General features: G+C 42.4%; 6 protein-coding genes across 6 annotated transcripts; 3 read left to right on the forward strand and 3 right to left on the reverse strand.

The window, feature by feature from the left end:
• The first annotated feature begins 523 nt into the window (after nt 1-523).
• On the forward strand, nt 524-9,007 carry LOC129339740 (vomeronasal type-2 receptor 26-like). The gene is made up of 6 exons (XM_054994322.1): nt 524-741; nt 2,003-2,180; nt 2,540-3,406; nt 4,807-5,034; nt 7,535-7,661; nt 8,106-9,007. The coding sequence occupies exons 1-6, from the start codon at nt 524-526 to the stop codon at nt 9,005-9,007; spliced, it is 2,520 nt and encodes an 839-aa protein (XP_054850297.1).
• Nucleotides 9,008-24,526: 15,519 nt separating this feature from the next.
• LOC129339741 (vomeronasal type-2 receptor 26-like) lies at nt 24,527-31,704 on the reverse strand. The gene is made up of 5 exons (XM_054994324.1): nt 31,565-31,704; nt 30,688-30,979; nt 28,846-29,073; nt 27,602-27,728; nt 24,527-25,428 (listed from the first exon to the last, which is right to left on the reverse strand). The coding sequence occupies exons 1-5, from the start codon at nt 31,702-31,704 to the stop codon at nt 24,527-24,529; spliced, it is 1,689 nt and encodes a 562-aa protein (XP_054850299.1).
• A 5,864-nt stretch (nt 31,705-37,568) lies between these two features.
• On the reverse strand, nt 37,569-53,204 carry LOC129339742 (vomeronasal type-2 receptor 26-like). The gene is made up of 9 exons (XM_054994325.1): nt 53,171-53,204; nt 51,605-51,754; nt 48,287-48,858; nt 46,832-46,935; nt 44,407-44,698; nt 43,448-44,305; nt 42,895-43,122; nt 40,138-40,264; nt 37,569-38,467 (listed from the first exon to the last, which is right to left on the reverse strand). The coding sequence occupies exons 1-9, from the start codon at nt 53,202-53,204 to the stop codon at nt 37,569-37,571; spliced, it is 3,264 nt and encodes a 1,087-aa protein (XP_054850300.1).
• A 592-nt stretch (nt 53,205-53,796) lies between these two features.
• LOC129339743 (erythroblast NAD(P)(+)--arginine ADP-ribosyltransferase-like) lies at nt 53,797-58,571 on the forward strand. The gene is made up of 5 exons (XM_054994326.1): nt 53,797-53,826; nt 54,309-54,482; nt 55,271-55,997; nt 56,460-56,495; nt 58,435-58,571. The coding sequence occupies exons 1-5, from the start codon at nt 53,797-53,799 to the stop codon at nt 58,569-58,571; spliced, it is 1,104 nt and encodes a 367-aa protein (XP_054850301.1).
• Nucleotides 58,572-63,590: 5,019 nt separating this feature from the next.
• LOC129339744 (vomeronasal type-2 receptor 26-like) lies at nt 63,591-88,266 on the reverse strand. Its single transcript, XM_054994327.1, has 7 exons — nt 88,029-88,266; nt 78,382-78,397; nt 77,967-78,258; nt 73,039-73,875; nt 71,889-72,116; nt 66,545-66,671; nt 63,591-64,495 (listed from the first exon to the last, which is right to left on the reverse strand). Exons 1-7 carry the CDS (start codon nt 88,264-88,266, stop codon nt 63,591-63,593), a joined length of 2,643 nt encoding a protein of 880 aa, XP_054850302.1.
• A 7,159-nt stretch (nt 88,267-95,425) lies between these two features.
• Nucleotides 95,426-104,345, forward strand: LOC129339745 (vomeronasal type-2 receptor 26-like). The gene is made up of 6 exons (XM_054994328.1): nt 95,426-95,637; nt 97,027-97,204; nt 97,382-98,242; nt 99,643-99,870; nt 102,648-102,774; nt 103,444-104,345. The coding sequence occupies exons 1-6, from the start codon at nt 95,426-95,428 to the stop codon at nt 104,343-104,345; spliced, it is 2,508 nt and encodes an 835-aa protein (XP_054850303.1).
• The last annotated feature ends 13,966 nt before the right edge of the window (nt 104,346-118,311 follow it).

Below are 118,311 nucleotides of genomic sequence, written 5' to 3' on the forward strand. Positions count from 1 at the left end.
GTCAGGAGTGCATCCAAGCCATGTATTATGTCTAGGGTATGCACCATTTGGCCATTTACTCTAGTGGTACCCCTTGTAACTTTCTTTGGGCAAGGAACTGTTTCCTCATAATCTTTTAGAGCATTATATGAATAACTCACGAGAACCCCAAAAGCAAATCCATATGTAGAAATAAACATATCAGGGAAATGATGCCATAACTTTTTTCCTCCAGCACGGTCACATTGAATGTCTCTAGGCCAGCAATTATCACTCTGGTAATTCTCGAATAAACAATAATGATTTCTACATCTTGTTCAAGTCTCTAGAGACATTTAACAACTAGCTTGATTGTGTTTGTGATCCAAGGTCAAAGGATGCTCTTAATTTCCCCTTTGTAAATCTGTAGGAGGGATAAGAAAAGAAAAGCCTGTGTCCTTATAAAACCTGATGTTTTATGCTGTACAATCCAAGGAAATAGCTACCCCTTCATAACAATGTACAAATGCAGGAATTACTGTCCAGAAGGAAAATTTCACTCGAGATGGTGGCATTTGCGATGTTGATATTGGCGCTGCTGCCTCTGGCAGTGGGCAAGATTCCTCCTGTCACATGTCCCATCAGGGACCCTCTTCCTATCCTTCACAAATATTATAAATCAGGAGACCTCATCATTGCAGGCGTTATATCCCAGATCTACATATTTACCAATCCGATCACTTTTGACAAACGTCCCTCGGAGGAACTCTTTGATGACCATGTGTAAGAAATCAGACTTTTCAACTACATGGTGTTTGTAGATGTGACTGGGATTCTATGAGGTAGAGAATGGCTGGCTCTACATTTTATTTTCTCTCTTTTTCAGAAAGTCACACAGGCTATGCCATAACCATTATTGTTAGTGTTTTCATTCTCAGTAGTTCCTGGTCTTCTGCAGGCAAGAGATCCAGCTTTCCAATTTCCAAGAAGGACGTTGAATCTCTCTTGTACAAGCAGAGATAATCCTACTTAATTTTAAGTGTGGAAAAAGGCAAAGCATTTTCCACAACCCAGCATTCCATCTTCTAGGCAGATTTGTTTACCCTCTGATAAATTCTTATATACCGTATTTTGAGTTTTTACTGTCTGGTATCAATATATCCCTCCAGGGACATTCCAGGAATCATTGTATCTTGATTTATCCATTGGTTAAATTTGTCAGACAGTGAGTAATATTTCTTCCCCGGTGAATGTAAAGGTCATCGGTGCATAAACAAAGCCATTTTCAATAAAATAATAATACATTTGAATGTTTGGTTCAATACAATTGAAAATGAGCAGCTGATTGCAGAATTGCAAAGTCCAAAGTCTGCACATAGTGTTTTCATTCTCAGTAGTTCCTGGTCTTCTGCAGGCAAGAGATCCAGCTTTCCAGCTGCACATAGACAGCTCAATTCAGACACAATTTGAGACCGGGGCTTGTTTCAGACCTCGCTTTCATTGACAAATGCAGATTCCCTTCCCTTCATGCTGGCCAGGCATTAAAGCAGATGGGGATTTTGTAGGAGTAGTGCTGGAGAACATGCCAAGATTAAGCCACAATATCCATCACACACAACCATAGTTTTAAAAGAAGTAGGACATTAAGGGGCGGGGGGGGGGGACTATGCATTTATATCCTGATGTGATACATCCGAACCATAATTTGTGGAGTGGCCCACATGTTGAATTTCACACTACCCTGGATAGCTTGATGAAACTTCGGTGCTTTATGATGTTTAAACCAGTTAATGACTCTTTACACTTCTCAAGCTCATCACAATTAATGTCTACTTTAGTGTGGATAGGAACTATATATTGGACAGAAAGACTGAGGCTGTTCAATTCTGTCAGAGATGAATTGTGATGCAGCAGGAAATTTTCATTGTAGTTTCCTGACTCAGAACTACCAGCACATCCTGGCCTTGGATTTTGCTGTAAAGGAGATCAATGAAAACCCCCAGATCTTACCCAACTTCTCACTGGGCTTTGACCTCTACAACAGCCAGTTCGCGGCACGTTGGACCTACCTTGCCTTGATGGAACTACTCTCCACATGGGGCAGATTCATCCCCAACTACAAGTGTGATGCCCGACACAATCCACTCGTAGTCATCACCGGACCAAACTCTGACATCTTTCTCCATGTGGAAGCCATTCTGCACATCTACAAGATCCCCCAGGTAAGTTGTGGCCCAGAAGAATGAAAGCTCCACACACCACCAACATTTCTATTGTCTTTTGTGCAATATTTGGGTCCATTAGTACCTTAGAGACCAACAAGATTTTGAGAGTGTAAGCTTTCAAGAGTCAGAGCTTCCTTCTTCAGTGTCTCTTCTACTGTCCTGTTGTTCTAAAGCAGACTAGCATGGCTACCCATCTGACTATTCTCTTTTGAGATTCAGTTTCAAGACAGAAATGATAACAGAGAATGATTTCCATAGTGAGCCAATTTGTGCATTCAATGCTGTGGAGTAAAAACTGTGTATACTCTGGTTTTAGCTTAGAACATTTCCTTGTTTTTTTTCTGTTGCTTCTCTAGCTCACATATGGCTCTGCCTCAGTGATGGATAGGAAAACACAATCTGTTTTCTTCCATTGGATGTTCCCAAAAGAGGTGCATCAAAATATGGGGATTCTTCACTTACTGCTATATTTCAAGTGGACATGGATTGGGGTAATTTTGGTTTCGCTCGATCATGAAGCTGGAGAGAGGTTTGTGCAGGAAATGATTCCCATATTCTCCAAGAATGGGATTTGCTTTGACTTCATAGAAACATTTCCACTGATAGCATTTTCCAGTGAAATTGCTGAAATGGAGACAGAGCTTATTAAAACATTCAAAACTGTCATGGGAAGCACTGCTAATGTTTTGGTTCTTCATGGTGAAATTCAGACGATGATAATTTTAAGAATATTCCTACAACTCCCAGAATTCGAGGATATACCGATTAAGGCAAAAGGTACAATCTGGATCATGACTGCTCAGATGGACTTCACCTCACTTCCCTTTCAAAGAAACTGGGACATAAATGCTATCCATGGTGCCATCTCCTTTGCTATTCACTCTGTGGAGCTCTCCGGATTCCAGAAATTTCTTCAGAAGAAAAATCTTTCCTCTGAAAAAGAAGATGGCTTCATCAGGCTATTCTGGCAACAAGCATTTAACTGTTCCTTCTCCAACTCTGTGGTAGGCCCAAAGGATGGGAATATTTGCACTGGGAAGGAGAAGCTGGATTCTCTTCCCGGATCTGTTTTTGAAACAATCACAACTGCCCATAGCTACAGCATCTATAACAGTGTCTATTCAGTGGCATATGCATTGCAGGACATGCTGTTCACCAGATTCCAAGAAAGAGCAATGGTACATGGTGGGAGATTGGATCTTCAAGATCAACAGCTACGGCAGGTAACATTTTAAATGCACAAATACAAGGCATATTGGTGAATTCATGCAATATCACAATAAATTGTGCAGAGGCGGAGATCTGTAAATGATGGCGCTTGACTTACTTGATTTCTAGGGGAAAGCTATCAGGAAGTCAGGGAACCCCCTAGTTTAGAACACACTCTATCTCACAGACAAAGTGGTAAATGTTTCATGTCATCCAAGTGTGGCAAAAGTATAACTCAGAAATGAGGATGCAAGGAAAAATGACATTTATTTGGTCTTACCGAAATTGCAGACCACCAGGAAATTTAGAGAGGATTATGCATATAGGTTTTTATCAGTGAACAGAAGATGCCGCCAATCTAAGATGAGCAACAGGTGTTTATAGTGATAACAGAAAATAAAGAGAACATGCAGTGAGTATGCGTATAGTAGGGACATCAGAAACTTAAGCAATTATACAGAGAATTAATATGATGTGGAGATCTCTTCTATGAAGGCATTTCAGAAGTTGTGATAGTCTGTTTAGTTTAGTTGCCCACCCTCCCCATGAGCGGGCTCAAGGCGGGTTCTAGCAGTAATACAAATATACAGAATAAAGAAATAAAACAATACCTCTCAGAGAGTATAAATTTCAGAGTTAAACATCAACAATGAATTCCATCATTCCAGGATGAGGCCCCTTCACACTTCCCTGTCCCCCAACCATACAAAGGGGGGAGGTATGGGATGATATTACACTATAACATTGCACGTGTGGGGGATAAGTCACCGTACAACAACTGTGTAGCCTCCCCCCATTGGCAAGAGATTGGTAAGGAGGCTCTATCGATGGACCTAATGCTGGCCTCAACCATATGCCTGGCAGAACATCTCTGTCTTGCAGGCCCACTTCTATATTGTATCAGCTGATCAAATACGATTTCTGCCCGTACATGTATCTGCACATGACACAGGTGATGCTTCCAGCCTATCTAGATAGAAGACATCTAGAATTTTACTTGGGCAATATTTTTGTGTGTCTGTGATCTTGTGGAAATTGAGGGTGTGTAATACATTTTTCCGTATGCTATACGTTATATGATGCTTCCAGAATTAGGCTTCTGGAAAGATATCTTAATAGCTACTCTAGAAGGAAAGATGCATATCAGATTTCTCTTTCTCTATGGCAAGTATAGCTATTTTGCTCCTACCACTGCTGCCCATGTGGTCCTTGTTTATTTGGGGGCAACACCACATTCTGCAGCAAAGAATGTGAAACTGATACTTTCCATTCTTCTAGCAATATCCAACCTGCTACAAATATAATAAGTTTGTGAATAGCTTTTCAAAGGGCCATGAACACCACTCATAATTTCTGAATGTTTGTTTTCATATTTTATTCATCCTGCTCATTGGTGTTCCTATTTCCCATTTAGCTTCACCATTTTCTGAGAAGAGTCTTATTCAACAACAGTGCTGGAGAACAGGTGTCCTTTGACCAAAATGCGGAATTAGTAGCTGGGTTTGATATCATCAACTGGGTCACATTCCCAAACCAGTCCTTTCTTAGAGTCAAAATTGGAAAGACAGACCCCAAAGCTCCTCTTGACAAAATGTTCCTCATCTTTGAGGATACAGTGGTATGGCCTGCCATGTTCAACCAGGTAGGATGCATGTCCACTTTGGGATGTGTCAAGTCATTTCTCCCGAATGCTATCACAGTAAATGACGTGTTCACAGATGGAAATCATCCTTTTTCTATTTTCTGTTGACACAGACTTGGATCCAATGAATGAGTTCTATGCATGCTAGATAGCTTCTTCCATACAATGTGCTTCCTCTTCTGATAGAAATTCCATTTGCACAAATTCTTATTGAAAACCATTAATGTTGTGTAGATGGACAGATTAGTACAAGGAAACACACTCCTCGATAACTATATAGCTTGCATGGATCCAAAAGTATTTAAGGTAGGATCACTATGATTTTCTACTCATGTTAAACTAGGCAGAGCCTTGAAACAATAATACATTACTTCATTTTGATCACTTACAGCACAATCTGAAGCAGAGTGGGGGAAGTGGTTATAAACAAATACATAAGTTAAAACTAAGGACTATAGAAAAAGCATGAGGAAAATGAGGAAAGCATTACCAAGCAAAACTAACATAACACATCAAAAATGTTACTATGCCTTTTTCATTGTACAGGACACTGGATGAAGCCTTGAGATGACAGTCAAAACAGGCCAAGACTAGGGATGTGCACTTCGGGTTTCTGATTCGGGGAAAATACCCAAATTGGACCTGATTTGTAAAGGTTCGGGTTTTCCAAAGTGGCCCCAGTATGCCCAGGCCATTTCAGAAACCCCGAATCAAAGATTCCCCAAGCTATTTGTATAGCTTTGGGAAGCTTCGGGGCAAAGAGTTGAAAATGTCCCTCTCCCTGCCACTGTACAGAAGGAGGGAGAGGAACATTTAAACCAAGGATCAGCTGTTTGTCGGTGTTTCCAACAGACAGCTGATCTTCGGCTCAAATTCCCCCCCCCCAAACCAACAGGGTAGAGGAGGAGAAGGGGGCCCTGAGCAGAAGCCCATTCCCTGCGTGACTTCCAAGCCGTGCCAGGAACAGACTTCAGCTCACAGTCTCCCCTCCATCCCGACCAGGTGGAGGAGGGAAAGGGAGCCCTGAGTAGAAGCCCGTTCCTGGCGTGATTTCCAAGCCGCGCTGGGAACGGGCTTCAGCTCACTGTCTCCACTCTATCTTGACCGGGTGGAGGAGGAGGGGGGACCCTGAGCAGAAGCCCGTTCCCGGAGTAGCTTCCAAGCCACGCTGGGAATGGGCTTCAACTCACGCTCTCCCCTCCATCCCAATGGGGTAGTAGAGGAGGGGGGCCTGAGCAGAAGCCCGTTTCCATTGCAACTTCCAAGCCGCACTGGAAATGGGCTTCAGCTCATGGTCTCCCCTCCATCCCAACCGGGTGGAGGAGGGGAAGGTGGCCCTGATCAGAAGCCCATTCCTGGCGCAGCTTGCAAGCCACACCAGGAACGGACTTCAGCTCATGGTCTCCCCTCCATCCCAACCGGGTGGAGGAGGGGGGGCCCTGAGCAGAAGCCAAGCCAGTTCGGACACGGCCTGCAACTCCCCCTCCCTGGGCACTCTGTTCACCCGCTGATGTCAGAGATGAGGAGCTCCTTGTCCCTGACATGGGCGGGCAAATGGAGGTGGCAGGGATCGCAGGCTTAAGCCTGCAACCCCCCCCCCGGTGCTCCATTCACCCACCGATGTCAGGGACATTGTTCGCCCACTGATGCCATCCTGCAGCTCAGGAGGAGGCGGTGTGGCAGCAGAGGGCTCCAGGTTCCTGGCCGCCACAACCCAGCTGATGTTCCTCCCACTCTTCCTCCAACCAGGTAAGTGGGTGGGAAGGGAGTTGTAGCCCAGGGGGTGGAGGGGTTGCCCCTGGGGGGTGGGAGGTGAGGGTGAGGGAGTTTTCCCCCTCACTTCGGTATCTCCAAATATTTACGGAGCATACCGAAGCGAGTAAAATAGCATAATTCTGAAGCGGCTTGCCATTTCGGAATTATGCTATTTCCGAAATTTAATTTCCAAAACCTGAATATTTTCGGGTTGTGCACCCCTAGTCAAGACTAGAGATGAGCATGAACAGGGAAAATACCAAACATGCAGTTCATGGTTCGTCGAATTTTACAAATCATGAACTTTTATGCTTGGTTCATGATAATGTCACTTTTGGGGCAGCAGGTCTGCAAAAAGCCCATCTCCCTCCCGTTGCCAAAGAAATTGAGTGACTGGCATCAGGCTGTCTGCAGTGATGAACCAAAAAATGAACCAAATTAACCAGCCTATAGATTGTGGCGGTTTGTCTGAAATGGGCTCTGACAAACTGCCGGTTTGCAAACCTTGATCTGGCTCGGTTTGTGATGAACTTTGGTTCGTATTTCGGTTCGTGCCCATCTCTACTCAAGACTCATTTGAGACGAGGAAAAGTCAACCATCCACTGCATACTAAGTGCTCTCTGAAAACAGCAGCATCATACCATGCCACCAATCTATTTTTAACAGTAGCTTAAAGGAGTAAATATAAAGCTACAAAGATTTTTTATGACAAGAAACACATTCTCTTCTTCCATTTTGGGACAGGAAAGGCCCCTTTCTGTATGTAACGACAATTGTCATTCTGGTTATAGCAGCCGAAAGAAGGAAGGGAAGCCATTTTGCTGCTATGATTGCCTTCCATGTCCAGAAGGGAAGATTTCAAACAAAAAAGGTAAGAGATGATATGTATGGAATTTATCATCAGAGCATTAGGGTGCACTGAACCTAATTTCAGTAATATTTTTTTTAAGTTGCTCAGGTTTCAGCAGTGATCATGGTTCTATTCTAACATATCTATCTGTCAGCTCTGATTTGCATAGCACATACCCTATACTAGAAAAAATCATATCCAGATGAGGTAAAGGTGATAATTGCAAACTGGTGCTATTGGTAAGAGAGAGCGACTTCATAGATGTCAGTAAATATCTCCTATTCCTCATTAGTTCCTTGGACATTACTGAGTACAGCTCTTTGCAAAGAAAAACGCACAAGAAATCTGCAAATGCTTCATTCACAACTTGAATGAACAGCAGCACTTATTGAAGGGCCCTTTATACTGAGTGAAATGTGCTTTGAAAAGGGCTTGAGGGAATCTATATTCACGTTTCTTTTTCAGACATGAATGACTGTTTACAGTGCCCCGAAGGACAGTATCCGAACAAGGACAAGAATTTATGCCTTCCAAAACAGATAAGCTTCTTGTCATATGAAGACCCTTTGGGGATCACTTTGGCCACGTTTGCTCTTTTCTTTGCTTTCCTCACATCTTTGGTGCTTGGGATCTTCATCAGGCACCGGGATACTCCCATCGTCAAAGCCAACAACCGGGACCTCACCTACACCCTTCTCCTCTCCCTCCTGCTCTCCTTCCTCTGTGCTTTGCTATTCATTGGCCAGCCAGGGGACACGACATGTCTGTTCCGACAAACAACTTTTGGCATCATCTTCTCAGTGGCTGTCTCTTGTGTGTTAGCTAAAACTGTCATTGTGGTTCTAGCATTCATAGCCACCAAGCCAGGCTCCAGAATGAGGACATGGGTGGGTAATAGAATGGCCAAGTCCATCGTTATTGCCTGCTCCCTTATTCAAGTTTCCATTTGTACCTTATGGTTGGCAACTTCTCCTCCTTTCCCAGATTTTGACATGCATGCTATAAATGAAAAAATTGTGCTGGAATGTAATGAAGGGTCAGCCACCATGTTTTACTGTGTCTTGGGCTACATGGGCTTCCTGGCCATCGTCAGCTTCACTGTGGCTTTTCTGGCCAGGAAGTTGCCTGACAGTTTCAATGAAGCCAAGTTCATCACCTTCAGCATGCTCGTCTTTTGCTGTGTTTGGCTGTCCTTTGTTCCGACATACTTGAGCACCAAAGGGAAGTACATGGTGGCTGTGGAGGTCTTCTCCATTCTAACCTCCAGTGCTGGGCTTCTGGGCTGCATCTTTTCCCCAAAATGCTACATAATCGTATTAAGGCCTGAGCTGAACAACAAAGGACAGCTAATAAGGAGAGAGACGTAGCCTAAAAATCTATGTCATGCTTTTGACTATAGTAAACTATGTATTTCTACAATAAAGAAATTAATATAAATCCCCAAATGATCAAGAAGATATTTCTGTCTTTTGCTAGCTACGTTGCACCAAAGTGAACAACAGCATGAACATGTTTATCTCTCTCAGGCAGAACTGGAAGCGCCTCAGTGGTCATACAGTCCACTCCCCAAAACAGACATTTTCCACAGGGGAACTGACCTCTGTCATCTGGAGATCAGTTGTAATTCCAGGGATTCTTTAGGCTCCACCTGGAGGTTCGTGATTGTGACTCTAGGCCCAGACAACCATAGCTTCGAGAGCAAAAAAACGGTAGGGTGGGATATGGGGATTGTGTGTGGGGAAAATTATTGGGTTCCTTTCATATTTGACATTGAACCTCCCAATCCTACCATCATCTTGAAGCCAGTGGCCAGTGTTGAGACTCCTGCCCTTTTTATCAGTTATGCTTGCCACAGACAACCTTAGCTTCCATATTGAATAGCTCAAGGTGGGAATTATAGTGATAAACTTGGTCACAATGATCTGATTCCCATTGTTTGAGGCTCTGCAATCATCCTGAAGCCAGTGACCATTCCATAGGTTGCCTACCACACCAAAAGAGTGACACGGTCTGACCCCACAAAGCTTTGGACGAGCTGGATTTTTGACCTAGAAGAAATTTTGTTAACAAAAACCAGGAAACAGCCTAATCATTTCATGATTCCACATATCATTTTATCTCATCCAAACCTTTATTTCCAAAAGTGATCAATAAGATGCCTCCTGGAAGTTCACAAGCTCATGAAAGTGATGACTTTTTATTAAATGTGGGTTGCTGTGTTATCAGAAAGGGAGTTGCGTTCTGAAAACAAAAAATGGAGATCTTATATTTCATGATCCAAATCCCCTAGAAGCTCAGGAGGTGTTATTTAGACAGGTCTGCACATTGTGCCAGCAACATGTAAAGCATCCTTTACACATGTGGGGACAGACCACATCACTCTTTTGGGGTTGAGCAGTCTGGTTCATAGCTGGGTCCCAGTCTGATCAGGAAAAAAGAATAAAACCGAGAGAATCTCAAAAAGAAGCAACCTTTATCCCCTTAACCAGATACAAGGCTAAAAAGATGACATGCAAAAGAAGGCAAAGACCTGAAACAACATCACATTACAGTAATGCAAGCCAAGCAATGCTACCTGGGGTTGATCCTTGATGGGAATGAAAGGGGAATCTAAGGCACAATACAGGGTGGAAAGGTTTTTTTAAAAGTTTTCTTTATCCATGAGAAGAGTCCATGAGGCTGTGATCTGAGTCAGAAGGGAAGGAAGCTGGAATTGAATGGAGGGAAAATCTAAAGTGTAATCAGCCAGTCTGGTGTAGTGGTTAAAGAGCGGCAGGACTGTAATCTGGAGAGCCGGGTTTGATTCCCCACTCCTCTGCTTGAAGCCAGCTGGGTGACCTCGGGTCAGTCACAGCTTCTCAGAGCTCTCTCAGCCCCACCCACCTCACAGGGTGATTGTTGTGGGGACAATAATAACATAGTTTGTAAACTGTTCTGAGTAGGCATACTTGGTGGTATATAAATTGAATGTTGTTGTTGTTAAGAAGTTGGCAGTTCAAAGTGAGGGATTCAGTGATTTGGCAAAAGGGCAAACGTCCAGGAGACAAATCAACCATAAAGGGCCTAAAGAAGAGAGCTCTGACTCTCAAAAGCTAACACTCTGAAAATCTTGTTGGTCTCTCAGTTGCCACTGGACTCAAATCCTGCTAGTCTCCAAGTGAGGAATGAAGATTCAGGAGCATGGGGGGGGGGGATCAGTGATTCACCAAAGAGGGGAGACAACAGAGAAGCTGGGGAAGTTTAGCCAACTACAAGGAGTTTGAAGTGCCGTTTTATAGAATCAGAATTAAATAGACTTCAACAAGGCATTCTCTCATTGGCTCAATTCTGTGCAATGCTTATGATGCACACTGGAAGCATATTAATGGAGCGGGGTCTGGTTTCCCATTAGTGTGCTTGAATTTGGGGCACTAAGTTTGAGGAAGATATTTGGGAAGACTGGGAGCCAAGCTACAAGTGACGCCTGACACAGGTATGACACTTGTCAGCTTCCCTCAAGTTTTGATGGGAAATGTAGGCGTCCTGGTTTTACAGCTTCGCTCTCCATTACAGCTGCAAGACCAGGATGCCTACATTTCTCATCAGAACTTGAGAGAAGCTGACAAGTGTCCAACCTGTGTCAGGTGTCACTTGTAGCTTGGCTCTGAGCATTGGCTTAACAACATTCACTTAGGCTAGTGACTAGAGATGTACGTACACAAAACTGTGAGCTACAAAAATGACTAAACCCCCTTATTTCTGAGCATTACTTCTGACTCTCCAGAATGGAAGGGTCTAAAGAAGGGAGCTCTGACTCTCAAAAGCTAACACTGAGGGCCAAGCTACACATGACGAATGACACTTGAATGGCAAGTGGATTGAGTGGAGGGCAAGTGAACAGGGAGAAATACACTTGCCATTCAAGTGTCATTCGTCATGTGTAGCTTCGCCCTGAGAATCTTGTTGGTCTCTATGGTGCCAGGAGACTCAAATCCTGCTAGGCTCCAAGTAAAGAATGAAGTTCCAAGAGCAGGGGGAGATCAGTGATTCACCAAAGAGGGGAGACCACCACGAACCTGGGGAAGAAGGTTGTGGTGTTGAGCCAACTACAACGCTGGAGGAATTCGAGACGCCCTTATACAGGATCTGAAGAGACTAGTTTTCAACAAGGCATTCTGTCATTGGCTCAATTATGTGCAGACCTTACGATCCATTCTACAAACGGTTTGAAGGTGCAGGGACTGGTTTCCCATTAGTGTGTTTGAGTTTGGGCCACTAAACTCAGGGAAGGTATTTGGGGAGGCAGAACAGCAGCTGAATGATATTCCCTTGGGCTAGTGACTGAATTTCTGGGGGGGGGAGGCTGTATTGTGAAGAGGGCCCTGGGTTCTCTGCATATTGTACCATTTTGAGTCTACTGGCTTTATTTTTTTCCCCAGCATTGCCCCCTCCACCGACTCAGCAAGCACCCCTTATCAGAACAAGGCCAGAGAAAATGCTAAGCACTGAGTAAAGAATTAGATGAGGCAGGATGTAGCTCTTCTCAGCTGCATTTTTCAGTTAATTTTTTAAAAATGTTTTCTCTATTACTGAACCAAGAGCTGCCCTTCTTTCTTTCTGCCTGGGCTAAGAGCTGCTGTGGGTATTTATATAGGTGATGCAGTGCAGCTGTTCATGCCTTCTTGAATTAAAAAAAAATCCCCCTTACCTAGAGAGTGTCATAGGGCATGAGTGGGAAGAATCCCCGAGTCTGATGTACCTGATGCAATATCAACTGCCACTTTTTTGAGTCTGATCTGACTCATCCACTCAATGCACCCCACATTTATTATGTGGTCCTCTACAAGCACAGTTACTGCTCTACAAATGCATCTCAACCTTTTTCTCTGGATGGCTCTAGGTTTTCACATTCTTTCAAATATGTGCTGCTTATCTTGCCCACAGGCACTTTGATTCTGCCAAAATATCCCATCTCTGGTGCATCCGCTAATACATACATATGTGCTGTCAGGGCTCAACCCTGACCATTTCCACACTACTTACCTTCATCCAGAACACCACGGAATGTCGAAAAAAACGCAGAAGATCACGTCTTCTCGCGCGAGTTTTGCATGACATCGTGCAAAACTCACGTGAGAAGATGCTGTCTTCCATGGGTTTTTTTGTGACATTCCGCAGCATTCCGGATGAAGGACAGTAGTGTGGAAATGGCCCCTGTAAAGGGCGCAACCTCAGCAAAAGGCTTTCCAGGCATGTGAGAAGAAGAGGTGGTTTGTCACTGCCTTCTTCAACAGAGCCTTCCTTGGTGGTCTCCCATCCAAGGACTGACTGATTCCATGATCTGATGAGACTGAGCTATACTGTGCCGCCTTCCCTCCCATCTACTGATACATATGCAGTTATTTCATTCTATTATTTGCTTGCTTGAGCACTCTTTGAAAATGATGCTTCGTCATACTATAACATTGATCTTTTAAAAAGCCACCCCAATCCACCTGGAAACAAATAGAAGCAGATGTATTGTCGAAGGCTTTCATGGCCAGAGAACAATGGTTGTTGTGGATTTTTCAGGCTGTATAGCTGTGGTCTTGGCATTGTAGTTCCTGATGCTTCGCCAGCAGCTGTGACTAGAGGTGAGCACAATCCCCCCAAAAAAATACCAATCAAGTTGATCGTGGATCCGCGCGGGCGACAACCCCAGATCACCGATCCACCCCGAACAAGTCCCATTTCCGATCCGGGATCGGGGACACCAAAGCGGAGGGGCGCCCCCCCCACACACACACAGAGCAGAGGGGGGAAAGTTTTTAACCCGGCAACGAGCCGCCTCCCCTCAGGGAGGGGACGTTTTCACACACACACACACACACACACACACACACACACACACACACACACACATGCATTTAGAGCAGAGGGGGGAGTTTTTAACCCGGCAACGAGCCACCTCCCCTCAGGGAGGGGACGTTTTCGCACACACACACACACGCATTTAGAGCAGAGGGGGGAAAGTTTTTAATTCGGCAACGAGCCACCTCCCCTCAGGGAGGGGACGTTTTCACACACACACACACTCAATTAGAGCAGGGGGGGAGTTTTTAACCTGTCCCTGCCTCTCCAAATTGAGAGAGAGAGACCCCATCAACATGTTTCAGCCAGCTTTTTAAAAAATAGCAGGGATAGAATCCTCCATTCCTCCCCACCCGGTTTTAAAAGCAAGCAGCCAGTCTTCTAAAAGCATATTTTAAACAGGAAGAAAGTAAAACCAGGATCCACATGGATCCTCGTGGATCCTATGTTTTTTTAAATAGGAAAAACACAAATGAAACATCAAATCACATATCACTGCCAGGTCCACAGACTGAAATATAAAAAACACAGATCCAAAAATATTTGGCGCTGCCACAGTGAAAAAACATGAATCTGAGACACGGATCCTCCTGAATTCATATAATTTTTACATTGAAACAAAACAAAAAGGCTGTCATATTTTAGATCTTTTGGTCCTGTTTGCGGCATTGGACATGATCTGGGACAGTATACTGAATTTTGGGTGGCCCCATGTAAAAATCAAGAGGATCCATGAGGATCCGTGCTTTTAAACCATGTTTTTGCGCTGTGGCGCTGCCACAAAGCTGTGGATGAATGATTTTTTGGGTCCCATTTGTGGATATGGACATGATCTGGTTTTGTATGGTGGATTTTGGGTGGCCCCGGGTAAAAATCAAGAGGATCCATGTGGATCCGTGCTTTTTTAGCATGTTTTTGTGCCGTGGCAGCGCCACGATTTAGTGGATGCATGATTGTTTTGTTGCTGTCTGTAGACTAGGACATGATCTATAATATGACAGCCTTTTTGTTTTGTTTCAATATAAAAATCATATGAATTCATGAGGATCCATTTAAAATCATCTGGATCCAGCTTTTACCCACTCCCTTTTAAAGACACACACAGAGCCGTGAATGAGGATTTCCCACAAAATACAGTGTTTTAAAAGCAGGTTAAAAACAGAGAGTGACAGACAGAAAAACAGCCATTCCTCCTACAATGCCCCATTTTTTAAAAAAGCAAAAAAAGGTTTGGAGTGCCCATGGCTACAGAACACCCCTTCCCCCTCCCTCCCCTGGCTGTCTTCTCCCAACTGGTGGTGAGTGCATTGCTGCTCCGTGGAAGGAATCCCTGCTGATCAAAGAAAGCTGGACTTCCATTCGGGTTGACAGAAGGAGGGCAAACACAGCTCAGGCATTCCCCAGGCTCTGTTGCCAGGGCAATAGATTACTGGCACCAGAGTGTCTGCATCCCCGATCCAAGCATGGATGCCCCGATCCAGGCCCCTCCCGATTGCTGGATCGTTGGGTGTAGCTAATCACCATCTGCTGAGTCATGATCGCTCAATTGCCATTATCGTGGGTTTTTTCCAATCGTAATGCAGATCGTGCCCATCTCTAGCTGTGACTGGCATCTTCAGAGGAGTAGCACCAAAATACAGAAATCTCTCAGTGTCACAGTGTGGAGAAGATGTTGGCAGGTAATTTATATCTACAAACCCACCTTCCTGAGTAGATATAAATTGCCTGCCAACATCTTCTCCGCATTGTGACACTGAGAGATCTCTGTCTTTTGGTGCTACACCTCTGGAGATGCCAGTCACAGCTGCTGGCGAAACAATGCCAAGACCACGGTTATACAGCTCAGAAAATCCACAACAACCAAATAGAAGCAGCCTTCATTTTCTCAGCTCAAGTAAGTACAAACGTATGTTACTCTTATCCTTCCCTCCTGCTGAAGACACAACACACCAATATATAGGCTGAATAGGTTTTATTTTTGATAATCTACATCATTGCGCCATCAATAAAGCACAATCTGCCAGGTGGGCCTCTCTGAGAACCCTCCCCCTCGCCCAGGTGGTTTGACTGCACAAGGCTCAAATATCCTCTATAACAACACAAGAGAGTATCACAAAAGAATGAAAACCCAAAAATAATTTGTGAAACCTAACTAGCAAAACCTTAAATGATAATAATAATCACACACCAATAAAGAACGTATTTGTAATTTAATCATATACTATTATTACCCAACAAAACTCTTTTGAACATAATATGCACGAATGAGACACACAAAAGCCACCACAGCCACTTCAAAACTACATACAATATGTACGCAGAGGCTATAATTTAAAGTGCTGTGTGCTTAACCTTGCTATAGAGAAATAAACATTTACTATAAATACAATTCATCACATATATATGTCAGACTTGTGGCTAGATAACGTTCTTACTCCAGACTACCTCCTGCAATTAGACAACAGTCCATTGTTTCCAAAAGGCTTTTACTGAAGAATTAGTTCATTATAGTCCACGAGCCTGAATACAAAATCCAGGATGGTACATATGCATTGTTACCAATGAAAGGCAAAGCATGAGGAACAGAGTAACAGATCACAGTAGGCCCAACCTCCCCCCACAGTTCTCAAAACAACCCCTTTGAAGCCAGAAGCGCGGAAACTTCCCAAGGCCGGTTCTTGGTGGAACGTCGGTAGCCAAAACAATCCGTTTCTGTGAGATAGCTGCCTGGGAACCTTGGCACCTGGAAGAGAGCACTTAAACACTGAAAGGATTAAAAATGGAGTCGGTTAAGCAAAGGCACATAAGAAAGCAGTCTGGGCCTGACATTCTGCCCCCCCTAAGATGCTCCCCCCCCAGGTTTCTGTGGGTAGCGGGAGTGGAATGCTTTAACTAATCTAGGGGCATGAACATGTACAGAGTTCACCCATTCATCAAACCCAGAGTCAAAGTCCTTCCACCTAATGAGATAAAACAACTGATTTCTTTGTATTTTAGAGTCCAGTATTTGTTGAACTTCATAGTGGGTTTGATCATCGATCAGAGTGGGGATTGGAGGTGCACGAGTGTGCCATTGATCAGCAGGAGGGGCTTTTTTCAACAAACTTACATGGAAGGTATCATGTACATGACGAAGATTCTTTGGCAGATTTAGAGCAACAGTCACTTTGTTGATTACTTTGCGAACAGGAAACGGTCCTAAAAATTTCAACGCTAGCTTGCGGCTGGTTTGGGTTGTTTTCAAATTCTTTGTGGAAAGGTAGACCAGATCACCCGGTTGTAATTCCCATTCTGCCGCGCGGTGGCGGTCGGCGTATTTTTTGTAATCCTGTTTGGCTTTGATGAGATGTTTCTTAATCTGCGTCCACTGTTGGGCTGCTTCCCCCCACCATTCGGTGACGTCGTTGGAGGCTGTAGTAGGGGGAGGAAGCGCCTCGAATGGGAAGGGCTTGAAGTGGAAGCCATAGACGATTTTGAAGGGAGTTTCTCCCATAGAAGCGTGCACGCTGTTATTATACGAGAATTCTGCCAAGGGGAGCAAATCAAACCAATTATCCTGTTGGAAATTAATATAACAGCGCAGAAATTGTTCTAATATCTGATTTGTTTTTTCTGACTGTCCGTCTGTTTCTGGGTGATGGCTTGAACTCAGACCTTGTTCAATACCCAGTAGTTGTAAAAGCTCCCGCCAGAAGTTGGCAACGAACTGTCCGCCGCGATCCGAGATCACCTTGGATGGAAAAGAATGTATTTTTACAATGTTTTTTATAAAGATGTCGGCTAGCTTTCTAGCTGAAGGAATTGTAGTACAGGGTATAAAATGGGCTTGCTTGGAGAATAAATCGACCACGACTAAGATACAATTGTGTCCCTTGGAGGGGGGCAAGTCTGTGATAAAGTCCATGGAAATTATTTCCCACGGTCGGTTTGGCGTTTCTAGGGGTTGTAGGAGTCCCGGAGGTTTTCCTTTTCGGGATTTGGCGCTGAGACAGATGGGGCAAGACGCTACATATTGTGAAATGTCCTTGCGCATGCCCGGCCACCAAAATTGGCGTTGTACCAAATGAAGTGTTTTTAAGTACCCATAATGTCCCGCTGTGGGAGCATCGTGACAGCGTTGTAACACTTCTTTCCTTAAGCTTTTGGGTACATAGAAGCGATCTCCCCAGAGCCATTCCCCCTGATCGGATTGTTGCAGTTTGTCTTTGGGCACATCTTCCCCCTCCTTTTCCACTTCAGCTTTTAATTTTTCTCTCCATCCCTGGTCGGGTTGGGGAAAGCGGGTGGTGCGGCTGCATGTTGTCACCACGCCCCCTAATTGCGTAGGTGAGAAGACTGTGTCTATTGTCTCTTCCCTTTTGCTTTTGTGCTGGGGCATGCGTGATAGAGCGTCCGCCAAGAAGTTGGTTTTCCCAAGGAGGAAGTTCAATGTGAAATCAAATTTAGAGAAAAACTCCGCCCATCTTAGTTGTTTGGTGTTTAGCCTGCGAGGGCTGCGCAGGGCTTCTAAATTTTTATGATCCGTCCAGACTTCGAACGGATGGCGGGCTCCTTCTAACCAATGTCTCCAGGTAGTGAGAGCCGCTTTTACAGCAAAGGCTTCTTTCTCCCATACATTCCAATTCCTTTCCGATTCTGAAAATTTCCTGGAAAGAAAGGCGCAGGGTTTGAGCTTTTCATCCGCCCCCCGCTGTAGCAGTACACCCCCAATTGCCGTGTCGCTGGCATCGACCTGTACTATGAACGGGCGACTTTCGTCGGGGTGTTGTAGAACGGGCTCTGATACAAACTGCGTTTTAAGGTGATCGAACGCCGTTTGGCATTCCGCCGTCCAAGCCAGTTTTGCACTTGGTTTTTTGGCTTGGTCCCCCTTATCTTTGGTTTTCAACAGTTCAGTTAGGGGGAGTGTGATTTGGGCGAAATTTGCAATGAACTCTCTATAAAAGTTGGCAAAGCCCAAGAAGGATTGTAATTCTTTGCGGGTTGTGGGGGTTTGCCAATTTAGTACTGCTTGTATTTTACTTGGATCCATTTTCAAACCCTCCCTAGAAATACAATAGCCCAAGTAAGTGAGTTCCGTTTTGTGAAATTCACATTTGGAGAGTTTAATAGGTAACTGGTTATTCATGAGGGTGGTTAAGACTCTCTTTACCAGTTCTACGTGTTCCTCTTCAGTTTCTGAATAAATTAACACATCATCCAGATACACCACTACACCTTTATAGAGGAATTCATGCAGTACCTCATTAATCATGGACATGAAAACTGAGGGGGCTCTGGCCAGGCCGAAAGGCATAACTAAGTATTCATATTGGCCGAGTGATGTGTTGAAGGCCGTTTTCCATTCATCCCCCTCTCGAATACGAACGTGAAAGTAAGCATCTTTCAAATCTAATTTCGTAAAGATCTTACCTTGAGCCACGACGTTGAGTAGATCTCTTATGAGCGGAATAGGGTAGGCATTGCTGGAAGAGACCGCATTAAGACCTCGAAAGTCCGTGCATAATCTCAAGCCCCCATCTTTCTTTTTTACAAAAAGTACTGGCGCTGCATGGGGACTGTTAGCTGGCCGAATAAATCCTCTTTGAAGGTTGAGGTCGATGAATTTGCGGAGCTCCTCTCTTTCGTTGGGACTCATAGGGTATAGGCGGCCTTTGGGCAGCGAGGCGCCAGGTAAAATTTCCACAGCACAGTCTGTCCTCCTGTGAGGAGGTAACGAGTTGGCTTCTTCTTCTGTGAAGGCTTGGGTGTACGCCCTGTATTGTTTGGGTATTAGGTTGATTTCTTCCTGGGAGAGGAGAGCCGGTTCGGTTGTGGTTGGATCTTTCCCCCAATTTTGATCCCACCGATGACTTTTGCATGACTCATGGGTGAATGTGATGCTTCCCTCTGCCCAGTTGATGTAGGGGTTATGATCGCATAACCACCGGCTCCCCAGGATCAAGGGGTACTTTGCGGTGGCACTAATAACGAAAGATCTTTTTTCCCAATGTTGCCCCATGCCTGTGATGATTGGCATGGTTTCTGTAGTCACTGGATTCATGTTAGTGCCATCCATTTGCTCGAAAATGACCGGTATGTCTAATTCTTTGACAGGGAGTACTAGTCCGTTTACCAAGGCTGGTGCAATAATGTCTCTAGAGCAGCCCGAATCAATGAGGGCTTGTACCCGGATGTGCATCTTTCTGTCAGAATTCACTAAAGTCACTGGTATGAAGAGTATGGACCCATACGGTCGGTTCGAAACCGGAACTGACTGAGGTTTGATCTGCCGTTTGGGTCCTTTCACGACAGATCCATTTCGTTTCCCGAGGAGGGGCTTTCTGGATTCTCCCCTCCCGCCATCGCCGTTGGATCATATTCCATAACTTCTTCCAGTTCTAGCCCCCTCTCAGGGGGATTTCTTCTCGGCGCTCCCCTACCTCTTGCCGTTCTGGGGGCTGGGGTAGGGCGCGGTGGCGCCGGGTAGGCAGCGGGGGCTGGGCGTCTGAATTGGAGCAGAGGTCTTTGCACAGGCCGATAAGGACATTGCGCTGCAAAATGACCACTTTGTCCACACTGCAAACACAATCCTTGTTGCCATCTAGCATCTCTCGCTCCACGGATAGCGTAGCCAGCCCCCCGGCTCCCTCGAGCAGGAGTGGAGGAGCGTCTTTGGCCCGGAGGTTGTTGGTGTTGCTCCACCAAACGAACTTCCATCAGACGGTTTTCTACTTCACAGGTCAATTGTATCCACCCTAACAGCGTAGGAGGATTATCTTGCATTAAAGCTCTGTCCAGCAATCTAAACCCTGTTTAAACATGATAATCTTGGTGGATTCCTCACACCTTGGGCATTTGGCAGCGAGTTGTCGGAATTTTGCGGCATAGTCTCTAGCCGACATGCTGCCTTGCCTGATAGCCTACAATTCTGTTCGGGCTCTGGTTTCTTCTAGGGGATCCTCATATTGAGCTCGGATTACGTCTACCAGCCCTTGGAGTGTATCTAACTCAGGGGCCCCCACGTTATACAGTCCTACATACCAGTCAGCTGCTTTGCCTTGAAGACGTGACCCCAGATGTTCGATTTGACTAGCTTCACTTCCGAAAAGATGCCCCCAACGATTAAAAAATTGCACTACTTGTACTAGAAAAAATCCCAATTTGGAAGGGTCCCCATCGAACGTAGCATCCAACTTGACCCAACCCATTGGAAGGTCTTGTCGAGGGGCCGGTGCCGGCATTGGATAGACATCGAGTGGGCTGAGTTGTAAAGGGGGTTGTCGTGGAGCTGGCGGCAGCTGTGGTAGAGGTTGCTGCGGGTGCGGTTGCGGCTGGTACGGTTGCGGCTGGTACGGTTGCGGCTGGCACGGTGGAGGCACTCCCGGAAGCGGCTGGGGGAGTCCTCTCGGCATAGGTCGCATTGGCCGAACGGGTGCTGGTTCCCCTCTAGGCAGCGGCTGATGAGGGGCCAGCCGTAATGGTAGCGGATGGGGAGAAATGGGTTGGAGAGGTACCGTATCCCCTCGAGGCCCTGGCGTTGGTCCCGTCCCTGGTATGCTTGGCGGTTGGTTCGCTTGCGTTGTAGGTGGAGGGGCTACCGGCTGGTCCGCTTGCGTCGTGGTTGGAGGGAGAAGCGGGGCCGCCGGCTGTAGCGGTTCTCCCCCGCTGTTGGTAGGAGTGGTGGGACGGGGATCTCCCGGCTGCGGCCCGTCACCCCCTCCACTGGTCCCATCGTCACCTGGTCTGACCGGTTGGTCAGGATGGGAATCATCTTGACACGGGTTATCTGGGCCGGGTCCTTCTCCGGTAACCGAGTCATCATCTCCCGTCTCTGGTGGCTGCTGCGGCCAGGGTTGAACAGGACCCCCCGGCCGAGGTAGGAGCGTTTGAAGGTTGGCCAAACTCTGACTGATGTCTGGTAATCCAGCGGGCCGATCACGACCGCTGTCCCCCGCAACTAGCACTGACAGCAGGTGGACGGCACTAGCCAAACTTTCTTCCATATTTATGAGTCTGTTTTCCAAAAGCTGCACTCTATCCATAGTTTCTTCTCCCTCAGCAGCTCCGGCAGTCTGCGAGGTTTGCCTAGTTTCAGTCCGCGATCCTGTGGTGAGCGTTTGCTGCCAAGGCAAGGGTGTCTCGTCTCCTCGCTCCTCTTGGGACCTCGCGGCTAAAACTCCTTTTGTCAGGCCGGTGATTGCCGAAATCCCTGAGTCAATGGCTATCGTTCTGCTCTGCAGTTGCACCCACTGGTGCTCACTTACTTCTTGTTGCCCCGACCACGGGGCGACTTCCGCATAATCCCAACTCAGGGTGCCACGGCGGGACGTGTCCCACTCCGATTGTTCGGTCGACCTATTCCAATATAGCCAAGGTTGATCACCAGTTTGCTCGGGGATGGATTCCAGGCTACGCCGACTATCCAGCTGTAAATGCGTGAACATCGCGCTGGCCCTCCTATCCCTCGTTTCCCTTGGTCTCGCACCCCACTGTGTCGGGGTAGGCAACGACAGCAGTGGGAGAGCTGTGGCCCGAGGCTGAGTATCAGCCCTGCTTGGAGCAAGGGTATAGATCGTTGTAACCGAGGAGTTATTCTCCCTCGGTGCAGGTATTTGAGAGTCCGAGCCTTGAGAGCCGGGGGAGGCATACGGGTCAAACAAAGGATCCCTGACCGGGACAGCTTTGGATTCCGTCTGATCCGGCTTAGGCATTGGAAAATTTGATTGGTAACAAAATGTCAGACTTGTGGCTAGATAACGTTCTTACTCCAGACTACCTCCTGCAATTAGACAACAGTCCATTGTTTCCAAAAGGCTTTTACTGAAGAATTAGTTCATTATAGTCCACGAGCCTGAATACAAAATCCAGGATGGTACATATGCATTGTTACCAATGAAAGGCAAAGCATGAGGAACAGAGTAACAGATCACAGTAGGCCCAACCTCCCCCCACAGTTCTCAAAACAACCCCTTTGAAGCCAGAAGCGCGGAAACTTCCCAAGGCCGGTTCTTGGTGGAACGTCGGTAGCCAAAACAATCCGTTTCTGTGAGATAGCTGCCTGGGAACCTTGGCACCTGGAAGAGAGCACTTAAACACTGAAAGGATTAAAAATGGAGTCGGTTAAGCAAAGGCACATAAGAAAGCAGTCTGGGCCTGACAATATAATTATAACAATGTTGTTAAAGTGCAAGGTGCTGAAGCAGAATTGTTCATTTAAGCACAAAGCCTCGAAAGGCTTTGTGCTTAAATGAACAATTGTTATAATTATATATATGATGAATTGTATTGATAGTAAATGTTTATTTCTCTATAGCAAGGTTAAGCACACAGCACTTTAAATTATAGCCTCTGAGTACATATTGTATGTAGTTTTGAAGTGGCTGTGGTGGCTTTTGTGTGTCTCATTCGTGCATATTATGTTCAAAAGAGTTTTGTTGGGTAATAATAGTATATGATTAAATTACAAATACGTTCTTTATTGGTGTGTGATTGTTGCTATCATTTAAGGTTTTGCTAGTTAGGTTTCACGAATTATTTTTGGGCTTTCAAATATCCTCTGGCCTGATCAAGTGGATGCCTCCTGTTCCATTCAAAAGAATGGGGTGTCCACAATTATTATGGTCAACTTGAAAGCAAGAGATGGATTTTGAATGGATGTTTTTATTCGTGATTTGATGATAATGGGTTACTTGGCTAGAGCTGGCAACCTTGGCAGCATTTAATGGGATGGGGATGGGTGTGCCAGCATGATGTTGGTGCATTGATATCACTTCCAGTGAAAACCGGAGATGACATCATGGAATGCTCTAGAATTTTTCAAAAACTCTATCATGGAATTATAACGAACACCAGAAACGATGTTAGCGTGCCAGTGCAACGTCAGCTCACAAACCTTTCTCCCATTCCCCCTCACAAGTGCTTCAGTTTCTAACAGACAATGAACCAGATTAGTGGGAGGTCTCCTGCTACAGCAGGAAACCTAACAAAAAAAGATAAAGTCCCCATAATACAGATTAACACACACAAAAAATTGACAAATAGAATATACAGCAGTAAACGCTGACTAATTTAAATCGCCCCTAAATTCGGGCAATAAACATATGAATACACAAATTAGCAAACAGAACGAAATGTATTGGAGCTAGAACATCCTAGCTCAGTCATACAAACATATGTACACTAATTACAATTTGCAACAAAAGTTGTCAATTAGCAGATATCCAAGTGTAAAGTCTTTGCAAAAATATATGAACGGCTTAGCTCAAGAGCAGATATTTGAATACAAAGTCTGTGTACCTCTGTACGGACAGCTGGAAAAGGGGGGATTCCCAACTTCTCCCTGGGAAATCCTGTTTTGTAATCCTCTTTATCACAGGAAATTAGGTCATTTTGTGTCCCAGCACTCAGATTCACAACCACAAATAATGCTTGGTCACTGGCTGGTGAGTTCTGGGATGCAAAATGACCTAATTTCCTGTAATAAAGAGGATTACGAAACAGGACAACAACCAGAATCTTGTCGGAAGCTTTAATCAATTCAGGATTTCCCAGGGAGAAGTTGGGAATGCCCCCTTTTCCAGCTGTCGAAACTGCAGTACACAGACTTTGTATTCGGATATCTGCTCTTGAGCTAAGCCATTCATATATTTTTGCAAAGACTTTACACTTGGATATCTGCTAATTGGCAACTTTTATTGCAAATTGTAATTAGTGTACATATGTTTGTATGACTGAGCTAGGATGTTCTAGCTCCAATACATTTCGTTCTGTTTGCTAATTTGTGTATTCATATGTTTATTGCCCGAACATAGGGGCGATTTAAATTAGTCAGCGTTTACTGCTGTATATTCTATTTGTCAATTGTTATTTTTGTGTTAATCTGTATTACAGGGACGTTGTCTTTTTTTGCTATCCATACCTGTAATTGCCTCTTTACTATTTGCATAGCAGGAAACCTGGCAACCTTAATGATTACCTACAAGAAGTCCTAACTATAGCAATTTTCTGATCACGGAATTCCTCATGATTGAAATGTTAAGAAGGCAAGACATAAGAAAATTCGAAGAGAAATCCATTCATTTTTTTCTCTTTATTAACTGCTCCCTCTTATTTAATTCAGGCCTCAGAATAATGATGTAGCATTTGGGAGAAAAAATGCATCCCAGTAAGCCAGCGGTAGAGGCTAAGATAGAGAAGATCTCCACGGCCACCATATATTTTCCTTTGGTGCTCAGATAGGTTGGAACAAAGGATATCCAAACACTGCAAAAGACCAACATGCTGAAAGTGATAAATTTGGCTTCGTTGAAACTGTCAGGCAACTTCCTGGCCAGGAAAGCCACAGTGAAGCTGGCAATGGCCAGGAAGCCCATGTAGCCCAAGACACAGTAAAACATAGACACTGAGCCCTCGTTGCATTCCAATACTATTTCTTCATTCGTTGAATGCATGTCAATATCTGGAAATGGAGGGGAAGTACTGAGCCAAAAAGTACATATACCTGCTTGTATAAAGGAGCAGGAGAAGACAATAGAATTTGCCATTTTTTTCCTCATCCATGTCCTCACCTTGGATCCAGGTTTGGTGGCCGTGAAGGCCAGAATCACAGTGATGGTTTTGGCCAAGATGCTGGAAAGGGCCACAGAGAAGACAATGCCGAAAGCAGTTTGTCGGAAAAGACAGGTGACTCTTTCAGGCTTTCCAATGAACTGTAAAGAGCACAGGAAGCAAAAAAGGAGGGCGATAAGGAGAATGTAGGTGAGGCTCAGGTTGTTGGCTTTGACAATGGGAGTGTCCTTGTGCTGCATGAAGGTGCCAAACACCAAAGCTGTGATCAAAGAGAAAGCAATAGCCGACATAGCTAAGATGAACCCGAGTGGTTGATCATATGAGAGATAGGCTATAATCTTGGGGAGGCATTGGTTGTGATGGCTGTTGGGATAGAGCTCTTCTGGACATTTGACACACTCATCCATATCTGAAAAAGGAGGAGTTATAGAAACATTTCAATGCTGTGAATCTAACATCTAGGAGAAAATAGTCCCATAAACTGGACTAGCAAATGATAATTGAGTGGGGGGATTGCTGTTCTAAATGAGGTTGTAAATTGTAGCATGTTTCTTTAGAGAAGTATCTATGAGTTTTGGTTGTGAACTGGGAAGTCTCTTATTCAGACTTCATTCAACCATGAACTCCCCAGCTAGTCTTTAGGAAGGCACATTTCCCCATACTCTCCAATGTGAACATGGGGAGGCTTCAGTTGTATAGAGGTTGCCAGCAGACTAAGTTGGGCCAGCCCTAGTTGCATGGTGGTCACTCCTAGGCCAAATAAAGTTGTGCAGTGGCTGCAATGAGAGCTCAATGAGCATTCTTTTTTTTTAAAGCTACAAGTGTTTTTTCTATTATCTTGGGAGTGTTAATCCCCATTTTTTTAAGATTTCAGATTTTTTTATGCAATCTTGGAACTTCTTTCAGGTTTATATGTAATATAGGAAGAAATACTCACATATTTACCAATTTAGAAAAAATCTGAAAAAGGAGGAGTTATAGAAACATTTCAATGCTTTGCATCCAACATCTGGAGAAAATAGTCCCATAAACTGGACCACCAAGTAAGGGTTTTCTTTTTGTTTGTTTGTTTGTCTGTTCCATATAAGTTTGTACATTGTAGCATGTTACTTTAAAGAAGTTTTGGTTGTGAGCTGGAAAGTCCCTTATTCAGAATTCTTTCAGCCATGAAATCTCCAACTGGTCTTTAGCAAGCCACATTTTGCCTTATTCTCTAACTCTAATGTGAACATGGGGAAGGTTCAGCTGTATAGTGGCTGTCAGAAGACTAAGGGCCAAGCTACACATGACGAATGGCACTTGAACGGCAAGTGTATTTCTCCCTGTTCACTTGCCCTCCACTCAATCCACTTGCCGTTCAAGTGTCATTCGTCATGTGTAGCTTGGCCCTATGTTTAGCCAGTTGTACGGTGGCCACTGCTAGGTCAGGTCAAGTTGTGCAGTTGATGGTGCCAGGCCTGGGCCAGTTGTGCAGGGCCAGTTGGCTGCAATGAGAGCTCAATAGGCATTTTTTAAGCTACAGGAGTTGTTTCTATCATTTTGGAAGCGTTAATCCCCAGATTTTTTTTTTTAAGATTTCATATTTTTATGCTGTATCAATCAATGTTTAATATGGTCAAAGACCAGACAGGTAACAATATACAATCTCATTAAAACATACAGTCAAGGTAAATCATACTATTAAAAATCTATCTAATAGACATTGTGTTTCCAGGGTCCAAATGTTGTGGAGGGAAGTGCTGTCTCCTTCTTCTGAGGGCCAAGCTACACATGACGAATGACACTTGAACAGCAAGTGGATTGAGTGGAGGGCAAGTGAACAGGGAGAAATACACTTGCCGTTCAAGTGTCATTCGTCATGTGTAGCTTGGCCCTCAGTGTTCTCATTAGCCAAGTTTTTCATGGTAAATGTTTAACATTGGGATTTTTTACCCGATAATTTCACTTTTTTTTTTTTTAGTATTGTGGGCATAAAAGCCATTTTAATTAATTTTCAATGGAATAGAATATCACTGCATCTCATTTATTTCATTATGACATTTCTGAAAGGAAACTTTTCTTATCCACCTTTTTCCAAAGGTGTTCAAAGCAGCTTACATAACTATATCAAATAAATTCAGTTAAAACAGCATTAAAACAAATTTAAAAACCAGCCCACATTACAAAGTAGTTCTAAATAAAAGATTTATATATTCTAGTTATAAGTGCAGCAGAACATTTTGATGGTGGCTATGTTTATTTAGTTAGTCATACCATCTTTAACCTGCATTTATCTGAAACCAAATTGAAGGAGGCTTGGACTGTGTATGAGTTAATTATCACATTAATTGCATAGATTTTGGGAATAGTAAATCAAAACTGTAGGAGCTGTAATAACCCAGAGTCACGTGATTTCTTCAAAGTGCAACCATTAAAAAAGACAGGTACGGCTACGCAGAGGAAAGAAACAGAAAACCATTTCTGCTCATCTCTTGCCTTGAAATCCAATGAGTTGGAACTTTATGGGGGTCTCTGATTATTTGAACCTCCATTTATATTGTTGAACATTGTCTGTTATGGAATATGACTGATATGAATCCTACCCGTCTGGTCAGAGATCATCCCTTCTGGACATGAAGCACAATCATAGCAGCAAAATTCCTCTTCTTCCTTCCTTCTTTTTCTGTAGCCAGGATGGCAGTGGTCATTGCACACAGAAATAGGCAGCACCTGTTCATAAACATAAGAGGCAATTAGGACACAAAGGGTTGGATCTGCTGGAAGAAAAAAACCAGGGAGGATATTTTAAAGACTGGCTGCGGAATGTGGGATCCACATTGAGAAAAGCCACACAACATGGGAGCACCAGTGAGGAGGGAAACTGAATGAGATAGAAAGGAAGAGGTAGTCAAATCCAAACCACGGCATGGTACCAATGGAGCACCTACGAGCAGTGGTATGACTTGGAATGATAGCGTCCAAGAGCTCACACTGTGATCCTGAAATATAAGATGCTGGCAATATTTTTCCATACAATGCAAAATATAGAGGCATATGTGATAAATTACTGATTCCCACATAGCTCTTGGACACTGGGCTTTAAAATTTTTTTCCTCCATTCATGCACAGAATATGTAAATATTTGGCTAGCTGACAATGGCACTTCAGGGATGAAATTTGGCCCTCAGTTTATTTTTCAAAGATAATATTGAAAATAATTGGGAAGTCACCTCATTTTAGGTTGATTAAGGCTGGAGTGCACTTCAATGATTTGAACAGGATTATTATTAATTTACATATGCACATTCGTCATAAGGCAAGAAGTAAAAAATTGTTCTTTTCTTTCTTTCTTTCTCTCTTTCTTTCTGAGACTGATAGAGTGAAAAAGTAATTGTGATCTCTCTTGCAATACTGAACATGTACAGGTGGAGAAAATGTACATACGGAGAGGTTGTCATATCGCCAATATAATTGGTTATCAATAAGGAAAGGAACTATGGGCCGTTTTCAATGCCTGTAAGCCTGCGGAAAATTGTGCAAAACTCTTGGCATGGCAGTGTTTCATAGCGCGATTTCTCATCATGATCCTGTTTAATAGTGCAATTTCTGATGTCATTGCACCATTAAATGGGATCATGACAGGAAATCATGCTATGAAGGAGTCGCTGTGGTGTGAGTTTTATGCGCTTTTCCAGTGGTTTACAGGCATGTGAAAACAGACATGGTTTAGTCACCAAATACTTTCTTGCAAAATTCAACACTTACTAGTTTGTTGGAACTATGAAATATTTAACATGGGGAATTTCTAATTCTTTTGCAGATCGAGGCATCTTCTTCTCTCTCTCACCTGCTTGAGGTTTTTGTGCCACACAATCTGATTCACATTCAGGGTTAACTCTTGGCCCAAAGGAGCCTGTGGATCCAGTCTTCCCACTTTTACTCTAACAAATGAGGCATTTGGGAAAGTTATCCAGTTTATTACATCAAAAATTTCAACTAATTCCCCATACTCATTAAAATGCACAGTATCCCCAGCACTGTTGTTGAAATATATGCTTCTTAGGAAGTGATGAAACTAGGTTAAAAGACAAAACAGGGGAAATAAGTTATTAAAGTTTCTACCACACAATTTAACATGGTAACACTTATCAAGATCTTGCTTTTTTTAAACCCTATAGAATAGATGGCTATTCTCTTGCTTTTACTTTCTCTGTGTATACTCGTAATTGTTGTCATATAATTCATGATAATTCAATATTTCTGCTTTGAAACCTAGACAAGATTATTTGAAACTCCAAAATCAAGAGAGACATTCAGATAAGTAGAATTTTGGAAGCTTTCCTAAAAATTGTCAACCCAAAGGATGAGCGAATCAAGGTAATGCATAGGTTGAGACAGAACAGTGATGAAACCAAGGTTGTTTGCATAACATACTCTATGGAACCAGACAATTGTGGCTGAATATATTTTACTTTCAAAATCCATTTGCATGGCCCTTCATCAGGTGTTAAAGAATTGACAACTCTGACTCGTGTATTTTAGCATTAGTCAATAACATATAGACAGTTAGTTTCAGCAAGTGTTAAGAAGTGTTTACATGACTAGAAGCATGCATGGTAACTATTAAACAGCATTTCTCAGAATACCCATAGGTTTATACGTTGAAAGATGGTGACTCTACCTGCTATGGAAGATGGTCCAGCTTGCATTAAACAAAAAACAGTTAAGGGTGGAATTACCTGCCATGGCTGAATGTTCCAAGACACCAACTTCTCTCCCTCCACTAATCTTCTATGCCTGGATCCAGAGCTATACATGGCATGTAAAGCATGTGCCACAGCATGGACAGCATTGTAGATATTGTAGCTGTGGCCAGTCATGCTCATTTCAAACAAAATCCCCGGAAGGTCTTCCAGATTCTCCTCCCCGCTGCAGGTTGTCTTAGTCTCCTGATTACCATTGGAAATGTTCAGTAGACAATCAAATGCCCGTTCCCAAAATTCTTGGATAAATCCATCTCCTTCCGCCCATGAAGGCCTTATGACCTGAAGGAATTTTTGGAATCCTGGTGGCTGATTTGAGTGAACTGCAAAGGATAGGGCACCATGAAACATTTCTATATCCCAGATCCTTTGAAAGGATAGTGATTCAAAATCCCAAAAGGAAGTAACAACCCACACTTTGTGCAGAGGTGGCAATGAAGACATCTCTGCTGCAAAGAATATTATTCTCAAAATCTGAAGAGTTGTAGGCTCTCCATATACAAAGTAGACACTGGCTTTGCTCTCCACAAGAACTGGATATTGTTTATGAGTCATTACAAACACGTTTAAGAGCTCGTCGATATAAGTCTTTTTTGGTGTTCTTAGTATGAAAGAATAACAGATTCTATTTTGTGAAAGTAAAGGTACCATTGTCTGCAAAAACCTGTCTCCAGTGTCATCGTCTATAGCCACAAGACCAATCCATGTCCATCTGAAATGATGAAGTAAGCGGACAACCCCCATGTACTGGACGGCTTCATTTGGGACCATCTCATAAGAGGAAGGGAATAGCATTTTGCCCCCCTCCACTGGGGGGAATGTTCCATAAATGAACTGAAAGAAAATGCAGATGTATGTTCAGATGAACTGGAAGATAATATTCAACTCTATGCTATATTTCTGAAATTTCCACGTGCATGGCCTACCTGTGGAATCTTGTAAATGGTTAAAATGGTGGCCATGTAGGTCGAGGCTTCAGAGGTGTGTCCCCCAATGACAGCAACAAGGTTGTTTGGGGTATCACACTTGAAATTAGGGATATGTTTTTGTTGTGTGGAAAGTAAGCTCAAAGCAGCCTTATACGTCATCCTTGGCAGGTAGTAGCTGCTGAGAATATGGAAACCCCAAGTGATGTTTGGCAAAAGGATAGGATTCCCATTGATCTCTTTTATAGCAAATGCCAAAGCCAAGATATGTTGATAGTACTTTGGAACTGAACTGCAATGAGAGAAGTCATTTATGAAAGAACAAACAGTGCAGTCTCATTCTTCATTATAACTCTAAGAAATAGCTGCTGCTTCCTATATTTAAATTATCTATATCTATGTGTGTGTTAAGGGCCATCAAGTCATAACTGACTTATGGAGAACCCTGCTGTGGCTTTTAAGGCAAGTGGAAGAGATTTGCCATTGCCTTCCTCTGCAGTCTTCCTTGGTGGTCTCCCATCCAAGTACTAACCCTGCTTAGCTTTGAAGATGCGATGAGATCAGTCTACACCATGCTGCCTTCCCTATACCTATACCTATACCTATACCTATACCTATACCTATACCTATACCTATACCTATACCTATACCTATACCTATACCTATACCTATACCTATACCTATACCTAGTTTACACAAACATAACTTCTGTTCTTGAAGTTGGATGTTAATTTTGTTTTACATTGAGGGCATAACTGGGCAGGCAGATGGAATACAAATGTTCTAAATAAACTAATAAATAAAGTACTACTGAACATTTTGGTCTTATTTACTATAGTCTGAACAGATTACAGAAAGAGAAAATGGAATTCCTTACAGAGGTTCTCCGATCAATGTCAGCTTGGGCTGTTCCTTGAAAACTGGCGTTTGTTGATATACAAAGATGTGAGCAACGATCTGACCCAAAAGAATGAGTCCCGGCTGATAAAATTCATGAGGAATAGGATCATCATACATGGTGCAAATACTAGAATGTGTCTTTCCAAAAGGATAATGCAGGAACAGAAGAAGCACTATGAACACCAAAACCATCTGGATAACAAAATTCCCCACACAGATGAAGTTTCCAATGTTTCCCATACAGTGTTGTCTACTTAGTTTTGTCACAACATCCTAAAATAGTGGATGGCTGTTTCAGTACACTGAGAGAGCAATCGTAAGCAGGTCTACTCTGAATCACACCCGTCTATCCAATGGAGATTACTCCTTGGAAAGCGCGCTTGATCACACTGTCAGCTGTGCCAGTGCTGCTTACCTCCTGCTCATCAGTTTCTGTGAATATATTCTTTAGACCCTTATAATCTTATCTCAACACAAATGAGCTGTTGCTTGGAAATGTTGTCCATTTCTTGAACATGAAATCCTCAGTTTTGTAGATAGAGTTTTGCTTAAAAGTTCAAAGACAATTTTGAGAATTCTCGCTCAAATTCTCTTTTTAAATTGTTAATGAGCAAGGAAACCAGTAGAAGAGAAAGGATCATATCCTATATGAAGAACTTGGCAGCAATATTGACCAACAAGCCAGTTCAGTGTAGTGGTTCAAACTGGACTCAAATTTGGGAGATGCCCCAGTTCAAATCCCCGTTCTGCCATGGAAGATTGCTGGGTGGCCTTGGGCCAGTCATACACTCTTAGCATAACCTCTCAGCAAGGAATGCTGTGAGGATACAATAGAATAAAGGAGAATGATGTGAGCTACTTTGAGTTCCCATGAGGGAGATATATGGGGTATAACTGATATAAATAAGATAAAATAAAATAAAGGGACATGCCAGCAACTCCCTCTTTGTTTATCTATATATTTTTATGAGATTTTTTTTTCACTCTACAAAACTAAAATATTCTGGATTTACTATGGAAGGAGAAGAGGTGTATGGATTCGGGTGTTAAAAATCATGAAAGATTAAGAAAAATATACCCTAGAATGTAGAGCGGAAACGACCCTACAAAAGAAGGGGGGAAAGGCCCTGATTTTCTTCTTTTTCAGATTCTAAACAGGATGGAATTATTTATAGAGTAAGTCATTAGCAGTCTCTGGAAGACTACTAGGTAGTGAGGAGAAATGAGTAATTTTGACAGTGATTGGGGAACTAGTCACACTCTCCCCAGAGAGTTGGCCTCTCATCTGGCACGACACATGACAATATATGTAGAATTATGTTTTTGAAATCCCATCAAAACTTCTAATTATACCTTTGAATGATAACATGGAGTATGTATCATATGGCCAGCTGATACTACAGTGAAACAGGACAGTGGACATGAGAAGTACAATTAAACATAGGGTTGGAGCCATGCCACTGTCTCACTCAAATTTACCCTGTTCTCTTTCCTTCAGCCCCATCCCACATGAGATTTCAATACACAGGTCCCATAACTTGGCCTTTTTGGGTAGGAAGGTGGGGCGGGGAAGGTCCTCTTTTTTATAATCAGTGGAAAAGCTGGCTGGATCCAGCCGGCAATGTTTATATCAGTAGCCAACATCATTTATTGATCTCATCTATCTCACAGTATTGTTCAGAGGATAAAATGAGAAGACTCTATGAGCATGGAAAAAGAGTGAGATATGGATAAATCTAGAATTTCCCTCTACATGTAGGCTGCGCCTTTATTCATAGTCTGTGGCAGATGGAAGCATGTTTGGATTCTTTCCTATGGTCATGTAGTGAATTCATAACTCAGGCAAAATATGGGGTGGGGGGCGCTAAATTCCAGCAGTTGAGGGACATTTACACAACTAAAGTACAAAACAACTCTTGCTTCAGTTGATTTATAAATGGTAATTAAAAATCTAAATGGATCGAGATTTTTCATACTATAAATTAATCTTTTCCACTTTCTCCTGCAGTATCCATATAAACAACACTAGGAGACTAAAAAGAAATAGAAAACCATCACATGTCCATGAAAAACTATCTACAAAGTTCAAGGGAAAGGTGAAACTTTTAATTAACAAGTAAATCTTCTTTTCTTCATTGTCTGTCTCTGCCTTGCATGCCTTTGTGTCTACCTGCTATCAACAGCTGTCACATCAGCTTGTTGATATTATTAAATTGGAGTGTGCGAGAGGAAGCAGATGTGTCCAGGGAACTCTAGCTGCTTTTAGCACCATCCTACCTATTAATCAGCCTCTTGGTAAATTGGATTAGTTAGTTTGCCTACCTGAGGCTTCTTTTTGATGGAACTGTGACAATTATAGATAATTGCAGGGTTCGTATTTGGTTTGTGCTGTGAGAAAATGCCAGTTCTGACACTAACTAAATCATAAGAACAAAATTCAAGAAACCATATATTGCTGCTAATGCAACTTTTTAATAGGGTTGCCAACCTCCAGGTATGGCCTGGAGATCTCTGAAAACTACACAGCCTGTGCAATGGAAAACTTGAATGCTATGCCACATAAGCAATCAGGGCAAAGATTTACACAGCCACATCTCTAACGTTATCTTTTACACAACCATTATGGTCATTCATTTCCCTACTGAATTATTAGAGAGATGTATGATCCCAGGATAAGCAGTACAGCTATGATGTGGTTGTTATATAAAATCAGTTTCAGGTGGCAGCCATATTAGTCTGCATTAGGAGATCAAGAATTGAGTCCTGTAGCACCTTAAAGACTAAGAAGATTTCCAGGGTAAAAACTTTCAAGAATCAAGGCTCTCTTGGTCGGATTCCCTTGATGCTGGTATCTGATGAAGGAAGCTTTGACTCTTGAAATCTTATACCTTGGAAATCTTATTCATTTTTAAGGTGTTACAGGATTCAAATCTTGATTTTAGGTCAGGCCACTCAATCTCTTAAAGAAATCCTACCTGATAAGTATATTTATTGTACTGATTAAGTTAATTTGCATTCATTTGTACATGAGAAAAAGAAAAGATTCCTGAAAAAAAGCATACTTTTGTAGCAAGCCCTGCATCTAAAATGCTGTATTTTAATATTTATATCCACCAATTGAGAAATTTTAATTGTATATGGAGTAGTGTTTTAATGTTTTTGATAATGTTTTTATTGTTTTTAAACTTTGTGTAAAAATTGGATGTTGTTACACTGCCCTGAGCCTGTCTGATGGGGAGGGCGGTCTAGAAATGTAACAACAACAACAACAACAACAACAACAACAATAATTAAAAGAAAGAATGAGAGAGAGAGAGAGAGAGAGAGAGAGAGAGAGAGAAGGTTGCCAGGAGGGGCCATCCATCCTTACCATGCCATATAGCAACCAAAAAAGCCAGTCTGGCACATTGAACTACAACCGGGGAGACCTGAGTTCTATTTCCCAAATGCCATGCAACTGAATGGATGACTGTTAGCCGTCATTGTCTCTTAACCTAATTTAGCTCAAAGAGGTTTTGTGAGAATAAAATGTAGAATGGAAGATCCACATGTGCTGCTGTCAGCCCCTCAGAGGTGAGATGGGATTAAAATCCACTAAATAAATAAATGAAAAATGAATGGGTGTGCACTGCAGTGCTTTTCAATTCCAAGCTCTTAATGCTGCTTACTAATTTCCATTAGTTCTGAGCCTTCAATCCACTTTTTTTTTTCAACCATTCATAGTGAGTTCTAACCAAACCTTCTGGAGCAACCTGAGTATTATAGTACCCTGTCCTACCAATCAATGCAGAACTGGACAAAAAAACGCCACACTAATCAGAATGAAAATCCAAAAGTGTTCCATTGTCTTCTGAGGCAACTGGCTAATGTTGCACTGCTTCTCCTAGGGTGGGAGGGGAAGTGGCACAAAAAAGCAAACTCTTGTAGTTTTGCTCTCAGTCATTGCCACCCAAGAGGTCACTGTTTTGATCAGAGTGGTCAGTGTGAATCCTGCACCAAGAAAAGATGTCTTCTGGGACCTGAACGAATGAGCAAGCAAGACACTTGTTTCCGTAGCTGTCTTTCTTCATAGTTTATTTTGTTCTGCAAGTAACCTTGGGTCATTTTTGCCATAAGAAGGTTGTCAGGCAAATCATGAACACAGGTCTAATCTAACTGGACACTCTAACTACTTTACAACATTCTCTGCCTAAGTGAAGTAGTAAAAAAAACTCTTTCACCATCTTTGTGATTCTTATTTATTAATTCAGAAGTGTACTACACACTTTCAAAACCTAGGGCAGCTTACAATAATAAATAGTAAAATATATACAGGAATATTCAATTCACACAGTGTGACATGAGGATATTTTTTGTGGGTCAGGCTTTCAAATTGTCATTCTGAGGTAGTTTTGACTCAGCTGTAGAGGTAGGCACGAACCACATTACGAACGTCAAAAACCCACGAAATTGGCGATTGTGCGATCACGACCCAGCAGTTTGTGATTGTTCACGGCCAATGAACCAGTGTTCGGGAGAGGCCTGGTTTGGTGCATTCGGCCGCGGTTCGGGAAGTCAGACAGGCAGGTGCCAGCAATCAATTCCCCTAGCAATGGAGCCAGGGGAATGCCTGAACTCTGTCTGCGCTCCTTCTGTCGCCCTGGAAACCCGAATGGAAGCCCAGCTTACCTTGATCAGCAGGTCTTCCTTCCTACCACGGAGCTGCAAAGCAGTTCCAAGTTGGGAGAAGACACCCAGGGGAGGGAGGGAGAAGGGGGTGTCCTGTAGCCATGGGCACTCCAATCTCATCCCTCCAAACCCTGATAGGCAGCTCTGACAGCCAAACACAGACCTCCCGCGTTGCTCAATGGGACCTGTGCTTATAAATAGCCATGGGCTCCCAGTCTGGGTTTCACTTTCAGCGAGCAGTGGAGTGGGACAGAGCTCTTGCTTGCCACTTGCTAGACTTTGGGGAGAGAGACTCAGGGCCAAGCTACACATGACGAATGACACTTGAACGGCAAGTGGATTGAGTGGAGGGCAAGTGAACAGGGAGAAATACACTTGCCATTCAAGTGTCATTTGTCATGTGTAGCTTGGCCCTGAGAGTATAATTGAGCTTGGATTTTTGTGGGAGTTTCCTGGGGGCCTTGGCTTGGAGACGGTATAACTCCAAGATCCCTTTTGCAATCTTGTCCAAACTTGGATGATGGCTGTAGGAGAGCCTGCAAAAGACTGCCCGGGAATATGGGCTTTCTAAGTGCCACGGGGGCTGTTCCACACCCCACAAACCGCAAACCGGTTTGGTAATGGAAAATGTTTGTTGCAGTTCGTGATCTCAGGATTGTCGTCGGCACTGAACCGTGAACCACTGGTTTGTTAAATTTTTTTGGTTCGTGCCCATGTCTACTCAGCTGTGCTGAGATTTGTAGTGGCAAACAGACAAGTTACCAGCTATTGACCCAGTGTTATGGTGGAAAACTTCATTGGAGAAAAACTCTAGACCCTCACAGTCAAACTATGTATTACATTCTTTGGCAAGTTGGATCTAGCTTCCCCTGACCAAAATTACTTCTCCCACAGTCACATCGTAGCTGCAGAAAAATGTTTTGATGTAGTTTTAGATGGTCAAACATGATTACGTGCTATTTTTCCTAGCCATTTTTTTTAAGATTAACCCTTGAAAACTTTTTTTCCTGTGGATGTTTTATAGGAGAAGCATAAGGAATAAAGAAATATATTTCATAGAATAAACATGTAGGCCTGTAACACATCCAAAATACTTTAGCTGTGAGGGATTCTCACAAAGAAATTTTAGGAAATAAACTTTAAGCTTTTCCTGCTTTAGGCTGTTCCTGCATTGGGCAAAGTGTTGGACTAGATGGTCTGTAAGGGCCTCCTCCAACTCTTTGATTCTTGCTTGAGGGGTGTAGTGAGTCTTTACTACAATGACAAGGAAACAGACATGGGAGCAAATTACATGTATGGCATCTATTTGTTCATCATTTTCTCCTTAACATCTGATTTTTGTTGTTCAGCTCAGGCTTCATCATAATGATGTAGCATTTAGGGAGAAAAATACAGCCCAGGAATCCAGCGCTGGAAGATAAGATGGAGAAGATCTCCACGGCCACCATGAACTTCCCTTTGGCGCTCAAGTAGGACGGAACAAAGGACAGCCAAACACTGCAAAAGATCAGCAAGCTGAAAGTGATAAATTTGGCTTCATTGAAACTGTCAGGCAACTTCCTGGCCAGGAAAGCCACCATAAAGCTAACAAGGGCCAGGAAGCCCATATAGCCCAGGACGCAGTAAAACATGAGAACCGAGCCCTCGTTGCATTCTAATACAATTTCCCCCTTCAATGATTGCATGTCTGTGTCTGGATACGGAGCAGAAATACTCAGCCAGAAAACACAAATCCCTCCTTGAATAAAAGAGCAGGAAAGGACGGTCGAATTTGCTGGTCTTTTCCCCACCCACTTCCTCCCCGTGGATCCTGGTTTGGTGGCTATAAATGCCAGAACCACAGTGATGGTTTTGGACAGCACACTGGAAAGAGCCACGGAGAAGACGATGCCGAAAGCCATTTGACGCAGAAGGCAGGTCATTATTCCAGGCTGTCCAATGAAGAGCAAGGAGCAGAGGAAGCAAAGAAAGAGCGAGACCAGGAGAATGTAGGTGAGGCCGCGGTTGTTGGCTCTGGCTATGGGAGTGTCTCTGTGTCTCACAAAGATCCCAAAAATAAATACTGTCATCAGGGCTAAAGAAATAGCTAACACGGCTAAGATGGCTCCTAATGGTTCTTCGTAAGAGAGGAATGTTTTACGCCTGGGCATGCATTGATTGCGGCCCTTGCTGGGATACTGATCTTCTGGACATTTGATGCAGGCATTCGTATCTGAAAACAAAGGAATGCCAATTCAATATTTCAATATCTGACAAACATGTAATGGAAACAGGCAATGCTTGCCCAAATGACTTTGTGCACTGAGTTGGTGAGGAGTATAGAATTAGTAAGTGTAAGGTTGCACACCATACAGGTCTCAGTTTAGCCAGTCTCCCAGTTTGGCACCAGGCCACCCTGTATGAAGAGGGAGTTCTAGAGTCTTGGCATCACACCAGAGAAAGTGATGCTAATTTCTCTGGGGATGCTACTTTCAGATGGGTAGCCATTTTGTTCTACAGTAGATGATTGATTTTGAGTCCAGTAGCACCATAAAGACCAACAAGACTTCCAAGTTATAAGCTTTTGAGAGTTAAAGCTCTCTTGGCCAGATACCATATACCCTGGAGAGCTTGGCTGTTTTCATACATCTTTCCTGCTGCCAGAACATCACGCAAAACACCCGGAAGACAGCCTCTTCTCACACAAAATCATGCCAGGAAGACGCTGTCATCTGGAAGTTTTGCGCAAAATTGCGTCTTCCTGGCACGAGTTTGCGCAAGAAGACGCTGTCTTCCGGGTGTTTTGCATGATGTTCCATTGGCAGGTAAGACGTGTGAAAATGGCCTTTGTCTTTAAAGTGCTACTCAGCTCTAATCTTGTTCACCCACTTTGTCTCTGAGCAAATACTCTTTATATTATTATTACAATGACACCACTTTATCTTTTCATTGTGGCTAAGTGATTATTTCAAAAGCAATTGATGCTTGGGCATTCCACTAACCAATGAGAGTATCAATTGTCCTGTCCCCTCCAGATAACAACAACAACAACAACAACATGCTCTTCTAGACAGAGTAATGGCCCACTCAAAGTGGTGAACAAAGACACTGTTATTATTATCCCCAAAATACAGCTGAGGAGCTGGGGCTGAATGTCATGTCTGTGCCCCATCCATGCCATTATTTGATGCTGACCTGTTATTCTGAACCAATGTTTAATGCTGTATCTTGAAGTCATATTGCCAATGCCATAATTGCTTTGCTTTCACAGGCTTGCTGAAGCAGCAGGTGTCTTATCTAACGGCCTTGGGAGCTCTCAGTACTTCTGACTTTATACACTGCTCGCTCCCATGAATTACTGTGTTTCAACTTTAATCTCCTGCTTTCTCAGTGTCTAGACTTGATAGTTAAAATATGCGAGAAGTTCTCAGGACTGGTTCGCTCCAAAAGTTATGTTTTACTGATGGGAGGGGGGAAAGGAGTAATTGTGTTCTTTAAGAGGAATGGTTTTTCCACATGTTGCCATTCCTGTCAACCTGTTATTACTGCTTAGTTGCTTACCTTGCATCTGAGTAATCCTATAGACATATCTGTGGAAATGATCTGATTCCTGAATAAAACCTTTTAACCAAGAAACTGAATTCTTGCTGTAATAATACAGGGGTCTATCTGCCATAGCCTGTCAACCATAGCCTGATACTGAGAAGAGTGGCTTATCCAAGTCCATCTATGAGCTCATGGCAGTAGTGGGAGTCAAACCAGCAGAGTGCTGATTTGCAACCCAACCACATAGCCACTATGCTACAAAAAATCTCATATATTATTGGTATTATCATATTATTTGTGTTAATTATGGACTGTTGTGGAGTGTGAGTAATTTTGTCTATAAATTATGACTCATACCCATTAGATCAGAGATCATTCCTTCAGAACATGGAACACAATCATAGCAGCAAAATTTCTCTCCCTCCTTCTTTTGCCTGCTGTAACCGGGGTGACAGTGGTCATTGCACACAGAAAGGGGCAGTACCTGTCCATAAACAGGAAGAAAATTAACATCAAAGAACTCTGCGGTGACAACGGTTAATCTACATAAAATGGGTTCTGGCATGAAATAATGTAATGAAAGAACTCATTGTGCTTTTTGCATGGCATCATCAGTTAACTACTTCTGTGTGCCTGCTGCAAAAAAACCTGATACATGATTAATTTAAAGGATCTATGTTTATTTCTGCCCAGAATAATTCATCAGAAAATAAAGCTACAACTTTCAAAATTGGCTGGCGGCTTCAGGATGATAATGGAAGTTGCAATGCCAACAATGAAGTGAATTGGAATTTCCTGGCCTGGTTTATCTCTACAACATTCTCCCGTTATTTGTAAGAGAAGAAATGGCTGCCTGATTTTTGACAGACATAACATCAACAAAGAGTTTCAAAACTGGCCACCACCTTTGGGATGATAATGAAATTTGCAGTGTCAACAGTGAAGGGGATCATACCATCCTGGCGCAACTTATCTTCAGATTCATCCTTTGTGATATTTGCAATGGAAGCAATTTAACAATTGCCCCAAGTCAACAAACCTTAAAAAATGTATACATATAGGTTACTCAAGAGTAGAAGAAAATTATTTTTAAGCTCCTAATGGCAAGACAATCAATGCAGTATATAAAGAAGCATTCCTACCCTCAACTGATTATTTTATTATTTCAATTATTATTTTTATTTGTTAATATTTGTAATTTCAGGTAGCTAGCCATGTTGGTATGCAGTAGACCAGCAGAATTTGAGTCCAGTGGCACTTCAGAGACCAACAAGATTTGGACAGCCCCAGATGTCCTGGAACATGCTTTTGCAGCCATGACTGGTTGGTTGAAGCAGAGTCGGCTGAAACTGAACCCGATAAAAATGGAGGTCCTGTACTTGAGCCACGGGGATTAGGTTCAGGACTCTGGCTCCCAGCCCTCAATGGGGCACTGTTAGTGCTAGTTCCGAGAGTTAAGAGCCTAGGGGTGATCATGGATGCCTCCCTGAAAATGGAGGCGTAGGTCACAGCAGTTGTCAGGTCCTCTTTTTTCCATCTGCAGCAGACCAGGCAACTTGTCCCTTACCTGTCAACTCGTGACTTAACTACAGTGATCCAAGCAATAGTCATCTCTAGGCTAGATTACTGTAACTCGCTCTACATGGGGCTGCTCTTGAGCCTGATCGGGAGATTACAGCTGGTACAAAATGCAGTGGCGCGTGTTATTACAAGAGTGCCAAATAAGGCGCATATAACACCATTCTTACGTGAACTGCATTGGTTGCCGGTGGAGTACCGGATCAGATTCAAGGTTATGGTATTGAACTATAAGGCCCTGTGCGGACTGGGACCAGCATATCTACGGGACTGTCTCTCCCCATATATTCCCTGGAGGACACTCCAATCAGGGGACAAACAGCTGTTGGTGGTCCCTGACCCCAAGGAGGCCCGCCTAGCCTCAACTAGAGCCAGGGCCTTTTCGGTCCTGGCTCCCACCTGGTGGAATGCTCTGTCTGCTGAAATCAGGGCCTGGCAGGGCCTACTATCTTTTTGCCAGGCCAGCAAGACAGAGTTGTTCCACCAGGCATATGGCTGAGGCTGGGCCTCCGCCGGCCTGAAAAAAGAGGTGTATAAAATCTTAACCCTCCCTGTGAAGGCTGTCCACCATCCTGTTTTAAATGTGTTGTTTTTAATGTATATGAATTTTTAATTGTATTGTTAATATGTTGTTAATTATTATAAATGTGCATGTAAAATAGTTGAGTATAATTATTTTATTAAATTAATATGTTATATTGTGATATTGAATTATAAATGAAAAATATAATATTTGTTTAAATTTTAATACAAATATTTAAAATGCAAATGCTGTAGGTTTTTAAAATTCAGGTTCATGAAATAAAAAGGACGTTGTGGCATTTTGTGACAATTAAAGTTGGAATAGACTACATTCGTTTTAAATGGAGCTTATATGGCCAAGGATGGGCATAAACAACAAAGTGAAAATAAATTGAGCATATATGTTTTTAGATGAAGCTTTAAAGTTGTGATTTAAGTGAAATCTTTCCTGGAACAGTGTAAAAGTGCAGGTCAGGGAGACAATTTTGATAAATTTTTTTTGTTTCTTTCCTTAGGAATGAAAGACATATTTAAATGTCTGATAACTGTGATGTCAACTGGTTATGTTTAAAGACCTGGTGGTTTGGCACACATTCCACATAAGATGATTATTCAGCAAGCTGTTTGGATGTGTCCATTGGCATGATTACATTTCTTTCTCTCCTCCCAATTCATTTCCTGCTATCGTCTCTGATTTAAATTTCACAATGTACAAGAGCGAGAATGAGACAGTTTTGAGTTGAGACTCATTATTTCAGTTTGCCTTTGTTGTCTGGCCATGAACCCAGCTAATGTTGGGATCTGCTCTTCTTCTCTCTTCTTGAGTAGAATACATTGACTGTGCAGGCGCCAAAACCAAGCAATACATTCTGTCCAATGCAGGTCATATAAAGTGTGTATCCAATTGTGCAGGCAGAAAGAGGGAACGAATGTGCATTCATTTTAATTTTTCATTTCTTAAGGAAAGAATCTAAACCAAGTTTTGAAGATTAAGAACCTGCAGCTACATCTTACCCGATTAAAGCTGCTATGCCACACAACTTGGTCATCATTAATGGTAAGCTGTTCGTCTGAAGGAGCCTGAGGATCCAATCTTCCAACTTTCACTCTAACAAATGATCCATTTGAAAATGTTATCCAGTTAGTAATATCAAAACCTGCAACTAATTCCCCATTTTTATCAAAACGCACAGTGTCTCCGGCGCTATTATTGAACACGATGCACCTTAAAAAGTTGTGGAACTGGATTGAAAACAGAAAATAAAACAGAGAGGACAATTAGGTATTGGACTTTTCAAACTCAAGTTATAAAGTCTTTACTTACTGCAATTTAGATCTACCTGCTTCAGAATATATAGATATATTTGTAAAAGTGTTTTTGTGTGAATCTGTGTACTAAAACATATTGCATTAAAACGTGCAGCATTTGTCTTGTGCTTACAAGCAATGGATTTACAAAGCTGAAGTAGCTTGACTTTAAAGCATTTGCTTAATTCGACTAAAAGAGAACAGTTGCATTCATTTCTGCATGATCTGATGACCTGTTTAAATTACATTTGGTACATACCTGCCATGCCTTTATGTTTTGGAAGTCCACCTGCCCTCCATTTATCATTCTTCTATGTTGGGATCTAGATATATGGATATCATGCAAAGTGTGTGCCACTGCGTAGACTGCATTGTAGACATTGTAGCTGTGGCCAGTCATACGCATTTCAAACAAAGTGCTTGGAAGGGTCTCCAGCCTCTCCCCACCAGTGCAGGACCTCTTATTGTCATCCTGCACATTAGATCTTTTCAATGAACAGCTGAATGCCTGTTCCCAGAAGTTCTGAATAAAACCATCTCTTTCAGACCAGGAAGGTCTTATGAGCTGAAGGAAATTTTGGAATCCTGGGGGCTGGTTGGAATGATTGGTAATAGATAAGGCACCGTGGAAACTGCTTATTTCCCAAATTCCCTGGACAGAGATGGACTCAAAGTCCCAGTGAGATGTAACAATCCACACTTTACCTACTGGAGGTAAAGAAAACATGGGTGCCTGAAAAAGAATCACCCTTAAAACAATCATGGCAGGAATTTCAGCATATACAAAACATACATTGGCTCTTGTGTCCATGAGATTTGCATATTTTTCCCACTGCATTAAAAATAAATCTACCATATCTCCTATATAAGATGTTTGGGGTAATCTTAATATGAATGCAAAACAAATGCTATTCTCCAAGAGTGCTGGCACAATTCTTTGCAAAAATGTATCTCCATTGTCATCATCCATAGCCAAGAGACCAATCCAAGTCCATTGAAAATGTTGAAGTAACCGGACAACTCCCCTGTACTGATGGGCCTCACTGGGGACCATCTGATACAAGAAAGGGAATTGGTGATTCTCCTCCCGTACTCGGGAAAATGATCCATGCGTGAGCTGAAAAAAAACATATAGTTATTTTCAGAGGGGTAAAAAAAAGAATATTAAAGGATATGTCATGGCTGAAAATTCTTCACTCTCCCATGCATACAGCATACCTGTGGAGTCTTGTAGATGTTCAAAATGGTGGCCATATCAGCAGAGATATCAGACAAAAGTCCTCCAATGACCGCTACAAGCTCCTTCTGGGATTTACAACTGAAGTTGGGGATTAGTGTCTGCTGTGTAGAAAGCAAACTTAGGGTGGCTTTATAAGTCACCCTTGCATGGTTTAAGCTGTTGAGGATGTAGAAACCCAAACTGGTATTTGGTAAGATGTTGGCATTCTCATTGATCTCTTTTACAGCAAATGACAATGCCAAAATATGCTGATAGTACTTTGTTATTGACCTGCAAAGAGAGTTACAACTAGAATAGCGCTTGCTGCCTTTTTGCTTCCCACTAGATTTCAAATGGTTAAAATAATTTATTTGCTCTCTTTTTAACAAGTATTTGACCTGTATAACTACCAGTAATAAAGTTAGTCTGTCTATCATGGACAACTGTCTATAGAATTGTTATGGATTTTAAGGGCACAGGAGAAGTCTGGCTTCTTTTTCTTCTTTTCCCCTTTTTCTGCCTTGGGGGAATCTCAGAATGAGATTGTCATCAATTTTAGTTTATATCATTGATTTCAGATGTTGATTACTCTGTTTCATCCTTTTCATACAAACCATTTCTAAATCATTTATGTTTGCATACTGTTTCACCATATGTTTATACAAATTAGATGCCATTTCTACACCCACACATTTTTAATGGCAGTTTTACACAATTGATTCAGGTCTCATATTGAAAAATGCATACTTTTTGTAGGAAAAAATTATGTTAGGAAAGACAAAATGGTGTAAACAGGAAGAATCAAGATTAACTTTCTTAGGCCACAGAATAGATATGAAAAACTTTGAAAGATTGGGTCTCATCTGTACTGGCAACCTGTGTTAAACCCACTGCATATTTTTAATAGAGATTGGGATACATAATATAATGTGTAAAGCAGAGGAGGATTATTTTCTTAATAATGGCCTGGTGCACATCTAGGTCTGCAACATCATTTGACGCAAAGGCTGCCTTGACACACATTGGATAATATGCTTTCCATGCACTTTAGTTATCATTTGCAAAAACACGAAAATCCAGTTGCAAATGATTGCTAAAGCACTGTGAAAGTGCATTATCCAGCATGTGTGGATAATGCACTCACAGTGTGAGTGGATTCTGTTTGTGTCTCCTTTTACCCCTTCTCCTCACCTCCAGCAGTCAGAGTCAAGCAAAATAACAACCCAGTGTCTCCTGGAATGCAGTCTTTGTCACTGAAGTGTAAATCACAAGTTACTTAGACACTGCACGGCTCACTGATTCTGTTTTAGCAACATTGATCAGAGCAAATTAACAAAAGAAAAAAGGATGTGCTTACACGGGTTCATCAATCAACATACGCAGGGGGTGTTCCTTGAAATGGGGAGGGTTGTTCATGAAAAGAACTTGAACGGCAATACCTCCAATATGAAGAGCCCCAGGATGATAAAAGTTGTGGGGGATAGGAAGGGGGTCATCACATATGGTGCAATTAATGGAATGCATCTTGCATGGTATAAGGCAGAGAAGCACTAGCAGAAACATCAGCAACACAACCATCCTGCTGATTAAAAATCACTTGCGAATCCAGATGCCTATATTTGCATCTTTCAGATTATCTGGCAAGAATTTCAGCACAGCCTTCCCCACATGGCAAAAGGCTCCGTGAGTTTACTGAATGGATAACTTCTTAAGGGTCTTTTCTTGTCTAACAGCCCTATGTTGGTGTGCAAAACAAAAATATGCAAAGAAAAACATCAAGATCTTTTACATTTTTCAAAACAGAAACAGGGGACGCAGGCTGGAGAATAGCCAGTACGAAATATATTGCAATGGTTTAATTCAAAGGACTGTCACTCATATTGCAATAAAATGATGTTAAATATATCTTGCTTGGTCAAGATTTTTTCAGATTAAAAAGAAAAAAAAAGAAAGTGGAGTAATTACGAAAGGGGAAGGGATTAGTTACAATACGATACTCAGTTCCAAGTGGGAAGCCATGTTGGTCGGCAATAGAAGAGCAAGATTCGAGTCCAGTAGCAGCTTGAAGACTGATGAGATTTTCAGGGCAGAAGTTTCAAGAGTCAAAGCTCCCCTTATCAAATACAAATATTATACATAGTTATGATTTTTTAAAAAGAATGTTTGTATGGGTAAAGCAGAAGTAGAAAATATAATGGGAAGGAACACAGAAAAGAGGGCTAGAGCTTTCTCTATCCCCAGATGCAGTTCTTATGAGCAAGTGGTATTTTTATATCATTTGTTCAATGCTGTTGTTATTGACCTGTCAAGTGGATCTAGATAACTGATTGCAAAGCAAAAATTAATAGCCGTTTTGACAATTATGGGGGGAAATAATTACATTCCCACTAAGACCTACTGCAAGTGGACTCCACACCTGCCAACCTGCACACAAGATTGGCAGTGTAAGTCCTAGGCCTCACTAAGCTAGGAAATACGTCTCTGAGCAATAGAGCTTCAAACTGGACTTGGGGGCAGACATTGTCCCCCTAGTTGGAATGAAGAGACAGACACAAGTCTTGGATCTAAGGGCCACTTTATTAAATTAACCTCAACATTCAATCAATCCAATATACTTTATTGCCTCAGCACAGCCATAGCAAATAACAAAAAAGTACAATAATATTAATACAAATTACTACATCCTAACATTAAACATTAAGCCATAACTGCGGCAAGGGGGAAAGCAATACAGGTCAAGCCATGGGGTCACCCCTGGACCGCTGCCTTGACCTGCCTGGGCGAGCCCCAAAGCCCCGGGTGCGAGACATCCCTGGGGATGGCTAGGAGACCCAGCTGGCCAGGCAAATTGGTTCCCCCTTTTCAAGCTCCTAAGCCTCAGCCGTACAGCAGTGAGGGAAGGACTTGCATATGGGGTTCCCCAAGGCAGTCTGCCCACATGCGCTTGCGGCCGTCACAAGCAGTACCAGCCGCTCCTAGCAGACCCCTCTTCCCCACCAATAGGGAAGTGCCAATGGTGCTCACCGGTCCGCTGCCTGTCACCAAACTCTATCCCACCAATGCCAGGTCCAAGCCACTGCTTAGGCCCTAGTGCCCCACTATTGTCCTAGCACCAACCTAAGCCCTTGCCGCAAGTCGTTGAAGAAGATATCATTGCCATTTTCCGACAGGTGCACCCCGTTACCTCTATAGAGGTTGGCAAATTTGGCCCTGATACTGGGGTGGGGTATATATACCCCCAACCCCTCACCCAGGGCTTTCTGAATGGCCCTATTGGCCTTCATCCGAGCCCTTTTGACTGCTTGACAGTTCTCCACTTCTCGCCAGACCCGTCGAGGCAACAAGGCGGACCACATGATAAGCAATCCAAGCCAATGCTGGAGTATCTCCTGCATGTCTCATTTAGCCTGTAGGGACAATGCCCTACCATGGATGAACCCCAGGTAATTCCCACCCAAGTGAATGACCAATATATGGGGTGCAGGGCCCAGCCACTCCTTAAACAAGAGTGGCAACAAACCAGGCCACTGGAGGCCTCGATGACCTTGCCACTCCACCGTTGCCCATTCGCTCAAGCCAAGCTGGGACCCAAACTGTGTCCTCCTGGCTTGATGAGCGGCCCAAAACACCATGCTGTGCCTGCAGATCAAAATCCGTCGTTTCTCCAGGCAAGACACAGTACCTAAGAAAACACCATTAGTACAACCTTTTCAACCACGTGAGAGGACGAACATAGGATTGATAGGCAGACGACCTCCACCTACCCACACCCTGAATAGCCTGCAGGGAGTACCCCATGGCTGCTGCCATGGATGCAGCCCCAATCCTAAAGGAATGGGTGCCAAAGTTGACGCCCACCAATCCCAACTTGGCCAGTACCTTCTCAGTCATGGTCCAAAACTGGTAGCGTGTCAGGGGTGACTGATCCTCATGCCTAAAAAACACCCCCTGATCCTCTCCACAAATACGTAAATATTTACGGAGAGCTTGTACCGGACACAACTCCAGGTCTGCACATGTCTCCAGTCTAATGACCACATCTCTATGTTTCTGGTCCGTCTTGGACCTCCTAATTGTGAGGGAAACACTTCTATATTCCAATTTAATATCCCAAGCCATCAAGGCATGACCAGATTCGTTCACCTTAGACTGGACAACCAGCTCGCTAATGCACAGAGCCCCCAAAAAGGCTACTAAAGCAGCCATATGAATTAATCTGGCCTCATATCCTGAGCTACAAATGGCGCCCCAGGCTGTAATAAGGCCCTTGAGAACTGATGGAGAAACAGGCTCCCTAGGATCAGCGCAAACTACAGCTTTGTGTGACCATCCCTCCAACATCTTCCTAACACGGAAGTCCCCCATGGCCTTAGGGTACCCCCGAGCCTTGCTTATAAAAGCCAAAGCTGCTAATTGACCCTGAATGGATTTGACCACTAACCTTGACCCTTCTGATGCACATAAAAGTGCATCAGATGCTCAACAGGTATAGGCCAAACCTGCCGAAAGCCCGCATCCCTTCTAAACTCAGAAAATTGCCCTACCACTCTGTCATAGGCACACTGAGTGTTGGGGGCCAATGCCAGCCTTATGGCCTTGGCCACTTTGTCCTCCCAAGCTGCCATAAATCCAGGGGTATCTGCGCCTGCTCCGGATTGGCCTCCGGGGCAAGCTGCCAAAACCGCTCCATTTGTTGGCGAGACAAAGCAACTGCCACACCATTACTAACCCCAGGAACATGTTTGGCTTTAAATAAAATGGTCCACCGGAGACAGACTAATGTAAAGGCTCTAACCAGCCTCATGACCTGGCCTGATTTTGAAGTCAAGGAGTTGATCACATGAACCACAGTCTGGTTGTCGCACCAAAAGTGGACAACGTGGTTAGACGACTCCTCTCCCAACAGGTGGACTGCCACCAGAATGGGAAAGAACTCCAAAAAGGTTAAATCCCTATCCAACACCGATGCATACCAATCAAATGGCCACTGATCTGCGCACCAATGTCGTCGGAAATACACAATGAAGTCCAAAGAGCCAGATGTGTCAGATGTAACCTGCAGGTCGGCCTCAAGCAACAGGTCCTCACGTCAAAAGGTAACCCCATTAAAATCCTTGAGGAAATCGGACCAAACATCCAAATCCTCCTGCATCCCCCTAGTGACCTTAAGGTGGTGATGGGGATCCCAGAGTGATGACATGGCATCACAAAGCTTCCTCAAAAAGGCCCTTCCTGGAGCAACCACTTTGCAAGCGAAGTTCAAGTGACCTACGAGCTGCTGGAGCTCCAAAAGGGACACATTTCACTTGGACTTGAACTCAAGAAGCCTGCCCTTGAGGTCAGTAACCTTCTCCAGGGGAAGTCTAAAACATTGATGAACTGTATCAAGCTCTATGCCTAGAAACATCAGTACCTGAGAGGGCCCCTCCATTTTCTCGCGCGCCAAAGGAATGCCCAGCTCCTCAGCTAAATGGATTAAAATACCCAACAGCCAGGCACACTGCCCAGACCCCGCTGCCCCCACGAACAAAGAATCATCTAAATAGTGCATGAAGTCATGGCTACGTGCTCTGCACTGTAATTCCAATTCTAAAAAGGAGCTAAAGTGTTCAAAAGCAGCACAAGAAATGGAACAGCCCATGGGAAGAGCCCGGTCCATATAGGACTTCCCTTCAAATGAAAACCCCAAGAGTTCAAAGTCATTGGGGTGGACGGGGAGAAGGCGAAATACGGACTTAATGTCGCATTTTGCCATCTCAGCCCCCACCCCACAGCACCGTACCACCCTGACTGCCTGGTCAAACAATGTGTACCTAACTGAGCATAAGTGCTCTGGAATGGCATCGTTCACCAACTCCCCTCTTGGAAAAGAGAGGTGATGAATCAGGCGGAACTCACCCGCTGCCTGCTTGGGCACTACACCCAATGGGGACACCCTCAAATTAGGAACAGGAGAGGCATCAAAGGGGCCCAAAACTCAGCCCTCAGTGCACTCTTTGACTATTTTACTCCTCACTACGTCCTCCATCCCCACAACAGAATGCAAATTATTAGACATAAAAGGAGAACGAGACCCCTGAACCGGGATTCTAAAACCACAATTGAAGCCCTGCCAAAGAAAAAGAGCATCCTGCCTCTTCAGGTAGGCCCGCAGCAGCCGCTCAAGGACCTTCAGCCTTACTGGGATGGGCCCTTTTACCAAAAGCTTGCTGGCTGCTGGAACCCCCACCCCCAGGCTTCTTACCTCCCCCACCCTGTCTGGCCTTAGGACAGGCATTATATGGGTGCACCCTGCACAAGACGGGCATTTGTGCTTGAATCTGCAGGGCTTACGGCTACACTATCTCTTAAATGAAAATTCCCAGCAAAGCAGCTGGGGTTGCACCTGCTGCCCCACTGTGGAGTGGGTAGTAATAGCCAAGGAGGAAGAAGCCGAGCGCTGGACCTGATGACCACTGTTGGAGTGGTCCCCTAAGCTGTGCTTTGCGGGTGAATACAGTCCCAAGGAAGATTAGGGTTAAGGGCCGCTCGCATCCTAAACTCCTCCTCATACTGCATCCAAGCAGCACCCAAGAAGCCAGTATAGCCCTTGTAGATGATGTCCAAGTATTGTAGCAGGGAAGCAGCCCTCTGGGGCTGCGCCCTAACCAGTACACCCGCATAGATCAGGAAACCTGGCAACCAATTGGCCCAGGTCCGATCTATGTGCAACCGCTTAAGCCTCTCCTTGTCCCTGCCATCCATCTCGTCTTTGTCCTTCTTCTCCAATTCTTGGAAAAGAAGAGTTAAAAACATCAATGTATTCACCCTTAAGGATCTTGTCACATGTTGCCTGAGTCAGGTGATCACCCAGAGGAAGCGCTGTATCCCCAAAGGGGAGTGCGTTAAACAGCACCTGCCCATAGGTGGAATAGGAATAAAAACCCCAAGGCCCACCCGTGTATCCAGGCCACATACTAGCCTGACCTTGCCCCCATAATCCATCCGCTCCTCCCCATGTGGGATGTAGAGGAGCAGATTGCTGAGAACCAGCCAACCCCGGGCCCTGAGTCATCCAGGATTGCTGTCCCAAAGGAGGCCAAGCCACAGGAAACTGCTGGCCAAACCCTGAAGCTATGCCAGGGGTCACCTGAGGAGCTTCTTGCCCCCATGGTCTCCACAGCCAAGGGAAGGAAGACTGAGGCATAACATCCTTACCCCCAACCTCCACAGGGTCAACAGCCAATGCCACAGATGCAGAATCCATGACAACCTCTTGTTCAAAGTCCACTGCTGGCGCCTCACTCGTCTGGCCCACAGATGACTGGCCTCTGCTGGACTCTCCAACCTCTGCTCCTGCTGCTTCCTCTAAAACAGAAAGATGCCACAAAATCTCTATTAGTGGCATCCTTGGAGGCCCCATGAAGAGGCTGAGAACGACCAGTCCTAACAGCAGGCCCTTCGGAAACACCCTTTCCTTTTTCCAGAGCCATTAGTCGCTGAAGTATCTCCTGTTGGGTAACCTGCTCCTCCTTGTCCTCAGAAGAGCTAAATTGTAGAGCAGACCATTTGGCTGGGGCCCACTTAGCCGGCTGCTTGCCCTTGGCAGAACCAGCCCCCTTTTTAGGAGGCATGATGCCAGCTATTGGTTGAAATCAATAGGTACCCCAATCTATAATTAAGGGCAGTTTTACTCCCACCTGGTTAAACTAGTGCACACAGGGCAATGGCAGAAAACCCAGACTCAAATTGCCTACCAACCCAACAGCAGGCCTGCAACCTAAAATGGCTGCCGCCACCACCACACCGAAAATGGCCAACAAAATCTCAGGCCAGGGCCTAAAGATGCCCAGGGGCCTGCCAAACTCACCGGTGGAGGGCAACACGCCCAATCCACCTGCCTCCCCCATAAGCCTCTGTAACACACAACGATGGGGAAGCAGTGAGGGTGGAGAAGGGGGGGCACAACCATCTCAAACCTCCCCTGTACCCCGGAGATGCAGCTAACGGAAGGGCAAACCAACCCCCCCCCCTAAACCCACACACACAAGTGGGCACAGGACCAAGGTCGCACTTGGGCCTTTAAGAATGCTGCCTCAGCAGCTGTTCAGCCACGGAATGCTGCTGCCGCCACCGCTTAAGCAGCAGAAATGCCGCAGCCAAGGAATGCCACCACTACTTCCATGAAAATGCCACCATCACAGCAACTTCGCCACAAAGCCTCGCAGCTGCCAAGCCTCACAGCCTGCAGATGAGCTTCCACCATGCTGAGCCTCCACCGCCACCAGAATGCATGCCGCCGCCGCTGTTGCTTCAGTGCCCAGGAGACTGGATGAACACGTCCTCTCCTCCGAGCATTTTGAAGCAACTAAAGGCCGGGCAGGCGAAGCCGCCTGAAGAGACTGCTGGCTCCGCCCCCCGGCAAAGACCCGGATGGCCTGGAAAAGCTCTCTGTCCACCCTCCTTCTTGGGGGGGGGGCAATATACAGCCCCTGCTTGAGCAGGTAAGCTGCCCACCGGTGTGGCTGCATAATGTTACCTCCACAGAGAAAACTTTTTAAGGTAGATCATAATCTTATTTCTGGCCTCTGCTTTTATATGTCTCTTGTCCTTTTCTTCCACCACATTCACAACAATCATTTAAACAGCATAAAAAAGGTTCAAAGGCACCTCTCTTGCTTTTTTAATGTATTCAATTCTAAGTACAAGACAACACTGAACCAAAGCTCTGCTCTGGATGGTTCTGTCTTCTGCCTGCCAGCTGTGATGTTTGCTTGTTGATACCATTAAACTGCAGCTTCTTAACTGCTGCATCCATCTATCCAAATTTGTTTGTTTCCATCCATTAGTTTCTGTGCCAGCTCTAATTGCACAAGCCAGATCCTTGACAATTAGGCCTAAATGAAGACAATGCTGCATGAGTTGAATATCATATACATACACAGACCCCTTATCACTCACGCCTCTGCTATCTTCTCCAGATCTGTTAAACTCGCAGTGAACTAGCACATGAGGCATATACAAGGAAATGATAAACCAACAGACATCTTCAAGGACAGATGGTCTTTGCTATTCAAATCAGATATGCATTGTTCTTGCTTGACCTTCTGGTTCCATCTGCAACCTCTATCTTTCACAGATCCATGGCGGGGGGGCACAAAATCTAAGATTCTTTCAGGAATCTGCAGTTAAGCCATTTGTGAAAATGACCTAAAATGATGGGGAAAGCCAGAAAAGCAGGACTAAGGGAGGCATTAGAGAGGTTTATAAAAGTATGCATGGGGTAGAGATAGTTGGCAGAGTCAACCCTTTTTCCCGCCCCTCAAATACTATAACTTGAGGGTATCCAATGAAGTTGATGGGCAATAGATTTAGGATGGACAAAAGGAAATACTTGTACTCCACACGCGATGAAAATACGGAATTCATTGCCAGAGGATGTAGGTGGCCAGAGGACCACCAGGCATAGATGGCTTTAAAAGGGGATTAGACAGATTCATGGAGGATAGGCGCTCCTAGCCATGATAACTAAAGGGAACCTCCTATTTGGAGGCAGTAAATTTTCAAATAGCAGCGCCAGGAGGCAAAGTCAGGGGAAGGCCTCAGCCTCAATGTTGTTGTTGGCCTTCCAGAGTAACTTGTTGGCCACTGTGTGAGACAGGAGGCTGGACTAGATCCACTGGCGGCATCCACCAGGGCTCTTCTTATCTTCTTACGATCTTTCATAATGTCACATTTTTTACTTTTAACTATATTTAGAGAATTACAAGGGTTGAGAGTGTACTGAGAGAATGGAAAGATGGCCTCTATCAACATAAATCATGTACCTATCATATTATCTGCCTACCAACAACTCTTCCTCTCACATGAGCCACACTGGAACTTTACAATAACTAGAATCATAATTTTACCCATGTGGCAGATTCTTATAAAAAGAGCACCAACAGACTGCAGTCACACGACAAAGAAGAAAGACCCCAGATTTAGACAAGGCTGCTATAAACGACAGAAGTATATTAGGATGGATAGCCTATTGTGGACTGTTGTCCTGCTAGTCAGTGTTTCCATAGTGTTGCCTGCTGCGGGAGATGCTGAGGTAAGTACCACATCTCTCCACCCTCAACGACAACCAATGACAAAATGACTAATAGTGGAATCCTAAGCAGCCTTACACCTTCCTAAGCTTATGGTCTTAGACGGCTGTATGTAGCTTTGCTTAAGAATGCCCAGTAAATTACAGAAAGCCAAACGAGGAGACCATCAAAAGCTGGGGTTTTTTTTAACCCACTACTGATCTTTGAGTCTTGGAAAAGTTAATGGGATTTAGAAAGAGAATAGAAAAACCATTTGTGAGCTATCAGGTTCTCAATGCATCCCCCTCCTTTTCTCTATTAAATGATTAAATGGTAGCAGTCGCTAGCAATGCAGTAATAACCTCTTTATATAAAAAAATAGAGAGGTGATTGGGGAAGAGTGGAGGGAAGGTACAGATGACTGACCATTAAGAGAGGTTCAGGAAGCAATTGGACAGAGTCTCTTCTGGTGTTCCACCACAACATCTTCGCTCATCTGAAAAGGACTGTCTTGCAAGAGGGCTTTCTACTCTGATAGGAGGGCTGTGCTGTGTTGGACTCTTGGTAGTCTAAATCTCTGCAAATTTGCATTTATATACCCCATTACATTGCTTGTTGAAATGTTTCTGGAATTGACTGTACTGATTCACAGTGTAAAATCTGCCTCGAGTCTCAGTAAGAAAGGTCAATTATAAATAAAGTAAATAAATAAATAAGCTAGAGCCATGTATTGAAGATAAACTCTAGTGCTACAGTAAGAAAAAAGTTGGACCTGAGCATAGATTTTTTATAATATGTAATTATTAATTAGCTTCAGGCTGACTCCAATGAGACGACTGCAAGCCCATCCAACCCAGTATTGAACTTGGCTTATTACACCCTTGATGACAAGTACAATGGTTGTGTGAAAGCTCTGAAGAGGAAACTCAAGTCTCTCCTTAAGACAGAGCTAGCAATGTCAGAAACATATAGAGATACATGGAACAAAGCCTTGGAAAATTGGAGGAGGATAAAGGATTCAAAGTCATTTCCTCAGAATATAACAGAATTTGTTGAAGTGGCTATCTTGACATATGCATCAGAAAAGCCTAAAGTCTACCCAGAATTCAATGCTGCCACCCGAACCGCAGGAAAAGGGCCCAAAGAATATGAGGCCTATCTTTTCAAATCTCTACACTTCCTTTTAACAATAGCAGCCAAAGAACCTCAGTTAAAGCCGCTGAAATGCATCAGTGTCTACAGAGGTACCGATGTGGAATTTTCCATTGAGAAAACATTCCGGTTTGGACAGTTCACCTCCACTTCAGAGAGGAAAGAAATAGCTTATAGGTTTGGGAAGACAACCTTCTTTAGGTTGTTCACCTGCAAGGGCTATTCAATAAGTGAGATGTCCACCTATCAATCTGAAGAGGAAGTGTTAATCCCTCCTTTTGAGATATTCCAGGTCACTTTGATTAAAGACACTGCAAAAGGCAAGACCATAAACGCCAACTCGGCGGGGAGCTGTAGCAATCACAACTGTGCCTTTGTCGGGAAAGGTAGGAGTATCAAGGCTAGATTCTGTTTTCCTTTTTTGAAGTGCAGCAGTTCTAATGTGAATTTTTCAATCTGCCTTTCGAGAAGTGAGATATTAATATCTTTAATGATGGCGGGGTGGGGGGCGAATAACTCTCCCTACTTTCACTTGTGTTTGTGTGTAACAGTGACAGAAAGAGACTGGAAGAATAAATCTTATAAGAGACGTCATTGTGGGAACTATATTAATGAGTTATGTTCTGCCTTGAATACCTTCCCCAACTGAATCTGTATAAACAGAGAAGGGGTATCTTTCCTTTTCAAAGTGCACTGCAAATTATAAATTTTCCTCAATGAGGACTAGCCAAATCAGAGAAGAGTATGTGGGATTTTGAATGGTCAAAATAGAAAAGTGATTGGGTTAGGAGAATGGCTGTTTAACTCAAGTGGAAGGACAAACTGACTTTTCATTTTCTAATATGCAGGGTGGAACGGCACTCAGGCCTGCCCAGAACACCAAGGTATGTGGGCTACTGGGATAGAACGTCAAATCTGGTGGGTGGAGTTACCACTTTCAACTAGCCTCTTAAGTAATTTCGATCTGCAGCCAATATAATAACAAATATTAATTGTGTGTCATCAAGTTGCAGCTCTCTCAGAACCCTAGGATTTCAAGGCAAGGTATGAGCAGAGGTGGCTTGCCATTGCCTTCCTCTGTAGAGCTCCCTTCATCTTTCTCCTGTCCAACTGTTAACTGTGGCTAACCCTGCTTAGCTTCCAAGCTCTGATGAGATTGGACTAGTCTGGGCTATTCAGCCCATATTAGATGACATTCACTTGGTCCCATGCCATGAAAAGCTTCACTTGATGATTTCCATAGCAGTCGTTTTGCATTTTTGCTTGCAGTGAAGAATGCCTAAGGTAATAAGGTTCTCCTCCAGAAGCCTTCAGAGGCAGATTACACAATGTAAATCAATGCAATCAGTAGAGTGACAGATCTAATAAGCAATGAGATATGACTGGGATCATGGAAATCTGAAACAAGCAGTTTCTAAATTATGCTGTTTTTATTGTATTTATTACCGCCTATGATCCACTCTGAGCCTCCTTATGGGGAGAGTGGAATATAAATTGAATAAAATAAAATAAATCTTAAACAACCATAAGTTTTAAGAAAAGAAAGTAGAAAAAAATTGAGAACAACATGTTAAACAGGCAGTAAATGCTACTACGCAAGTAGAACTACAATGCACTGAGAAAAAAGATAATGCATATGTTCCATTTATTTCATGCCTTCTGCATCTCCATATTATATAGATGCTTTTTGTTGCTCAGCTGGGACACCACTGAAATATACAATAATTTTGTCCCTCTATTGCAACATTTCCAGCAAATCCCGTGATTGTGACATATGAGGTTGGACCACAATGGGGCAGTGTTTGCTAACCTTTGACTTTGACTTCTTCCTAGTGCTTTATCTGTGAGCCTTCCTGTTCCCTCCAATCAGGGAAAGCAGCTTGCGAGACAACTACTTTTTTCAAACGTGCCTGCAGACTTTCTGTTCTGCATGTTTAAAAATAAACTCAGAAGAGACAAGAAATAGTTTCTATGTTGTGTATGCATAGGCAATATTAGCTGTTAATTCTCCTTAAGAACATAATATTCCCTCATTGAACTTCTTCTTGTTGTTGTTATTTGTATTTGTTGTCTTCTCCCTTCCCTTCTTCAACTATATTTTCAAATGTTTTTTTCATGCATTATATATTTTGTGTACATTGCATTTTTTTTAATATCAAGCTTATTTGTGCATGTAATTCAGCAAAAATAAAAGAGGACCTCCATCCATCAAAAGCCTTTTCAGTTAAATGGCTCCACTCCCTGGGTCAACTCATATTCTATAACATTAAACAACAGACTTATTTAAACATTTTGGTAAGGGGTAGGCAAAGCGGGGCGGGCGGAGATATGAGACCAGGGCTTTTTTTAAAGCTGGAATGTGGTGAAACGGAGTTCCGGAACCTCTTGAAAATGGTTGCATGGCTGGTGGCCCCACCCCCTGATCTCCAAACAGAGGGGAGTTTAGATTGCCCTCCGCGCCGCTCTAGTGGTGCGGAGCAGTGCAGAGGGCAATCTAAACTCCCCTGTCTGGAGATCAGGGGGCGGGGCCACCAGCCATGTGACCATTTTTGCCGAGGGTGATTTAAACTTTTAAAAACTCCCTCCTTGTTCCAGCTGATCCCAAGTGACATCATTGTGCGGTCCTGGGAGCGTGCACGTACTTTGCGCACGTGCATGTGGTACCAGGGGCATCAACTCCCACCAAAAGTTGCCCTCTGTGCTGGCAAACCCACTGAGTTCCACCACCCCTTTTCCCAGAAAAAAAAGCCCTGGAAGAGACTGATTTAGTTCAGATGTCTGCCTCAGAATGTCTACTCTGCCCCTGCCTGCTCTGCTCACCAGTTCCAGAGCTCTTAGCTCTTGCAATATTTAAGGGTAGTTTGAACCCTGAAAGAGCAGTTTTGACTCCTGCCAACACATCTGCAGCAACACTGGATGAACCAACAGCAAGCGTGATCATCCCTTTTTGCAAACTGTAGCCAAACCCCACCATTATCCCCAATGGAGAAACAAAGCTGCTTACATTGTTCCCTTCTACTCCATTTTATACTCACAGCAATCCAGTGAGGTAGGTCTGTCTGCGTGTGTGTGACAGTCTCAAAGTCACCTGGCAACCTTCCATGACAGAGTGGATGTTAGAATCTACATCTCCTTGATCCTAGTCCAGCACTCTAACCATTACACTACACATCCTCGGTTAGGCCAGGAGAGCTCTTCAACCCTTTTTGTTTTGTCAAAGAGGAGCTATTTTCGATGTATTGTTGAAGGCTTTCACGGCCGGAGAACGATGGTTGTTGTGGGTTTTCCGGGCTGTATTGCCGTGGTCTTGGCATTGTAGTTCCTGACGTTTCGCCAGCAGCTGTGGCTGGCATCTTCAGAGGTGTAGCACCGAAAGACAGAGATCTCTCAGTGTCACAGTGTGGAAAAGATGTGGCAGGTCATTTATATCTACTCAGGAGGGGTGGGGTTGAGCTGAGTCATCCTGTAAGAGTTTCCCAGGGTGTGGAATGCTAATGGAGGGAGGCTTCACTGTATCCTGAGGAGGTTCTTTTGCATATGGATTGGTGCTTGATGTGCTAATCTTCTCTGCAGGGCTATTGTCGGGTGTGGAGTGTTTTGTTAGCCTGGTGTTTTTCAGAACTGGAAACCATGCTCTGTTCATTCTTAAGGTTTCTTCTTTCCTGTTGAAGTTTTCCTTATGCTTGTGAATTTCAATGGCTTCCCTGTGCAGTCTGACAAAGTAGTTGGAAGTGTTGTCCAGTATTTTGGTGTCCTGGAAAGAAAAGAAAAAGAGAAAGAAAAAAGAAAAGAGGCATAATGAAAACATTAGTGGATCGTGCAAGACGGATATGTGAGCCACACTTTCTCAATGAGGAAATTAATCATCTAAACCACGCACTTCAGGCGAATGGCTACTCCAGAAATGAAATCCGAAGAGCAATCAAACCCAGGATGAATCAAACAACCAAGGAAAAACAGTCTCCTACAGGAAAAGTGTTTTTGCCATATATCAAAGGAATTACTGATCAGATGGGAAAGCTTATGAAAAAGCACAACCTCCAAGCAGTATTCAGACCCACCCGAAAAATACAACAGATGCTACAATCAGCAAAAGACAGTAGAGACCCCCTCACCTCTGCAGGAGTATACCGTATACCCTGCAGCTGTGGACAAGTTTACATCGGGACCACAAAGCGTAGCATCCAGACAAGAATAAAAGAACATGAAAGACACTGCAGACTTGGACAACCGGAAAAATCAGCCGTGGCTGAACATAGCCTAACTCAAACAGGGCACAGTATCTTATTCCAGGACACCAAAATACTGGACAACACTTCCAACTACTTTGTCAGACTGCACAGGGAAGCCATTGAAATTCACAAGCATAAGCAAAACTTCAACAGGAAAGAAGAAACCTTAAGAATGAACAGAGCATGGTTTCCAGTTCTGAAAAACACCAGGCTAACAAAACACTCCACACCCGACAATAGCCCTGCAGAGAAGATTAGCACATCAAGCACCAATCCATATGCAAAAGAACCTCCTCAGGATACAGTGAAGCCTCCCGCCATTAGCATTCCACACCCTGGGAAACTCTTACAGGATGACTCAGCTCATTCCCACCCCTCCTGAGTAGATATAAATGACCTGCCACATCTTTTCCACACTGTGACACTGAGAGATCTCTATCTTTTGGTGCTACACCTCTGAAGATGCCAGCCACAGCTGCTGGCGAAACGTCAGGAACTACAATGCCAAGACCACGGCAATACAGCCCGGAAAACCCACAACAACCAGGAGCTATTTTCCATTCTCCCTACCTGAGCTGATTTTCTGTGATGGCTCCTTAGGAGTAAATCTTTGCTTCCACTGCAAATCTCTAGAAAAGTCAATAATGCTAGGGAAATTGAAAGGCAGTAGGAAAAGAGGAAGACCTAAAATGAGATGGCTTGACTCAATAAAAGAAGATCTAAGCAAGTCTGTTAATGAGAGGGCATTTTGGAGGTCTTTCATTCATAGGGTTACCATAGGTTGGTGGCAATTTGACAACACATAACACACACATATTTCTGAGAAAATCTGTTCCAGGATGGTATGATTCCCTTCATTTTTGTCACCGTTCTCCGGTAGCTGGACACCTATTTTTAACCCTCAAGATTTAATTTTCCAATGAGTTATGCCTGCTGCAGATAACTATAATTTCCAAGGGGAGGCATGGCAGGTTGTGGAGGGAACTATGAGGAATGTTCAGGCCTGGATGTCTGAATTCCTTTCATATTTGGCACTGTAACCTCCCATGGACTATCCTGAAGCCACTGGCCAATGCAGAGTCTCCTAGTTTTATTTGAGGAAGAGTTATGCCTGCCGCAATGAACCATAATTTCTAGTGCCTCTGAGCATCTGCAGAATGGAATTCTGAAATTTTGCAGAACTTCTTTTCCCACTGACTCTAAATTCCTAAAAAGAGGTTTCAGGGAGAAGCTGGAGAAAGATGAAATAAGAGAATTTCATTTAACAGCCTTACCTATATCTCCTCCCATCCTCACCCAATGCCTGCTGATGCTGAAATGTTCTGTGTCAGCCTATTTAAAGAGGCAGCATACAGCAGCATTGGAAGAAGTAGCAAAAAGAGAAAAAAAGTAGAGAAGATGAGAATGAATTTGGTCAGGAAGGGGATAACTGGTCAGGTCTAACCAGTTTGCAGTTGTCCCTCCCCAGAAATCAGGACAATGTGATTGCACATTTCCCCTTATATCTCTGCAATGGAGAGGGCTAGAGGCTTACTCATTTTTAAAAAGGGGGTGGGTGGGAATTCAGGCATGGTGGTGACTTTTTTCTTATAGGAGGATTAGCCCCAAATGACCCCTGTAGCTATAAGCCTCTGAACGTAGAGTTTTCTAACACTGTCAGATCTGAGGAAGGAAAAAGCTGTCTTAGGCTGGCAAAGGATGGAAGCAATGCTGGAGCCTCAATCAACTACAGCACATGAACACAGAGAGAGGGAAAGAACAAGCAAGTTGGAGGAAAGAAAAGAATGAAAGGGATGAGAGTCACAGGTATACCAACAAGCATTACTCCTCCTCCCAAGTAAATAAAATTCAGGTAGACTACAGACCCTCACATTTTGTAGATGAAAATATGGGTGTCTGAGCCTTAGGCACTGAGAATATTATTGAGTGCAGACCCACTGAAAAGTCATTGTAGAGAACTGAACATTTCATATACCCTATTCTCTTTCTAAAATCACTTCCAGTGTCCCTCTTCCGCCTATTACATATAATTACTGGTGATACCTGAATCAAATATAGCAGAATTCACTAATTTGGTCCAAACTGTTTTGTAGGGAAGGGGACAGGTAGAGATCAACATGCCATCCTGTGGCTGGCATGCCTTTTGTTTTAAAAAGGGCCAAGGCCGAATCCACACTTCCTTTTTGTTTCTGCGTCTTTTTCACAAGCGGTGCACTGTTCATGCAGATACTCACACACTTTCCCATTCCACGTTTTCCCCACCATCACCACGCTCCAATTGCACCTTCCTTCCAAACCACATGATAGTGGCAGAAATCCATTTTCTCCCTGCCTTTTTTTTTTTTGCACAGTGCAGAAAGGTCGGTATACTGGTAAACCAACTGTAGTGAGCAGCGGTTTGCGCAGGAAAAGAAATGGTCACCGGAGCATGTCACACAGGGACCGTTTCCCTACTGTGTCCTGCCATTTTTAAGAGCGCGAGGAGCCAAGCCGAGCAATCCTGTATTTCCCACAACGATCGTCTCCAGCAAATGGCAGGTGCAGAAAACAAATATATTCCTGAAAGCTTAAGATGCAGGTGGGAGATTCTACCATGTGCGAAAGACAGAATGCATCATCTCGTGGCGTCGCGTGGCTGTGCTGCGAAGCATGCCAACCAGAATCTGAGCCATCATCACAAATAGCATCCATGAGCATCCATGTTGTTAACTACTAAAAGCAGAAAACCACTCTGAGCAGCAGAATTTCCGGACAATGCTTTTAATGTGACAATCTAATTTCAAATTTGCCCGCCATACCAACCAGCCAATTGTTAGAAAGTGGTCTGTGACGAGCAAAAAATGAGCCAATCAAAGATGAGGGGGAGGGTACATTGCCATTTCTTAAAAGTCGGAGTATCAGTATACTGGAAAACTGACCTTTTTTAAAATTATTTTTTTAAAAAGAGAAGTGACATGCGCCATCAATTCTGACGGCGGAGGATGGAACTGCCCACTGTAACGCTTTACTCAGTGCCGTGTGGAGAAATGATTGTGTCATGAAGACGGACTGGAAGGGTGAATGTGATGATGCACAGCATGGTAGCGGAATGAACCCGATTGCCACGACTGCACAATATAAGCGGATGGTGAGTGAGTGTGGATTCGGCCCAAGTCTTTTGTCTCGTACCTCCCAGTTCATTACACCAGTGGATGGCTAATGCGTTTTTAAAAAATCAGCTGCAGAGCCAATCATTGTTTGAACATTTTATTAACGTAATTATATTGTCTTATTACTGGGTGATTCGGTGACCATCTACATTCTACTGTGACAAAACCCTGGTCAAGGACAGTAGCCAACTCTGTGCTGGGGAATTCCTGGAGATTTCAGGGCGGAGCCTGGGGAAGGTGGCATTTAGGGAATCAATGGAGATCAGAAGAGATGTAATGCCGCTCTCTGAAGAGGCCCTTTTCTCCAGGGGAACTGAAAACTGTAGTAATTAGATCAGATTTAATTCTGGAAGATCTCCAGATTCTATGTGGATGATGGCAACCTTAGACAGAGCTGCTCATTCAGTGTTTAAATCACCATTAAATATCATGAGCAAAGTGAGCAGTCATATCTCTAGCTAGTAATAAAGCCAACTTTAACCCAAATGTGGATGACACAGATCTTCATTAGGGGATGAGGGGGCAACTTTGAACTATGTGGGGAAAAGTGCTTTAACAAACAAGCAAGCAAGCAAATAAATAAAATACTTGTTCATATTCACTGGTACTTTCTTGTTGTTAAATGATGCTTGTTGTTCAGTTCGGGCATCAATAAAATGATGTAGCATTTAGGTGAAAAGATGCAACCCAGCAAACCGGCACTGGAGGCCAAGATGGAGAAGATCTCCACGGCCACCATAGACTTCCCTTTGATGCTATGGTAGGTGGGAAGAAATGATGCCCAAACACTGCAAAAGACCAGCATGCTGAAGGTGATAAATTTGGCTTCATTGAAGCTATCGGGCAACTTCCTGGCGAAGAAAGCCACAGTGAAGCTGACAATGGCCAGGAAGCCCATATAGCCCAAGACACAGTAAAACATGGTGGCCGAGCCTTCGTTACATTCCACAATGATTTTATCATCGAGTGAGTGTGTGTCCATGTATGGGAAGGGAGGAGAGGAACTTTGCCAAATGGTACAAAGGCCTGCTTGAATAAATGAGCTAGAAAGGACAATCGAGTTTGTCAATCTTTTCCCCACCCACCTCCTCACTCTGGAGCCTGGTTTGGTAGCCATGAAGGCCAGAACCACAGTGATTGTTTTGGCCAACACACTGGAAAGAGCCACAGAGAAGACGATGCCAAACGAGGTTTGTCGGAGAAGACAGGTCACCCTCCCTGGCTGCCCAATGAATAGGAAGGAGCAGAGGAAGCAAAGCAGGAGGGAGATGAGGAGAATGTAGGTGAGGCTCTGGTTGTTGGCTCTGACTATGGGAGTATCGTGATTCTTTATAAAGATGATCAACACACACACAGTAGTCAGAGAAAAAGAAAGAATAAAGGAGACTAAAGCGATCCCCAAAGGTTCTTCAAAAGTCAGGAAACTCATCTTCTTGGTGAAACATTCATTCTGGGCCTGGCTTGGATACTGGTCTTCAGGACATCTGATACAGTCATCCATGTCTGAGGTAAAAGAAACAACACCACAATCATATCTCAGGAATATAATTAAACTACAGAGAGTGAAAAAATGCTCTGGGATATGAGGGGACCAAATCAGGGCCCCTGTCACAGTGACACTGTGACACTGAAAGATCTCTGTCTTTTGGTGCTACACCTCTGACGATGCCAGCCACAGCTGCTGGCGAAACGTCAGGAACTACAATGCCAAGACCACGGCAATACAGCCCGGAAAACCCACAACAACCAGAGTTAAAATGTTTTAAATGAATGACATTAAATACAGAGATGTTGATAGTTCAACCAGGAAGGCCAACTGAGAGATTGGGTCTCCTGATATTTTTAATTTTCTTGAAAAGCTTTCCTTTAAAAGCTGCCATTTCACACAAAAAAAGTGTTGGCCAAAACTGTGATTTGAGGATGGGATAGAGGTTAAATTCAAATTTGAATGACACTTGTGGAATTTTCTCAAGTATTTAATATGCCAACTCATACATCCATATGATGGACGTTCTATCAGTAGCCTCTTTGGAATTTCTCGTAAAACCTAGTTAGAAATATGTCATCAGTTCTCTTTGGAAACCTACCATACTTTGATCCCACCCTAAATTTGAAGAAAAAGGCGAGTGTATAATTAGTGGCATGAAAGTTTCTATTTTTAAAAAAAATGAGTGTTTCCTTTCAAGCAAATTCCTGTTTGCTTGTTTTAAACCTTCTTCTACTCTAAATGAAACCAAAATGAACCGCTATGTCCGAGACAGAGTCACTGAAAACAGAGGTGCCCATTTCCTTCTGCCAGCTTTGTGTGCTGAATCTCCCTTGTCTGGAATTTTGTGTTATGATGGGCCTATTTGTGTTATGAGAGCCAGTTTGGTGTTGTGGTTAAGAGCACGGAACTCTAATCTGGAGAACCGGGTTTGATTCCCTGCTCCTCCACTTTAAACCAGCTGGGTGACCTTAGGTCAGTCACAGTCTCCAGAGCTCTCTCAGCCCCACCCACCTCACAGGGTGATTGTTTTGGGGATAATAATTGTCACAACAGAGAATCTCCCGTGTGGTATTATGTCTTCACAATTGTTTTAATAAAGGATATATTAATTGAGTACTGTTTCACAAATTTGTTTATACAGAGTAAGGGATGTAATAAACAATTTGTATATTCTTTTGTTTCTCTTGACACAACCATATACTACACCATATATTGCAACCTCCCTAGACCTCAATTATACAGGCATCTTATGAGGTCTAGGGAGGTTGCAATATATGGTGTAGTATATGGTTGTGTCAAGAGAAACAAAAGAATATACAAATTGTTTATTACATCCCTTACTCTGTATAAACAAATTTGTGAAACAGTACTCAATTAATATATCCTTTATTAAAACAATTGTGAAGACATAATACCACACGGGAGATTCTCTGTTGTGACAATTACATTACCGTGTTGCTCTATTTTGTTGTACATTGGGGATAATAATGGCATACTTTGTAAACCGCTCTGAGTGGGCATTATGTTGTCCAGAAGGGCTGTGTATAAATCAAATGTTGATGTTGTTGTTGTTGTTGTTGTTACTCCTTCAGTCACTACTGCAATCCTGAGAACATTTCAGGGGAATAAGCCCAGCCCATTGAACATACCTGAATATAATTCAGAGTAGACCTGTTTTGGATTGCTCTGTCAAAATACAATCCTAAGGAATTTTTCCTAAGAGTAAGACCTATTGAACTGCAGGGAACTTTGTTCTGAGTAGACTTGCTTGTTCCCAAAGGAAATGCTGCATATTTTAAGGCCCCATTTAGTGAAGAAAGCTGCCTTTGTGGGTTGACCTGATTATACCAGTAGAAATGGGGAAAGGATTGTTCCCGAAAACATTCATTTGAAGTGGATGATGCCAGAATATCTGGGATTTACACATCTGAGTTTTACTCGCATTAGCCAATTCTGATAGTTTATAGAGAATTTCCATATCAGGAAAATGCCGCCCTCCATACTAAGGAGATACCTTATCGTGTGGTAGATTTGATAGCTCGGTACATGATTTTTTCTCCTACCTTTCTGATCAGAAATCTTCCCATGTGGACAAGGAGCACAATCATAGCAGCAATATGGCTCTCCTTCCTTCTTTCTCTTGCTGTAAGCTGGAGGGCAGTTGTCATTGCACACAGAAAGAGGTGGCACCTGTCGGTAAATATAGGAAGTGCCACTGAGAAAATGTCTGGAAATTTTTGGTTGCTGTGCAGAATGTGCAAGATGGATTTTGATAATGATATGATGGCATTTCTGATCTGGGAGCCTTCTTTATGAGAAGATGTTGCAGTAGTTCTTACAGTCTGATAGTTGCTACCAGTGTGGCCTGTCTTATGGGTGGTGCAGGACTGACATATAAAGAATGCATGGTACTTCCCACGAAGCACTGAGCAATGCAGTTATTTTTCACAGCGTAATGAAGTTCAGCTTAATGGTTACCAGACTGCTGGGGCTTTGGTCATGTCAGATTCCTTGCTGAAGAGATCTGAATATATTTTGCCAAAGAGAGCTTCTTTAAAAAGCCCACAGCATTTAATCTGGAGATCAACCAGTTCAAATGGTCGTCTCCCACAAATACAGCCTTAAACAGAATTACACTTTCTATGCACACTGACTTCAATAAACGTAAAGGGGTATAATAATTCTTAGGACTGCATTGCTGAACATTTAAGCATAGGTGGACCTAAAAGAATAGAAGATTTACATGCTGTGCATCTCTACTGGAGGATGACTGAAAGACTGAAAGTGGATTTAATAAACTAACTGAAAGGGCAGCAGAATATAGGTTTTGATTGTTATGAGCATTCAATGGAAAACAGAATGATGAAAGCAGCTTTCAGTCCTCATTGGGGTGCAAGTCTGCACCAACAGAGAGGGTGGAAAATATCCCTTCCTTTACAAATCAAGTGATGGTTAAGAACTTTCCTGTGCTGTCAGAGACAGTGTGGTGCAGTGGTTAGATTGGTGAGATTATGACCAAGGAAACCCAAGTCCAAATCCCTGATCTACCATGGAAGGTCACTGGGTGATCTTGGCCCATCACATCATCTCAGCCAGACCTACCTCAAAGGGTTGTTGTGAGACTAAAATGGAGGTCAGAAGAAATAAGCTTCTTTCAGAAAGGGAAGGTATGGATCTAATTATATATATGTATGAAAGGTTTATTGTATTTAGCCATAGGCCATTACAAGTCACAAAAAACAAGAATAAAAACAGAAACATATGCTTGAATAAAATTGATGTGACATAGTCAAAAGAATAAAATTTAAAACTAGATAAAACCATTAAACCATATAAATTATATATGGTTTAAATTCTGTATTTAAACTATAAACTACACACTACAAGGCAGTAAACAACAAACCTAGAAAACAAGAAAAAACACATTTCTAAACATAAGACACTAACAATACAATATATTGTATTGTATATATACACTAACAATATATCTATAAGATTAAGAGGAAAAGAAAAAAGAAAATTAAAAAACACCTAGATTACACTACAAATTGAGTTCATTTCTAGAGTAGAGATGGGCACGATCTGCATTATGATTTAAAAAAAAAACCATGATAATGGCAATTGCGCGATCATGACCCTGCGGATCGTGATCGTCCATGGCCAATGATCCAGCAATCGGGAGGGGCCTGGATCAGGGCAATCGGGCTCGGATCAGGGATCCAGACACTCAGGCGCCAGCAATCTATTCCCCTGGCAACGAAGCCAGGGGAATGCCTGAGCTGTGTTTGCCCTCCTTCTGTCGCCCTGAAAACTCGAATGGAAGCCCAGCTTGCCTTGATCAGCCGGGCTTCCTTCCAATCACGGACCAGCAAAGCAGTCACCAGTTGGGAGAAGACACCCAGGGGAGGGAGGGGGAAGGGGGTGTTCTGTAGCCATGGGCACTCCAATCTCATCCCTGCAAACCCTGATAGGCAGCTCTGACGGCCAAACACAGACAGCCAAACATAAACATGGAGGCCGCTGGCATCACCCACCGTTCCTGTATCGCCGGGAACAGCAGGGCGCCCCTCCGCTTTTGCCTCCATGATCCACGATCCACGGATCGGGAACGGGAGATGATCGGTGTGGATCATTTATTTGGGATCATTGCCGGCCCTGATCCATGATCAGCTGGATCATTAATTTTTTTTGGATCGTACCCATCTCTATTCTAGAGTCCCACATTCTAAATTAGTCACAAAACTGTTCCTGTTTCTTAATCCATAAATCCAGATGTCATCAAATCCTTGTTATCCACTTCATGCAAAAAGTCTATTTATGGTTTCCATTCAGTCAAGAAGTTAACTAATATCCTTTCTCTAATTAGTGCAGTAAGTTTTGCCATTAATGCAAACTCCAAAACTTTTTGTCAACCATTCCTCCACTGTATCCATTATTCCCAACAGAAAAGTCTCTGGTTTCAGCTGAAATTTAATCTTCAAAATCTTCTGAATCAATGATTGTATCTGCAACCAAAAACTCTTTGCTTTCTTACATGTCCGTCACATATGAAAAAATGTCCCTTCTTGTTTAGCACATTTCCAACATACATTTGATGCCCCCTTATACATTCTAGCAAATTTTTGAAGAGTCATATACCAACGATACATCATTTTACATTTTATAAAAATTGTCTTTAGTACTGGAGCTTAATGTAAATTTCAACCCTCTTGTCCACATATTTTGCCATTGCTCCATTAATATAATATATTTACAATATCCTATAACATAATTGTGTTAGCGGGTTTCTGACGATTCACATTTATCCTGGTGTGCCTGCACGGGAGCCCAGGATAAAAAGTACGTGGTCGAACATGGCCTCCAGAGGGCACCATTAGTGGCAGATGGCCAAGCAAGCCTGCCGAGCCCTCTGCCGCCAGACTATGTAGCCCAGCAGGAGGGGGAGGGTGATGCAGAAAGAGTGATGTGCCTGCAAGCCCTGGTGGAACCTGGGCGACGTGGCGAGAGCGATGCGCCTGCCACCCTGCGAGCCCTGCTGGAGCTGGGGCGCACCACTCTCAGTGGAGCTGGGACGATGGGGTTGTTGCCAAGTAGGCCCCCTCCCCTGCTTTAAGGCCTGCCATGAACTGTGTTAAAGTTTCCTGCATTGCCGTTTTACTGCTGCACAAAGACTGCTTTGCACGTGTGTGTTCTGATACACGTGTCAGTTTCCTGCCTGCGTGTCAATTGCCTTGCTGCTGTTATAAACTGTGTAGTTCACTGACTCCATGTTTGGTTAACCGCATAAAAGGACTCTCTTCTTGGGCAGCCCTGGCCTGCCCTGTATCTGGATTTCCCAGTGTGTGTTTGGACTGTGTTACAAGTGTGCCCCGTGCCTGCAGTGCCATCTGCCACGGACCGTGCCTGTTCCCTGCTTTGGACTGTGTTTTAAGTGCTGTTCCCCCTGCCTCCATGGAAGCCTGCCTCATATGGGCACAAGCCGCTGCTAGCAGCCGGGCGCCAGCCGGGGAGACCTCCAGCGAGCCTGGCTAGGCGCTCCCTGGTCAGTTCCCGCCTGGAGTCTCCCGCGAGCCGGTCCCCGAGCTTGCCCTCGCTACCGGGCAGCCTGCAAACCAGCCTCAGCTATGCCCAGCCGGCATCCATGTTCTCAGGCAACCAGAAGACCCAGGGAAGAAGACTGTTTTGAGAAGCCATTTCGGCGAAGCGAGCACACCACGTCCGCAGCGAGAGTACCTCGCCCCGCTCTGCATATCTTAGGAGCCGCCCCAGAGAAGGAACTAAGTGTCGACCATCCCAAGCACTTAGAGAATGCATCTCAAAGAAACCTCCGCATTCCAGAGCTGATGACATCAGGACAAGCCCTGTCCGCTGGAACATCCTTTCAGCCCACTTGGATTTCCCCCTCCCTCTTTTGTCCCCTCTTCCTGAGGTGTCACTTATCACAATCTGATTACCAAAGTGGCCCATCCAAGCCATTCAGTAACCCATTAGAACCTTTGTTTTAATCTGTGAGAACCACCAAGTACAGCACCTGCCCCAGGGTACGTTTTGGGGTATTTAAGCTGGTCTCCCAGACCACTCGGTGCTTAGGCCATTCCTATCCAGACCCCCCCTTGCTGCCCGTGGCTTAGGCCATTCCTATCCAGACCCCCCCTTGCTGTCTGTGGCTTAGGCCATTCCTATCCAGACCCCCCCCTTGCTGTCCGTGGCTTAGGCCATTCCTATCCAGACCCCCCCCTTGCTGTCCGTGGCTCAGGCCATTCCCTATCCAGACCTCCTTGCTGTCCGTCTGTGGTTCCAGTGCTGGCATTGGGCCACCCCGCTGTCATGTCTCTGCTTCGCTCTAGGATTGTGAGTATTCCCCACCATCGTTGGGAACCAGCTAATGCGAAAGTCTCTGTATTTCATACTCTGTATTTCTTAGATCTTGTGTGTTCTCTTGTATGCTTGCGCAAGGTTAGGCTTACGCCACATTGTTAGCAAATACACGTGTTTGGAACCTATTTGTAGTCTGCCTCTTTTTCACTAGAGTGTCTGGAATCGGGACCTCCGTAGACATAGGTTAAGATCCGCGCTTATTTTAAGTTACAGACTGCTATAGCTAATTTCCCCCATTAATAAGAGCAGTTCTGGTAACAGGGTGACAACAATGTGCCCACTGCCCTGCAAGCCCTGCTGGAGCCGGGGCATGCTGCTCTTGGTGGAGCCAGAGCAACAGCGAAGTGCCAGCCATGTGAGCCCCGCTGGAACCGTGGATGCGGTGGGAAGAGCGAGACCCCCCAAACTCCTCCTGCCTCTCAGCCCTCCCCAACCTCTCCTGCCTCTCAGCCCTCCCCAGACCCCTTTGCCCTCCCTACCTGCCAGCCCTCCCCAGACACCTCCTGCCTCTCAGCCATTCCCAGACCCCCCTGCTTGCCTGCCAGCCCATCCCAGACCCCTCTGCTTGTCTGCCAGCCCTTCCCAGACCCTCTGCCTGCCAGCCAGCACTTCCCAGCCCCCCCCCAGCCCTCCCCAGCCCCAGCTTTCTAGTGCCCATTGTATTTATTTGCACAATGGGCTTTGTTTCTAGTTTGTTATAATTGTTATAAATCTAGTTTGGCTACAGTTCCCCCAAAAAGGATTTTCACTTGTTGCTTAATCAAGTATTAGTGCAGCTCTTACGTTGGCAGGCAGAACTGCTTATTCAATATTCAAAGTAGTGTTAAATATAGAGAAAGCAACTAGCTACAGGACTGGCAGGAAGAGAAAGCAGGAGCATCAACCCAGGTTAATTATTCTAATGGCATCTTAAAGTTCTTTTAAATGTCACTTTAACAAGAATCCTGTTACAAAAGTAAAGGGTCAAATGATTTTTTTAAAAAAAGTTCACATGGTCCATGTACCGTAAGACCTGATGTTCTCTCTTACCTGGGTAAACCATCTATGCCACACCAGTTTTTCATCCTGAATTTTCAGTTCTTTGCCTGTCGGAACATGAGGGTCAAAACTCCCAACTTTTACTCGAATAAAAGAGTGATTTGAGAATGTCACCCAGTTTGTAACATCAAATTTTTCAATCAGTTCTCCATTAGCATCAAAATTAACAGAATCGCCTATGCTGTTGTTGAAGGAGATACTCCTTAGAGAATGGCTTAGCTAAAGAAATGGAGACAAGGTTTTAAAATTCTCCTAATTCTGTTGCTAATAGTCTCTTTTAGATGTGTTTCATTTGCTTTTAGATATGTCCAGATCCAGCCATATGTATCTTATTTTGTAAGGTCAGTGACTGTTTATCATTTCTTTACTTGCTTCTCTCTCTGTTTTAAATGTTTGTATGCTACCTTAAGGTCCTCTTAAATCTCTCAAAATTTTGGGACTTGCATGGATAAAAGCCATGTAGGATAAAGTTGTAGTAAGGGGGGGAACTGGTGAGATTTAGTGAAAATTCATGGTTTTTATCCAACCTTTGGTTAATTTATTTATATTACACAAATTAAGTGATTGATTCATAGTAAAGAAAGGAAGGTCTACATATGTTTCAACCAATGACACTGAGATTTCCTAGAAAATTAAGGATTGTGAATATTGCATATTTAGCCACATTTTACATTTATTTCTTGTTTTCTCAACAAGCACGGTTTTCTGCTTTTTCAAATTATATATTTGTTTCCTTGATGCAGTAGTATATGATTTCTAGTCTCAATTTACCCATGTAGAATTGTGTGAATCACACATATTGTGTGAATCACATATATGGCCATTTCTCATCAATGCTGAAGTGAACTTGAAACCAACTCACGTTTTCTACAGTATACATACAATGATGAATTTTTATAACACAAATAATGTTAATGGGCGGAAATGAAGTAAGAAAACCAAATTGAAAAAAAAAAGCATCTGGGATTTGATTTGCACAAAGACAGAAAAATTGAAATAAAAATCTTCACACTGGAACAGCAGAAAAGAGACACCTGAACTCATCCTTTTGGAAATGTTGCATCTGTTAAGCTCTACAAAGATTTGAAAGAGACAGGCATGCTGTCTGAAACAAGAAAAAAAAACACTGAGATAGGATTACCTGCCATGCGCTCAGATTCCAATTCTTCATCCTGACTTTGGACCTGGTTTCAGAGATAACATGTAATGCATGTGCCACTGCATAGACAGCATTGTAGATATTATAACTGTGGCCAGTCATGCTCATTTCAAAGAAAGGCCCTGGAAGATTTTCCAGCTTTTCCTTCCCTGTGCAGGCTTCCTTGGTCTCTTCACCATCACTTTCCCTGGATTTTTTCATTAAACAATCAAATGCCTGTTCCCAGAAGCCCTTGATAAAACCATCTTTTTTTGCCCAAGAAGGATTGATGCTGTAAAGAAAGGTCCTGAATCCTGTTGGCTGATTTGAATGAATCGTAAGGGATATAGCACCATGGAAATCCTGTATATCCCATTCCCTTTGATGGTTTTTTAATATGAAATCCCAATGAGCAGTGACTACCCACACTTTGCCTGTTGGTGAACTTAGGTCTACCACTTGAAGGTGCCAGCTTAAATTTTCCATTGATGGAGGTGCTCCATTAACAACAAACACATTGACTTTGCTTTCCATTAGGGTACGAAAAGTTTCAAACTTTCTTAAAAACAATTCTATCATTCCATCAACATAAGTCACTTTTTGGATTCTGTCTATAAAAGCAAAACAGATACCACTCTGGGAAAGCAAAGGAAGCAAGGTCTGTAAAAATGTTTCCCCACTGTCATCATCTATGACAAAGATTCCAACCCACACCCACTGAAAATGCACAAGCAATTGGACAAGTCCAATGTACTGATGGATGTCATTGGGGACCATCTGGTACAATGAAGAGAACAGTCTCCTGTCATTCAGTCCTGACAGAACAGAGCCATAGGAAAGCTGAAATAAAACATAGAGACGTTTTATGAATGGTGTACAATTAACATGTGGTCATAATCACAGCCAATAGATTCAAGCCTGAGTTATCCCTACAAGTTAAAATAAACAAACTGAGGGCCAAGCTACACATGACAAATGACACTTGAACGGCAAGTGTATTTCTCCCTGTTCACTTGCCCTCCACTCAATCCACTTGCCGTTCAAGTGTCATTCGTCATGTGTAGCTTGGCCCTCAGGTGATCATACTTTGGTCATATCATGAGAAGATTCACTGGGAATGATGATAATGCTAGGAAAGGTGGAAGGTAATAGGAAAAGGAGACTCAAAATGAGGTAAATGAAGCTGCAGCCTCCAGTTTGCAAGATCTGAGCAAGGCTGTTAATGATTTTTGAGGATGTTAATTCACCAAGTCACTATGGGTTGGAACTTGGGGCCAAGCTACACATGACGAATGACACTTGAACGGCAAGTGGATTGAGTGGAGAGCAAGTGAACAGGGAGAAATACACTTGCCGTTCAAGTGTCATTCATCATGTGTAAAGGGGTAACTTTTCTGAGATGAGGGGGTACGTGAAGAAGAAACTGAAAGGGAAAGTAAAAAAGGTCAAAACACTTGGGGAATCTTGGAGACTATTTAAAACTACAATCCTGGAAGCTCAAATTAAATATATACCGCTGGTTAGGAAAGGCACAAATAGGTTTAGGAAAAGGCCAGCATGGTTAACAAGCAATGTAATAGAAGCTGTAAAAGGTAAAAAGGATTCTTTTAGGCAGTGGAAAACTAGTCGGAGTGAGGTTGATAAAAAGGAGCATAAGCTGTGGCAAAAAAAGTGCAAGTCTGTGATCAGACAGGCAAAAAGGGAATATGAGGAGCATATTGCAAAGAACATAAAGAAAAACAATAAACAATTCTTTAAATATATTAGAAGTAGGAAACCAGCTAGGGAGGCCGTGGGGCCCTTGGATGACCAAGGCGTAAAAGGATTACTAAAGGGTGATAGGGAAATGGCCGAGAAGCTGAATGCGTTCTTTGCTTCTGTCTTCACTGTGGAAGATAAGAAGTGCATGCCCACTCCGGAAGCACTGACTTTGGGAGGGGTTTTGAAAGACCTGAGTCACATTGAGGTGACGAGAGAGGAGGTTATGCGACTGCTAGATAATTTAAAAACTGATAAATCACCGGGCCCAGATGGCATACATCCAAGAGTTCTGAAAGAACTCAAGTGTGAACTTGTAGATCTCCTCACAAAAATATGTAATCTGTCATTAAACTCTGCATCTGTTCCTGAGGACTGGAAGGTAGCTAATGTTGTCCCCATCTTTAAAAAAGGTTCCAGGGGAGATCCGGGAAATTACAGGCCAGTCAGCCTGACGTCAATACCGGGTAAGTTGGTGGAAACTATTATCAAAAATAAAATTAGTGGGCACATTGATGACCAAAAGCTGATGAGGAAAACTCAGCATGGGTTCTGTAAGGGAAGATCTTGTCTCACCAATCTGTTAGAGTTCTTTGAGGGAGTGAACAAACAAGTGGACAAGGGAGACCCGATAGATATTGTTTATCTTGACTTCCAGAAAGCTTTTGACAAAGTTCCTCATCAAAGGCTCCTAAGTAAGCTCAGTAGCTATGGGATAAAGGGCCAAGTCCTCTTGTGGATCGAAAACTGGCTAATTAATAGGAAACAGAGAGTGAGCATAAACGGGCACTTCTCACAGTGGAGGGTGGTGAGCAGTGGGGTGCCACAGGGGTCGGTATTGGGTCCAATGCTTTTTAACTTGTTTATTAATGATTTGGAATTGGGATTAAGCAGTGAAGTGGCTAAATTTGCAGATGACACGAAATTGTTCAGGGTGGTGAAAGCCAGAGAGGATTGTGAGGCACTCCAAAGGGATCTGTCAAGGCTAGAAGAGTGGGCATCCATGTGGCAAATGAGGTTCAATGTAGCCAAGTGCAAAGTAATGCACATTGGAACCAAAAATCCAAAATATAAATACAAGTTGATGGGGTCTGAACTGGCGGAGACTGACCAAGAGAGAGATCTTGGAGTCATGATAGATAACTCACTAAAAACGTCAGCACAGTGTGCGACTGCCATAAAAAAAGCTAATGCTATGCTAGGGGTTATTAGGAAAGGGATTGAAAACAAATCAGCTGGTATCATAATGCCTCTGTATAAATCGATGGTGAGGCCTCATTTGGAGTACTGTGTACAGTTCTGGTCGCCACACCTTAAAAAAGATATCATAGCACTGGAAAAAGTACAGAGAAGGGCAACTAAAATGATTAAAGGGTTGGAACACTTTCCCTACGAGGAAAGATTGAGGCGCTTGGGGCTCTTTAGCCTGGAGAAAAGACGACTGAGGGGAGACATGATAGAGGTTTACAAGATAATGCACGGGTTAGAGAAGGTCGAGAAAGATGTGTTTTTCTCCCTTTCTCACAATACAAGAACTCGTGGGCACTCTATGAAATTATTGAGCAGTCGGGTTAGAACAGATAGAAGAAAATACTACTTTACACAAAGGGTGATAAACACATGGAATTCGTTGCCACAGGAGGTGGTGGCAGCTACAAGCATTGCCAGCTTCAAGAGGGGACTGGACAAATATATGGAGCAGAGGTCCATCAGTGGCTATTAGCCACAGGAGATAGATGGTATTCTCTTTGTGGGGAGGTGGTGCTCTGTTGTCTTGGTGCTGGAAGGAAGGCAGTGGGAGGGCTTCTGGTGTCCTGGCCTCACTGACAGTCCTTTAGATGGCACTGGATTTCTAGCCACTGTGTGTGACAGAATGTTGGACTGGATGGGCCACTGGCCTGATCCAACATGGCTTTGCTTATGTTCTTATGTTCTTATGTTCTTAGCTTGGCCCTTGGAAGCAACTTGATGGCACATAATACACACACACAGATTTGCACATGTCTTATTTATGAGTAAAGGAGATATCTGTTTTCTAAAGTTTCCCCTTAGGAAGACTCATGTGGGAATCCACAAGCACTTGTAGGGAAGGGACAATCTCATTTCCACACTTATCACACTTCTTCTCCTGGCATTAGCAGCAGTACTGGTCATGATGAATACCCAATTAAAGTGGCCATGTAGGCATGAATACAGTGCATAAATTAAGAGCACGTGTTGTTGTTAATTGGAAATTAACTTCTATTTTTATAAGAAGTGTATCGGTTTCATATTATTTCTAGTAGTTCTCAATTCTTGAAGTTACTTTACTTAAACCCAGTCACATAGATCTTCTCTCATGCTTCACACACAGATTGCCTACATTAGATATGAATTTCTATCTCAGTTACAAGTAAGACCATTTCTCAGGCGCGCGCACAGTTTGCCTGCTTTCTCCTGACTGAATGTTATTTCACAAACACACAGTTCAGGCTCCCACACAGGTTATATTTCTCTCAGACAGCATACACAAGCTCAGGCTGAACACAGCTTGCCCGCTTTCTCCTGACTAAATATTTCTCTCAGAACTGCTTAAAAATACTGTTTGCCCCTTTGAGGAGGGCATCTAATGTTGTATGGGAGGTGGGATCAGTTTTCTGACCCATACTCCTGTTGCTCTGGAGGAAATGGCTGTAGCCTTAATGGCCATGGCCATGGCCTCATGAGCTCTCTTCAGAGAGAGAGGTATTCATGAACACTTGTTCCAGATGATCTCCTGATCAGATCAAGTTCAAAAGAAAAATCTCACCACGACACTCAGTTCACCATTCAGTTCCTACAAATTAGTCTTCTCAGTCTTCCCCAGCATGACTTCTAGCATGAGATAACGGAAATTACGGCTTTTGAATTCTGCATAATTGAATTATTGCCTGGAAACATCTGGGTAAAAGCAGCAGGCACCTCATAAATCATCAAGGTTTTGTGACCAGGTTTGAATTGGTCTGTGATTAACTGACTGTCTGAAATTATTATTCCAGAATAATTATTCCAGAGAATCTCTATTGAATGTTTCTTCGGAAAGGCAAAAATGTTTACAAAAATGCAAGTGATTTCAAGTTAGGTACATGGATGTTTTCCTATCACTATTCTTTAGATGGAATACAATATTCTGTGTTTCCTTCTATAGAATTTACCTGTGGAGTCTTGTAAATGTTTAAGATGGTGGCCATGTAGAGGGAAGTTTTAGATTCAAGACCTCCAATGATAGCTATCAGATTACTCTGGACATCACACTTGTAGTTGGGGACAAATTTATGGTGCAAGGAAAGCAGCTGTAGTGTAGCCTTGTAAGTCATAGGTGCACTGTAGTAGCTGTCATAGAGGTGGAATCCCAAAGTGATGTTAGGTAAGATCCTGGGATCATTGTTGATCTCCTTCACAGCAAATGCCAAGGCAAGAATGTGCTGATAGTTCTTTACCTCCACGCTGCAATGAGATACATGAAACTTAACAATGGGACTAAAGACAACGTAGCATCAGGAAATTTCCTATAGCATGAGTTTTGACCAGCAGTAACCATTCTGGTTACTGCAGTAACCATTCTGTTACTCTAATAGGTAGTCTCCTTATTAGTTGGGGGAATTAGCTTAAAGGAGACAAGCGAGAGAGGGTGACTGGGATTCCCTACCTATTTTTACAGGAATTATTCCTTTAAGAGAACTCTCAAAATAAAGCAGCCAGAAGTTCCACCAGAAAGGTTTTTTTTATTAAGAGAGAAATAAAAAAGGTAAACATATACTACACACATAAGAGGCTAACTAAGAGGAAATCATGGAGGAAAGGGGAGAAATTTGAGGGAAGGTGAAAGTTATCAGTCTCAAAGGTAGCAGTGAAACAACCAGCATTTTACCCTGAGAAGAGGCCCAAACAGATTTGTGTGTGTGTGTGTGTACAGATCCAAGAACACACATACACGCACAAGTGGTTAGTGAGCCCAGACATTGGGCAAAATGCCTCCTGAGGCAAGCTGACATCTTCATCCCAAAACAATAACTGAATGGGTTTTCTGGAGGGGGATGATGAGTTGAGAGAGGCTTGATAAGTCCTCCTGAGGTGGACTATAGGAGTAAACGGTGCTCAATGACCCTCAAAGTACCGGATGGGGAAAGCTACCAGATTTACTGAATAGAATTGCTAGATTAGGGTAAATGGGTGAGGGCAAGTAAGGCTGATTAATCAAAAGTTTCCTGGGAACCTCATTGTCCTATGTTTTGCATCTATCCGAGGTAAGGAGAGAGTTGTTCATCAGCCAGTTGTTCTGACTCTGTCTTTGAAATATTTTCTCAAGCTCTTACCTGGATGGCATCCGTTTTGTTTTATTTCAGGCCATATCTTGCACATATGCTATATGAAGAAGGATGTTTATGTATTGTCGAAGGCTTTCACGGCCGGAGAATGATGGTTGTTGTGGGTTTTCCGGGCTGTATTGCCGTGGTCTTGGCATTGTAGTTCCTGACGTTTCGCCAGCAGCTGTGGCTGGCATCTTCAGAGGTGTAGCACCAAAAGACAGAGATCTCTCAGTGTCACAGTGTGGAAAAGATGTAGGTCATTTGTATCTACTCAGGAGGGGTGGGGTTGAGCTGAGTCATCCTGTAAGAGTTTCCCAGGGTGTGGAATGCTAATGGCGGGAGGCTTCACTGTATCCTGAGGAGGTTCTTTTGCATATGGATTGGTGCTTGATGTGCTAATCTTCTCTGCAGGGCTATTGTCGGGTGTGGAGTGTTTTGTTGGCCTGGTGTTTTTCAGAACTGGAGCCCATGCTCTGTTCATTCTTAAGGTTTCTTCTTTCCTGTTGAAGTTTTGCTTATGCTTGTGAATTTCAATGGCTTCCCTGTGCAGTCTGACAAAGTAGTTGGAAGTGTTGTCCAGTATTTTGGTGTCCTGGAATAAGATACTGTGCCCTGTTTGAGTTAGGCTATGTTCAGCCACGGCTGATTTTTCAGGTTGTCCAAGTCTGCAGTGTCTTTCATGTTCTTTTATTCTTGTCTGGATGCTACGCTTTGTGGTCCCGATGTAAACTTGTCCACAGCTGCAGGGTATACGGTATACGCCTGCAGAGGTGAGGGGGTCTCTACTGTCTTTTGCTGATCGTAGCATCTGTTGTATTTTTTGGGTGGGTCTGAATACTGCTTGAAGGTTATGCTTTTTCATAAGCTTTCCCATCTGATCAGTAATTCCCTTGATATATGGCAAAAACACTTTTCCTGTAGGCGACTGTTTTTCCTTGGTTGTTTGATTCATCCTGGGTTTGATTGCTCTTCGGATTTCATTTCTGGAGTAGCCATTTTCCTGAAGTGCGTGGTTTAGATGATTAATTTCCTCATTGAGAAAGCGCGGCTCACATATCCGTCTTGCACAATCCACTAATGTTTTCATTATGCCTCTTTTCTGTCGGGGGTGGTGATTGGAGCATGGGCTCCAGTTCTGAAAAACACCAGGCCAACAAAACACTCCACACCCGACAATAGGCCTGCAGAGAAGATTAGCACATCAAGCACCAATCCATATGCAAAAGAACCTCCTCAGGATACAGTGAAGCCTCCCGCCATTAGCATTCCACACCCTGGGAAACTCTTACAGGATGACTCAGCTCAACCCCACCCCTCCTGAGTAGATACAAATGACCTACATCTTTTCCACACTGTGACACTGAGAGATCTCTGTCTTTTGGTGCTACACCTCTGAAGATGCCAGCCACAGCTGCTGGCGAAACGTCAGGAACTACAATGCCAAGACCACGGCAATACAGCCCGGAAAACCCACAACAACCAAGGATGTTTATGATTTCATATCTATAAACTGCTCCTCAGCAGGCAACTCCTGATAACAACTCCTCTGAATTAGGTGTAGCATCAGTATTCTGCAGCTCTCCACTGTCCTGGCAATTCTACTTGCAATGTATGTTATTGTTTCAGGTCATTACATATTTAGTTTTCAAACTAAAGGAAATAATCATTGCAAAATATATTGTAACAGTTTCTGGAACAATGAATGAAAAGTAATTTGAACATTTACACTAAATATAGTGGCACCTTAGAGATCAATAAAGTTTTCATCATGTAAGCGTTCGAGAGTCAAAGATCTTTTCTTCAGATCCACGCCTTCTTGTTCAGACGCATGCGTTCTGATATTATTATACATTCACATTTATCCTTACACCAAGCCTATCAAGATGGGTAACCGTGTTAGTCTGTCTGTAGCAGACTACACAGTATCTGAAGACATGAGCTGTGACTCATGAAAGCTCATACCCTACCACGAATTTCGTTAGTCTTATAGATGTTACTGGACTATTGCTCTTTTCTACTAACCCTATCAAATAGACAGGAATTGTTTCCTTCATACAGGAGTTAATGGAGATGAAGCTAAGGAAATAGTGCTGCTTAAAGGGCTGTCAGAGAGTACATGGGTGAAGCAAGAAGTAACCAAGGCACATTCTGATCAATCTTATGGATGCTCACTCAGGGCCAAGCTACACATGACGAATGACACTTGAACGGCAAGTGGATTGAGTGGAGGGCAAGTGAACAGGGAGAATTACACTTGCTGTTCAGGTGTCATTCGTCATGTGTAGCTTGGCCCTCAGTCACAAGTCACCAAGTTCAATGGCACTTCTTTCCCGGTAAATGCATACAGCTGTAAATTAGACAAGGCTTTCAACTCAGGGCCAAGCTACACATGACGAATGACACTTGAATGGCAAGTGTATTTCTCCTTGTTCGCTTGCCCTCCACTCAATCCACTTGCCGTTCAAGTGTCATTCGTCATGTGTAGCTTGGCCCTCATACTCTGCCACTAATGGAATAAAATCAAGGAAGCCTGAGCATTTCCACCAGTTTTGTGTGGATTAGTTTAAATCCTGTTATAAAGAAAAAGAATGTGGGTGGGTAGAGCAGTTTAATTAAGTTCGGGGCGCAAGTCCAAGGTAGACAGCAACCCTATTATTTATGCATCTAGAAAACTGAAATGTCCAGTTTTCTTTTGTGCTGGAATTCTAAATATTATAATGATGTGAATGTATTTATGTGCTTTCTTTATAAATACAGTGTTTGCATTCAGATATGTTGCTTGAATGAGGGCTTGAGAAACATAGAGGGAGTGAAACATTTCTGTTTTGAAAAATATCAGTTTTTTTAAAAAAATATAAATTATTGGAGGTGAAGGAAGAGATACTGATAAATGGAAAACAACTGAAAGAATGAAATACAGGAAGAGACTAGAACTTGTTTTGTTAAGTAAACAAGATATTTTAAAAGCAAGACAAAGAAGATAACTGAAACACCTTATTGTCCCCTGGAAGTTTGGTTTTCACGTTGGGTGGGATTCCATCCCCCCCCAACTAAAAACTTTCCAATTAAATGATGTTCTTCCTTAGGAAACAACCCTTCAAAAAGGAGATAATCTACTCTTCATGCTTTCTTTCTTTTGCTGCATTATCTGTTTGAATTATCTATTATCTGCTGTATTATCTGTTTGAATGAAAAACCTACATCTAATTTTAAAAAGAGTGGACAAATCCTTACATTGCATCCTCGATCAACATTGGAGAGGGTTCCTCACTAAACTGTAAAGGGCTGTGCTGGAAAAAGGTCTGAGAAACAATCCCTCCAATGATAAGATTCCCCAGCTCATAATACTCATGTGGAATAGGAAAGGGATTGTTTCTGTTGCACTGCATGGAATGAGTCTTCATGTGGGGGTGAATGGAATGTGTACTCCACATGAACAGCAGCAGCCCAAGCATCGACACCAATATCTTGAGTCTCAAGGAGTAAGGCAGATGATAGTTAGTAAATAAATAGAAGAATACGAGCTGGATTTGGACTCTTCTGTTTTCATTCTCCTGGTTGCAGATTGCTTTGAATTGTATCTGACTACTGATATCCTGCTTTGATATCAATTCTTGCCCTTGTAGTTTCCCTCTCTATACAGGCTTTGTGTTGTAGAATCATGTGCCACAGTGTGCAGTTGCAGCTCTCTGGGATGTTTCAACAGCTGTGTGCTGAGGTCTGTGAGTATCTTTTAAAGGAAGATCCAGAAGGAGGTGATACTAAAGGAGATCGCTCGGACTAGCTGAAGTCTGATGAAGCTACTTATAGTATGTTCCATCTGTTAAAAGTCACAGGGCTGTCAGCACAGACATAATCTAGAGGAATTGTATGCAGAGTTAATTTGGTGTAACTCTCTGCATAGGATGGCACTATCCAAAGTGGGAACAGGAAACAGAACAGAATATTGCCTACCCTGGCTCTTTGAAGAAGCTAAATTCAGGGTTTTCTGTGTTGTCTATTTTCCCTGAGGCCAGTAGAAATCCCATAGTTACTGTCAAGGAGGAGAACTCAACCAGAAAAGCACCAATAATGTCCGGAGAGAAAATTAGCTCCCCCAAGTCCTGAAACTGCAGTGGCATCATAGGAGGAAAGTGCCTAGTAAAAGTTTTCGGTTTTTTCCCGCTTCCATTTTCCTGAGAGGTCACCAAGCCTCTAATTTGAGCCTTTGCATAATATGAAGGAGCAGGTGGTAAATGGACCATTTCATCAAGACTGTCGCCGTCCACAGCCAGTGTATGCTCAACCTATTCATCTTATAATTAATGTGAGGCTTCGTTTACAGGCTATATTTCTTATGGAGGCTCTCATGAGTGCTGTTGAGCAATTGCCCTTGGGCTCCATCTGAAGTGCCTGGTATGACTGACTGACAGACAAATCTCTTGCATGACAGACTTTTTGCTTGATGGACATAGTGCATATTCAACACAAACAATCATTAAATAAATGCCCCCTCCCTTCCCTGTCAGTTTCACCACCCCAAATCCTTCACCTTTCAAACCACAAACATTATTTTCCCCAAAGGACTGGAGAATAACTAGTTGTAGTACATGTTCCAAGGTGATGCAAAAACGATGAGGGAAAGTTGGCCCTGAAAACTACAGTTCCTTCAATACCAGCAGGAAATCAAGTTAGGAAAGAAAAAGAATCATAGAATCTTAGAATCATAGGGTTTGAATGGACATCTATGATCATCTAGTCCAATCTCCTGCACAATGCAGGAAATTCACTAAGCCCCCCCCCCCCACCCCACCCCACATACACACCCAGTGAGTCTTACTATGTACCCGGAAGAGGCAAAACACCATGAGGATCCCTAGCCAAACTGGCCTGGAGAAATTGCTACCTGACCTCAAGCTGGTGATCAGCCTTACCCTGGGCATGTAAGAAGGGACAACAAAAGCTAAACACTGATATAACTCTTCCTGCCTTCCCTCTCGTGATCTGCCTAGGAATAAGGGTCTAACTACTTGTCATTTCTTCTTCTCAGCTTTTCCCAGTCTATCTTCCTACTAGTTAATTATATAGTGGTGAATGTTACTGGCTGTCAGACACATAAGCAAAACACACTCAATCAAATTATTCCTGGTTTAAAAAATGCCAATGACTCAAGTATGGGTGCTCAAGAGAAGGGCAGGTAGGGTTAATTCATAGAATCATAGAATCCAAGAACTGGAAGGGCCTTACAGACCATCTCGTCCAATGGCCTGCAGGAACAGCCTAAAGCATCTCCAACAAGTATTTGTCCAGCTGCTCCTTGAAGACTGCTGATGAAGGGGAACCCACCACATCCCAAGGCAGATTATTCCACTGCTGAACTACTCTTAATGTGACGTTTTTCCTAATGTTCAGCCAGTACCTTCCCTCCTGAATTTTAAACCCATTGTTCCAAATCCTATCCTCTGATGTCAACAGGAACAGCTCCCTTCCTTCCTCTAAGTGACAGCCTTTTAAATACTTAAAGAAACAATCATGTGTCCCCTCAGCCTCCTCTTCTTCAAATTGAACATTCCCAGTCCTTCAGTCTTTCCTCGTAGGGCTTGGTCTCCAGGCCCCTGATCATCTTGGTTGCTCTCCTCTGCACCCATTCCAATTTGTCCACATAGTTTTTGAAGTGAGGCCTCCAGAACTTTATATTATATTATATTATATTATATTATATTATATTATATTATATTATATTATATTATATTATATTATATTATATTATATTATATTATATTATATTACTAATAATAACATGCTTTGTAATCTGCTCTGAGTGGGCATTAAATTGTCCTGAAGGGCAGTATATAAATCAAATGTTGCTGTTATTGTTGTTGTTATTACTCTAGGTGGGGTCTGACCAATGTAATATATAGTGAAACAATGACATCCTCTAATTTGGATGTTATGTCTTTGTTGATACACCTCATGATTGTATTCACTTTTTTTGCTGCTGCCTCACACTGACTGCTCATATTTAGCTCCCTATACACCCATATCCCAAGATCTTATTCACACACAATGCTACCCCACAGTGTTTCCCTCATCCAGTATTCATGCTTTGCATTTTCGTTACCCAAGCGGAGAACCTGGCACTTTTCCATGTTAAGTCATATGTTATTCAAATCTGCCCATTATCCTAGTGTGTTCAGATCTCATTGAATTCTGTTCCTATCTTCAAGGGTGTTTGCTACTCTTCCCAGTGTGGTGTCATCTGCAAATTTAATGAGGAATCCCTTCACATCCTCATCCAGATCATTTATAAAAGTATTGAAAAGCACTGGAACAAGAACCGAGCTCTGTGGCACTCCACTGGGCATCTCTCTCCAATCAGAAGTGATGCCATTGACAACTAATCTTTGGGTGTCCCTTATCCATCTAACCATCCTACAGTCCAGTCCACAGTCCACCAGTTTACCTATCAGAACATCTTGTGGAACCTTTTGAAAGCTTTAGTGAAATGCATTACTTGTCATATGTAAGGATCAAAGCTAGGGATGCCAGGCCCCCACCTGGCTCACATAGGAGGATTTTTGACATGCACACTGGTTCAGGGGCGGCGCCAGGGTTTCTGGTGCCCGAGGCTGTTGGTGCAGCGTGGTTTGAACTGCAGCTGAGCTATGAATAAGGCTTCCACACACTTATAGTAGTAAAAGAGTATGTACATTTATTTTACAGTGACTTATATATACAGGACTTTGTTCTCACTGTCTTTTTTTAAAAAAAAAATATTGGAGAGTACATCAAATATAACAAACATTCCCCGTCTTATCTAGATTATATCATCCCCCCTTCCCCCCCTCCTTATAGACTTCCAACAGCTTTCCAACCCTTAACCCATCTTATTATTTAAATTATTCTTAACTGTCATTTTACTAAATCTTATATATATTATGTCACTTGTTCTAAGCATATTCAAATTGTTCTAACTCTCCGGTTTACTAATATGTCCAATCTATCTTATCTTGTTTAACCTATCTGTTTATAATACATTCTTCTTAGTACTAATAATAGCCTAGATTAATTAATAGCTAAATTTCCACATTAAGACTTTGTTCTCACTGTCAAAGTGCTTTGCCAAGCACTTAATGGAACAAGCTCCACACTTTCACCAGACACAGCTGGCTTATATACATCCATAGCACCCCCCAGTGTCCAATCCCAGCACATCAGGTGACATGACTAAGCTGTTTCTTCGCTCTTGCATCATCCAAGGACCTGTCAAATAGATCTTTTACATCAGTTATGACAGACAGACCTAAACAGCAAGATGCACACATGCTTCTTGGCTCATTATGTCAACACTCCTCCTTGAGACAAGAGGCATGATACCCAGCATTTCATTGCATTTAGCCAACATTTCCTGGTTTTGTCCCTTTGTCAACAGATCTGCACAATTTTCATTTGACCTACAATGACTTAAACATACTACACCTCTGTGAATGGCATCACGTACATTTTGGTATCGGATCATAATATGTTTACTTCTGGCACGTATTTTTTGGTGTTGTGCCAATTGCTCTGCAGCAGAACTGTCACACTTTATTTTCACTGGCAATGGACATTGGATATTCAGATCCCCCAATAACTTTATTACCAATTCCAGTTGCAGAATACAATCACTTAATGAGGCAAATTCCGCCTCACACGAGCTAGTCACCACTAATGTTTGTCTTTGTGATTTCTAATATACTAGTGCTCCCAGAACTTGTATAAGATACCCAGAAGTAGACCTTCCTTCATCATTACCCCATGATGCATCACTAAAGGCGACCACTTCAGTACTTTTTGTACTGTTTAGTACAAGCCTGTGTTCAGAAGTTCCCTTCAAATAATGCAGCACCCTTTTTGCTGCTTGCCAGTCCCTTTCACCGGGATCTGCACACTGCCTACACAACCACTGCACCACATAACCCAGATCAGGGTGTCTCCAGCAGGACAAATACAGCAGTGACCCAACGAATGATTGGTATTTTGTTTTATTTTCTAAAGGAGTATTCCTTGGCTCCTTAAGACACCCAGCAGACATGGGAGTTTGCATTTCTTTTGCCTCTGACATTCCATGCTGCTTCAGCAACTTTTATTTTATTGCTTTGACTCAGCTCAAAACACCCTGAGCTGTTTCTGGTGATTTGCATACCTAAGTAGTTGGATATAGGTCCCAAAAACCTTGTTTTAAACACACCAGTTATTGATGGTTGTTGTGGGGTTTCTGGGCTGTATTGCCGTGGTCTTGGCATTGTAGTTCCTGACGTTTCGCCAGCAGCTGTGGTTGGCATCTTCAGAGGTGTAGCACCAAAAGACAGAGACCTCTCAGTGTCACAGTGTGGAAAAGATGGAACATGGAACATCTTTTCCACACTGTGACACTGAGAGATCTCTGTCTTTTGGTGCTACACCTCTGAAGATGCCAGCCACAGCTGCTGGCGAAACGTCAGGAACTACTATGCCAAGACCACGGCAATACAGCCCGGAAAACCCACAACAACCATCGTTCTCCGGCTGTGAAAGCCTTCGACAATACACACAAGTTATTGCTTGTTGGAATTCATCCAATTCCTCGGTTGACTTACAAAGAAAACAGAGATCATCCACATAGCACAGTAGGTAACATTGCTTCTTTCCACTCTTCTTTGTATATAACCATGGATCAGCCTCTGCTTGTCTAAACACAAGGCTAGCTAGTGCCTTTGATAAACACAAATTCCAGCACTGTGCTGCCTGTTTCAACCCGTAGATGGACTTGTGCAGTTTTAATACACAACCTTTTTGTTTAGAATCAAAACCTGGAATTTGTTCCATATATACCTCTTCTTCCAAGTTTGCATTCAGAAAGGCAGTTTCTACATCAAAGTGATAAACAGCTAAGCCCTCTGCACTTGCTTTGCACAGAGCAGCTCTGAAGGTTTCCCCCCTTCAGAGGTGAAAACACTGAATCATAATCCTGCCCCTGTATTTGGGAGTATCCCTTTGCCACAAGGCGAGCCTTGTGCTTAACACCTCCGTTAGGGTCATATTTCACATTATACAACCACTTACAGCCCACTGGGCTTTTCCCTTCTGGCATTTCAGACAGAGAGAACACTTTGTGATCTACGAGGGACTCATATTCCTGTCGCATAGCAGCGAACCAAGCCTCTCTTTCAGACCCATCTAGCCACAAAACCTCTTGTTAGTCAGCCGGTTCTGGCACCCACACAAAATTTACTTGCAGCAGATCTGGCTCAAAGCCATATCTCACAGGAGGCACTTCTTTTGTGGAGCGTTGTGACACTCTTGGAACTTTCATACCAGGACTCTGAGACTGTGTAGGAGATTTCTCTTCCCTTTTAACCTCCTGCTCATGAATCACATTCTGTGGCTGACTTTTGTCACTCTGAGCCTCCTTGTGCTCTGTTAATGGCAGAAACACCTGTGATTTCTCCTCCTTACCATGCAGTCTTTCCCAGCTATTGTGTTCGTTAAAGCTTGTGGATCTGCTGAAACAAACCTTTCTGTCTGCTTGCACCATTTCTAATGTTGTCAGAAGAATTTCATATTCAGGTGCTAAGCTGGAAAGTAAAATATACACCCAGTCCGGCTCTGAGAAAGTCTTTCCTCTTAGCTCCAGGTCCCTGAAGCTCTGCATCAATGCGGCTATGTGTCCTTGCACTGGTTCTCCAGGCTTGTGAACCCTTTGGTACAGGGCTCTCGTTAAGGCTATCAAGACTGCTTCTGACTCACGTAGGTGCACGGCCTTGAGTGCCTTCCAAGCCGCCTGAGCTGTGTTTTCATTAGCTACATAGTTTAGCTGGCTATCGGCTATGCTTAACACAATTACAGCCAGTGCCCTTTCATCTTTCGCCTCCTCTGCCGGCGTGGGGTCGTCTGGAGGGTTATCAACAAAGACCCAAAGACTTTCCCTCTTAAGGAAATGCTGCATTTGGATGGACCATACCTGGTAGTTCTCATCCGTAAGCTTCTCCACCGGCAGGGCTGTTTGGATTTGTGCCATCTCTGGTATCTGGACTGGCCCCGGAAGAATGTTTTCCTTCTCCTCCTCCTCTGCACTCCTTCCCTGCGAGGACAGCTTGCCAGCTGCTGTTTTTCCTCACCAGCGCAGAACAGTCACTCCTGGACTTCACCGTCCACAGCCTTCAGCTCCAAGCCTCTCAGGACTTCACCGCTCACAGATCCTCGAACCTTCAACACCCGCCATGTGGTTCAGGGCCCATAACCCTGTTGGTGCAGCATGGTTTGAACTGTAGCTGAGCTATGAATAAGGCTTCCACACACTTATAGTAGTAAAAGTGTATGTACATTTATTTTACAGTGACTTATATATACAGGACTTTGTTCTCACTGTCAAAGTGCTTCACCAAGCACTTAATGGAACAAGCTCTACACTTATACCAGACACAGCTGGCTTATATACATCCATAGCACCCCCCAGTGTCCAATCCCAGCACATCAGGTGAGGTGACTAAGCTGTTTCTTAGTTCTTGCATCATCCAAGGACCTGTCAAATAGATCTTTTACGTCAGTTATGACAGACAGACCTAAACAGCAAGATGCACACATGCTTCTTGGCTCATTATGTCAACAGAGGCAGCCCCCACATGTGTGTGCATATAGTGTGCATGCATGCCCCTGGACTGCATGATGACATCACTACATGATGGTGTCATCGTGCAGCAAGTGGCCCCGTTGGCTGGTGGGTGGCTGGGACGGTGTGTGGAGGCTGCCAGCACTCCCAGTCAGGTGCGGCGGGTGGCTGAGGATGTTCTGCAAGCTGCCCCAGATGCCTGCCGTGCCTGGCCCATGGCTGCTGTGCCCGGCTGGGGGGGGGGGGTGTTGGTGGCAGAGGTGGTGGCGCAGGGCTGGCCAGCTGCAGCAACTGCAGGCTAAGCATGCAAGCTCCATGGTGCACGCCTCCACCCCCGGCACCCCCTCCAGCACCCCCTTCGGCACCTCAGTGTCCACGGCGCCTGCCTCACTGCCTCAATGGTGGTGCCGGCCCTGCTGGTGTTGCATAGTGCACATCATTTCAAGAAAAAGCACTGTCTGACAACTTACCAGCAGTTCAGTCTGAGGACTGCAGGGCACAGGACATCAGGCATCCTCCTAGCCAGGCTTCAGCAGCTCCTAAAGGCATCCGTGCATTCACATGGGGTCAATCAATTCAAACCTCCTGGCCAGCCTTGGCCAGGGGTCCTGGGAGGTGCAGTTTCTTTCTCAGGTCCACTGGGCAGACATAAAAATGGGAACCGCTGCCACATCAAGCACATTCACATTCTTGAACTCACTATCACAGAAACTCATGTCGCAGCCCATGGATTTTGGCTTTCTTTTCCAAAGTGGGACAACTATGTCAGCTGTTTTTTAACCTGCAGGCCTTACAGCTCTTTCTTGATTGACATAAGGATGCCCTTCAGGAGTGGACATAAATAGACGGCTGCAATAAAAATGGCATAAATCTGAGCTGCTGATCTTTTCAGACAATCAACTCTGTGTTTATTGTGAGGGCTGACAAAGATGCAAAGATCCTCCTGACTCATGTGGTCACCATGCTGTCTGAAAGGGGCCATGCACAGATCTTCAGCTTTGGTACATGAGAACTTGAACCCTGGAAAAAGCAGTTGTGATGGAATGAGCCTCTGAAACATTTAGCAGTGGTACCTGAGAGGATAAAAGAGGGTGGCCTAACAATCAAAGCCTCAAAGTGTCAACTGGCAATGCAAAAGGTAAAATACCTAGGATGCATACTTGGAGGTGAAACAATGTGACCAGATTGGAGTAAGGTGCAAGCAATAAAGAAATGGCACAGACCTATCACTTAAATGTTTGGAGTTTTATTAAATCAGGCTATGTATATGTGTATATATATTTAAATATATATTTGGTGTGTATGTATAGTGTCTTCAAGTCATAGCTGACTTATGGTGATCCTGGTGGGGTTTTCATGGCAAGAGACTATCAGAAGTGGTTTGCTATTACCTGCCTTTGCAACCCTGGTCTCCACTGGAGGAATCCCATCCATTTACTCACCAAGGCTGACCCTGCTTAGCTTTTGAGATCTGATGAGATCAGGCTCACCTGGGCTATCCAGGTCAGGGCATATATATTTGGTAAGGGCTAAATTTTATAATATAGTTATAATTTTATAATTTTATAAAATAAAAGTTTTTATGGTGCTTGTTCATTTGTTTATTCATTTATGGTCAATGACCATGGTGTTTTCTATCTTGTTTCTTTTGTTTTGCACAAGCTACACCCCATTGGAGCAGAGGAGTTTGCCAAAAGACTTCTAGTGCAATGATCTTTAAGGCTGGGACATGTGATGGAATGGGCATTAAATGCCAGGATTACTAATTGCTGCATCCAGAGAGAGAGGGGGGAAGGTAGAGGGTTAAAACAACTGCTTGAAGGGAGGATGATAGGCATCTTATTCCCCCCTTTCTGTGACTGGTCAGTGAGAAGGTAACAAATTGGAGCTAACAAGATTGTCAGGGGAGAGTCTAAGCTTGGAATCTGACCAGGGAGTGTCAGGCTGAGATTCGGTTCTGTGAGGAAAAGGGGAGAAAAGTTTGCCCTTACTGTAACAGCTTATCGTTGATTTAAAAAAAGCTTTTATTTGAAGAATGAAAGTGGGAAAGCCAGCACTAATATCACTCAGACAAATTAGAACTGGAAGTGTGTGCTTGGCAAAGGAATTGGGTAATAAGGAGACACCCCTTCAGCAAAACAACAGGAATGATTCTTCTTCTAAAGGGGAGACTCTGTCCTGACGCTGCTGATTTGGAGGGTTTTTTTATATACTTGTTTTTATATACTAAACCTATGCTTTTTCAGTATTACATGCTTTGCACTTTTTCTATGCTCAGGAGCCAAAGTAGTACCTGTAATGCAACCTGTAAGAATTTGACACTTGAAACAAGAAGACTTGAAACTCTGTAAGAACTGATATACCGCTTGTAGGGCTGCTCTTATAAAATATTACACATATATGTTATATTATTCTATAGATTCCAATAGAAATCAGTACCAGAGAGCCTTTTGTAGAAAACTGATTTGATGCAGCAAGCTGGTTTTGACCACCTGTGGTATTATCTTCCTTAAAGCTGAGAAGAAACTGGGGAAAAGGGCACGAATAGGAAAACATCCCTTCCTATCCACAGATTTCAGTTATCAGAAGATACCAAGGCACCAGATTGAGACTCATTGGCACCCTTGAAAGTATTATGCCCAGAAGAAAGTCGGTAAAAGGTTAGACAGTGTCCTTCCAAAATGAGGGCAGAGGGGAAAAAAACTGTGAAGACTGGAATTCCCCCAAATAGAGGGGCCAGCCCAGAATTGCATCTTCAAATCAGAACTGACCCTAGATATGTTACGACTTATGAGACAATAAGATATCAAATATTAGAATATTGTAATATTGTTATGATTATCTGAAAGTATTAATTGCCTGTGCTTCTATTGTAATTTTGATGAGCTCTGGACACAAGGAGACCACCTACTCCTGTGAAAATGGGCTCCTCCATTGTTTAAATTAAACAATCATATATTGCTTCATTCTACAGGACTCCATGGTGTGTGTGTCTCTTATTGTGATTGGTGAGAGGGACACCTAAGGCACAAGTTTGTGCATAACACTGCCGTCAGCCACAAATGCCCGATCAGCAGAGCAGCAGGAAAAATTGGGGAGGGAGGATGTTGTTCTGGGTAATCCCTCAGTGGAATAGGCTACCTTGGAAGGTGGTGGGCTCTCCTTCTTTGGAGGTTTTTATGCAGAGGCTAGGTGGCCATTTGACAGCAATGCTGATTCTGTGAACCTAGGCAGATCATGAGGGGGGAGGGCAGGAAGGGTTACACCAGTGCTTAGTTCTTGTGGCCCCTTCTTACATGCCCAGGGTAATGCTGATTGCCACTTTGGGGTCAGGAACCAATTTTCCCCAAGGCCAGTTCAGCTTGGAATCCTGACAGTGTTTTGCCATCTTCCGGGCATGGAGCAGGGGTCACTGGGTATGTGTGCGTGCGTCAGGGGGTAAGTTGTGAATTTCCTGCATTGTGCAGGGGGGTTGACTAGATAACCCTGGAGGTCCCTTCCAACCCTATGATTCTATGATCCCAGAACTGGCAGCACAGCATCAGCCATTCTCCCACTTCCCAGGCTGCGTCCCTGGGATTGGCAGGCAGAAAGTTGGAAACCTTAATTTCTTTGATTGGAATAAGGATTGTACAAACTTACTTGCCCAGCTGAAGGTACACCAAAACCCTGGACTCTGCAGAAGGAGAATCAAGGCAACTTGCCTCCTCTCACTGCCATATGTGCAAAGTTGACAAAGGGCTGCAAAGTTGGCCAGAGTCAAATGAGATCAAACAATATTAGCCGTCTCAGAATCCTCCAGCCATTTCATTAGCCAGATCCTCTAAAAATGCCCCCTGAACTGCCCCAGCTCACATGGATATTGACACAAGGACAAAAACTGGCCTAAAAGTTCCAAGAAGGAAGGGAACATTCTGTGAAATGGCACGGCGAGAAAGAGGCAATTGGAGAGGAGTAATTGTTGCATGATAGAAGCTGCAGCCCAATCTTATGATTCCCAAAGAAGCATCGAGGTGTGACTAGGGAAGCAGAGAAGCTCGTTGGGCACATTGCTTATCGGATGAAGATTTGTGTCAACTAGACATGATGACATCCAAGGCTTCAACTCATTGACAGTGTCAGCTTTTTAAAGGGTTTTTAAAAGGCCACAATGGTTCAGTGCTGACCAGGCCTCCAGCATGGTTGACTGAGGACCTCTTATTCCCTCCTGCACCTTTTCAAGAACCAGCTGTTGTCTCATGTAACTCATGTGTATCCCTCTACCACTCCAAACTCCTATTAAATCTTCCTTAGATACGCTCAATTAGTTCATCTAACAGTCGGAAATCTTGTACTTTTTTTATTGGTTTCATAGATATGTTTGTTTAATGAACACAAATGCAGTCCATGCAGTTATTGTCCATGCAGTTATTGAAAAGAAAACCAGGCACTTGCTTTCGATCTTGGTCCTGCAGGGATTCAAATTTACCTACTTTCCCCCACTATTCCTGTTTGCTTTGAGGCATTCTAGGGGTCAGATTATCCTATTCCACCTATCTGGTAACCATAATCTGCACCAATGGACCCTCTCCTTCAGATCCCCTGCGACAGTCATGGCTGGTTATACATTCTAACCATATATTATTTCTCGGATATGAAACATGTAGCCTTTCTTCTAGAGGTGTGGAGAAACACCATTCTGTTTGTGGAGTTGACTTTTTATGGGTTGCAGAAGGGAGGGGCCAATTCTGGAGTAGAATGTGATTGGAGGGAGAGCAAGTCAGTTGGTGGAGGGGAGTTGGAAGTTGACAGTTGGTGGCTGGAGAGAATTGAGGGAGAGATGGCTCTGAGGGGAGATGGAGATCTAATGTAACCCCAGGTACCCAAGGATTGGGCCTGCCCTACACAACATTGAATTAGGGAATGAGGGAGATAGAGTAGGGGTTTCTGTTTATGTTTTATTATTCCTTCCATTCACTGTATATTTGCCTGTGTAAAGTTAGAAGTTAAATTATTTTTGGAATTTATGAAGGAAGAAAGCTCTTCTGTTCCACATAGTCCCCCAACCACTTGGGCCCACTAGCAGAGGAGGAAGGTTAGGAGGCTGTCCCACCTAACCAGGACCCCATACAGGGACAGTGGTGGCAGCAACTACCCAGAGACAGGAAAGTGAGATGGCTCCTCCAGGTGCTGGGCTAGGCAAGGGAGGGGTAGGCAGAGCGGGGTCTATCAGTTAAGACAAAAAAAGAAGGGAGAGGCCCTGTTTCGCCACAAGAAGTATGCCTTTGAACTTTCCCAGGGCAGGGAACTGCTTTCACGTACTCAGTATGAGAACCCCAAAAGCAAAAACATATGTAGAAATAAAGTTATGAGGAAAATGATGCCGTAACATGTTTTTTCTTTTCCTGCGAGGTCAAGAGAACCTCTCTTTAGGTTGGTAATCATCACCACTGTAATTATCAAATAAACACTAATGACCTCTTACATCTTGTCCAAGTTTCTAGAGACACTTGGCAACAACTAGCTTAATTGTGATCCAAGACCGAAGAATGTTCTTAAAATCCTCTGTACCATTCAGTTGTGAAGGTAAGAAAAGAAAGGGCTCCTTCTCTCTGATAGCCATCTCAGTGGCTATTCAAGTCAGGTGGCTCAGGGACCGTATCATAATAATGTACCAATGCATGAATTGTTGCCTAGAACTGTAATGCCACTAAAGATGGTGGCATTTGTGGTGTGGATATTGGCACTGCTGCCTCTGGCAGTGTGCAAGATTTCTCCTGTCACATGTCCCATCAGGGACCCTATCCTTCACAAATATTATAAATCAGGAGACCTCATCATTGCAGGTGTTATATCCCAGATCTACATGTTTACTAATCTGATCACTTTTGACAAACATCCCTCGGAGGAACTGTTTGATGACCACGTGTAAGAAATCAATTTTTTTTTAACCACATTGTGCTTGTAGATGTGACTGAGAAGCTGAGAGGTGAAGAATGGCTGGCATGCATTTTATTTTCTCTGTTTTTGTCAGGAAGGAAGTCATGCTGGCTGTGCCATTTTTGTTATTATTAATGTTTTCATTCTCAGTACTTCCAGATCTTCTGCAGGCAAGAAATCCAGCTTCCCAATCTTCAAGAAAGATGCTGAAGTTAACCCTACGTAAGATAACCCTACGTATGCAAGCAGAGATAACCCAACGTAAATTCAAGTGTGAGAACAGGAAAAGCATCTTCCACAGCCCAACATTCCATCTCTTGGCTAGATTTGTTAACTATCCCAGAAAGTCTTATCTACACATCTTGAGTTTTTGCTGTTCAGTATTAATATATCCTCTTAAAGATCTTGCCAGAAATCATTGTAGCTTGATTTATATCTTCATGCTATATTTCAGCTAAATCATAGTAACCTTCTAAGACAGTGAGTAATATCTCTTCCCCAGTGAATGGAAAGGTGATCAGTGCAGAACCAAAGCCAGATTTCAGTACATGAAAATACATTTGGGTGTTCTCCTTGGTTCTATACAAGGGACAAAGAGAAGATTCCAAAGCAGGGCAAGGGTTAGGGGGCTGATTGCAGAACTGGAAAGTCTGAGAGTCTGAATGCTGATGGCTCAGTTCAGACATAATGGCCATTTCCACACACGTTGAATAATGTACTTTCAATGTACTATCACAATCCTTTTGAAGTGGATTTTTTGTTCCACACAAGGAAAATCAGTTTCAAATGTTCACTAAAGAGTATTGAAAGTGGATTGTCCAACGTGTGTGGAAGCAGTCAATGTGAAACCCAGGATTGTTTCAGTCCTGGATTGCCTTGAGAAATTGATGTTTCATTGTCAGTTATTACGGTAGATGGGAATTTGGAAGAGTAGCACTGGAGACCAAGTCAGGATTAAGCCACAGTGTCCATCACCCAGGACCATAGTTAAAACTAGACAAAGTTAATTAAAAAAATCAAACTATGCTTTTTCAATCTGGTTTGATATATCTGAACTCTGATTTGTCAAGTGGCCCACATATGGAGTTGCATGATAATCCTGGATATCTTAATGAAACCATGGTCCTTCATTATGTTTCAACCAAATCACTGTTGCTACACATCTCAGGATTGGCACCATTAAAGTCTATTCTAATGTGGATCAGAAGGCTGTTAAATTCTGACAAAAATGCACTGTGATGCCCCATTAAAGTCTCATTGCAGGTACCTGACTCAGAACTACCAGCACATCCTGGCCTTGGACTTTGCTGTAAAGGAGATCAATGAAACCCCCCAGATCTTACCCAACATCACGCTGGGCTTTGACATCTACAACAGCCATTTCGCTGCAAGTTGGACCTACCTTGCCTCGATGGAACTACTCTCCACACGGGGCAGATTCATCCCCAACTACAAGTGTGATGCCCGACACCATCCAGTTGCAGTTATCACGGGTCCAAATGCTGACATCGGTTTCCATGTGGCAGCTATTCTGTGCATCTACAAAATCCCACAAGTAAGCGGTGGCCCAGGAAAATGGCAGCTCAACACACCATTTGCATTTCTTTTAGATGCCATTTTAAGTCTGGAATGTTAACAATAGAGAGAGACTTCCATACATTCAACAGTATAGAGTAAAAAATATGTATACACTGGATTTAGTTTGGAAACCTTTTTCTGTTGCTTTCTCTAGGTCTCATATGGCTCTGCTCCAATGATGGATGACAAAACCCAATCTGTTTTCTTCCATCGGATGTTCCCAAATGAAGTGTATCAGTATATGGGGCTTCTCCTCTTACTACTGTATTTCAAGTGGACGTGGATTGGGGTGATTTCTGTGGATCATGAAACGGAAGAGAAGTTTGTACAGGAAATGATTCCCATATTTTCCCAGAATGGAATTTGCTTTGATTTCATAGAAACTTTCCCAGCAATGGCATTTTCCAGTGAAATCATTAAAAAGGAAGCAGAGTTTATTGAAACATTCAAAACTGTCATGGGAAGCACTGCCAATGTTTTGGTTCTTCACAGTGAAATTCAGATTATGATAGTTTGGAGAATATTCCTCCAACTCTCAGAACTTGAAGGTATACCAATTAAGGCAAAGGGTAAAATGTGGATTATGACAGCTCAAATGGACTTCACCTCACTTCCCTTTCAAAGAAACTGGGACATAAATGTTATCCACGGTGCCATCTCCTTTGCTATTCACTCGGTGGAGCTCTCTGGATTCCAGAAATTTCTTCAGAAGAAAAATCTTTCCTCTGAAAAAGAAGATGGCTTCATCAGGCTATTCTGGCAACAAGCATTTAACTGTTCCTTCTCCAACTCTGAGGAACACCCAGAAGATGAGAATTTTTGCACTGGGAAGGAGAAGCTGGAGTCTCTTCCCGGGTTTGTTTTTGAAACAATCACAACTGCTCACAGCTACAGCATCTATAACAGTGTCTATGCTGTGGCACATGCGTTGCAGGACATGCTGTTCTCCAGATTCCAACATAGAACAATGGTACATGGTGGGAGATGGGATCCTGGAGACCAAGAGCTATGTCAGGTAACACCCTAAGCACACAAATGCAAGAGAATGCATGCAACATATCTCTTGATACATACAATATAAGTTGGCCAGTGATGGAGATGTACAAATGATGGAACTTGGCTTACCTGAATTTCTAGGGGAAAGTTAACAGGAAGTGGAGGAGACTCCAGTTTAAAACACGCATGTCTTACAGATATGGTGATAAATATCTCATGTCATCTACATGAGGCTAATGTACAAGTTAATTTTAGGAAAAATTGACACCTGTTTGGTCTACACAAATTGCATGCCACAAAGAAATGTAAAGAAGATCATCTATATAGGGTTTTTTTTTCTCAGTGAACATAAGATGTATCAAATCTAAGATGAAGAATAGGCATTCTTAGGGATAACTGAAAACGGAAGTAATCTGTTATCTGTTAGGGATAACAGAAAATGGAAGTAATTAGAACATGCAGTGAATATACATATAGTGGGCATATCAAAAACATGAACAGAACAGAACGTATCAGAAATATGAACAGAATCAGTGGGATGTGATCTTTTATTGGAAGGAGTTTCAGAATCTATATTGTATCAGGTGATCAACAATTATTTAAGCCAATACATGTATGTTCAAGTTTTTACAAGACTCTGGTGATGCTTTGAGCCTATCTAGATGCAAAACACCTAGAATTGTAGTTGGGCAATTTATTTATTTTTTGGTTCGTGATCTTGGGAAAATTGAGGGTGTTATTGGGGTTGCTGATAGAAATCCTTTTACTTTCTCTTTATCCTGTTTCTCCTTGAAATCCAGCAATCATTTCCTCTTTTTAGGAGTCAGTTTTTAATTACTTGCTTTTTGATCAAAGGAAAATTGGAAAACTTTAAGATTGGAGACCTTACCATTCAGTCAAAAACTGAAAGCACTAGTGTTTGAAGATAAAGGGGTTTGGGGTACTAGTAAATGGGTACCAGCCTTCTGAAACCCAAAAGAGAAAGAGAATCCTAAAAGTAAGTGTACTAGAGAGTTTGGGGAAAACACGGGAACAAAAAACCTCTAAACAGAAGAACTGAAGTCTGTGCATGCGCTAATTTTACATCAGAGATTTCTATGTTGAATTACCTCAGAAATGTTCAACCCCTGATTTCACCTGACCTAAGTTAGTTACTTTGAATTTTAAAAACACCTCTGGTGCCATTTCTGCTGTTTAAGGACAATGCAGAGGCAAAGAGGAGGGGGAATGTCATAGCAGCAAAGAGAGGGAAGCTGTATCTTTTACCCTTCTCTTAGCAAGATCCAACCTGCAAATGGTATAAAGAGTTCATATACAGCTTTCCAGAGGGCCATGAACATCAGTCCTCATTTCTGAATTTTTTATCATCCATGGAATGTTTTCATATTTTATTCTTTGGCAGTCTTTCTTCTTATTTAGCTTCACCGTTTTCTGGGAAGTGTCTCGTTCAACAACAGTGCTGGAGAACAGGTGTCCTTTGACCAAAATGGGGAATTAGTAACTGGGTTTGATATTATCAACTGGATCACATTCCCTAACCAGTCTTTTCTTAGAGTCAAAGTTGGAAAGACTGACCCCAAAGCTCCTATTGACAAAATGCTCCTCATCTCTGAGGATAACATAGTATGGCCTGCCATGTTCAATCAGGTAGGATATGTCAAGGTCAGTGCTCACATGTGAGAATGTTTCTGTTCTGTTACTGCAGGCTTGGTTCTTATGGATGAGTTATGTACACAATAGATAGAAAGGTTCTGTGTTATAGCTCCAGGAACCGGCTTTTAAAGCCAGGTTTATGCTGATTTGGCATAATTCGGCTTTACTGGTTCCTCAGGTTGATTCCTAGATCAAATCTGGTGGTTGAACTCTACTGGGCCAGATGCAATAGGGGACTGCAGGGAGCTCCAGTAGTGAGCAAGAGGGCAGTCAGGGAGCCCAGCCCTTTGCCATTGCTGCAAGAGAGCAATATGAGGCTTACAAAGCAGAGGAGGAGGGCAGGGCAGAGTGGATTCCCATTCCATTATCCCCCCCCCCCCGCACAGCTCCAAAAGGTCCCTGACTTGCTACTGCAGGCACCTTTAAACTCCGTGGCTCTGCAGCAAGCTAGGGATTCTTCAATCTTCTTTGTTTTCATCAGAAATAATGGACAGTGTCTCGGGGCAGCTTATTCAGAGGTCTCTGGAGTCCAATTCATCTAAAATTTGGTGAGCCTTTAGAAGGCAGACACAGATACTTTCTATCTATTGTGTACAGAGAGTCAGTAGTGGAACCCCCCCCCCCCCAAATTAATATAAGAAATAAAATTGATGATATAAATTATGAATATCTGACACCTTCCAGAAGCCCCAATCAATCACTATTTTCACAAGGGAAAATAGAAACATGGCAAGAAATTCAAGATGAAGGAGAAAAATTCCATGATTGTTGAATTATCAAATGGTATCTAAATTCAAAGAACAAACAGTTAAAGAAGAAGGCTGATTAAGAGAGAAAACAGTTTTTGAACACTTAATCAGTGGAGCTTCAAGACATGTATTAGGAAAAATATATGCAATATGATACAGAATCAGAGCAAGTACAAATAGTATGATAAAAGGGATGCAAAACTTTGGAGAAAATATATGTATGAGCTGGTGGGAAAATCTATGGACCAAAGAAATTAAATTTACAGAACGTCAAACGTTAAATGAGAATTGATATAAAATGTTCTTTAGATGGTATATTATTCCCAAAGACTTTGCAAAAGCTAATAAGAACTATAATGGAAAATGCTGGAAATGTCAGAACTTGGATGCAACATTTTATCAGATGTGGTGGACAGGCAAGAAAACAAGAAAATATTGAATAGAACTATATGAAGAAATGCAAAATATATTAAAATTTAGGTTTGTGTGGAATCCCAAAAATAGGTTAATAAATATTTTACCAAGTAATATTATCAATCGACCAATCAATCAGTCAGTCAATCAATCAATCCAATTTATTTGGTCAGTGACCAGCCCAAATATTATAAAAATGCATAGCAAACTATTTAAGTACATGGTGACGGCAGCAACAGTAGTATTTGCAACAAAATGGAAAGCAGAAAGATGTCCAGATTTGATGGAATGGAAGAATAAGCTATGTGAATATGCGTCAATGGCAAAATTAACATCTTATATACACAACAGGCAAATTTAAGAACTGCAAGAAAAATGGAAAGTATTTTTGATTACATAGTTGAAAATTAAGAATAATTAAGAACAATTATTATTAGATATGAAGCTGGAAAGATATTTAAATAGAAGTGAAAAATTAAGAACACATATAAGCAACTTCTATACGGATATATGATTTGGACAATATGATTTAAATGTAAGTCATTACATGATTTAGATGGCTTGCTTAGGTTTTATGAAATATGATTGTAGGAGTGGACGATTGTAGAGGTATAATTTAGCTGACTGTGTGATTCTAGCTTGTTTTACATGTTTGAGTTTATTAATTGAAATAAAAATGTATAAAATAATATTTTTTAAAACAATTAGTGGGCATTTAGGGCACAGTCAATAGTGGTACCCCCCCCCCCCCCCAAATTTGGTATAGCTACCTCAAAAATGCCCTCCTCCCAAACTCCTGGAAATTTTTCCCCTTCATGAATAATGGCTGCTTAAATCTGGAATTCTGTAACCCAGATCAGAGAATATCACCCAGATAGCACAAATCCCAGATTTTTAAAAAATATTGAAACCCTGATCTGGATCACTTCTTAAAAGTGCATATCCTCCTAGATAGCCCCTGCCACAAAATGTGTGCTTCCTCTTCTTCTAGAAGTTCCATTTCTGTCGGAGCTCTTTGAAAACTATTAATACTGTGCAAATGGAAACACTAACACAAGGGGAAGCATGCTCTTCAATTACTATATAGCATGCGTAGAACTCATCCATAGGATCCAAGCCTAGGAAAGGAAGAATCATTATGATTTTCCACTCATATTTTAAACTGGGCAGAAATTTTTTAAAAATAATATATTACTACATGTGGAAAATTAACAGTGCAATCCAAAACAGAGCAGGGAAGTGGTTACACCCAAATATATTCAGTAAAAACCAAGGACTATAGAAACAATATGATGATAAATGAGATAGGCATTACCAAGCAAAACGAACGTATCACATCAAAATGTAGTGTATTGTGGTATAATATATTTGAGAATTTTTCTTTGGGTAGAGCATTGGATGAAGCATTGAGATGACAGTCCAATTTGGCCAAGGCTCATATCAGATGAGCAAAAGTCAACCATCAATTGCATACTAAGTGGTCTCTACAAACAATGGCATCATACCATGCCTCCAATCTATTTTTAACAGTAGCTTAATCAATAAAATATAAAACTCCAAACATCTGTTATGTCTATGAACATGTTCCTTTCTTCTATTTCTGGACAGGCAAGGCCTCTTTCAGTGTGCAATGACAATTGCCATTCCGGTTACAGTAGAAGAAAGAAGGAAGGGAAGCCTTTTTGCTGCTACAATTGCCTTCCATGTCCAAAAGGGAAGATATCAAGTGAAAAGGGTAAAAGATGTCATGTATGGAGTATCGATTTGCCCCCCCCCCCCAGTCGAAATGAAGAGGCAGGCACAAGTGTTAGGATTAAAGGGCCGCTTTATTGATTTATAACAACGTATTTGTCAACGCGGCAAGGGCCTAACTAGAGGTACAGGTCAGGCCCTGGGGTCACTCCTGGTCCTCCGCCCTGACCTGTATGGGTGACCCCCAACAGCCCCGGGTGCAAGCCATCCATGGTATGGCTGGGGCCCAGCCGGCCTGGCTAAGTGGTTCACCCCCTTAAAGCTCCCCCACCCTGCTCAAAATTCAGTGATGGCCATCAGCCTGATAAGAGAATCACTTCCAACATGCATGTTCATCTGTCTGAATCCTTTGTTTCATCTCATACCTTGTATTTGGAATCATATACAGATAAGATAAAAGTTGTGATAATTGCACATTTATGCTGTTCTGTGAGAGATGGCAACTTCATTGATGATGGTGAATATCTATTCCTTGTTCGTTCCTTGGACATTTACTGCGTGTGTCTCCTTGCAAATAGAAAGCTATAAGAAACCTGTAAATGCTGCATACCCAATTTGATCTATAAGCCCTTATTGAAGGCTCCATGATGCTTATTAGTGCAACATGTTATGAAAACGGCTTCAATGTATGTATACTCACATTACTTTTCAGATATGAACGACTGTTTACAGTGTCCCGAAGATCAGCATCCAAATAAAAACAAGGATTTATGCCTTCCAAAACAGATAAGCTTCTTGTCTTATGAAGACCCTTTGGGGATCACTTTGGCCACTTCTGCTCTTTTCTTAGCTTTCCTCACATCTTTGGTGCTTGGGATCTTCATCAGGCACCGGGATACTCCCATCGTCAAAGCCAACAACCGGGACCTCACCTACACCCTTCTCCTCTCCCTCCTGCTCTCCTTCCTCTGTGCTTTGCTATTCATCGGACAGCCAGGGGACACCACATGTCTGTTCCGACAAACAACTTTTGGCATCATCTTCTCAGTGGCTGTCTCTTGTGTGTTAGCTAAAACTGTCATTGCGGTTCTAGCATTCATGGCCACCAACCCAGGATCCAGAATGAGGACATGGGTGGGGAAACGAATGGCCAAGTCCATCGTTATTGTCTGCTCCCTTATTCAAGTCTCTATTTGTACCTTGTGGTTGGCAACTTCTCCTCCATTCCCAGATTTTGACATGCATGCTATAAATGAAAAAATTGTGCTAGAATGTAATGAAGGGTCAGCCACCATGTTTTACTGTGTCTTGGGCTACATGGGCTTCCTGGCCATCGTCAGCTTCACTGTGGCTTTCCTGGCCAGGAAGTTGCCTGACAGTTTCAATGAAGCCAAGTTCATCACCTTCAGCATGCTCGTCTTTTGCTGTGTTTGGCTGTCCTTTGTTCCGACATACTTGAGCACCAAAGGGAAGTACATGGTGGCTGTGGAGGTCTTCTCCATTCTAACTTCCAGTGCTGGGCTTCTGGGCTGCATCTTTTCCCCCAAATGCTACATCATCATATTAAGGCCTGAGCTGAATAACAGAGGGCAGCTAATAAAAAGAAATACATAACCTAAAAATCTGTGTCAGACTTTTCAGACTTTTGACTGTAGTGAACGATGTATTTCTACAATAAAGAAAATAATCTATACTCTGAATCACAAAATGATCAAGAAATAATTTCTTTGTATACTGCTAGCTAGAGGTGAGCACGAACCAGGAAAAAAACAAACCATGTAGTTCGTGGTATGTCCCATTTCATGAACCACAAACTGTTACGAACTTGCCCAAGTTCGCGAACCAGTTCATGGATTGTGATTCGTGGGGTTTAAATACCCTTTTCTGTGCTGCTGCACATTTCACCCACCCCCACCAGCTTGGATCAGTTCCTTGGCAGGGAGATCCCTGACAAGCAGCTGATCTGGGGGGTTAAATGCCCCTTTCAGTGCTGCTTCGCAGCAGCAGGGAAAGGGGCATTTCAACCCCCCCCCCCACTGGCTTGGATCAGCTGCTTGTCAGGGAGATCCCCGACAAGCAGCTGATCTGGGGGTTTAAATGCTCCCTTCCATTTTGCTTCACAGCTGCATGGAAAGGGGCATTTCACCCACGCAGGCTTGGATCAGCTTCGCAGTGGCACAGAAAGGGGTATTGGGCTTTTACACAGACCAAATGAACTGGTCTGCAGTCCATGGAAGTTTGTGGAAAAGGGCCTTCCACAAACCGCTGGTTTTCGAAGCACAAACCAGCCCAGTTCGTGATGAACTTTAGTTCATCTTGCAGTTCTTGCCCATCTCTACTGCTAGCTACTTTGGACTAAAGTGAAAAATAAAAGGAGCAATTTTATCTCTCTCATTCAGAACTGGAGGCACCTAAGTGGTCTTACAGTTGACCCACCAAAACATCTTTTTTCTTCAGGGAAATGGGTTTCTGTACTCTGGAGTTCAGTTGTAATTCCAGGAATTCTCCAGCTTTACTTAGAGATTGGTAATCCTAGGGACAGATCAGCATGGCTTCCAAAGCAAAAAGCTTTCTTTCTTTCTTTCTTTCTTTCTTTTCTTTCTTTCTTTCTTTCTTTCTTTCTTTCTTTCTTTCTTTTCTCTTACTGTGCATTCGATCCAGTGGTCTTGAACAACTGCTGAGAGTTTATGTTGAATCAATTAATATAAAGCTACCCATGTAATTTTAAGTTTATGCAGTTGCTTTAGAATGCTTTCATATTTCTACAACGGCAGCCAACAAAATATAGTGACCCTATATGTAACCAAGGCTTTTTTCCTAGCTGGAACGCAGTGGAACGGAGTTCTGGCACCTCTTTAAAATGGTCACATAGCCGGTGACCCCACCCCCTGATCTCCAGACAGAGAGGAGTTTAGATCACCCTCTGCGCCATGGCATGGATGACGATCTAAAATCCCCTCTGTCTGAAGATCAGGGTGCGGGGCCACCGGCCATGTGACCATTTTCACTGAGGGCCATTTAAAATTTAAAAAACTCCCCCCCCTTTTTCCAGCTGACACAAAGTGACGTCATTGTGCAGTCCTGAGTTCCACCACTGAGTTCTACCTCCTCTTTTCCCAGAAAAAAGCCCTGTATGTAACCAATCTATTTTTTTTCTAATTTTTTTTATTAATGCATCACACATTATTACATTTCAATACAGTCACAGTTCTCCTATGATACATCTTTTACCCCTTTAGTAACCCTCCCCCCGCAAGGTGGCCATCCTATAACTACAAATTAAATTTTTAGCCATGAGCACATTTTTTCCAATTTTCCAAATATAGTTGTATTGGCTTCTCCATTATATACCCATTGAAAATATACAGACCATTTCTCTTTTTTCTCTTCCATTTTTCCATCCCATGCCTTATCTTTTTTTAAACATTCCAACATATCCGATTGAATATATTCATACAAGTAATCATTCCATCTTTCTAAGGTCCATTTTAACTTCTCCTTCCAACCGTATGCAATCACTGCATGTGCAGCTAGTAACATTGCTTTGAAAATATCCTGGTTTTGTTTCTCAATTCTAGTGTTTCCCAATACACCCATGAATAATAGATCTACATCTATATTGAGGTTGACCTTACATACCAATGCTATTTTTCCCCGTACCTTGTCCCAAAAATCTATGACCTTTGGACACTCCCACCATAAGTGGGAGTACCACCCTTCTTTTGCATTGCAGTGCCAGCAGTTAGGTTTCATCCCTTTAAGCATGTATGCCAATTGGGCAGGAGTTCTATACCACTTCATGATAATCTTTCTTTCAAGTTCTCTATACTTTTCTAGCTTAATTGCCTTCAAATTCACCATTAACTTATTAACCTCCTCAGAAGTTGTTTTTCTTTATTCCATTTATTTTTTAGAGTTCTAAACATAAACTCCTTATCCCTCACCAATTCAAGGTAAATTTTCCCTGCCAGCCCTTTCTTTATTTCATCCACATATAATGCATGTTCTATATTATTGTCTTCCCTTTTAATAGCTTCTTTATATTTATCTTGTTTAATTAAATGGTGTAACCCCATTAAATTTAACCAATATCTTTCCCCCAATTTTTGATTCAATTCCTGAAGTGGTAACAAATCCCCTTGACCATTATACATGTCCTTCACTCTAGTTATACCTTCCGCCTTAAGATCTTCCCAAAATTTCGGGGTTCATCTCCTTCTCCCAGATATACTTAAGTGGAGTCCATTTTGAGTTCTGTGGCATCATAGCCGTTTTCCACCTCTTCCAAGCAATCAAGGCTATTTTTCTTGGGCCCTTTGCTTGTCTTATCTCCTTTTGCAGATCTCTAGTATAAATTCCATAACTACCTGCTCCCTTATTGATTGCAGATTCAAATCTTACCCACTTATCCCCTTTCCTCCATTCTAGCTCCATCAATGCTTTCAACTGAAATGCATCATAATAAGCTTGCAAATGTGGGAGTCCCCATCCTAAATCATCTTGGGGCATATATACCAATTTTTTTGAGATTCTTGCTTTTTTCCGGCCGAACACCCAATTTTTAATATTTTCATCCCATTTCCCTATATCTTTCTGGTCAAGTTCTATTGGGAGTACCTGAAGTAAATATAACATCTTTGGTAATATAAACATTTTAACTGCTCTAATTTTCCCTAAAATACTCAATGTTTATTCTTCCAATCCTTCAATTTCTTTGTTATCTTTGTCCAAACCTTATTATAATTGATTTTTTGTAGCTTCTCTATGTTTCTAGTAAGATATACTCCTAAATATTTAATTTTACTTACTCCTGAATTCATCCCCGTTAGAACTAATATCTCTCTTTTAGTTTCCCTATCTACGTTAAGAAACATTATTTCAGATTTCTTAATATTGACACCAAGCCCCGAGCTTGACTTGAAATCTTCTAAAATAACTAGCAGTTCTCTTATTGCCTGTAGCGGATTACTTATTGTCAGCAGAATATCATCCGCAAAAAGATTTAACTTAAGTTCTTCCTTACCTATTTGAAATCCCTGAATTCTACCACTATTTCGAATCCTATCTGCTAGGGGTTCCATTGCTAATGCAAATAGCATCGGGGATAATGGGCAACCTTGCTTTACTCCTCTCTGGATTGAAATTTCTCTAGTATGTCTATTGTTTATTCTAATAACTGCTTTACCACCCCTATAAATTTCCCTTATAGTATTTAGGAACGGTCCAGTAAAACCAAATTTCTCCAATACCTGCATTAAATAATTATGATTTAAGGTGTCAAACACCTTATAAACATCTAATTTTAGCAGAGCTAGGGTTTTCTTTTCTTTACAAACAAAACATTTAATATATTTCTCAATGGATGGGCTATAAATCTATTCTTGACAAAACCATATTGATCTTCCTTAACTAGTTTTGGTAAGTGTTTTTCCAATCTATTAGCTAGAACTTTTGCGAATATTTTGTAATCTTGATTCAATAAACTAATTGGCCTATAAGAATTTGTATCCAAAGGGTCTCTCTGGGGTTTTAGAATTGGAAGGATCTCAGCTTTCTTCCATGAATCTGGCATTTTACCTTCTTTTAATATATAGTTAAATAATCTTTGCATTTCTGGTATCAGTAACTCCGCCATTTCTTTATAATATTCTGCAGTGAATCCGTCCAAACCAGGGGATTTTCTATTTTTTAGACCCTTTAATACTTCTGCTATTTCCTGTCGTGTGATATCTTTATTCAGGCTCTCCCTCTGTTCTGTCGTTAAATTGTTTTCTAACTGTTCATCAAATTTTTGATTTTCTCCAGATTTAAATAACTGTTGATAAAATTTAGCAAATTCCTCTCTTATCTGAGTATTTTTAAAAAGCTGTTTATCCCCATCCCCCTTGATGCATCCAATTTTTTGCTTTTCCTTCCTTGTCTTTAAGTAATTGGCCATTCTTTTCATTGTATTTATATTGATTCTGTGATATTCATTTTTCACTAATATTTCTTTCTTCCACATAGATAAAGAGTCTAAATTCTCTAGTTCTTTTTAAAGTTTTTTTAGTTCTTGAGTCTGTCTACTGTAATTTTCCTGCAATTCTTTTTGTTTTTGTATAATTTCGCTTACTTTCCTGCTTCTTTCCTTATTGTTTTCGCTTCTAATTCTAATTTCTTTAGCAATATAAACTCCCCTTATGACTGCTTTAGCAGCATCCCAGAGCACTTCTTCCGTAACTGAGTTCCTATTTTCTCTAAAATAGAGCTCTATATCTCTTCTTAAGTCCATCCGATCCTTCTCTGTTAACGGCATATTAGCCTTATAGTTCCAAATATTTTCTTTCTGGTCTTCGCTTAATTTGAGTTGCGCTATCAAAGGGGCATGATCCGAAATCCATATAGGTTCAGTTATTGTTTTCACCACCTCCGTCTCATTTGTTTCCTTTATCAAAATATAGTCTATATATGAAAAAGTCTTAGCTCTATTAGAAAAATATGTAGGTTGTGGTGTTTTCCCTCCATAAGTAAATGCGTCCTTCAATTTCCATTTCTTAAGTTTCAAAGTTTTACTTTTCTTAAAGTCATAATTAACATCTCCTGCTACAACCAATTCCCCTTCGTAGAAATTCTGTAATTTCTGAAATACCTTATTTAAAAAACTTACTTGACCTGTATTTGGTGCGTATATAGAAGCTATTGTAAACTTCCTGTTGTTCAGCTTGAATTTCCAAAAAACGTATCTCCCTTCTGAATCAAATATTTGATCTAATACTTGTATCTTTAAACCTGAGTGTACAAGGATAGCTACCCCTCTTGCCTTTTTAGTTCCTCTTGCCTCCACCTTTGTTTCCCATAATGGGGAATTCAGCAAAGGTTTCTTATCTTTTTTTGCCTTTATGGGTTTCCTGTAGGCATACTATATTTATTCCCTGTTTTTTAATCAAATTTTTTAATCTGTACCTCTTTAGATCTGAAGCCAATCCATTTATATTCAAAGAAAGTAATTTAATTATCTCAACCATTCTCTTTTGTAAATTTGATATATGTGTGCTCATTTCTGTCCTTTCTTACTTTGATGGTCATCCCCAGTAACCAATCTATTTTTATTGCTCAGTAGCCTAGAAATCTCAGCAGTTAGAAAACAATTTTTTTATTAATTAGAGGAAAAATCAGTTCCTGTCTGAGTTTTGAAAATTTAGGGCAGTTTAAGAGTACGTGGTCAATGGATTCAATGAGATTAAAGTCACAATTGTATGTTCTCTCTGAGTATAGAATACCAGTGTATCTACCTGACAAGACTGCAAATGGTAAAGCATTAAAATGCACCAACATAAAACAGCGTCTATATTTAGGATATGTTAAATGACAAAAATACTTTGGGATACCAAGTGGTAGGGGAATGTCAACAAAGGTTGAGCAAACTTTTCTTCACCTTATTGATGTACTTTTATAATACAAATGTTTCAAATGAATTTTGGTCAGATTTCTTAGCTCATCATGCTTTACTCGCCCATCAGTTCTGTGGAAATTCCTAGGAACATTAGCTTATAATTCACCAGTTTATTCCAATTGCTCTTAAGGTGGTCTAATTTAATAAGACTGAACAAACTTAACTCCAGATCTGACTGCAGCATCTTTAGCTTTAAATTAAATGCCCTCCTCCATGCCCTAGCTTTGTAAGCGATTTCACCCATTTCACCTTTTAGAACAACACCAGCCACACATTTGGGGGCCTCCAGTATGCTGTGAAGAAACTTAATTAGTGGTTGATCAACATCCTCAGTAATAGCTTCTATCCAAACACCGACCGCATATAACAGATGACCAGCTACTTTAGAGTTAAATACTCCGGGTGCTGTGCCTTGAGATACAGATTTTAAATTGCTAGTGCATATAATGTATTGCCCACGTGAATGCTCTGCAGTCTGCACCAAATCACAAGCTTTCCATTTTTGGGAAACCCAAAGAATATTTAGCCAAACAATTAGATGTATATATCAGTTGAAATAAATCTATCAAATCCTTGATGATGTCTAAAATGTCTGAGGCATTCGTGCAAATGGAAATCAAAGTTTTAAAATAAATTGCTTTGGGATGGGTTCTTAGTTCTTCAGCTTTCATCCCTGCAGTTTGGATCCAGCACAAAGGTCTACCATGAGTTTGCCTAAACTGCAATAATTCTTGGGGTGGATAATTAGCTTTACCTGAGACCAAATGAACCATTTCTAAAGGGAGATAATCTTCCTCTAGATACTCAGTTATTCCAAAAAAATCAATTAAGCCAAACCATTCAAAGGAAACAATAAAATAATCTATAACACTAGCATTGCCGTGGTTTACATATGTATACAATCTCCACAGTTATCAACTTGAGGGCAACCATTGACAATCTTCAAACTATTGTTAGCTATTAGGGAAGTGAAATTCCCCCCTGCTCCATTTATCCCCCTACTCCATTTATCTTAATGTCTTTTGACTTTCTTACTCCAGTGGGGAAATTAGCTGCAGATTGGTCACCAAAACTTTTAAGGAAAAGTTCTTCATTAGAAGCCCCATTGCATGCATTCAAGTCGCTGGCCAACACAAACATAGCCCCCAGATATAAAGAACTAACATACTGAAATTATTTATTGAATTTATTCCAGCATTTAGACAGATCCATTTTATGCACAGCAGGAGGGATATAGGCATTAGTCATTATAAAGGAGAGATGTTGAAAATTCAGATATAAGATATGATGTTCTCTCATTTTTAAACCACAGAAATGGCTCCAGAGGTGTTTTTAAAACTCAAAAATAACTAAGGAGATAATTTACATTAATGGAGAACGGTTAGGTGAAATCAAGAGTGGATGCTTTTTGAGGTAAAAATCAATGTATATACATCTAGATCACTGAAGTAACATTCGGAACATGCACAGGCTTTGATACTTAAATTCTTCACTGTTATTTAAGTCTTCTGTTTTTTGGCTTTGTTCCCTTGTTTCCCCCCCAAGCACACTTTTTTACTATTCTCTTTCTCTTCCAGGTTAGGAAGGCTTGTACCCACTTTCTAGTGCCCAAACCCCTTCTCTTCACACACCAGTGCTTTCCTTCAGTCCTTAACTGTATCTGAAGTTCTCCACAGACAGTTTTCAATTACACCTGACCAGGGATCTCTCCACTTTCAGAGTTATCTCCCTGCTTAACTGGGAAAGGAATAGTTCCTCTCCTTTGGCCCATTTGGGAGAACTACCCCTCTCTTTTGGCCCGTTTGGGAGTCTGCACCTGCTACCCAAACCTCCTGCCAACTTTCCCAGTTCTCCTGCCAGTGTGGAAAACTGCTTTTCCTGAGGACTCCATCTCTCAACTCTCCTCTCTTTCTTTGGCAAGACTGGAAAAACTCTCTGGAAGAATAATGCTCCCTGAAATATCAGAGCCTGCATGGAGTTAGTTGTTGTAGATTTTCCAGGCTGTATGGTGGTGTTCTTGGCATTGTAGTTCCTAACGTTTTGCCAGCAGCTGTGACTGGCATCGTCAGAGGTGTAGCACCAAAAAGACAGAGATCTCTCAGTGTCAATGTGTGGAGAAGATGTTAGCAGGTAATTTATATCTCCTCAGGAAGGAGAGTTTGGGCTGCTTCATCCTGTAAGAGTTTCCCAGGGTGTGGAATGCTAATGGGGGAAGCTTCACTGTATCCTGAGGAGGTTCTGTTGCATATGGATTGGTGGTTGATATGCAAATCTTATCTGCAGAGCTATTGTAAGATGTAGAGTATTTTGTTAGTCTGGTGTTTTTCAGGACTGGAAACCATGCCCTATTCATTCTTAAACTCTCTTCTTTCCTGTTGAAATTGTGCTTATATGAATTTCAATGGCTTCCCTGTGCAATTGGACAAAGTATTTGGATGTGTTGTCCAGTACAACACATCCTACTACTTTGTCCAATTGCACAGGGAAGCAGATTGCACAAACTCTCCTGGTCTACTGTATGGTATAACAAAACTGACCTGTCTTAAAGAGTTGTGGTAGGGATTACTGAAGTGTTTTTATGAGCTTTAGTGTTATTTAATGAGCTTTAGTGTTACTGAAGTTCTAAGCAATGCAAATGTGTAGGGTATGTAGTAACTAGCTGCATGATGGTTTTGATTTCTCTTGCTTAAGCACAGCCAGAAATTACACTTTTAAGACTTATATGAATGAAAGGTTCATAGAGAAAATATTGGTCATTCTGTAGATAGGCTTGATCATAATATAGACTTTTTTTTGTTAATAATTTTTATTGGATGGGTCAATACAATCAAATTAAAATACATGTACAATTCATTTAATTTCCCACAGCTATATTTCCCCACCCTCCCCTTTTCCATGTTGACTTCCAACAGCACTCCAACCGCCCATTATTATGATCATCACATTATTTCTATACTATAGTTGTTCTTGTCTTGTTATTGGTAAAGATCTTAACTATATCTTATCTTACTTAATATCTTTAAAACCCTTCAAAAGACCATAATTGTCCCTTAACATCCCATCTCTTTTCCATATATTTTTTTAGTTTTTTCCAATCTTCCAAAAACCTTTCCAGATCTTGATCTTCCAAATTTCGTGTTAACTTGTCCATTTCAGCCATGTACAACAATTTCCTTGTCCATTCTTCAATTTCAGGTATTTCTTCTTTCTTCCAGTATTGAGCATATAACATTCTTGCTGCTGTTATCACATAATATAACAATGTCATATCATTTCTATTAACATCTTCTAAATGCAAAGATAATAACAACATTTCTGGGTTTTTAACCATATTATACTGGAGTATCAAAGACATCTCAACACAGATTTTAGTCCAAAAGTCTCTAGCCTTTCGGCAAGTCCACCACGTATGAAATAGAGAGCCCTCATGCTCCTTACATTTCCAACACTTATTGGATAGCTGTTTATTGGCTATGGCTAATTTTTTCGGTGTTAAATGCCATCTATATATCATTTTATAGCCATTCTCTCTTATACTGGTACATGTTGATATTTTAACATGTTTTTCCACAATTGTTCCCACACTTCCATCGTTATTTCATTATTACAATTTATTGCCCACTTTACCATCTGTACCTTGAATATTAGCAGACAGGCTAAAGATATGGCTAATGGATTTTATAGGAGAGGATCAGGCTGGATTCCTACCAAACAGACAATTAAAAGACAACTTGAGAGTGGTTATAAATGCCATTGAATATTTTGATAAATGACCAGACAAAGAAGTTGGCTTTTTCTTTGCAGATGCAGAGAAGGCCTTTGACAATTTGAACTGGGACTTTATGTTTGCATTAATGGAAAAGATGGATTTAGGTAAAGAATTTATAGAAGCAGTGAGAACAATATATAAAGAACAAAGAGTGACAGAATCTGTGTCAATGAGGACCTGACAGAGAAGTTTGAAATAAGGAAAGGTACAAGACAAGGGTGTCCACTATCACCTTTGCTTTTTGTTATGGTCTTAGAAATATTACTAAGGCAGATTAGAGAAGATGACAACATAAAAGGGATAAAAATAAAGGGATCTTCTTATAAGTTAAGAGCTTTTGCAGATGATGTGATGTTTATAGTAGAAGACCCAATACAAACCTTGCCAAGATTACTGGATAAAATTAAAGAATTTGGAGAGTTAGCAGGATTTTTTATAAATAAGAAGAAATCAAAAATAATAACTAAGAACATGACCAAGAAGAAGCAACAGGAATTGTGTGAACTTACAAACTGTGAAATGGTACAAAAGACTAAATATTTGGAAATAGAGCTGACAGCTAAAACATTGATTTATTTAAGAATAATTATGAAAAGCTCTGGTCACAAATTGAAAGAGACATGATAAAATGGAATAAATTAAACTTATTGTGGTTTGGTTGGATTGCCACAGTTAAAATGAATGTGCTGCCCAGAATTATGTTCTTAATGCAAACAATACCAATTATTAAAGACAAAAAGCAATTGGAAAAATGGCAGAAGAAAATTTTGGAGTTTGTGTGGGCAGGAAAGAAACCCAGAGTAAAGATGAAAGTACTCTGTGATGCGAAGGAAAGAGGTGGAATGCAGTTACCTGATCTTTGACTTTACCATGAAGCAATAGGCCTAGTCTGGTTAAAAGAATGGGTCTCTTTAACCAATCATAATTTGTTAACCTTGGAAGGCTATAATAAGCTTTTTGGATGGCATGCATATATGTGGTATGATAAGTATAAAATGGATGCAATGTTCCAGCACCACTATCTGAGAAGGAATTTATTGCTGACTTGGCTAAAGTACAAAAAATATATAGATCAGAAGAAACCACTGTGGATTATACCAGCTGAGGTGATCAACCCAAATCTAGAGTACAAGGGAAAAGAATGGCTTACCCTCAAGGACTTAACAGAAGTAGCAGATAAAGAGCTGAAGCTTAAACCAAATGAGGAGTTGCCTTTTAAGTATGGTTGGTTACAATACAGACAGATAAAAGATTTATTTGACTTAGATCAAAGGAAAACAGGTTTTAGAATTAAAAACTCAGAATTTGAAGAACTTTTGTTAGGAGATAATATAGACATTTTAATGCCACTTACTGAAGTGTGTCATATCATTATTAATAACTAGAGATGGGCACGAACCGGAAAAAACCAAACCATGTGGTTTGTGGTTCGTCAAATTTCATGAACCATGAACCACAAACTTTCATGAGCCTGCCCTGGTTCGCAAACCAGTTCGTTTGGTTCGTGAAAACGTCACATCCAGGTGAGAAAACCAACACTTCTGGGTCAGCAGAAGGTCTGCAGGAAGTCCATCCCCAGTTGCCTAGGAAACTGATTGATTGGCACCAGGCTGTCTGCAGTGATGAACCAAAAAATGAACCAAACAAACCAGCCTAAAAGTTCATGGCGGTTAGTCAGAAATGGAATCTGACGAACCATGGTTTGCGAACCACGAACTGGCCTGGTTCGTGCTTGATTTTGGTTCATATTTCAGTTTGTGCCCATCTCTATTAATAACTTCACTGGCTTCCTAATTTTGTTTGTCTTTTTCCACAAAAGTATACATTGGGAAGAATTTTATATTTAATTATTAAAGACCTAAAATTGTTTTCTTATTAAATGCGACTTGTTGTTCAATTCAGGCCTCATTATTATGATATAGCATTTGGGCAAAATGATGAAGCCCAATAAGCCAGTACTAGAGGACAAAACGGAGATCTTTACAGCCTCTTGTGCTCCGGTAAGTTGGAACAAAGGAAAGCCAAACACTGCAAAAGACCAACATGCTGAAAGTAATACATTTGTCTTCATTAAAACTGTCAAGCAACTTTCTCGCTAGGAAAGCTACAGTGAAGCTGACAGTAGCCAAGAAGCCCAGATAGCCCAAGACACAGTAAAAAATGGTGACTGACCTTTCATTACATTGTACTATAATTTCTGCAGTCAGTAAGTGCATGTCCAAATCTGGGAATGGAGGAGAAGTTCCCATCCAAAGAGTACAAATGCCTACTTGAAACAAAGAGCAGGAAATGACAAAAGAATATGCCAATCTTTTCCCCACCCATTTGCGTAAAAAGTTGCCTGAGAGGCCATAAAAGCTACTACAACTGTAATTGTTTTGGCCAACACAGAAGACACAGCCACTGAGAAAATGATGCCAAATGCTGTTTGCCAGAGGAGGCAGGTCACCTTGTTTGGCCATCCAATGAAGAGCAAAGAACAGAGGAAGCAAAGTAAGAGAGAGACAAGAAGAATGTGGGTGAGGTTCCTGTTGTTGACTTTGACTATGGGAGTGTCCTGATGCTTAATGAAGATTCCAAGCACCACAGCTGTGATCAGAGAAAAGGAAAGACCCATGAAGGCTAAAACAACGCTCAAAGTATCTGCAAAAGGAAGGAATCTTGGAATCTTGGGGATGCATTGATTTTGGTCCTTGTTTGGATAATGACCCTCTGGGCAAGTGATGCAAGAATCATTATCTGAAAGAAGAAGATAAAAACTCTTTAGAATCTTTCCTCACACAGTAAGAAGAAGCTGACTTAATTTGGAAATACTGGTGAAGTACCCAACCTAATAGCACAAATGCCACCGCCTACTTGAATAAGGGAACAAGGAAAGACAACTGAATGTGCCACCTTTTCCCCACCTGTATCCTACAAATATTTCTTGGCTTGGAGCCCATGAAAACAGCTACCAAATCAGGGGATTTTGCCAACACCAGGGAAACAGCTGTTGAGAAGATGTTGCAAAAACCTGTCCATTGGAGGCAGCAGGTCAATTTTTTACATCCAATTAAGAGAAAGGAATAATAGAAAGAGAGAAATTGGCTTTGACTGTGGGTATGTCCCTATGCTTAAGGAAGATTCCCAACAGCAGAGCTGTGATGAGAGGTGGAGTGCCCAAGGATCCACTAAAGAGAAAAAAATTGGTCTTGTTTGGATAATGATGTTATGGATGAGTGACACACTAATCCATTTCTAAAAGAGGCATACAAAAAAATGTAAAGCAATTGCAATTGTCCCTTCCCAAAATTCCATTTACCCCTCTACTTTCTATCCTGAGAAGTACACATTTATAAACCTGTCCCAACCTAAGAGTATTTATTTGAAAACTGTGCTGTTCCCAGAGATAATGGACTCTGTTTTGGGACATATATTGCTTTATGGAGCATGAGGGGATCGCCATAGCCTTCATCTCCTCTCCTAAAGCCATCTTTTTTTGTTAGGAGAGTATTTAAATTCACTTCCATATCCCAAAGATTTCTGTATCCACACCCCCTCTCATTATAGGTATTTTCCCTCAAAAATTATACAGAATCCTGGACATCTCTGAAGACAAAGGGACTCTTTTCTCCCTTTTATATTGAAAGAGTCTCTATTTTAATGTCTCTCAATTCATTTTCACCACAGTGATGTTATACATAAAATGAACTTTGCTATTCCATGTCCTTTTAACCCATTAAAATTTGTCCAAAATTAATTAAATCATTGTAAATAACTTGTGAAATGGATAAGGGGGAAAATCACTTTAACCTCTTTCTTGCATCCCCCTGAAATGCAGGCATAAAAATGCCCACCTGGGGGACCACGCCTGGTTTCTTTCCCTTCAAATTTCTGGATAGTTGATTGACTTCATATTCCTTCTTTTCTTACCTTCTTGGTCTGACATCTTCCCTTTTGGACATGGAGTACAATCATAGCAGCAGGATTTTTCCCCTCCTTCACCTTCCTGCTGTAACCAGGGTAGCAAAAGTCATTGCACAGAGAGAATGGAGGCTTCTGTCTATGAACAATGGAAGGATTTACACTTAAGAAGTTACTAATCTGTGTTTATACACACAGATACACCTTCTTCATAGAAGCTCACAACAAAACAATGTAAAGACAGTAAACAGCAATAGAAACAAAATACTACTGTGCTGAATATTAAGCACATCTTTCAGGAAGTAGAAAGACGATGTTCTGCACAAGACAATTACAGACCTCCTACTGATTATACCACAGGTATAATGACAAGAGCATGGGTTGGAGCTACAATAGAACAGGCTGACCAGATCAATGGTTCACTAAAGAACTAAGTGGGCACCTGTTTGGCCAAACTAAGTGGGCCAAACTAAGTG

The sequence above is a fragment of the Eublepharis macularius genome, chromosome 12, assembly GCF_028583425.1.
Source record: "Eublepharis macularius isolate TG4126 chromosome 12, MPM_Emac_v1.0, whole genome shotgun sequence".
Classification (NCBI taxonomy): domain Eukaryota; kingdom Metazoa; phylum Chordata; class Lepidosauria; order Squamata; family Eublepharidae; genus Eublepharis; species Eublepharis macularius.

Coding starts and splice junctions, on each gene's coding strand:
- LOC129339744 (XM_054994327.1), bottom strand. CDS start 88,266: ATGCGACAGGAATATGAGTCCCTCGTAGATCACAAAGTGTTCTCTCTG. Junction 73,876..77,966: donor ACATTTACAAGACTCCACAG/GTAAATTCTATA, acceptor GTTTTATTTCAG/CTTTCCTATGGCTCTGTTCT. Junction 72,117..73,038: donor GGAATCTGAGCGCATGGCAG/GTAATCCTATCT, acceptor CCATTTCTTTAG/CTAAGCCATTCTCTAAGGAG.
- LOC129339740 (XM_054994322.1), top strand. CDS start 524: ATGGTGGCATTTGCGATGTTGATATTGGCGCTGCTGCCTCTGGCAGTG. Junction 2,181..2,539: donor ACATCTACAAGATCCCCCAG/GTAAGTTGTGGC, acceptor TTGCTTCTCTAG/CTCACATATGGCTCTGCCTC. Junction 3,407..4,806: donor AAGATCAACAGCTACGGCAG/GTAACATTTTAA, acceptor TTTCCCATTTAG/CTTCACCATTTTCTGAGAAG.
- LOC129339745 (XM_054994328.1), top strand. CDS start 95,426: ATGGTGGCATTTGTGGTGTGGATATTGGCACTGCTGCCTCTGGCAGTG. Junction 99,871..102,647: donor GGCCTGCCATGTTCAATCAG/GTAGGATATGTC, acceptor ATTTCTGGACAG/GCAAGGCCTCTTTCAGTGTG. Junction 102,775..103,443: donor GAAGATATCAAGTGAAAAGG/GTAAAAGATGTC, acceptor ATTACTTTTCAG/ATATGAACGACTGTTTACAG.
- LOC129339743 (XM_054994326.1), top strand. CDS start 53,797: ATGAAAATACGGAATTCATTGCCAGAGGAT. Junction 54,483..55,270: donor CTGCTGCGGGAGATGCTGAG/GTAAGTACCACA, acceptor ATTATTAATTAG/CTTCAGGCTGACTCCAATGA. Junction 55,998..56,459: donor CTGTGCCTTTGTCGGGAAAG/GTAGGAGTATCA, acceptor TCTAATATGCAG/GGTGGAACGGCACTCAGGCC.
- LOC129339741 (XM_054994324.1), bottom strand. CDS start 31,704: ATGTATGATGATCCTATTCCTCATGAATTTTATCAGCCGGGACTCATT. Junction 30,980..31,564: donor ACATTGATCGGAGAACCTCT/GTAAGGAATTCC, acceptor CTCTCATTGCAG/TTCAGTTCCAAAGTACTATC. Junction 27,729..28,845: donor GGCACAAAAACCTCAAGCAG/GTGAGAGAGAGA, acceptor GTTTATGAACAG/GTGCTGCCTATTTCTGTGTG.
- LOC129339742 (XM_054994325.1), bottom strand. CDS start 53,204: ATGGATGCAGCAGTTAAGAAGCTGCAGTTTAATG. Junction 43,123..43,447: donor AAAACATAAAGGCATGGCAG/GTATGTACCAAA, acceptor TTTTCAATCCAG/TTCCACAACTTTTTAAGGTG. Junction 38,468..40,137: donor AATGATCTCTGATCTAATGG/GTATGAGTCATA, acceptor CTTTGTTTTCAG/ATACGAATGCCTGCATCAAA.